This window comes from Humulus lupulus, chromosome 7 (assembly GCF_963169125.1).
Source record: "Humulus lupulus chromosome 7, drHumLupu1.1, whole genome shotgun sequence".
NCBI lineage: Eukaryota > Viridiplantae > Streptophyta > Magnoliopsida > Rosales > Cannabaceae > Humulus > Humulus lupulus.
Window position 1 is genome coordinate 5,689,400 of NC_084799.1, and position 113,763 is coordinate 5,803,162.

Sequence of the window (113,763 nt, forward strand, 5' to 3'; positions counted from 1 at the left end):
TTTGGAGGATTCTGAATATTTTTCACTAAAAAAAAAGTACAGAGAGAAACAGAAAGAAAGAAGAAGAAGGAGGAGAGAAAAAGAAGACTGACGCCTAAGGGGGACTAGAGCTCAACACTCAATTCTCTCTAATCTCTATTTCTCTTTAATTTTGTATTATTTTCTCATCTCAAATTCTGCTCAAACTCCATGGAAAGATTCTGTACTGGTTTTATGTTTATAATTTCAGCTATGAACTAACACTCTAAAGATTTGGGTGGTTATGAACCCTTATGTATGAACTAAATTTCTAAATGCATGGTGAAGTTGTTTATGTCATAGTTCAATTGAATGTGTTGTAATGTTAATTGAATGTTAATTAATGGCCATATTTAGCATTTATTAAGTTAGATCTAACTTGAAAAAGGGAAGTCTAGCTGAACCCATTCAATTGATGCAAGAGATTCATCTATTTTTAGGTGATTTTTAGTAGTGGAATAGGACTATTTTGCTGCCTTGTATAACCCAAAGATTTGGTGCTTGATGGATTGTTCATAGTCTGTTTTAATACAGGAATGTATTGAGGGAGGTTATAAACAATAGATAGTAAGTTTTGGGAAAAACTCACTGGGTTTTACGAAATCTGTTAACTGTGACATAAATTGTTAACCCATTGCTGAACCATTGTTGTAGCAACTGGAACGAACCAAGGGGAATTAACCACCTAAATCTATTTTTCTCATATCTGAAATCCACCCAGAATTCTTCCATTTTGATCTCTGATTTTTAGTTGAATTAAATTGCTCATTTACATTTATTTTCAGAATTAATCATTCAAAATTTCTCTTTATTTGGTTGCTGTATTATAAACTGTTTTTGGTTGATTTTACATTAATTTAGTTGAAAAGTCCCTGTGGAGACGAACTTTGATACATTATCACTGTATTACTTGTTGTCGATTGTGTATACTTGCGCATATTTTAATCGTTAGAAAATTTACAACAAGTTTTTGGCGCCGTTGCCGGGGACTTTAAAATTAAATTCTGTTTTATCAACTATTTTACAGTTTATTTTCATTGTTTTTAATCTTGTTGGTTCGGGTTGTGCAATCTCAGGTACCTACAGTGTATGAACCAGCAAGAGGACAGTGAACTTGCTCCTATTGACCCCGAGATCGAACGCACTTTCAGAAAAAGGAGAAAAGATCAAAAGGCTCAAAGCCGAGGCACCATGGCTGAACGTGTTGATGATGAGGGGGATGGCCAGCAAGTCACTAATCCCATTGTTTTGGCAGATGACAGAGCCAGAGCAATACGGGAATACGCTGCCCCCATGTTTAATGAGCTAAATCCAGGCATTGTGAGGCCAGAAATACAAGCAGCTCAATTCAAGATCAAGCCAGTGATGTTTCAAATGCTCCAAACTGTGGGGCAGTTCAGTGGGATGCCAACGGAGGATCCTCATCTTCACCTTCGTTCATTCTTGGAGGTGAGCGATTCCTTTAAGCTTCAAGGAGTGAGTGAAGAAGCATTAAGGCTGAAGCTATTTCCATTCTCATTAAGAGACCGAGCTAGATCATGGCTCAACACTTTGCCTCCTGATTCTGTCACAAATTGGAATGATCTTGCTGAAAAGTTTCTGCGCAAATATTTCCCTCCCACCAGAAATGCAAAATTTCGGAGCGAAATCATGTCATTCCAGCAGCTTGAAGATGAATCAACCAGTGATGCATGGGAGAGATTTAAGGAGCTTTTGCGGAAGTGTCCACACCACGGCATCCCGCACTGTATACAGATGGAGACCTTCTATAATGGCCTCAATGCAGCTTCTAGAATGGTGTTAGATGCCTCGGCCAATGGTGCTGTCTTGTCCAAGTCTTATAACGAAGCTTTCGAAATTCTGGAAAGGATAGCCAGTAATAATTATCAATGGTCCAACACAAGAGCTCCAACAAGCATAAAAGTGGCGGGGGTTCTGGAAGTAGATGCATTGACTGCTTTGACAGCCCAAATGGCTTCCATGACTAATATTCTGAAAAACATGAGTTTGGGGAGCAACATTCAGCCAGCTGCTGCTATTCAAAGTGGAGACATTTCCTGTGTATATTGTGGAGATGGGCACATGTTTGAAAATTGCCCTTCCAACCCAGCAGCAGTTTGTTATGTGGGAAACCAGAATTTTAACCGAAACAGTGGCCCATACTCAAATTCGTACAACCCAGCTTGGAGGCAACATCCGAATCTATCTTGGGGGGGTCAAGGAGCAAGTTCCAGCAGTGTACCAGCACAAGGGAAGCAAGTTTACCCACCAGGTTTTTCTCAGCAGCCAAGGGCTCCACAACCGCAACACCCTCAAAACTCCCAGCCGAACTCTTTGGAGAATCTAATGAGGGAGTATATGGCTAAGAATGATGCAGTAATACAGAGCCAAGCAGCGTCTCTTCGTAATCTTGAGATGCAGCTCGGCCAGCTAGCCAATGAAATGAAAACTAGGCCACAAGGATCTTTGCCTAGTGATACAGAAAACCCAAGGAGAGATGGAAAAGAACACTGTAAAGCTATTCAGCTGCGGAATGGTAAAAATCTGGGAAATTCTGAGGAACTACAGGGTAGTGGAGAGCCCACTTCAATCCAAAGCGAAGGAGAAACAAGTAACAAAACTGCCAGGAAATTGCTGAAACTAGCCCAGTTGCTACAGCAAAGGGTCAGCAAACTGCTCCAGTAAATTCTGGTCCTAAACCGCCCCTTCCATTTCCGCAGCGATTTCGCAAACAACAACAGGATGGTCAGTTCAGAAAGTTTTTGGATGTACTGAAACAGCTGCATATTAATATTCCCTTGGTCGAAGCATTGGAGCAAATGCCGAATTATGTTAAGTTTTTAAAAGATATTTTGACAAAGAAAAGGCGATTGGGGGAGTTTGAGATTGTAGCTCTCACAGAAGGTTGCAGTGCGATGTTGAAAAGCAAAATACCTCCTAAGTTAAAAGATCCTGGCAGTTTCACGATCCCGTGCTCAATTGGGGGTAGAGATGTGGGAAGAGCATTATGCGACTTAGGCGCTAGTATCAACCTTATGCCTATGTCAATTTTCAAGAAGTTGGGCATTGGTGAGGCACGACCCACTACTGTTACTTTACAACTTGCGGACAGATCTATGGCTCATCCCGAGGGCAAGATTGAAGATGTGTAAGTTCAAGTGGATAAATTTATATTTCCGGCGGATTTCATCATTTTAGACTATAAAGCGGATAGAGAGGTACCTATAATCTTGGGTAGGCCTTTTCTTGCTACAGGGCGTACTCTTATTGACGTGCAGAATGGTGAACTTACCATGAGGGTGAATGACCAACAAATCACCTTTAGTGTGTTTAAAGCTATGAAATTCCCGGATGAAGTGGAAGAATGCTCTAGAGTTGACGTTGTTGATACTTTGGTAGCTGAGAAGTTCAATAAAAGGGTGGAAAAAGCTGCTATGGGAACCCAGATTTTTGGAGATGAGGAGGAGTATAGTAGTGAAGATGAGGAGATGATTACATGGGTAGATTCTTGCCAACCAACCAAGAAATATAGTAAGGTGTTTGAAGCTCTAAATTTGCCAGAAAAGCACTTTCAGGCCCCTAAACCATCTGTTGAAGAACCACCTCAGCTGGAGTTAAAGCCGCTGCCAAGCCATTTAAAGTATGTATACTTGGGCGAAAATGACACTTTACCTGTGATAATATCTAGTTGTCTGGAGTCTGTTGCTGAGGAGTCATTGCTGAAATTGCTGAAGCAGCATAAAAGGGCGATTGGATGGACAATGGCTGATATTCAAGGGATTAGTCCAGCACTATGTATGCACAAGATTTTGCTGGAATCTGATTGTACTCACTCTATGGAGCAGCAAAGGAGGTTGAATCCAGTAATGAAGGATGTGGTTAGAAAAGAAGTCATTAAGTGGCTTGATTATGGAATAATCTATCCAATTTCCGATAGCACTTGGGTTAGTCCTGTCCAATGTGTTCCGAAGAAGGGGGGTGTTACAGTAGTTACAAATGACAGCAACGAACTTATTCCTACTCGCACAGTTACTGGGTGGCGGGTTTGTATGGATTATAGAAAACTGAACAAAGCCACTAGAAAGGACCATTTCCCTTTGCCCTTCATCGACCAAATGTTGGACCGCTTGGCGGGTAAGGAGTTCTTTTGTTTCCTTGACGGGTATTCTGGGTATAATCAGATTTCTATCGCGCCTGAAGACCAAGAGAAGACTACTTTCACCTGCCCATACGGCACATTCGCCTTTAGGAGGATGCCCTTTGGATTGTGTAATGCACCGGCCACATTTCAGCGATGCATGATGGCGATTTTTTCAGATATGGCTGAGAGTATTTTGGAGATATTCATGGACGATTTCTCTGTCTATGGGGATTCATTTGAAGGTTGCTTGGAGAATTTAGAAAAAGTCTTAAAGAGGTGTGAAGAAACTCATCTAGTGTTGAACTGGGAAAAATGCCATTTCATGGTGCAAGAAGGCATTGTGTTGGGGCATAAAGTGTCTAGCAAAGGGATAGAGGTTGACAAGGCTAAACTGGAAGTTATTGAGAAACTACCAGCCCCTACCACAGTAAAAGGCATTAGAAGTTTCCTCGGTCATGCTGGTTTTTACAGGCGCTTTATTAAGGATTTTTCGAAGGTGTCAAAACCATTATGCAGCTTGCTGGAGCAGAATAGACTTTTTGAGTTTACTGATGAATGTCAAGAGGCATTTTTGAGATTGAAGTCAGCCCTTGTTACAGCACCAGTGATCACAGCACCCGACTGGTCATTACCTTTTGAACTTATGTGTGACGCCAGTGACTTCGCGATTGGAGCTGTTCTTGGGCAGCGGAAGAATAAAGTTTTTCATTCTATTTACTATGCCAGTAAAACATTAGTGGATGCCCAAGTTAATTACACTAAAACAGAAAAATAGCTGCTTGCAGTGATTTTTGCATTTGAAAATTTTCGCTCCTATCTCGTGGGAACCAAGGTTATCGTGTACACAGACCATTCTGCTATCAAGTACTTGATAGCTAAAAAAGATTCTAAACCAAGGCTGATACGTTGGGTTCTTTTGCTGCAAGAATTCGACTTAGAAATTCGAGATAGGAAGGGCACTGAAAATCAAGTAGCAGACCATCTTTCAAGGCTGGAATCAAGTATTTACAGTAGCAATTCAGAGGGTAAATTGCAGATTCAAGACACTTTTCCTGATGAGCAATTGCTGGCTGTGGATCAAGAAGAAGTACCATGGTATGCGGATATCGTTAACTTTTTAGTTGGGGGCGTGTATCCACCAGATTTTACCAAACAGCAGCTAAAAAAGTTCCTACATGATGTCAGATTTTATTGTTGGGATGAACCTTATTTATATAAACAGTGCCCAGATCGAATAATGCGAAGATGTGTCCCAAAAAGTGAAGTTTCCAGCATCATAGAGAGTTGCCATTCAGCTCCTTATGGTGGTCATTTTGGTGGGCAACGAACTGCTGCCAAAGTATTTCAGTCGGGATACTATTGGCCTTCTATTTTCAAGGATGCCCATAATTTTGTTCAACATTGTGATCGCTGCCAGCGAGTGGGAAATATCTCCGCTAGGAATGAGATGCCTCTTAATTGCATTTTGGAGGTGGAATTGTTTGACGTGTGGGGTATCGACTTTATGGGTCCCTTCCCACAATCTTTTGGGAATCTCTACATTCTAGTGGCGGTGGATTATGTATCGAAGTGGGTAGAGGCAATTGCTAGTCCGACAAATGATGCTAGAGTAGTTATGAAGTTCCTTCATAAACATGTGTTTACAAGGTTTGGGACACCTAGAGCCTTGATTAGCGATGAGGGAACACACTTTGTGAACAAAGTCTTGGCTGCTCTCTTGGCAAAGTATAGTGTTAAACATAAAATTGCCACTGCTTATCACCCACAGACCAACGGGCAGGCTGAAATATCAAATCGAGAAATTAAAGGCATTTTGGAGAAAGTTGTAAATCCAAGCAGAAAGGATTGGTCCCAGCGCCTAGACGATGCACTTTGGGCTTACCAGACAGCTTATAAAACTCCACTAGGCATGTCACCTTATCGCCTAGTTTATGGGAAGGCATGCCATCTTCCTGTAGAATTAGAGCATAAGGCGTTTTGGGCATTGAAGAAGTTAAATTTGGACCTTGTAGTTGCTGGAGAAGCACGAAAGCTGCAGCTGAATGAACTGGACGAGATGCGGCTGTTTGCTTATGAAAATGCAAAGCTGTACAAGGAAAAGACGAAAAAATGGCATGACAGCAGGATCAAGGAAAGAATATTTGAGAAAAATCAGCAAGTGTTACTGTTTAACTCCAGGCTGAAGCTATTTCCTGGAAAGCTTAAGTCTCGTTGGTCTGGACCATTTACTGTGATGGAAGTGTATCCATTTGGAGCTGTCCTGGTGAAAGATGAAAAATCGGGAAGAGAATTCACAGTTAATGGACAGCGGCTGAAACATTATCTTGGTGGGGAGGTTGACAGAGAAAAGACCTCCGTCAATCTGAAGGATGTTTGAAGGAGAAAGGCTATGGGTTGCCATGCATTTCTTGTAGCACATTTGGGCAACCCATGAGTGAAAGAGACAGTTGTAAATAAATAAAGTTAAATTCTGGAAGGAAGTCAGGATCTGGGAAAATTTGGAATCTGGGAAAGACATTAAGTTTGGGGTGTAGAAGTATTGCCCAGTTGCTATAGCAATTCATTTAGCAATTGCTGGGCAGTAATTTGACAAAGCTGGGTTCAAAAACGAGAAGTATCGGGCTTGAAGTTGGGGTAATTGGTTCTGTGAGAATTAAGGGGCACGTGATCGAAAAGAAAGAGACATTTTAAGTGAGCCAATGATTGGGAGATAAGTATTCAATCATTGGGCTTATTTAAAGAATTAGTGGGACCACTTACCTAAGCCCTTTCTCTTCTTGCAATTTTGGGAATGGCCCGTGGAAGTCAATAAATTACAGAATTAAGACAAAAAGAGACCCATTTGAAAATTTTGTTTTTGGGGATTAATTAGTCAAGTCAAAAAGGGCCCCATACATTTTAAATTCGGCCAGACCAAAGGAATGGGTTTTGGGCTGACTTAGAAAAGTCAACTGGGCCCCTGGTCCACTTTGACCCCGAAATACGCAGTGGCCCGTTGCATCTCAACATACCCTACTGCATCTTCTCCCCTTGGCACCAAGCACAGCAGCCGCCCCTCTCCACATCCAGCTCCGTCGCATCAACCCGAACCAACCACGAGAACCCCCACCACATCCCTCGACCCACCTGCCATATACACCGTCCGCACCACCACACTCCACGACCACAATCACCGAGCCAGCTGCCGCGAAACCACCACACGCATTCACAGCCGCAAGATCCCAGTCGTACGCCGCCTCTGCCCAACCACGTGAACCCAAGCCACTTGCCGCACTCAAACAATCTCCACCACTAAGTAAGCCATCTTCCTTGTTTACTCGTCCCTACATACGAACCATTCTCTAACTAACCACAATACACAGCCATTCATTTCCAATATTACCCAGAAATTAACCATCAACCCAGCAATATTCACGCCCTCTGCCCGAACCAATTGCGTGCCCATTACCCAGCCCCCAGCCGAAGCTATTCTCTTTCACCATCCACAAATGCCGAGAGTAAAATCAGTTGCTCACAGAGAGAAAGGCAAAAGGCGGCAGTTTACTGAAGTGGCCAAGTTCTATTGCCCAGTTGCAGAGGCGAAGTACAACAATCAAGTCGCTCATTGCGAGTTGTACGTGGAACGGGGCCTCGTGGCAGATTCAGAGGGCCTCCAAGAGTTACCCGAATGGTTACAGGAAACAATTGCTGAGAGGGGGTGGGCTAAAGTTGTTATGACACCGGAACCAGCTATCACTGAAGTTGTTCGCGAATTCTACGCGAATTTCTTATCTCAGGAATGGCCCACCATCATCATAGTGCGTGAAGTGCCAGTCTCATTTACTGCCGAGGCGATTAATAACATGTTCGGGCTCGAAACAGGGCAATGTGTGTTCTCCAAGAACCGAGGAGAGATTCGGGGGGATGAGCTGGTTGAAGTGATGGAAAATGTCGCTCCAGGTGATGTCTGGGATGTCGATGAACAGGACAACCTGCGGCTTAGACGGACAGATTTAGAGCACGAGCTGAAGTGTCTCTATTCATTTGTGCAGACCACTTTATGCCCAACTTCGCACGATTCCACTGTTAGCAAAGCCCGAGCTTTCATGTTATACTGCCTTCGGAAGGGGTTACCAGTGGATGTTGGCACAGTCCTAGCGCGGGAAATTTTTGAGTGCGCGCAGCGGGGCAAGGGGAAGCTGTTTTTACCAGCCACTATTACTGCCTTATGTCGAGATGCTGGTGTACCGGTATGGCCCGAAGAGGGGCTGTTGCATCCTAGAGCGGCAGTGAGTTTTGGCCCGGCCCGAGCTTCGAGGACTCATCATGCCTCTGCCTTCCCCTCAGTGCATGACCCTGCTGCCCCTGTCGACAATGCCCTCATGGAGCGGTTTGCTCAGTACGAGATGATGCAGCATCAAATGCATCATCGGCAGAACGAACTTTGTGACAGAATGCAAGCATTTTGGCAGTACGAGCAGAAAAGAGACGGCATCGTGGAGCGTACATTCAAAAAGCTAACTCCCAGGATGGTTCCACAGTTCCCGCAGCAGCTCCTCGACCCATGGGCGAACTACTCAGCCCCTGCTCCCAATCCGGAAGCTCCCGAGGAGGACTCCGAGTAACAGGGGGTTTCCTTTCCCTGCTTCTATTTTTCTAATTACTATACTGTGTTTTGTCTGTTTGTTTTGTCTGTTAGTTGTTAGTTATCAAGTGTCCAGTAACTGTTTTTGTGGTTCTATTTGGTTTGTGTTAGTGTGTGTTGAGAGATTTAAAATTTATTCCTGTGGCCTAGTGTTCCGCTCAATGATGATACTTTCCTTTCATTCCATTCATGTTGCTGCCTGGTTTTATATGTTGCTTTTGCTTGTTTAGTTGCTGGATATCATGGATGTTTCCTTTTAGTCTCTCCTCAATAGTTTTATACTTTTGTTTTCCCACCATACTTTGAATTTTTCAAATGACTGCTGCATATGAAATTTTAGCATCTAGAATTGGTTAGTGCATTTCCTTGAGGCGAAATCCTAGCTAGACTTATCCCTAAGACATGATTTAGGCCATCTTTGGACGTTTGAGCCTTTCTAGCCTTCTTTTTACGAATATTTTCCCTTAGTCACCCAATTTTTGAGCCGATTAGCCTATTTTTGTTGTTCAACCCGATCTTGCATACCCATTACCCCTATAATACACTTTCCATGCATGTCCCAACTTAATTACTATCACTTGTCAAGAACCGATTCTTTGCACTAAGTTTGGGGTGAGTGTGGTGAGTGTAGCTTGTGGCGAGCTAATGCATGATTACCATTTTAGCCACATTGGGGACAATGTTGGGTTGTAAGTTTGGGGTGGGGAATTAGCTCACAAGGCATATCATTATATAATATCAAGCATATTCTCTTGCTATTTATCATATAGTTTTCTCTTTTTGTTGTGAATTTGTGTAGTTCTAAAAAAAAATATATATATATATAATGGTAGTAAATGAAATATCAGAAAAAAAAAACAAAAGAAAAAAAAAAAAAAGAGATCAAAAGAAACAATAGCAAGAGAATTACAGTACTATAACATGTCCTTGTGAGTAGAAATAATTATAGGGAAGTGAAGCAAGAGAGATAAATCATGAGGGAGAGGCTCGGTTTTTGACAAGTGAGGTGATTAGGTTTTAATCTAGTTAAAAGACATCCTTTACCATACCCGAGCCCAAGCCTTACATTACAAGCTTAGTAAAGTCCTATTGATCAAGGGGATAAGTTTAGACTACATTAGTGGAGAGGAGTGCACTAATCCAACATATGGAGCTATAATGAATGTCAAAATCAAAGGGTAGTTGTAGAGAAATTCAAGGTTTTGGTGGGATGCAATTGTATACACTATTGATTAGGTGTGACTTTGAGGAGATATTAGTGATATCCAGTGAGCTAAAATTGAAAGGGCAGCATATACGGTTAAGGCAGAAACATTTCTCTATTCCACTTAATTCCATTTTTCTGAGAGCATCATGTTCACTAGGCCATTTTGAATTCTTTTGAATCTCTCATCTGTTTTGTGTGTGTTGTGTGTGTTTATTGTTGTGTTTACTGTGGCGTCATCATTACTCGAGGACGAGCAATAGGCTAAGTTTGGGGTGTTGATAACTCTAGGATTTAGAGTTATTTTCACATCTTTAAACATAATTTTCAAACCAAAACAAAAGAGTAATGAGTTGTAAGTAGTATAATTGTGTCCATTTAGTGTATATTTGTATTAAGGGACTGTGTATCTGTATTATCATACTTTTCTTAGTGATTTATGTAGTTTCGTGTGTATGTTAATCAGGAAAGGAGGCTAAAACAGGTGATTGGGAGCTTTGGATCATGAAGAGGAACAATTCTGGAAAGAGCATGTTGCTGTGCTCTTAATGCTGTAGCAAACCTACCGTAGCAATTGGCAGAGCCCAGGGAGGAAACGTGACAAATGCCAGTTGGACTTAATGAGACATAAGTGGCGCTGAGGTGGCGAGAATATTGTACAATTAAGTCAGCTGGATGGTGTGGCAAAGGACAGGGGGGAAGATTGACTTTGACTTGCTAATTAGGGTAAACCAAGTACCCTTAAAGAGAGCCCAGCCGAAATATGGAAGGGACGGATCATTTTTGGAGGATTCTGAATATTTTTCACTAAAAAAAAAGTACAGAGAGAAACAGAAAGAAAGAAGAAGAAGGAGGAGAGAAAAAGAAGACTGACGCCTAAGGGGGACTAGAGCTCAACACTCAATTCTCTCTAATCTCTATTTCTCTTTAATTTTGTATTATTTTCTCATCTCAAATTCTGCTCAAACTCCATGGAAAGATTCTGTACTGGTTTTATGTTTATAATTTCAGCTATGAACTAACACTCTAAAGATTTGGGTGGTTATGAACCCTTATGTATGAACTAAATTTCTAAATGCATAGTGAAGTTGTTTATGTCATAGTTCAATTGAATGTGCTGTAATGTTAATTGAATGTTAATTACTGGCCATATTTAGCATTTATTAAGTTAGATCTAACTTGGAAAAGGGAAGTCTAGCTGAACCCATTCAATTGATGCAAGAGATTCATCTATTTTTAGGTGATTTTTAGTAGTGGAATAGGACTATTTTGCTGCCTTGTATAACCCAAAGATTTGGTGCTTGATGGATTGTTCATAGTCTGTTTTAATACAGGAATGTATTGAGGGAGGTTATAAACAATAGATAGTAAGTTTTGGGAAAAACTCATTGGGTTTTACGAAATCTGTTAACTGTGACATAAATTGCTGACCCATTGCTGAACCATTGCTGTAGCAACTGGAACGAACCAAGGGGAATTAACCACCTAAATCTATTTTTCTCATATATGAAATCCACCCAGAATTCTTCCATTTTGATCTCTGATTTTTAGTTGAATTAAATTGCTCATTTACATTTATTTTCAGAATTAATCATTCAAAATTTCTCTTTATTTGGTTGTTGTATTATAAACTGTTTTTGGTTGATTTTACATTAATTTAGTTGAAAAGTCCCTGTGGAGACGAACTTTGATACATTATCACTGTATTACTTGTTGTCGATTGTGTATACTTGCGCATATTTTAATCGTTAGAAAATTCACAACAGTCTCCCTATGGTTGTTGGAAAACAAAGCGCTTGACTAACTCTATGACTAGTTACTCAGAGTTAGGACAAAGGGCCCTGAGTGACTCTATGGTCACATAGCTAGGGCATAGGGCCCCAGGTTGACTCTATGGTCATCTATTTAGGGCAGCGGACCCCAGAATGACCCTATGATCATTTATTTGTAATTATATGCATGCATGAGTAGGTTATTATTGCTAGTCATGCTAGATATGTATCTGGAATCTATATTTACTGTTCACGCACATGTTTAAGTTTTTTTGCTGAGCCTTGGCTCACATGTGCTATGTGGTATAGGTAAGGGAAATGGAAAGTTGGACTAGCCATGAGTTGGAGAACTTTGGTGGTGGTGTCTACATATGCAGTTGCTCGATCACCATGGTCGGAGTTATCTTGGAGGAACTAGGGTTGTATCCCTTATTTTGCTGCTTAGGTAAGCTGGTTGTAACTTTTGAACTGAATGACCTTTTTAAACATCTATTAGTATTATTTTGGGATCTTATGTATGTACTAAACTTTTAAATGAAAAATCAACGCTTTCTTTTGACCAATTTTTTTTAACTCTAACCCTTATCACCAACCTTAGTTACACATTTATAACCAATGGACTTGATTAATAAGTGTAACGGTCATGGATTAGGAGGACGTTACACTCACTGAATTCACATTTTCTTCTCTGAGAATTTTAAACTTCACGTGCTTTGTTATTGACTTACAAATAGGGCTAGCAATTGTTACAACAACTTGATGTCACAACTTGAAAACGACACGAAATAAATAGATTTGGGTGACACGTTTAATAATCGTGTTGTGTTCGTGTTTACCTTAATCTTATCGTGTCATAATCGTGTTGACACAATAATACAAATAATTATCATAATTTTTTATATAGTTATATGATTAATTGTGTCAATTTTATGTTATATCATGACACATTAATCGTGTCATAATTGTGTTATCGTATCGTGTGATTTAATAAAACAATCGTGTCGTGTTCATATTTTTGACATAGTTAATAATCATGTTGTGTCGTGTTTATATTTAACTTAATCATCTCAACACGAACGACGATTACATAAATTGCCAATCATTTGCTGAACTAATGTCATTAAATACATACGAATGAATCTAGTGAACCAATTTGGAGAAAAAGGAGATAAAAAATTATCATATCAATGCCAAAACAAATCTTTACATTAGCATAAATAGAAAACAAGTTGGTAAGTAATTCCACCATTGCAAGGCATATATATATATACACACACACAAACATCATGTATGTGCTGTCATGAAAAAGAAAACCGAATTAAAAAAAAAAACTTCTTTCCAAAATAGTTTTTATCTACTCCAACTTGACTAACAACAAAAGCATAGTTTAAACGTTATAAGGAAATCTAAAGTAAAACCAGATATATACATATTATATATACGGATATATACATATTATATACTTCAAAAGTTTAAGCCCACTTCCATTTAAGCACCGAATTGAAGATCATTGAAGTAGGGGATTAACCACAGCTCCAAGAAAGATGGGAGTTTCAGAAGAGTCTTCCCTTATCATGAACATAAATGGATGATCAGCAATGAACACAGTGTGCGGTGGAACATCTCTGGTACTGGTATCAAATGTCTGTACAGCTAAAGGTTCACATCCATTTTCACCAACTTCAACACAACAACTGTGACAAACTTTCATATCTTCAACGGTGTTAGGATCTGTATCTTCTAACATCTCCGAGTCCTTCTTAAGGTTCAGCCTCAACCCCATTTGTTCCATCATATCAGAAACCTCCATGTTATACTCAAGCTTGAACTTTGGAATCCTTATCTTTCGCATTCGCACTTGGTTGAATTTGAACTTCAGTAGAGCCGAGTCTGAACTCAATCGTTTCAGCAAGTCATGCAGCCCATCTTTCTCATCAGGAAGAAAAAAGCTGATGGAAAAGCTAAGCTCCTTTTGATTGCCGACTTTATAAGGCAACTTAAGAATCTTACATCCTTGAGAAGATCCATATGAATAGACCAAAGAATATTCAGTCAAGTAGGGAACTTGAACCATATTCCCATCTAGGGTGTAAAAACTCTTAGTAACATTTCGAACTGGAAGAAATGGCTCTGCCCAAGTTCCTTTGAAGTAGAGAGCATTTGCAAGGATTAGAACTGTATTCTTATTATTAATAAGATGATTTGGAACACTCTCTTTGATGAGTCCATTAGTTGCATTCTTCACCCAAGTATTTATTTCAGCTACTTCCTCTTCATTCTTCCATAAAATCAACATACAAAACCATTAGAATGAATGATTTCATTCAAAGTAGGTGTGCATGTGTGTGTTTGACATTAGTTTTTAAATCACAAGCAAATGATATAGTTCTTTATTTTCTCTCTAATTATATAGGTGAGAAAATGAACTTAAATTTATATATATAAATGACAATTCTCCTGAATGTGTTTTACATAAGTACTATTGGTGAGGCTGAGGCTCTTAGTATTTTCGACACTAAACAGTTTTCAGTGTAATATTTTAATAGCTGTAGCTATTTAGAGCGTATGTCAATTTTAAATTTTTTTTTGAATAATTTATAATACTGAGAAAACTAAGTTCAAAGAAAGCATGATTAATTTTTTCTTTATAAGTGAGAAAAATAACATATTTAAACCAGTACAATAAGTTATTCAAAAATTTCTAAAAATTTACAAAATCCTCTAAACAACTAGAATATAAACCATCTTGGAAAAAACAAATTATACAAAAAAAACTGTTCACTAAAAACTAGAACGGTAGTACTTGAAGCCCGAGAATTTTACTATGTATATATCTGAATATCCTATATACTGTAAATCCTTTTTCTTAACGTAGTCATCACAACAAAAAGATAGTACCTTGTTGCCAAAATCTAATGCCACGGAGTCTGCTCTATAAATGGTCTTCAAAACATGTTGAAATGAGGGCTTGAGCTTGTACTTCTTATCCACCCAAGCACCATTGACAGAGGAGAAAAGTAAAGGAAAAGGTCCTTGGATGTTGACAGATGATACCATAGCCATTACTCGACGAGACTCAGAAATTAGATCAGCTATACTTTTCAGCCCAGTTTTAAGCCTTAAGAAAAACATCATCTGCTCTAAAGCTTCTCCTTTCAGTCCAGAAGCCACCATACTCAGCAGAATTGTACACGACAATGGCGAAACTGTAAAGTTCTTACCTAAATCTTTAGTGTGCTCGTACACAAGGGCTCTCTTCATTACCTGTATGCTTAGCTCCATGGCGAAAAGTCTTCGAGTTTGGAGGAAACAATATCTTTGACGAGATGGGTTTTCTATAATATATACATGAGAAAACTTACGTAGCAAGTTACTACTGAAGAAGGAAAAGTTGAATAGACAATTCTAGGAATTAGAGAATCAATCGGACTGCCCAAGAAAATATTTGCTTTGGGTTTGTTTGTGATGACTAATTATTACGATGTTGACACCTCAGAGATTAGAAAAGACCAAATATGGTTTCATTGCGCTGGTTCTTCTAAGAAAAGATAAGAAATTGAATATTTATAAATGCATCATATCAATTTTATGATTTCATTTCTTTTTTTTTTTTGGACATTTTAATCTCTCTTAACGATTTACAATTATTTTCAGTGAAATATTGTTACGATTTACAGTTTTTTATTAATCTTAAATACTGTCGTTTCTAGTTTTATGCCTTTCTTTTTGTCGTTTAAAATTCATGCATTATGTTATAAAGTGACAATTTAGCATTGAAGCCTTTTTTTTCTTTTTCCACATTATTATATTAATGGCATAATTGTTGCGAATTTTTACTACTGCGCAAGTATACGCAATCGAATAAACAAGTAATAATAGTGGAAATATATTATCGTTCCGTCAGGGAATTAATCTAATAATTACCAATAGCAAACTTTTATTTCTATTTGACTAACGAGATTTTAATGACAATTAACAATGAACAATAAACTAAGAAAGCACAATTTAATTAACGAAATTTAATATAAGCGAAAGATTAGAGTATTCTAATTTCATCAACCTTCAATTCTATTCAATCAATAATACAACTAATATGTTTCTTTGATCTATGGTTATAGCAAGTTTACTAATGACAATTCTATTCTCTCTCAAGATATAAAATATTCAGTTTACCTGTGAATTTTCTACATGTCTGTGATAAATTCTACACATAAACCGCATTAAGAACAAAAACCTAATTGCTACACAAACCAATTTGATACTTTCGTTCTAAATTGAAATCTATGTCTATTGTCTAAAGCTATTCCAATTCTCACTTTTCAGATATTGAATTAAAACCAATAATCATGCAACAGATGGCCAATCAATTACAAGCATTAAACATAAGAACAATAGATAACCATAAATTCAAAGATTCATAGAAATTGCATTGAAGACGAATAGAATATCCAGTGACTACATTAAAATACTCTAAATACGAATTTAGTTCATAATATTAAACTTTATCATCCAATCTAAAATTCAAAAACATAAAAACATAAAAATAAACACAAACGAATTAAACGCGGATTCTTCTCTGTTTCTTTATCTTTGCCGTCAGAATGCCTCCCTCTTATTTTCCGTTCAGATCTTCTTTTTATAAAAATCCAAAAACCTACGAATTTCCATGAAAATTTCCAAAAATGCCCTCGTGCCGATATATCGCCCAAGACAGGCGATATATCGCCTGACGAATGTTCTCGATAAAAACGCAAGTTTCTGATGTCGTTTCTGCAAAGTCAAAACTTAGAATTCCTCCTTATGCCGATATATCGCCCAAGACAGGCGATATATCGCCTGTACCATATTTCCACATATTGGCCAATTTTCGGCTACTAAAACCAACATTTATCCAAATTCTCGAACAAATCAGAATTATAACGACAAACTGCACAAGTTCACCAAACAGATTAAATAGAAACTTTATGTTGAGAAAAACAACCAAATCAATCTGAAAATGTTATCAATAAGCGTATATTTTGTACGCTTATCAATAATATACATAAACAATTTACATTAGCATAAACAGAAAATTAGCTGGTAAATACAAGATATATAGGGTAATTCTGTTGTGCATACTTGAAAAGAAATGTATCGGTGCATACCTTTTGTAATTTTTTCTGTTTCTCGGCTCGTAAATAGTTTTCGGCGCGATTTTTTTTATGACTGTTTATTGTAATTATTTAGAACATCCTGCAAATTTTCAGGAAATTCCGAATAATTTACAATGCCGAAGACTAGGTTCAAACAAACTGTTTTCCACGCGTATAAAAAAAATTAATCACGCGTGCAACAACATGTTTGAACCTAGTTTTTGGCATTGTAAATTATTCGGAATTTCCTTAAAATTTACAAGATGCTCTAAATAACTACAATAAACACAGTCATAAAAAAAACTCACGCTGAAAACTGTTTACGAGCCAAAAAACACTAAAAGTCACAAAAAATATGCACCAGTGCATACCTAAAAAGGTGGTATACACCATAGCAATACCCTATATATATACATACATGTGTATATGCCAAACTCATGAAAGAGAAAACAGAGTTGAAAGGCAATTTTTCAAAATGAATTGTTACAGGACACCAATTCCATAATAATTATTATGAAATATCGTTGTCTAATTATAAAGTGTAAATTTTTGTGGTGTTAGGCACTAAGTGTCAGCTCTTGTAGTGTTGTCAATAAAAACACTTACAATGTATGCTCTACTTTATCTCTCAAAATACACAAAACTCAATATTTTTAATTTTACCTCGTACTTTTACATTATAAAGTACATCAAATTCTCTATACATATATTTTTACATTATTTAAATATTATATTTACAAATATTATTTATTAACTAAAATAAAAAAAATTAAAAAACAAAATAATAATAATAATAAAATAACTAAAAGGAGAGAAAAGAAAAAAAAATTAAAAAATATATTTAATGAAGCTTTAAAAGCTTAACCACATTTGCTTAAAAATATATTCGTGTTGGAACTTTCTATTAGAGCTAAATCTTTATAGCACTCAGTAGAGAGAAATTTTAATCCTCAGCTATTTATTTTTACATATTTGCTAGCTTAGGGCTTCATTAGTAATTGTGTAAAATGCCAAATAACAACCCTTTTCCAAATTAGTTTCATCAAGTCCAACAGTATAATTACTCACCTTGACTTTTACACGTTATAACACACAAATATAGTAAGAGTATTTCTACTAGTGCCCCACCTATTTAGTATCAAATTTTCATATGTGAAATTTGATACTACTAATATTAACAAGTTCAAAAGTATAATAAGGCCAAGTTCACCGAAGGAGGGGATTAACCACAGCTCCAACAAAGATAGGAGTTTCAGAAGTGTCTTCTCTTATCATGAACATAAATGGATGGTCTGCAATGAATTTAGAGTGAGGAAAATTGCCATGGCCACCACCACCAAATACCCGATCAATCAGATCGACAGGGTCAGTTCTATTTTCATCAACTTCAATACAACAACTGTGACAAACTTTCATATCATCAATGATAGCAGTACTGGGGTCTGGTACTCCTTCTACCATCTCGGCATCCTTGTTCATGTTCAGCCTCAGCCCCATTTGCTCCATAATATCAGAAACTTCTGTGCTATACTTGAACTTGAACTTTGGTATCATTATCTCTTCCATTTTCACATACTTGAATTCGAACCGTAGATTGAGTAGTGTTGAGTCTGAACTCAATTGTTTGATCAAGTCATGCAGCCCATCTTTCTCATCAGGAAGAAAAATGTACATTGAGAACAGTTTTACACCCTTTTGATTCCCCACATAATAAGGCAACTTGAGAATCTTACACCCTTGGGAGTATCCATATGGAAAGTAGAGGAAAGAATGAGTTAAGAAGGGAACTTTAACAGTTTTACCATCTAAGGTGTAGAAATTCAAAATAATGGTTCGAGATGGAAGTAATGATCTTGACCTTTTACGAGTTCTTTTGAAGTAGAGAGCATTGGCAAGGATTAGGACAGTATCCTTGAGCAAGAACTGCTTTGAAACACTGTCTTTGATGTTCCCATTTGTTGCTTTCTCCACCCAAGTATTAATTTCAGCAACTGCTTCTTCAAGCTTTCATAAAAATCAGCATATATATAGAACAGTAAATGAGAATGCTTTCATCAATTATATATATAAAGGAGAATTCTTATGCAGGGCTTCACTTTAATCACTATACCCAAAATCGTTAACGGTCGAGAACACTAAAAGCTCCACCCATCAGTAGAGTAGGGCTTAAAATGAAACAAGAGAATTGTCCTCAATATAGTATGTGCATATGATCAGTGGGACATTAATAAGCACACAACAAGACCACTAATCAAGGCTAAGCAGACACACACACATATATGTATATGACATAAAAGAAAAAGAAAAAATTAAGACAGTTTACCTCGTTGGCAAAATCTAGTGCCATGGAATCTGCTCTGTAAGTGGTCTTCAAAACTTGTTGAAATGAAGGCTTGAGCTTGTACTTCATATCCACCCAAGCGCCATTGGCAGAGGACAAAGGTAAGAGCCCTTTGGTGCTGTCAAGTGATACCATAGCCATCAGTCGATCAGACTCAGAGATTAGATCAGCTATACTTCTCAGCCCCATTCTCAGCCTAAAGAAGAACATCATCTGCTCTAAAGCTTCTCCTTTCAGTCCAGAAGCCACCATACTCAGCAGAATTGTACACGACAATGGTGAAACTATAAAGTTCTTGCCTAATAAATCTTTAGTTTGTTCGTACATAAGGGCTCTCTTCATTACCCGTATGCATAACTCCATTTGAGTTTGGAGAAAACAAGCTTTGATGAGAGAGCTAGATGGGTTTTCATCTATTCTCGTTTCTCAGTTTAAGTTATTGCTGAAGAAAGAAAAGTTGATTATGACCATCCATAATCATTTAAAAGATCTAGGAGAATCAAATGGACTCACTGTGATATAATTATTACGATGTTGACTAACCCGAGAGACCTGAGGAGACTTTACGAGTATATGTAGCATTATATAAATTCTGTGTGTAAAAAAAATGAGTTCTGTATCCGAGGAGGACAAAAAATTGAGATTTCCCAAATTTTTGTCGTTTCAGTGCCTCTTTTATTTAAGTTTTTTATTTTATTTTATTTCTCTGTTCTTCTTACTTTATATTCTCTCACTCCACAATTAAAATTTATTTATTTTTTGATGATCATATATATACCTTCCACTTATCGCTTTTACTTGCTAAACTAATGTCGTTTTTTCTTTTCTTGCCTTTATATCTGTCGTTTCATACTTCTCACCGATTTCACCTTTTTTCAACTGAGAATTTTGATGTTTTATACCATTCTTGCTCTTTAAATTGTAGATTTTATGTAGAATGACTAGATTTAACCATCTGAACTGAAGCTTTTTAAATTTTATACAATTAAATGAATCATCAATCAGCAAATAATTACAGCATAAATAATGACAGCATCACTCCATAATTTGGGGAATTTGCCGACTATATCACATATTGATATTTGCAAAATGACTTTTTTATTTTAATTAAATTTTATAGTTATTTTATTTTTTAAAATATGATGATGTGGCAGGATTTGTAAACAAAATAAGATTAATATCAATATAACAGAACCCTAAACAGCAACCTCACTATTCGTCTTCCTCCTTTCTCTTTCACATCTTCTCCATTGAAGACAGTATCCCATTCTACAGTCAAAAGTTTGCCGGCGACGAGCTCCGGCGACTCTCAACGGCGACAAGATTTTTTCTGGTATTTATTTTCTTTTACTTATTTCCACAATAATTTCACTTTCACTCATTCCCTTACTCTCTTATGCTATTTATTTTGAAGAAAATATAATAGAAACAACAATGGAGGAATCAACTTCATTTTGTCAGTTCTCATCAAATGAACAAGTAAGATTATGATTATAGTTTAATGAATTAGAATGATTAAGATTATGAGTTTAATGGATTAGAATAATTTTGATTTTGAGTAAATTGATGTGCAATTTGAAAAAAGTGAAAATTCTATATAATTTTAAGTTTATTTTCATTGTTAGAGTTCATTACTATTTTGAAAATTATATGAATATATTGAGTTGAAAATTACACTAAAAGACCATTTGTAACTCATAGAGTCGCCTTGTGCAGTTAAGGGTCTTTTAGGGTATACATTCTGTGACATAAAAGAATCAAATTGAACTAAGCGACCCTCAGGGTCGCTTATGGTCGTTTAGGGTCGCTTAGTGTATTTTAACATAAAGAATAAAATTGAACCAGGGTCGCTTATGGTCGCACAGGGTCGCTTAGTGCAATTTGGTCACTGCTGAAAATTGATTGATTATAGACATCACTTACAGAAGACCCTCAAATTGCACTAAGAGACCCTGAGGGTTGCATTGAAGGATTTATACCTAAAATTGCACTAAGAGACCTTAAGGGTCGCTTAGTGTATTTTAACATAAAGAATAATATACACTAAGAGACTGTAATGCCCCGAATTCTCCGATGAGTTTAACGGCGTGAATAGTAGGCCGGGAGGGTCATATTTGTGTTAATTATGTTATTAATTGATAAATGCATGTATATGTTGATTATATTATGATATGATGTGAAATGCATGCATGTGAGTCCATATTTCTCATTACAGGGGTGTGATGGTAATTTGGCCCGTTGAGGGTAATTTGTGTATTTGGGTGCATAACTTGATTTGTGAATGAGATTCCATTATTATTGAGATATATTCGAGCTATTTGTCATGAGACGGTTATTTTTAGTGGATTAGCGGTTTTACCATAATGGGGCAATTTTGGGGTAATAGAAATGTTCATTTGATGATAAATTGAGAATATTTGAGATCAGGGTGAAATTTTGGAGGTTTTGACTATAATGTCCCCGGGGGTGTTTTCGGGACCCCGAGCATTAGGTTTTATTTGAGGTTACTTAAGGTTGAAGTAGCTTATCAGATAGAACATACGATAGAAAACCTCTCATTTCCCTTCGTTAGTTCGTTTTCGCCACCCGAAGCATATTTGACGAAATCTTGAGTTCTAGGAGTCGGAATCGAGTGAGGATCGAGGCATAGCGATCCTAGGGAAGATTAGAAGCTTCTTAACTGAAGGTTTCGACGGAAAACAACCCAGTTGAAGGTAATAGAAGTTTAAGTTTTGAGTTTTTCCGAGTTTCTAAGCTTTGAATTGATTTTGTGAATTGTTGAGTTTTCGGTTCGTTCGAGCCTTGGGTTTTGAGGGTTTTGATGCATGGGGAAGCTTGGGAACTTTTTTTTGATGATTGGGGAATGTTTAGGGATGATTTTGGAGGCTTTGGATTGTTAGAAACGCGGTTGGGAATGGCCCAGGGTGGAGTGCTGCGACCCTGTTCTTGAGGTGCCGCGGCCCTTCTTTGAAGAAGCAGGTGGGGAGCTTGTACTCGCTGGGCGCCGCGGCCCTTGATGAAGGGCGCCGCAGCCCTAGCCTCTGGGAACCCTGGGGGCCGCGGCCCAAGGTGCTAGGGCCGCAGCCCTTGCCCTGTTTTCGCCTCGTTTGCTCATTTTGACCCTGGAAACTTAGTTTTAGGCCTCGGGAGTGTCCTTGCTACTTGGATTAGTTTGGATTGATCTCTTGGAGGTTAGATAATGGTTTGAGACCCTTGATCATCTTGGTTATTAATGGTATCCCAAATGTGTTGTGATTAGGTAACCGCTAAAGGACTAAAAGCTAAACCGTTCTCAAAGGTTGTTCTTTTGCTCATTCTAGCTCGAATCAAAGGTAAGAAAACTGCACCCCAAGTGTGACATGCATGGATATTTGTGAGGCATGTTGGTTGTGTAATATGGACATGGATTGAACATGGAATGCTTAGCATATGTTGTTCACTTGAGCATAGCACTGACTAATTAGTCAGGTTTGGCAAAGGTGCTAGTATCAGCTGTGAAGCTGTGACTGATTAGTCAGGTTCGGCAGTGGTACTGGGCACTGGTCACGTTGCACTGACTTGTCAGTCAGAATTGGCAAAGGTGTTAGTGTCAGCTGTGAAGCTGTGACTTATTAGTCAAGTTCGGCGGTGATACTGGACACTGGTCACTTAGCGCTGACTTATTAGTCAAGGATGGACTTAGCGTGGTTCACGCGAGCCAACAGAGATTAGATCTAATCGACCATTAGCATTGAATGGCTCAAAGAGCATTAATGCCTGACCGACCCTGAGGGTCGATGAACAAACAGAGCTTGGAGGCTGGTGGCTTACCTAGCAGCCACTCTCCCGCTAGGAAAGAGAGCTTGGAGGCTAGTGGCTTACCTAGCAGCCACTCTCCCGCTAAAATCATATGATATTCATTCGCTGGTTTGAAAGCTTTATGCTCAGTATGGTTATAATGATAATCATTTGATAATGTTATGAAAAGTATTATGTTTTCTTGCTGGGCTTTGGCTCATGGGTGCTATGTGGTGCAGGTAAAGGGAAAGAAAAGCTCACCTAGCCTTGAGTGGAGAGCTGATGTGGTGTTGTGTACATATGCGGCCGCTTGACCACCACGACCAAGGAGTTCTCAGAGGAACTAGGGGGTTTACCCTATTTTGCCGCTTAGGTCGGCGGAATTGTAACTTTACAACTATAGTGACCTTTTTGTACTGAGAACCACTTGTAAATGTTTTGCTTAGCTCTGCAGAGCAGTTTGTAATAAAATCTCCATTTCGTTTTTATTGGTTTTATACCTTAACCTGTTAATTATACTTAGAGCACGTTTTTGACCAAAGGACTCGGGTAACGAGTCAAATTTCCGGTCCACCGTTCACCGTAACTGTTTTGGGGTAGCCAGGGCGTTACAGAGACCTAACCCAACTTAGGGTCTTATTTCAATTTTGTAATATTTGCACTTATTATTTACATTAATTTACATTGTATTTTGTTTGTTTGGCAAATTTCAGATTTCTAGAACTATTTTGACAACAGAGCTTCCTTGTGTCCCGACAGTTATTATGAATGAGAATGTTCAAACGAAATCTAAAGTTACCATTAGGTCTTCGATGCAAATATTTGAAAAAATAAATTCTTGGTTATCAAAAACTGACAAGATTGTTTTTAGAAAATACAGCCAGTTGGGTCATTTGTTGGACCTCCCTTGGAAAGTGTTATACCCAAAAATTGGAGAATGCATCCTAGGAGGCTAAGGAGAATGCATTCTAGGAGAGCTAAGGGGAGTGGTCTTAGGAGACCCCAAGGAGAAAGTGGTCTTAGGAGACCCCAAGGAGGATGTGGTCCTAAGAGACCCCAAGGATGTGTAGGAGGCAAGCCTCCCAAGGTTTCCTAAGTGTTGGCTCAAACGTGTCCAAGGTAAGTAGCTAAGGAGGAGGAGTCTCATGCAAGAGGAAGGAGACTTAGATTTTGATAAGGAGAATGCCTTGACCTTGTCCAAGGTGAGAAGTTATGGAGGAGGTTGCCTCAATGTTGTCCAAGGTGAGGTGCCAAGGAGGTTGCCTCGGACCACCTTGGTCCGAGGAGAAGCCAAGGAGATTGGTTCAAGGAGGAACATGGCATGCTAGAGGAGAGTGCCATGTTAGAGGAGAGAAGTGCATGTCCTACTGATGGACCCGAAACGGGTATGTTTAAAAATTTATATATCGCAAGCGCACGAATCGTCTATATAGAATAGTGACCGTGTAAGCAAGGATGTCGAACTCAAAGGAGTTGTCTAAAATCGAAAATGAAACTATTTTAAATCAAAAATAATAAATTCTAACCTAGCTCCAAAGATTGATGAGTTTTAATATTATGAACATAAAATAAAAGATTGAAAAATAAAGCTATTTAAGAGAATAAAAATAAAGCAATAATGAGTTGAAAATAAGTGTTAAAAGAAAAGATTATTAAGATACTAGAATCCACAAAATGTAAGTTTAATAATATTTATTAGTATATTGATTCCCAAGTTTTAGTGATAGTTAAAATATTTTAAACTATCATTTTCCAAAAAGATTTATAATTTTAAGCACAAATTTCTTATAAAAAGATAGGATTTTTCTTCACTTTTCAAAATTATAATTTCAAAGCATTTAGTGTAAATCAATCTAATGAAATAACAAATAAATCAATGAACATTATTTATAAGGCAAAACATAATATTTTTGTTCTAAGCATGGATGTGTACAATTTAATGACACATCTTACACAAAGAATATTATGTTTATGCACTAATGAAGAACAAAGTGTAAATATGTTCTAACAATCTAAAATACAAGATATTTAAGATGAAAGAAGTATATGAAGAAGAAAAATCCATAGACTTTGTTGTATTACAATGGAAATCAACATACAACATAAATATTATCTAGTTACAAGTTGCTTCATCATGATCTTAATAATCTTATGAAAAAGATTAGAAGCACATAACTAGAGTAGAAATTACAAAATCAAAGACATACATACTTGCAAAATGCTCTTGAAAAACCCAAATGGAAGAGAGAATGGTAGAGAGAAAATGAGAGAAAAAGATGGTAACCAAAAACATTAAGCACCCCAAAAATGGTCTTGAAAGTCCATATTTATAGCCAAAGTGAGTTTATTAAAATAATCAATTTAAATTAATTAAATTGATTAGATTAATTAAATAAAATAAATATGGTATGTAGAGGTAAATTATAGGGTGTAATGATGATGTTGTGGTGAAAATGTGTAGGAAAAAGGGTAAAAAGTTGGCATTTTTGTCATAGGGAACAAAGGGACAAAATGCATTTTTGTTGGGCTCAATAAGGGAAATGGCAGCAATGTGGTGGCTGGGTGTTGGAGGGGGGGCCACGGGTTGGGCCTAGAGTGGGCCTCACGTGGTTGGGCTTTTGGAGAAACACCATTTTTCTTGTTACTTTCTTTCAAAATTACCATCTTTCCTTTGATTTTCTTGCTTTTCAAGGGCAATAATTTTCCTACACAATAAATTATAAACTAAATTAAAATTAAATATTTTCATTAATAAAATATATCATATAACTCCCATGAAAACATTAATTAAAATTTAATTTACATAACATTTAATTTCAATAAAATCATATTTTTAGCATTCAAACTAACAATACTAATTTTAAATAATTAAACTACAATATTTTACAACAAAATAACTATAAAAACACACAAAATTATATAAAATCAAAATGAGACTAATAAATTTAAAATTACTTAAAAACTTAATAAGTTAATTAAAAACTCAAGAACTAAGCAACAATTAGCATATAAAATATGGTAAAATAACTCTAATTTGTAGAGTTATCACCTACCACCAAGCACGTTCAACCCACAAAAACATGTCCTACCACCATGCATGTTCAACCAGCACTTGCATGGGTAGTGAGTAGGAGGTGGACCAACTAGCTAGAGGAGACTAAGTCAGACACAACTCCAACAACATACGCGGGAATCTCTCATTCTTCCCACAAATGGGGGGTTTGTTACATTTCGAATTTTGAATGTTTAAATGTAATAAATATAATAAAATATCCCTATCATAAGGGGATATCAGTTGAGGATCCCAGGCCTATAAATAGAGAGTTTATGGGATGAGAGAGGGGCTTCTTCTGCTTCTTCTTTCTAGAGAGAGAAAATTGAGTCCGTCTATTCTAGAGAGAGAAAGTGCTGAAATTAGAGAGAATTCTTGTATTTTCACAATCTGTACTGAAGAAACTCAATTGGCTCAGTCCATCTGATCTTGAGTACGGATCTATAAATCACAACTCTAAGTGGATTAGGCAATTACCGACAATCGGGGCTGAACCACTATAAAAATCTCTTGTGTTATTTACTTTTCTTGTTTATACCGTCTGTTGTCGTTTACATTCTCTTGAAGGTTTGTCGTATTTGACGTCCTCACGTCGTTGGCTAAAAAGACAGTCAACAGAAAGGGAAGTTTTGGGGGACCTTATCGCACCAGATAATTGCAAGGAGGATAAATTGTCAAAAAAAGCATGAGTTGTGGTTTTTGATAAATGGCAAACCTGTGAGATTCTCTATCCAAGAGTTTGCAATAGTATCTGGATTATACACTAGTGGCGAGTTAACTCCTGAAGAACTAAATGTGGTTTCATCAAACAACAATTTAAAGAATAAGTACTTCAAGGATAGGTCTATAAAAATAGAGGATGTAGCAAATGTGCTAGATAATATACCAAAAGAGGAGAGAACGAAAGACAGAGTGAAGCTATGCTTTATCTACCTACTAAGTGCATTTCTGTTAAATTCAAGTGTCGGTACCACAATAGATTTATCTTGGCTACGACTAGTGGATAATTTGGAAATATTTGATAAATATCCTTGGGAGAGGCTGGTATATGAGAAGATTGTAGATCAAATTACTCGTGTAAAGTTCCAGAAAGATCATAATGTAGATATGATCAGGTGGAACTTCATATGTTGTCCTTGGATATTTCAGGTAAAAAAATATAAAATTGTGTATCTAAATTTTGATAAGTATGGCTTAACATATGTTTTTCATGCTTACAATTTTTATTTTTATTCTTATAGATATGGATCTGTGAAGCAATGCCGAAATTGGGAGAAATGATTGGACAAAGAATTCCAGGAAATCATATTCCACGATGGATTGGTTGGAATATAAATGTTAAGGTCCAAAATATCACAGTTGCAAGAATATCCAAAGTAATAGAAGAAGATGATGAGGTATTTATCCACGTATAAAAATTGCTTATGAATTTTTTAAAACGCAAATATATTTGGCTATGTTAACTTATTTTACTTTTCTTTATTTGGTTTTCCAATTCTTTATGCGACCTACTCTAGTTCCAAGTGCGGAAGAGAAGGTACAATTGTTCTATGAAAGGCTTCATAGCTATGTAGACAATGCAGATGACATTATAGATCAGATTTCTTCATTTTTAGGCGGCAATGTCATCCTGCGTAATAATCCCCGTATTGTTGTGGGAGAAGAGGCCCACAATAATACGAGTTGTTCTACGCCAGATTCCTTACCTCCATCTCCTCATCCACCATCCTCAGAGGGTCCTTCAAACCAGATATTTGTAGATTCTTCTATGCCACCTCCTCAGTTCACTCCAGTTCGTCCTGTGCCATCCTCACAATCTGCCCCAACTGATCATGTTCATAGTGAATTATTGGAATCAATAAAATGTTTCATGGCTGACCAAGAAAAACTACACATAGCGAGATATGAGGAGATGGAACGTTTGAATAAAAAGAGGTATGAGGAGATGGAACGTTTGAATAAAGAGAGGTATGAGGAGATGGAACGATTGAATAAAGAGAGGCATGACGCAATCATGGCAGCCAACTCTGAAAGTGAGTTTCTAAATAGAGAGAGAAATGTGGCATTAATGGAAAAGTTGGATGTTTTGATTGACATCCTTCGACCTGTGCATGCACATTTTTCTGGGTGTGAAGACCCACAGGTAACTTTTCAAGTACTTTAGCTTCTGATTATTCTTTATTTCTTAATTATAAGTTAAATGCTTTGTTACTCAATGGTTGTAGGATACACCTTCCAATGCGCATGCAAACTTTGAAGATAGATTCACCACACCCCAAGGAGAGCATAATATAGATAGTGACCCCAAGGTAACTAATATGGCTGCACAACCTTCCAGAGACGCCATCACCACACCATCTCATTCACCTGCACATACCTATGAGACACCACCATCAATTATTTATGAAGGGGTTGGTAACGAAGAACCTGGTGATGAGGTAGAACAGGTAGTTCGAGATGGCCGACCATTGAGATTAAGAAAATGTGCTCGAAACTTGTTATCACCTTTCATATTGATAGCGAGGTAAGTTTTATCATTCAATTATTTCATAATAATTAGTTAATACTAGCTTTATTTTTCAGCTTAACTAATATTGAATAGTTGATGCTTTTGGGCAGCATGTGGATGAAATAACCTATATATTTAGAAAACGAATTGACAAATTTCAAGACATCTTTCCACAAGATAGATGCATTTTGACTGATGAGTTTGGGAAATATGTTCGTGAGTTATATTGCAAGTCTCGAGAGACTAGCACTGTAGTATACAAAAAATCTCCACAGCTAATGTCATTTGTTGATGCAATCAGACCCATTAGAGGGAGAGCTTGGCCAAAAGTGAATTACTTCTATGTGCCATGGAACAATAATAACAAACATTGGATGGCATTGGTAGTAGACATTAGAATGTGGACAATATGGATTTATAACTCCAATCCAGACTATTGGATCTCCATAGAAGCAATGGAAAGATCAGTGCAACCACTTGCCGAATATTTTCCGCTATTACTTCGTGATAGTGGTCATTTTAATGAATTTTGTGCTCAGTGTAAGTACTTCATGAAGATAGAAGTTGCCCCCGCAGATACTGTTCCTCAAAGCAATAGAATGTAACTTTCATTTAAATTTACATGTATGAGTCAACTTTTAAAGATAATACTAATATAGTTAACATTGTCTTTCATAGGGGAGATTGTGGTATATTCATGCTGAAGACAATGGAAATGCACATCGCTGGTAAGTGCAACGAGTCAGTTAGAACGTTGCTAAACGACGACAACATAGATACTTTTAGACAAGCATATGCAGTTCAATTATATGTAGGTAGTGCAGATCCCTAGTTAGATATGTTGTTTTTTTTTTTTTGTTACGAACATTCGCTTTTGGTGTTATGTATCTCTTATACAATATTATTAAATGATCAAACTGTAATGATATAATTGATTGGTCACTGCTGAAAATTGATTAATTATAGACATCACTTACAGAAGACCCTCAAATTGCACTAAGAGACCATGAGGGTTACATTGAAGGATTTATACCTAAAATTGCACTAAGAGACCCTAAGGGTCGCATTGAAGAATTTACACATAATTTATAAGAGACCCAAAAATTGCACTAAGAGACCCTAAGGGTCGCATTGAACAATTTACACATAATTTATCAGAGACCTTAAAATTGCACTAAGAGACCCTAAAATTGCACTAAGAGACCCTAAGGGTCGCATTGAAAAATTTACATCTAATTTATAAGAGACCCTAAAATTGCACTAAGAGACCCTAAGGGTCGCATTGACGAATTTACACCTAATTTATAAGAGACCCTAAGGGTCGCATTGAAAAATTTACATCTAATTTATAAGAGACCCTAAAATTGCACTAAGAGACCCTAATGGTCGCATTGAAGAATTTACACCTAATTTATAAGAGACCCAAAAATTACACTAAGAGACCCTAAAATTGCGCTAAGAGACCCTAAGGGTCGCATTGAAGAATTTACACATAATTTATAAGAGACCTTAAAATTGCACTAAGAGACCCTAAAATTGCACTAAGAGACCCTAAGGGTCGCATTGAAAAATTTACATCTAATTTATAAGAGACCCTAAAATTGCACTAAGAGACCCTAAGGGTTGCATTGAAGAATTTACACCTAATTTATTAGAGACCCGAAAATTGCACTAAGAGACCCTAAGGGTCGCATTGAAGAATTTACACATAATTTGAAATCTGTTCAATTATATGACAACCATGCGACCCTATGAATCAAATAGGGTCGCTTAGTACAATTTGGTCACTGCTGAAAATTGATTGATTATAGACATCACTTACAGAAGACCCTCAAATTGCACTAAGAGACCCTGAGGGTTGCATTGAAGGATTTATACCTAAAATTGCACTAAGAGACACTAAAATTGCAGTAAGAGACACTAAAATTGCACTAAGAGACCTTAAGGGTTGCATTGAAGAATTTACATATAATTTATAAGAGACCCAAAAATTTCACTAAGAGACCCTAAAATTGTGCTAATAGACCCTAAGGGTCGCATTGAAGAATTTACACATAATTTATAAGAGACCCAAAAATTGCACTAAGAGACCCTAAAATTGCGCTAAGAGACCCTAAGGGTCGCATTGAAGAATTTACACATAATTTATAAGAGACCCAAAAATTGCACTAAGAGACCCTAAAATTGCGCTAAGAGACCCTAAGGGTCGCATTGAAGAATTTACACATAATTTATAAGAGACCCAAAAATTGCACTAAGAGACCCTAAAATTGCGCTAAGAGACCCTAAGGGTCGCATTGAAGAATTTACACCTAATTTATAAGAGACCCTAAAATTGCACTAAGAGACCCTAAGGGTCGCATTGAAGCATTTACACCTAATTTATAAGAGACCCTAAAATTGCACTAAGAGACCCTAAGGGTCGCATTGAAGAATTTACACATAATTTATAAGAGACCCTAAAATTGCACTAAGAGACCCTAAGGGCCGCATTGGATTATATAGATTAAAAGAAAGATAAATTTCAACAAAGTTTACATAGATTAAGAGAAAGATAAATCTCAACAGAGTTTACATAGATTAAAAGAAGAAACTGTGAACATAGTGTTTACAAAACTATACAATAATAAATCACATATTAGTTGTGCTTCTAACATCTGATGGCGCATGACAACTTGGACACTTCTGCGCATTATGTCCTGATTGCCCACATGCCCCACAATTATATTGTCTCTTAGAAACTTCACCTTGGGAAGGTATGCGGTTGATTTTTGGTCGCCCTTTAGTCTTGTCTTCAGGTGGTGCTATCATTTGTATTGCAGTAACATCTTCAGGAATGTTGGTCCACTGTGAGTTTGGAGGAACAGGATAGATCGTTTCAGCATATGCTAACAACCAATATTCCAAAGTGTAGAATTTTGAACACATCGAATATATAAGTTCCCCAGTATTTTGAGGTTGGGACTTTCCTACTGCTGCTATGGCATGAACACATGGAAGCTTCTCGATATCAAAAATTTTGCAAGTACAACTTTTTGACCTTAAATTCACTATTGCATCGAATTCTCCGCACATTACATTGTACTCATTCTCATTTAATTGGAGTGTTATCAATGAACCAACTTCATCCCATCTTTTTCTTAAGATTTCCTCTCTCTTCGGTGTCAATGGAGTTGTCACAACATATGCTTCTCGACGACGAGAAAGGAACCACTGTCCCATGGTGCTTATGATAAAATCGATCATAGCAATAATTGGATACTCTCTTGCCTTTCGCATCAAATTATTCACAGTCTCAACTATGTTAGTGGTCATAACTTCATACCGATTACCACCAAAATGTGCTCTCGACCACTTTTTGAATTTGACATCATTCTCAAGATACTTAGCAACACGTGGATATATTTTGCGAATATGGTCAAAATGTTTATTAAACTCTTCGATACGGTATGCAATTGCAGCTTTCTTGTACAATTTAGTCGAAGCAGCGCTTTTGAAACGATGTTTTATATTTTGCTTTACGTGCCAATAGCATGCCCCATGAGAAGCCATAACATAAACATGACGCACTGCATGTTCGATACTTTGATGTCTATCAGAAATAAAACACAAGTCTGAGCTATCAGGTATCAACTCCTTCAACTTCTCTAAGAACCATGTCCATGAAGCGTTATTCTCACTATCAACCAAACCCCATGCAATGGGGTAAGTATGATATTCACTATCTTGTGTAGTTGCTACTAATAACACACCCTTATGCTTAGTTTTGATCCAAGCCGCATCTATACCAATTACTTTCCTCATGTAGGTGAACCCTCTTATAGCCACTCCCAATGCCATAAAAAAGTACTTGAACGTATTTTCTGAATCAAGTTCATTGTGGGTAACTGTGCCTGGATTTACCTGCTTCAAAATATGACTATACGAAGGGAGCAAGGAAAAATTTTCTTTTGCTGTTCCTCTGATAAGATTTTGAGCCCATTGTTTTCCTTTCCAAGCCTTCCAATAACTGACTTGAACTTTCATTTCCTCGCGCATGAATCCCGCGAGGCTTCTAGGGTTGAGTGGATCCTTATTGTTCTTTAAGTGTCCCTGGACACGAGCACCAATAACACGATTGGATGCTTGTCTATGATTGGCATTTCGGTTCATCAATGAGCAAGTGTGAAGACCATGGTATTGTCGAATGACAAAGAATTCTGAATCTTTCATCTTTGTAGCATGTACTCACCATAAGCAATTTTCACTAATACAACGAACTTCCTTCAATGACTTGTTTGATTTTATTGTTCTCATTTCAAATCTCCCATTAATGGCAATGACACTAAGATAATAACTCAATTCATCCTTACTTGCAAAGTGTCTACCCACATTTAAATCAGATCCATTGTGTCTCCCACTATTTTGACTTGCTTCTCTGGTAAATTCTCCAATATCAAAATTTTGATAAGGGATGATCTGGCCGCTCTCGACTACATTGTGACCTCCCTCGGTTACATTGTTATTTTCTTCAACTAATTTATCATATTCCTCGAGTACATTGTCACCTCCCTCATGTACTATATCATTTGGTGTTGGATTGGAACCAATGATGTCTCCATTGTTCTGCACTAGATCTTCATTTGAAACTTGTTCAATTATATGACAACCAAAATAGTTATCATAAAAGCTTCCTCTATCAAAACCACTATCATCACAACCAAATTCATCATCATCACTGACAATATTTGTCTTTCCTTTACCTTTATTCTTTTTCACGCACACATATAGAGGAATCGCGTCTTTATCTTTGTAGAATATCATAAGATCCTCAACATCAGAATCATTACAAACCTGACTTGGTGCCATCTTACCAAATGTTTCACTAACTAACTTATGAGTAATTTCAATTTCATACAAATTTCGATCAACACCTATTTTTTCGTAGACTTTATCCACTAATTGATGAAACTTTATGCTTCTATCAACCAAAAATCCCTTGTTGCAACCAGTACCAAACCATTCCCAAATGCGTTTATCTACAATCTTCCACTCACCATTATAGTCCATGCAAATAAAGGCATAATCCATATCTGTCATAAAGTTAAATATTTAAATTAACAAGTATAAAATAAAAATAGAGAAATTGGTAGAAATAGACCCCCTTTATAGTGCATTTTGCACAATAACCTACTTTCAAAATGTTTTAGGTAAATGACCTCTTTTTTAAATGAGTGGGTATAATTTTACTCATTTACCCTTTCATTTACATTGACAGAAATTAAATAAAAAAAAAAAATCTAAAACATCAAAAATCCCTAAAATCCACAAATCCCTAAATCCTAAAACTCTGTTCTGTTTCTCTCCTTCACGCACGGCTCACCTCACGGCAGATTCGTCTCCTTCACGCACGGCTCACGGCGACGCATAGTGCGCCGGCACTCACGGAGGTCTTCTCACGGAGACCCAGGTATGCCCCCTCATCTCCTTCAGTCACTCTTCTCCCTCCCTCCCTCCCTCCCGTCTCTCTGTTGCTCTCTCTCTCTCTATATATATATATTTTAGATCAAATGTTTTGTCAGGATATAATAGAGTCCAATAAAGAGTTAGCTGGAACATTAGTGCATGTACTGCATTTATGGCACTTTTCATTCAGACATTCCAAAGTACAAAAATCCTTCCACTAATGCGATCCACCTATGAATGTGTATATATATATATTGTATATATATATATGTGTGTTTATGCCTCATCTCAGTCACTCTTCTCCCTCCCTCCCTCCCGTCTCTCTGTTGCTCTCTCTCTCTCTATATATATATGTGTGTGTGTTTATGTAGTTGTTTGTTAATTCACTACACCAATTTGCACATATAATTACAGTGATTATGCCTCTCTCTCTCTATATATATATATGTGTGTGTTTATGCCTCATCTCCTTTAGTCACTCTTCTCCCTCCCTCCCTCCCTCCCTCCCGTCTCTCTGTTGCTCTCTCTCTCTCTATATATATATGTGTGTGTTTATGTAGTTGTTTGTTAATTCACTACACCAATTTGCACATATAATTACAGTGATTAATTACACATTTCAGAAGTGATTAATTACACATATATATAATTACAGTGATTAATTTGCACAGATGAAAAACGTAACAGACTTGTTTATTTAGTTTTCAAAAGGACTAACTATAGATTAATGTTATATTCAAAATAGTAATCACTTTAGCATTACCACTAGTCTCACTTTTCAAATAAATACCCTCACTCTCACCATTTCTCTGTTTCGTCTCGTGATACTTTTTTGATTTTTCATCTGTAAGTTTTGTTAGTCTTACTACTGAAGTTGGTCTTGTTTGCATGTTTGAATATATTACTAAGCTTTTCTCAAATAATGCATAATAACTGTTTGATGGAATGCTTCAGTGAGATAAATGAGTGAATTGAATTATTTTTATAGCTTTTTTTTAATTTGCTTATGTGACGGGGTATCGATTCCTTCTGCCCACTCCCGTCGTGTCCCTCTACTTCTATGCATTACTACTCCTTTATTTTTCAAAGCCTTTTTATAATCCCTAAAAAGTTTGCATTCTCCAAGTCTTAATTATCTCTAGAGTGCTGCTAATATATTTTGTACTTCCTTTTGTACCTATTCTTATTGTGCAACTCTAGAGTGCTGCTAGAGTGCTGCTAATACACTACCTTATAACTTTTGAAAACTATCAATTAATTCTCAAAATGATGATCAGGCTAGTGTTAAGTAGTCTTACAGCAAGCCTAATATGGCTTTTCCTCACAGCCACATCGGCCACGGCTCTTTTCCGCAAGCCTAATATGTTTTCTTTTACTGATTATATAGAGTATTACCAAGTACTCTTTGTTTATCATTTATTTGTATTCTTATGATGCAGATTCTTACTCTTTTGCAATTTGGAGGATATACACTTTTGAGGAACTCAAGTGACCTATTCCTGAGTTTCAGGTTTGATACACAGCCAGTACTAAGGGAAAATAATTTCTTGCGGCCTTGAAGGATTATGACTTATATGCATAACTCATTGATTTTTAGATTTCTTGTCATTTACTGTTAATTGTTTGTCTCATTCTTTGTAATAGGTATTTAGTTTTGGACTGTCAAATTGTAAATTACTTGTCTCAGGTCTTGCTGAATATTTCTACAGGTAGTATTATTACAAGAAAAATGGTGTCTGGATGTTCAAGCACTTCATTAGTGGCATCTCCTAAAAAACAATCAATAAAGGAAATAACAGAAAAGTCTCCAATGACATCGGCCTCTCCTCCAACTCAAGCAATAGAAGAAGCAATTAGAAAGTCTCCACAAAAATCATCTTCTCTTTCAATACATGCAAGAGAAGAGACAAATGAAAAATATTCATTGAAACCATCACCACTGTTGTCTAAGGTATATAAATAAATAATAGAATGATATCATTGTTGGATAAGTAAGAATAAGAATATAATTAATTCATAATGTTATAATTTTACAGGTGAAATCTTTAGACATACCATCACTAAGACCGATATTGATGGAGAATGAACATTTTACAAGTCGTGTATCTGTAGCCTACAGGATACAAGTGTTGAGGAATATACGATCACTACTTTGTTATGAAGATTTGGAAGCATTCACAGCTTCTTGTTTTGGTCATCTTCTTAAACTAATCGATCTAGCGAAGAGTAGTGGGCAGTTGATACATTTTCTTTTACATAGGCGAGTACAAACTAATAAAGAAAATGAGTTATGGTTTGATATTGATAGTCAACCTGTTAGGTTTTCAATGCACGAGTTTGCATTGATTAGTGGCTTTAATTGCGGAAAATCCAATGACCCAAACTTGAGTAGTCTAAGAAAGGGTAATAGGCTTAAAAAAGAGTATTTTAGGGACATAGAAGGACACATTACTCTTAAAGATTTGGAAACTATGTTTGTGGATATGAGTGAAGAAAATCTAGTAGGGGAGTTGAAAAAAAAGAAGAAATACATAAAGAAAAATCGGGATCATTTGAGACTTGCTTTGCTTTATTGTTTGGAAGGAGTAGTGCTTGCACATGAGCTTGCACAACCTATAGGGGAGGAAAACATGGGTATTGTTGAGGACTTTGATGTCTTTAACAACTATCAATGGGGTAGGTTATGTTATAATCTCACATTAGATAGTTTGAAGACGAATTTGAAGAAAAAGTCTATTAAGTACCAAAATAAGGTTGGTGGGAAAAAAAGCAAAGAATCATACAAATTATATGGTTTTCCTTATATTTTTCAGGTTAGTTGTTTAATAATATATTTGAATGAATTTAAACATCAGTATCTTGTCTTTAGTTTGTCTAATTTATCTCTTTTGATTTTTGGTTTTTTAGGTTTGGATTTATGAAGCAATACTTTTACTTGGAAATTTATTTGCAAACCAAAAAGAAGGAAATGTGACTCCTCGTTGCTTACATTGGGAAGCAAAAGAGCCCGAATACAAAGAGATTAGTCAGGCATTGAAGCTTACTCATGGAAAAGTAAGTCAAAATTACCATTTTGGTGATGCGTGAATTTAATTTTAATATGGGTAAGGTAAATTTAAGTCGTTATATGTTTGTTTGACAGATTGACGTACATCATATCCTCCATGCTTCTGAGTTAGAGAAGTGCCAACCATACATGAAGGATTTTGAGTTATTGAATGATAAAGCCGATGACTTGATTGATACCTTTGTTAAAAAACTTAAGGTTTGCAGTCCTGTTTTGAGTGAATACAATAAGGAAGAAGAGAAGGTTGATGTTTCAGATGATAAAAAAATGTGCCCTTCAGCTTCAAATGTCAATCCAAATCAAAATTCGGGCAATGTGATAAAGTTATGGGTTGATTTGGAGAAGAAAATGAACACTCGTTTTGATGAGTTGATGAAGTGACAAGATGAAATGGACTCCAAATTGGACTTGGTGTTATCAATGATGGTTCGTAGTTCTGGTTGTAAATCTAATCAACCTGAGTTTGAGTTGGAGGCTAAACATAATGGCATAAAAGTTGGTGGTGGTGAGTGCGGAGATGCATATAGCTATGTCACTCCACCTACTTTTAATGGTGATGATGTTGTTTGCAATAACGAAAATGAAGTTGAGGTCACATCTCCTCATCCTAGGCCAATGAGAAGAAGGAAACATGCTCCTGCCCTAATGACACCATATACAGACCCAACAAAAAGGAGAAAATTTAGAAAAGGTGAAGGGTTCAAAGTTGATCCATTTCGCAAGATTGATGAGCACAAAGAAGAGGCTTTTATGAAGTGGTTCAATGAGAACAACACAAGGTACTTTAATTTAATATTTTTCCTTGCATTATGATTGTCTTTACAGGCCTAACAAAATTTAAAAATTGATGTGTGTAGCATGTTAATTAACTGTGGAACCGGCAACTACCAAAGGAAATACTTCGAACAGTTATTTACCCCAGCAACATGGCTGTCTACTGATGTTAGTATAATTGTATTTTAATTTTACTTGTTCAAATATTATAAATGAAAGTTTTCTTACGCTACCCTTTAAAATGATATTACTAATGCAGCATATAGATGAGGCTTTATGGGGCATGAGAAAAAGGTCACAAAAGTATCATGACCTCTTTGATCAGAATGTCGCCATTCTTGATGAATTCTTTTCTCAGTGGCTTTGTGGACATTGGGAGAAGTTCAATTTAGGTAAAAATTACAAGGACTTTGTATTTGATGATGTTTTTATTAAGTATGTTAATGGTGAGAAACCACTTAGAGGAAAGGCTTGGGAGAATGTTCACACACTTTACGCACCACTAAATATCGAAGGCAAACATTGGGTATCTTTGGCAGTCAAGTTGGAGAAGTGGGAGATTGTAGTGTTTGATAGTAATATAAACCTCACACCTGAGCGAAAATTGGTCAAACACTTGGAGCCTTTCCGGTGCATGCTACCGTACTTGCTTCGTCAAAGTGGTAAGTTTATGGGTCGTCTTCACAAAATTCCTGAGCCATTTACATGTCGAAGGTTGTGTGACATTCCTAAAGACCAATCCAGGTACTTCATCCGAACATTTGTATGTGATTTGATTAATTTTGACTTAGTTATATAATTGTAATTGCTTTATGCAGCGGAGATTGTGGAATATTTTCCATCAAGCATATCGAGTTCGACATGTGCGGGCTAAACATGAATTATGTTCACGATGACAATATTGTCTTCTTTCGGAAAAAAATGTCATGTGAAATCTACAATAGAGATTGGGATCCATAGTAAAGGAAAATCTGGAATTGTATTTTGTTTATGTATCAAACTCTTATAGTATGACTTGTATTGGATATTTATTAGCAAAGGCAAAGGCAATGGAATGGTATTTTGTTTATGTATAAAACAGTTCTGGTATACCACAAATTGTTATAGACTACTTGTGTTGGATGTTTCTGTTTCAGACTTCTTTGTGTTATATTTCAACAGCCTGTCTAAAAATTTCAATAGCTAGTCTGAAAATTCGACTGCTTGTCTAAAAATTTCGACAGCTAATCTAAAATTTCGACTGCCTGTCTAAAATTTTGACAACTTGTCTAAAATTTCGACTGCCTGTCTAAAGCTTTCGACAGCTTGTCTAAAATTTCGATTGCCTGTCTAAAGATTTCGACAGCCTGTCTAAAGATTTCGACAACTTGTCTAAAATTTCGACTGCCTGTCTAAAGATTTCGACAGCTTGTCTAAAATTTCGACTGTCTGTCTAAAATGTTTGAAATGTCTAAAAAGGCTCCAATAACACAATAAAAGAACATATATCAAGGATTGAGTGGAAGATAATCTATTCATTATACATTTTTGACAATTAGCCATGAATTTCGACAACTTGTCTAACATTTTATAAAGTTAAACAAAACTTAATCTTTATGAGATTATGATGATTACAGATTGAGTGGTACATATTTCAATCAAACTACTATGATGATCAATGATTGAGTGGTAGATAATCTATTGAGGTACTATTATGCTGATTGTGTTTATAGTATTAGAACAACACTTTATCATGCCGAATTGGATCTTAATTCATTATACATTTTTGACAATTAGTCATGACTTTCGACAGCTAGTCTAAAATTTCGACTACATGTCTTAAAACTTTCGACAGCTAGTCTGAAATTTCGACTGCTTGTCTAAAAATTTTGACAGCTAGTCTAAAATTTCGACTGCCTGTCTAAAACTTTCGACAGCTTGTCTAAAATTTCGACTGCCTGTCTAAAGATTTCGACAGCTTGTCTAAAATTTCGACTGCCTGTTTAAAATGTTTGAAATGTCTAAAAAGGCTCCAATAACACAATAAAAGAACATATATTTCAATATCAAACCAAGTCCAAAATATGAAATCACACAATATTATCAAAACATTAACACATCAAACCAAGTCCAAAATAAATTGAAAAATAATCACTTCTTGTATGTGGTTTTGTTGTGCCCATAACATCCACAATTGGAACACTTCCGTTGCTTTTTTCCCCCATCAACATCAGAAACCTTACCCTTTACTTTCTTTGATGATGATTCAGGTGTAGAATTACTCTTCTCCTTTGGAAACTCTCCTCTCGAAGGAATTCATTTATTCTTTGGTCTCCCTGGGGGAATTAACTTAACTGGTTTGATAACGACTTGAGACTTAACCTCTTCTGGAAGAAGCCATTCTATTTCAGGTGGTAAAGGGTAAATAGATTCTGCATAAGCCATCCTCCAAAATTCAGTCGTGTAGAATTTTGAGCATAGACTATAAACATCTACTCCACGATGCATTGCTGCAGCGATTCCATGAATACATGGAATCTTATCAATGTCAAACTCTCGACATGTACAAGAATGTTCCTCAATATTAACTAGACCGTCTAGTGGCTCACCTTTAACATGGAACTCACTTAGATTAATGGGTGTAACTCTCATGTACCTTGATTGTTCATATCTTTGTCTCATTATATCTTTTGCGTCAACTGTAAGTGGTGTTGGACAAGAATTTGCATTTGTCCTTCTCTCATAGAACCATCTGGAGAGTGTAGTGATAATTTCCTCCAATAAAGGAATGATGGGCCATTCTCGAGCTTCTCTAAAAACTTGGTTCAATGACTCAGAATTATTGGTGGTCATGATGTTGTGTCGATTACCATGGAAATGACATCTGGACCAGCTTTCAAAAGATGCATTCTTCAGGTATGTTGCCAGACTTGGTTTTTTTGTAGAAATCTCAGCAAATAACTTTGTGAACTCTGAAACTCTGTACGTTTTTGCCGTCTTCTCAAACAACTTTTTCAAACCTTTACCACTAAATTTTGTCTTTATATTTTGTCCAAGATGCCACATACAAGCTCCATGGTAAGCATTTTTATATACATTTCAAACTCCCTTTATTATGCTTTTGTGTCTATCAGATATAAACACTAAATCAGTAGTATCAGGCACTTGATCTCGTAAGCATGTCAAAAACCAATTCCAAGATGCATCATTCTCAGAATCAACAATACCAAAAGCAAGAGGATAAATTTGAAAATTTCCATCTTGTGCAGTTGCAATGAGTAAAGTTCCTCCAAATTGGTTTTTCAAATGAGTTCCATCAATAGATATAACTTTTCTCATGTAACGAAAACCTCTAATGGATACTCCCAAAGACAAAAATAAATATTTGAATTTCTGTTCTTCATCAACAATTAATCTAGTGTACGTACCAGGATTAGACTTTTGGACCATGTACAAGTAAGAGGGAAGTTTTGGATAACTGTTTGCCGCTGAACCCCTTATAAGTTCACGTGCACACTTTCTTGCCTTCCATGCCTTCCAATAACTACACTTTACACCAAGATTCTTGTTCATCTCATTAACTATTTGTGCTGGATTTGGACCTTTTTTCACACCTTTATATCTCGCTTTCAAGTGCTCTGCAATAATAGAACAAGTTTCTTGCCGATGATGATTTTGTCGCATTTCTAAAGAACAAGTGTGTTCATTACAATGCTTGCGAATAACAAACAAACCCGTTGCACATGTCTTTGTCGCACGAATTCTCCACTTACAATTGGGGTCAACACAAACCAAAACCACTAATTTCTTATTTGATTTTTTCACTTTGAATTCAAAGTTTCGTCGTATAGCAAGCATGTGTACTTTCATCTTCAACTCTTTCTTATCCACAAAATATTGACCAACACAAAAAACATCTTCATCAATACTTGTTGCATTTGAGCTTGGTGTACTACTAACATGACTTCTTTCATTACAATGATCACTAGGGGATACACGAGGAAGTGGTAAATGGTTATCTTCAAGAGTGTGAGGTGCAGAACTAGCATCAGGAACATTACATATGTATGCATCGTCAAAGGAATCATCAAAAGTTCTATTTTCAAGACATGGGACATTCAAATTTATCTCAACAAAACCATCATCAATATTGTTTCTTTCCCCCTCATCATCATCATCATCATTGTCGTTGTCGTTGTCATCATCGTCATCATCTAAATCAACATTATTATCATCGTTTAAACCAGCATCATCAAGATCATCATCAGTAGAAATGTTTGCAATAGAATCAATATTTGTAGTAGAATCAATATTAGTAACAAGTTTATCCTCAATGAGCATATTTTCCATCTTCTTGATCAAACCCACACATAACGGAACCAAATCACGCTCTTGCCATGTAAAGAAACTAACAATGTCTCTACTATTTTTTATTGCAATTGGTTCAATCTCCACCATTGTTGTTATCTTGTAAGTTAATTCTATATCGAAGAGGTTGCGATCGATTTCTGTAACTTCATAAATATGTTCAACTAACTCCTCATAAGTTAGGTTAGTTTGTACCAAACTTGATCTTGATCGTGAGCCATTTGAAATCCATTTCCACGAGTCCTCATTCTTTTTCCACATTCCATCACATAATATTACAATATTTTTTAAAGACATCTGAAAAATAATAATACAATAAACAAATATAAATTATTGATATTATTTTGATTAAAAAGTTATATAAAAAAATGAAAATCTAGAAATTCGACAACCTGTCTGATAATTCGACAACCCGTCTAAAAATTATACTACCTGTCTAAATTTTAGACAGGTGGTCTAAAAAATACGACAACTGGTCTAAAATTTAGACAACTAGTCTAAAATTTAGACTCCTTGTCGAAAAATTAGACAAGCTGTCGAAAAATTCTGAGTTTTTCTATTTCGAAAATAACCGAAACCACTATTAATTTTTTCAGATTTTCAAGCTTTAACCTCCATAAAACTCCAGAAATAAACCTAAATCCTTACTTATACTTTCAACATAATAAAACAATCATTTTGCATTTTAAATCTACAAAAACAATATAAAAAATCTCATATTTTATAAAAATAAAAAAAGCTTTATAAACCAACCTTTTGAATGAGTGGTGGCTGGATTTGTGGAGAAATTGTGGCAGCCGGTGATGAACAGTGTTCGCCGGCGGTAGGGGGCGGTGGTGGTGGTGGGGGGGATTATTATGGGTGGTTGTGGATGGGTGTGAGTGGATGGGTGAGAGGAAGAAGATGATAGTTATTATTAGGGTTTTTGTTTTATTTTATTATTATTTTATTTTAAGGGTAAAATGGGTAATATAAAAAGTTCATTAATAAAAGAGGTCATTTAGCTAAAAACTATTGAAACTAGGCCATAGTGCAAATTGCACTATCAAAAGAGGCCATTTTGCCAAGGGCCCCATAAAAATAACATATCAATTAGCTTATAATTACTTTAAAGCCATACAAGTTCATTTTAAAACATACAAAACGACCCTAAGAGACCCCATGCGACCCTATGAATCAAATAGGGTCGCTTAGTGCAATTTGGTCACTGCTGAAAATTGCACTAAGAGACCCCATGAGACCCATATGGGTCGCACAGGGTCGCTTAGTACAATTTGGTCACTGCTGAAAATTGCACTAAGCGACCCTATGAGACCCATATGGGTCGCACAGGGTCGCTTAGTGCAATTTAGTCACTGCTAAAAATTGCACTAAGAGACTGTCACACAGGGTCGCATATTGCCAGGTTGTCTTCAACCTCGAGTTAGACCTATTTTTACACTAGCATTTCATTTTTCTCGGCAGAAAAATGTATATTTATGCTAAATATAGTTATATAACTTGAAATAATGAATACCCAATTGTAAAAACTGAGATTCAAGTAAAGTACTAACCTTTACAATAAATGAGGAAAGGAGAATCAGACACTTACGTTCAAGAGTGTATGAGGATTTCTCTTTCCTAGGGTTTCTTTTTTATTTTCAATCTAGTTCAGGAGGAGTCAGCCAAAAAATATACATTAATGTTAATTAAATGAGTTTTAATTAAGATTTTTTGTTAATTAAAAAAAAAGCCATTTTGCTAATAAATTTTTTTGAAAAGCTATTTGCCTAATAAAAGTTTCCATTTAGGTCATTTTTACAAAACACTCTCCAACATAGTTTTCATCCAATCTGAACTATTTAATTTTTTTTATTTAATTAGGTGTTGTATATATTTTTGGAGATCAAATATAATTGAATTTTTCATTATTTCTCAAACCATATAATTAATTTAATAATATACCACCATTTGCTCAGCCTAGTAGTGGCCCCTTTAGTTTTGTAACTAAAAGGTATGGGTTCAAACCAAACCCAAAACAAAAAGTGTATATATATATAAGAGGAAATTACATTTTATATGAGATTTTTATTAGAGTGTGCAAAAATATGGCTTTTTTTTTCAAAAAAAGTTAATCTATGGCTATTTTTAATAATTTTCACTTTTATGGATTTATTTTCCCATATTTTTGTATAAAAGTTAGTTTATGCCATAGTTTTACTCTTAATCAAATTTTATTAATTTGGAAGGGTATGTTTGAAATTTGATTATTATTTTTTTAGCTTATTTGTTTTTTTATATTGTTTTTATATTACTAATTTTATATTAAATTTTTCTTTGGTTGTTTTGCAATTTTTTTTTTGTAATATGAATTGTTTTTAAAATTATTTTTTATTTATTATAAACACGTTTTTTTAGATTGTATGTTTTTTATTTCAAATTCTGGGTAAGGTAACCGGTTACTTTATTAATCTTTGACAGTTATGTAAAAAAAATCTTAGAGCTAGGTTAAATAACATGCATCAGGAGGGGTAACCAGTGGTTACCAGTTATCCTGAGATGAGTAACTTTCTGTCATAAGATGGGTAACCAGTTACCTAAGAGGGGTGACGAGTTACTCATATTAAATATGAAAATAAACATCAAATTTGAAAGAAAAAGTGGAAAAACACTTCATTAAAAAAGGAAGAAGAAGTAACTATGATTTTAGTAACATATGTAACCAGTTACCATAAAGAAACCATAAATATACACACATCAGAATTTGAAGGTAACCAGTTACCCCCAGAAATTTACACACAAAGAATGTGAAGGTAACCAGTTACCCATTCACGTTTTCATATTTTATTAGTTTTCTTTCCAAATTTTGGTATTCTTATAAGTGTTACAGTAAAAAGAAAATGCTGAAAAAATTGATTTGAATTTTTTTTTTACATATAGTGGAAAAAACTATAAAAGAAATTACAATAATAAAAGATAATAAATAAAAAAATAGTAGAATAATTATGTAATGTTAAAATATATGTGTGAAAAAAAAGAAAAAAAAAAGAATGAGAATGAGAAAAGAATAAGTACAAAAATGAAAAAAAAATATGACAAAAAAACAAAAGAAATGATGAATGAAAAAAAATAGATGAATAAATAAGAATGAAAAGAAGAAGAAGAAAAATAATGGAAAAATGAAAAGAAAAAAATATGAATGAAAAAATTGGTAGAAAAAAATGAAAAAAATTGAAGAAGAAAAAAAAAGCTTATATGTGTGAAAAAAGAAAAAAAATTGAAGGAGAAAATAATAAATATAAAAATGAAGAAAAAATAGAATGAAAAAAAAAACTGAAAAAAAACTGAAAAAAAAAATAAAACAATACAAATGAAAGAAAAAAAAATGAATAAAAATGAAAAAAAGAAGAAGAATAATGAAAAAATGGAAAGAAAAAAAGATGAAGGAAAAAATTGATAAAAAAGAAAGAAAAGGGAAAAATTGGAGAAAAAACAAGTAAGGAAAAAAAAAGAAAAAATGATGGAAAAAAAATTACTTTCAAAATCAAAGAAAACATTTCAAAATCAAAGAAAACATAACAATGATAAAAAAATAATGTACTCCAAATGGTGGTGGTGGTGCTGGTCCTCGTGTGGTGGGCCCACTCGTGAGGCCCAAGAAAATTTTTGGTATTTTTATAAATACTTAAGTTCGGCCCTTGTTATGGTACTGTTGTCCCCTCTTCATCGCCAGGTTTGACACTTGTTCTCCTACTATGTCTGGTTAGAGATTATAAATAATTATAGGGATCATTTGTTATGAGCTGTAATGATGTTTGTAATGTGTAAAGATTATAAAAAAATTAATTTAATAATATTGTAGTATTATATTATTGTCGTTTCTTATTTGTGTTGTCGTTTTTATTTCATTTGTTTGCTATCAAAACGACGTAGTTTTGACCGTGACCATATATGGAGATTCTAAACCCAAAACCCCTTGGCATCATCTCTCACTCCCTCCCTTTCTTCTTCCCTCTTCTCGCTGTTTCACAGCTTCTCCGCCGGGAGTCGTCAACTCTCCGCCGCGAATCGTCCCATCTCCACCGCGAGTTGTCACTTCCCGTTGATTTGGGTATGTGTGCGTTTCACATTTTCTCTTCTTTGGCTGTGGTTGTGCTCTAGTGTGGTAATATTTTGATTTTTGATTTTGATTTTGATTTTTTCAATTCGCTTTGTTTTGAACTGTTTATTGGGTTTTCTGGGAGTTTAGTTTGGGTATGAAGTTGCGAAGTAGAGGTTTATTTCTGTATTGGGTTTGTTCAATAAGGTTCAATTTGTTTTGTTTGCTTTGGTTTTTTGTGTTTTGAAGATTTGGTTTCTGGCTTAGAATTCTGATTCAATAATTGTTATTTTGTTGAGGGTTTTGGTTGATAGAAGTGAAGAATAGAATTAATTCTAATTATTTGGGTTTGAGGCCTTTTATTTCCTTATATAGTCTTCAATGCTTGATATGAACACATGATGCCTTCTTGTTTTGGGATTTGATGAAGTGGCTTATAAGAAAGTAGAATTGTCTGAACAAAATAAAATATAAATAAAGGAAAGAATTGAAGAGAAAGACAAAGTTTTTGTATGTTGTAAATTGGAGGTAATTCAGAGTCACAACAGTTCGATAATTCATCATCTAGTTTAAGCCTCGCCATGGATGTTGGAATAGCCAAAGCAGCCACTAGAATAGTGAAAATGAAGAGTTTGAGAGATTATACCATTTTTTGTTTTGTTTAGGAGATGAGAATATTATAATTAGCGTGTGTTGTTTTAGCAAACCCTTCGTCCCTTCAAATTGCAGAAGAAGAAGAAAGCAATGGAGCAACGACTGGCCAACACATGGCGTCTCACAGTCAATGAGAAAAAATTTATTGAAAACGCTCTTCTCTCTGACCTCCGAGTTGATGGTCGCCGTCCATTTGACTTCCGCAATGTCATCATTACCTTCGGCAAGGAGGATGGCTCGGCAGAGGTGCAGCTGGGCCAAACCCATGTCATGGGATTTGTGACGGGTCGGCTAGTTCAGCCCTATCGTGACCGCTCCAACGAGGGCACACTTTCCATCTTCACTGAGTTCTCCCCCATGGCCGATCCTTCCTTCGAGCCTGGCCGCCCCAGCGAGGCTGCTATCGAGCTCGGCCGCATTATAGACCGTGGCCTAAGGTTTGATAGTCTTTGCCATTAGTTTGATTGTAAAAATCAAAGAAAAAATTGATTGTGTGCGCAGTAGTGTGACCAAGTGGAATTTTGCAATGTATGTGCAGAGAAAGCAGGGCTGTTGACACTGAATCGCTCTGCGTTCTTCCAGGGAAATTGGTTTGGGCCATCCGTATTGACCTTCATATTCTAGATAATGGAGGGTAAGCTTTAAAATTTTGTCCTCTCTAGCACCAATTTTTTTTTCTTTTTTGTAATTCATTTGATTTGAGTGTGTATATTTATTTTCATTTTGAAAATTTGTCAATAGAAACCTTGTGGATACTGCAAATATTGCTGCTTTGGCTGCTCTCATGACATTTCGGAGGCCTGAATGCTCATTAGGAGGAGACGATGGTCAAGAAGTGATTGTACATCCACCTGAGGTTTGCATGGAATATCTTTGGAATTTTGTATTGAACTTATAAATTATCAATTTTTATACATGTGTATCGAGGGGACAAAAATTGAAATTTGAAAGACAGATGAGAAATTTGATACATACTTTATCTACTTCAACTTTCTTTGAATTTTGTAATGTGCTGCGTTGTGGCAGGAAAGAGACCCATTACCTCTGATAATACATCATCTTCCTATAGCAGTAACCTTTGCATTCATTGGTAGTGAAAGTAGTGTGGTAAGCTACAAATGTCTCTTGGGGGTTGTCTTCGGATTTTGTTCGGAGGTTGGCATATACAGTTCCTTTAATTTTGTATGAATGTTGGCTAGGTAATAGATCCAACTCATCAAGAAGAGGCTGTTATGGGAGGACGAATGACAACCACACTTAATGCAAATGGTGATATTTGTGCTATTCAAAAAGCTGGAGGGGAAGGGGTCTTGCAAAGTGTTATCATGCAGTGTTTGCGAATTGCGTCTGTGAAAGCTGGTGATATAACAGAGAAGATAAAGAAGGCAGTACGTTTATTTTTTCTCCCTCCTATGAAATTACTTTTTGATTGTTGATACCCGAGACTTGAATATATACAAATTATTTCTGAATCTCATTAGAGAAACAACTGGCTGCAAAGCCTTCATCATAAATATGGTGATAGGAGAATAACCCATTTTTACCTTGGTTGCAATCCCTTCATTTATACATATTGTGATAGGAGAAGAACCCATTTGCTATCTCATGTTGTGCAGTGTGTTAAGTATTTTGGTTCATTTTGGCAAATCTACTTTGGAAGGGTTTTAAAGTAGCATTGCTACATTTATAACCTTTTGAATACATTTCTATTAGGTTGATTCATTTAACACACAGAGAACATTAAAGAAGATCAAACGCCATCCTGCCTCTACTGTTATGGATATTGATGGAGCTGATTTTAAATTAAGGGAAAAACAAAGCCCGGTAGTTGATAAGAAAGCTACCATCATTCCCAGTCAATCTGAAAATGTTGAAGGGGGAACTAAATCAATAGAACAAGGACAAACTAAGAAGGGAAATGAAGGTGTGAAGAATTTCATTGGGGGCCCCTCATCTTGGTAGGCTTCTAGATTTTCAAAAAAAAATTATTTTGGCGTTTGTTGACTTCATTTTAATGTAATGTTCAGGATTAAGTAAACAGTATACTTCAAGCTTTTGTTGATCACTTTACACCTTTTCAATAAAAAATTTACATACTCATGTGTGTAATCTCTCCTCAACTGTTGCATTTTGTTTTACTATTGCGTGTGAGCGGCTGTGTATTAAATCCTTTTTTTATTTTACATTATTTGGCTTGTCAAACCTCCATTACTTAAAGTTAAAGAACAAGACGTGTTGAGAGAAATTTTAGTTTTATTCTTTGATGATGACATACCAACTAGAGGCAGCCAAAGACGTGTTGAGAGAAATTTCATAGTCCCAATATTTTCTTGATAGGCAGTCAGTCTCTCGAGACTATCTATTCAACTATTGATTTGAAAATTATTTTCTTTTCCTCAGGGATCCTTACTCGAAGGGTGTCGATCCAGAATTCTTAAAAGCATCTCTTGCATCACGAGGTACTTCTCTGCTGATATCTCTTGTAGAAATAGAAAAAGTTCCATGTTTGCATGTTTTGATTACCTCATTAATGCTATCAAATGCATATTGGCATTGACAAATGAAAATCTATACATAGTTTTTTTTCTCCTTATATCTTTACTGGTTGTAAAACTTTCATTATATCCTCATTTTCTTTCTCTCAACTTTGTTAAATGTGGTAACAGGAACGTCAACAGCTAATAAGAAACAAGAGGAATCGAAAAAAGAGAATACCTTATCTGAAGCCAAGCTGGAGGAACCTCCTAAAGCTGTTAATCAAGGATCTTTAGCTGTTGAGTCAGTTCAATCTGAACAGCAATCTAAAGGAGAAAAAACTTTGAAGGATGCAGTGAAGCCCAAGCACAAGAGAAAAAAGAAACAATCTTTCACTGGTGCAAGCTAGGTATGGAGTATGACAAACTGGGCATCATTGAGGGAAAACCGAAACCAGAATTGGAACATACCATTGTTCAACTTCGAAGTAATACATGGGATTCTTATGGCCAGAGCTCGAAATAATTTTATGAGTTCATCCATACTTTGACTTCAGCCTGTGTCCAAGGTGGGATTGACTGCATTTTTACTGCATTGAATTGATCAAGCATTGTTTCTTCCCATTGCTGAAGCTGATGGAATGACCTTTTTGTGTGATGTTGCCACTCAAATTGGGATTTCATTCGGGCCATTTGCAATGGAATGTATTTGTGTTTTAAAATATAATGTACATCAACAGGATTAGTAGAATTACTGTCAAAACTCAGATATTGAGACTCGAGTTTTTTTTCTTCCCATTTTTGGGGGATATACGAGTAACAAGTATCCCCACAATTTTGATTCCGAGTCTTTTTTAAGATCAGAATTTACACGCTTTCATAATTTGACCAATTTGATTAAAGGGATATTTGCGGTGAAAGTATTCAAATTATTGTGTTTGTAGTATTTAAGCATCTAAGTTATTATTTTGACGGCGAAAATATCTTTCATTTGTGAAATTTACTTATAACTTAGGTACTTTTACCGCAAACATTTCTTAAATTGGATTTTTTTGCCGCAAATATCTCTTTAATTTGGTATTTTTGTTGCAAATATTCATTTAATTTTGTACTTTTGCCTACGTGTCATAATCAAACTTAATGATGAGAATTGACAGCTGCACCAAACTGTTCCAAAATATGAACAGAAGATATTTTTGTCGCTAAAAAAGTAATTTGAATATTTAAGACTTTGATATTTTTGTCCCAAATACTCATTGATTAAATAATTGGGAGGCTACTAACATAAAGCCAAGAGTTTTATAGTTTCCTTTTGTGCACACAAAGCCAGCCATTGTGTTTTTCAAGTTTTCTCCTCGAGAGTCTGGCCTATATTCTATCCTAATTGAAAAGGACCAAAAAGTATTTTCACAGTTGATTAAATTATTAGGAGGTTACTAACATAAAACCAAAAGTTTTACAGTTATCACACTTAAATCTCATAGAATGTGTTTTTGAAGCTCTCCTTGAGTTACTGTGAAATTGTTGTTATGACCAAACCAGCCATTGTTGAAGACTTTTTTATCCTAATCGAAAAGGGTTGAAAAGTACTTTCACTGCAAGTGGGGCATGTGTCTCAGAGTCAGATGTTGTCCCAAGGACTTTTTAAAACTTGCAATGACTTGAATATGTTACATGCTATTTTTCTTTTCAAATGACCTATCATTGCAAATACAAAGCAACTTTTTCACATTCTTATTCTTGTTGCATGAACCTAACAACCAAAATCTCTATCTTCATTCTTCCCTTCAAAATCAACCAAGTACCAACCCACTTGGATAGAAGTAAACTTTTGGCTCCCAAATTCTAATTACAACCACAATAGGCCAAAGTCCTTGATGCCCCATTCTTTATTTTAATTCATTACTACCAATACAAACAACCCAAAACAAAAAAATAAAAAATAAAATAAAATGAACCTTTCTACACTTTCCCACAAAACCTCAATTAATTCACTCTCAATCAAAAGTGGTTTATCCAACTTGGCTACCTACTTTTGTTGAGTATCTATTACTATTATGTTTCAAGTAACCAAACCCATCAACAACAAAAAAAAGTAAAAAATAAGTTGGGTCTATATATTGATGGGTTTATATTTTTTTTAGATAATGTGTTTTGTCTCATTACTTGTTTGGACTCTGTGTTTTGATAAATTATTTTTTAGACCCTATGTTTTGTAAAATGGTTCAAATAGAACTCTAAACCTGATTTTGATCAAAGTTTTCTCAATTAAAATCACAAATAATTTATCAAACTAATAATTCAGAATAAAAATAAAATCATTCTACTTAAAAACTGTGTTGTTATATTTAATTTTTTCTTTATCAAAATTGAATTTAATGGTCTATTTGAACAATTTTAAAAAATATAGGGTCCAAAAATAATTTTTTTAAAACAAAGAGTCCAAACAGGTTGTAATACCCCGAATTCTCCGATGTGTTTAATGGTAGGAATAGTAGGCCGGGAGGGCCATACTTGTTTAATTATGCCATTAAATGAATATATGCATGTTTATGAGAATTATATTATAATATGATGTTAAATGCATGCACGTGGGTCCACATTTATTTACAGGGGTATTTCGGTAATTTGGCCCGTTGAGGGCATAACTGTATATTTGCTTGCATGTTAGTGATATATATTGTGAGGCCACATTATAATGTGGATTGGTTCGAGTTATTCGGCATGAGACGATCTTTAAATATAAATTACCAGTTTGGTCATAACAAGCTTAAGCTCGGGGCTCGGGGTGAGTCTTGGGGTGATTTTAATGATTAGAGTGTTACCGGATATTAAAGGGTAATGAGATATGAATTATTGGTGTTTGAGATTATCGAGATTAGCGGGAATTGGAGAGCATTAATTATGATTAACGAGATAGGTAGAAAATACCGATTTTACCCTTGAGATGACTTTAGGAACCTTAAGTGACCTAGGGGCATTTAGGTCATTTGGTTTGGATTTATTTGAATCTTTAGATGGCTGTAGAAAAATAGAACAAAAACAGAGCAAAGAATTTCCCTTCCCGTACATCACCTTCTCTCATTTCTCCTTTGGAGTTTTTGAGCCCAAATTGAGGAATCGAGCTAGGAAATCAAGGGGTTGAGTTCATAGAGTTGGTTCAGCCATTGAAGGGGATTTAATCTCAAGTTTGAGGTGAGTTTCAGCCATAAGTTTTCTGGTTTTCCTCTGTTTTCTTTTAGTTTTCAGCCTATGATTTTGTTGAGGATAGTTTGGATTAATTGAAGTTTTGATTGATGTTTGACTTGGGTTTTGATGAGGGTTTGATATAGGTGATGTTTAGGGGTTGGATTGAGTGTTTGGATGAGGTTTGGAGCTGGTTTGAAGGTTTGGTTTCAAGGAGAACGCAGGGGAAGAAATTCTGGTTCTTTGCTGTTTTGCGTAATGAGCCGTGGCATGGCTATGGTGAGCCGCGGCCTATGATGGTTTCTGGGGTGGAAATGCCTCTGTCAGAGAGGTGAGCCGCGACATGGCTGTGGTGAGCCGCGGCCCACAGAGGCATTTTTGCCCAGAAATGGGTTTTTGACTTGGGGATTCAAGCCTTAGGCCTCGGGATCGATCCTACTACCCGGTTTAGTAGGATTCGATGTCTAGGAGGCTAGGTTTTGGTTTGGGAACCCTTTGTTAATCATTTTATTGATGGAATCCCATATTTGGTTATGACCAGGTCACCGTTAAATGACTCAAAGATTGATCGTTCTCAAGGGTCGTTCTTATATTAATTTTCACTCAAACCAGAGGAAAGAAAACTGCACCCTGAGTATATGTGACATGCGTGTTTGTACTGAGGCATGTTGGTTGATAAATGTGGACATGGATTTCATATTTAATGCTAGCAAATATTCTTTATCTGTATATGGCACTGACTAGTCAGGGACACTGACCTAAGAGTCAAAAATGGCATAGCGTCATGAATGTCGAGCCAAATGAAGATTAGATCTAATCGATATCAGCATTGAATGGCTCTATGGCATTAATGCTGGACCGATCCTAAGGTCGATGAACTTATAAGTGCTTGACTAGTCTAAGGCTAGTACTCAGAGCTAGGGCATAAGGCCCCGGTGACTGTTGTCACATGGCTAGGGAACGATGTTCCAGGGTTATGACTCTATGGTCATGAGGAAGGTTATGTTGGTGACTATTCACCATACACCTATCCTGGTCAAACTTATGAAAGGATCATTTATCAGTTAAGCCCTGGTGACTATCGTCACATGGCTAGAGGGAGCTATACCCACTTTTGTGACTTTTGCTACTGTCACCTATTTGTTTTGGACTGATAGTCCTGATTGATTATTATGATCATTGTTGGTATTATATCATGCTTTATTTTGTTTTCTTGCTGGGCCTTGGCTCATGGGTGCTATGTGGTGCAGGTAAAGGGAAAGAAAAGCTCACCCAGCCTTGAGTGGAGAGCATAGGTGATGATGTGTACATATGCGGCCCCTTGACCACCACGGCCAAGGAGTTCTCAGAGGAACTAGGGGGTTTACCCTATTTTTGCCGCTTAGGTCGGCGGGTTTATACTTTTGAAACTGTAATGACAATTTTGAGTTGTAAATAACTTGTAAACGTTTTGATGAGCTCATGAACAGTTTTATGTACTTAATAAAATATATCATTTCCTTTTTACTGATTTTTCACCTTAACCTGATAATAACACTTAGATCACGTTTTTATCCAAAGGACTCGAGTAGCGGGTCAAATTTCCGGTTCACCGTAACTGTTCTGGGGTAACCAGGGCGTTACACATGTAATCGGAAAAAATACAGGGTCCAAAAAATATAAACCCTATATTGATTAATTATGTTTACCCTAGTTTCATCTTATTATTATTTTTTCCTTTCTTTCCAATTTTATTGGATAGATATTAAAAACATTATAAAAGAGCTAGGCAGAATGAGCATCAGAAACTATGTGTTATTGTTTGACATTTTAACCCTAATGATCTGGATATAGCTCCACCATTCTTTACATAAAATCTTTTGGTTTCACCATCATGAATTGTTATCCCCACTCAGCACTCAAATCACTACAAAATAGTACAAAAATGTGCTTCTTTTTCTATATATCTATAGATTTTCTAACTTTATATAGATATTATTTATATATATAGGTGTTTGATTGAATTTGAGCCATGCCTTTTTCTTTTAATGAACTCATTTTCACCTTTATTCCAGTTTAATCTCATGACTTGGAATAACACGTATTATTCCATTTTACATAAAAGTATTCCATTATGAAATCATCATTCACTCGCATCAATTTTCCTTTAGTTTAAAGAAAACATTTTAATCTTCAAAGGGAATAAATAAAGAAGGCAGCTTCAAATATAGCAAAGTGTCACTCTCATCATCTAGGTCATATCTTATATATATATAATTCAAATGTTCTTAAGTATGTGTATGTATTTATAGCTCTCTTTCAGCATAATTAATAAGAAGAAATCTATTGAATGATTATCAAAATAAACTACTAAATAAAAGTCAGAAAGTCAAATAACCTCACTCTATATATGTGATTAGAATAAAAGTAAAAATAAAAATAAAGAGAATCTATTAGCCAGAACAATTTATATTGTATTAAAAAGCAAAGAATCTTTCAACCTATGGACCCGGTTTGATCTTTAAGATTCCACACCCTACCACATGCTCATCAGGGTGTCCCACTCCACCCTATTCTTTTTTGGATCTTACTTTGGTTTTGTCACCACCTTTCACTTATTATTACACTAAACACCAATCAATTTTGATTGGTTATTAATGATAATTTAGCCTTCTATTAAGATGGGGTCCACCTATACCTCAATCAATTTATGGTTGAGATTCATCTCAATAAACTCTAATTTGTGTACTATAGTTCTTGTATTGTAATCACTATTGTCTTGTGGTGATCCCTACTATGATGATAATCTTGTGCAAACAAGATGGCTTTGATTTCAAAAATCATCTCGGTAAGTTTATCGCATCGATCAACTAAATAACTGTTAGTGACGTAATAATGTTTAGTTGCCTTATCACCCTATCACATCGGTGTTTGGCCGATATGGTAGGATCTTTATTTACTAATATAAAAAAAAAATTGTACGTGTCGGTCACGCAAGTAGATAGATGACATGAAAAGAAATTTTGTAATAGTGAACTCAATAAATATTGACATTACAATTATTGAGAAAAAAAATATGTATAATATGATAATGATACATCATCCGATATCGTATGGTGGTTAGTTCATTTATAGAATAGTGATACATAACACTACATACAAAATCAAAAATATCCTAGACACTTTAGGTCATGGAGGATGATACATCTAACAATAAACTTTGCGTTTATTTAACTTCATTGACTAAAATAAGAGGTGTTATCAAAATGTCTTCTTCATACGTATAAACTCCAAAATTATTAGTCAATTGAAAGAAAGTCGCCTTCATGTACACTATTTCTTTCCTACATGAGATTAGTGACAGCATCTTACCTCATCACTTACTTGGAAAAAAAAAAATATAAGGAAATTCTGTTGTAGAGCTTTACTTTAAGTTCTATCGGTAAGACTCTAAGTGTTTTCGACCCATGAACAGTTTTTGGCGCGATTTTTTTATGACCGTATATATTGTAGCTATTTAGAGCTTCTTGTAAATTTTCAAAAAATTCCGAATAGTTTACAGTATCGAAAACTAAGTTCAAATATATTGTTGTACGCGTGACTAATTTTTTTATGCATGTGGAAAATAACATATTTGAACCTAGTTTTCGGTACTGTAAAGTATTCGGAATTTTCTAAAAATTTATAGATGCTCTAAATAGCTATAATATATACGATCATAAAAAAAATTGTACAGAAAACTGTTCATAAGTTAAAAAATGCTAAAAATTATACCGATAAAATTTAGAGTGAAACCTATAAAAAAAATTGTCCAAAAAATAATAGAAAACTCCCAACTTTTAGTAAAGGTCCTACCTTGGCTAGACTACTACTGTCACACCTAGCAAGATCAGACGGCTGTAGTTTGTTGGATCATTTTGATCAGAAAAGAGACTGGCTTTACTTGACTTGTTCATGTCAGTGAATGATTTTCAATAAAGGGTTAGTAATTACAGTTTAATGTAATTTTCATGTTGGTTAATTATAAATTAATATATGGCGCATGATGCATGAAAGAAGAGTTTGACATAAAGCCATTGGTATTAGGTGAGAAAAACAACATTACTACTTCCCACGAGTTTAGAAGAAAAGCCTTTGTTTTATTTTTTTAATATCTATATTTTTTAGTGCAGAAAAATGCTTTTGAGCCATCCAATCAGAGAAACTTCACTCCATTCTAAAAGGAAATAAAGAAAGAAACTCTCCAAAACTTATCAGTTCAGAGTTTTTTCAAAAGATTATGGCAACGCAAGGAAAGTAGACTTTTTTTTTATATATCTATATATATACATATACTTTTACTGTAATTAAAGCTTATTAGAACAGATAGTTAATGAATGAGAACTAATTCTATCAGAAAAAAAAAAACTACCCTTTTCAGCTATGCTTCTCTCTCTTTCTCTCTGAGGGCCATAAAAAGAACAGTAGACCTTTCTGACTGTGGAAGTTGGACTCCATATGAATTTATTTGCTATGGTCCATACTTCATATGGGGGAGCACCACAGAAAATAATAACCAGCTGTACTTACTTAGGATCATTTATATATTAGTTTGGTAACTCTGAAACTTTTTGTTTTTGTTAATAATCTCTGGTCCTGTCTTTCCCTTTTTCTTTTTCTTTTTAAAAAAAAAAAAAAAATATTGGTTCTCCAGCCATTACCATGTCCATGTACCACTTGATTTTTTTCATCTGGGTCCGCTTGTCATCGAGTTTTTCAGTCGTTATCGGTTCAGTTTCATGGTGCCCACATCAGATTTTCCATAGAGAAAATCAACAGTTTGAGCAGAAAACAGATAGGTTCTGGGAGTTCAAAGAGGAAACCAACACCTGGGTGGAAGTTAAATTGCCTTTTGATCTGATCTCTTGTGTTAATGATAACTGTACTAAAGTTGGTTCAATTCGACTTAAAAAGAGTAATAATAATGACAAAGAGAACCAGGAAGAAGAATATGATGCTGCTTCAGAAAAGATGCAGAGTTCAAAAGATCAGAAAGAAAGTTCTGGTGATGATGATGATGAAGCTGATGATGATGATGATGATGAGGGTTTTGTTCTGCCTTTGAGAAAGAAAATTTCTTTGACCAAGATGTCTGAGACTTCTATTTGGATCACTGGTCAAAGTGGCTGTATCTATGAGAGGTTTTGGAATGGTGTGCAGTGGGTAGTAGCACCCCATGACTTACCCCTATCAGAGGGACATGCAGCTTCTGTTTTTATTGTTAACCACACAATTCTTGCTCTATCTGAATCAGGCAATCTGTATCAGGTACTGACAATCAAACTGTTAAGAACATATCTATGATATATTTGTTTTTCCTGCTTTTGATCTTTGGTCCTGGCAAGCTGGAGTTAAAAGGGTATACCTTAAACTCTGTAATAATCACCAACCATCTAATCAGCTTGTCATGGGAAATAAGGGATTATTCTAACTATTTTAGTCAGACTTGGACGTTTCTAGTACTCTATTATGCTGGGACCAGTACTAAACCAGATATTTGATAGTGGTTATACCTTATTACAGTACCCTTTTTATCTTTTCTTTTGTTTTCTGCTTTTTTTTTTCCCATTTCAGATGCAACTCAATGAAATTTCCCAACCAATTTGGCTTGAGTTTGTACCTACACTCTTTCAAACCACAGATACAGAAGTAGAATCTTCAAGAATCTTGATCAAATCTGGTGTTGTTTCACATGATGGAGAGTGAGTAAATGAAATTTTTAATTTGAGAGAGTGAATGAAAGAACATGCCAAGAAATAATCTCAAATTCCCTTCACTGAATGAAGAAACTCAGCAAGCATGTTGTCTCCTAATAACTCCTTGATTTTGCTTTGCTGCATTGACTGCCAGGAGAGTTTATTTCTGCACTATGAATGGGACATTGTTAGAACTTGCTGAGATTGAGCCTACAAGGTAAGACTTTTCTATAATCACTTCAAGCATCAGGCAGTTAAGCTAACTAGTCTTTAATAAAAGTTTTTCTTTTTATTAATTCTGATTTAACTTTAAGTAAGATTTCTGCTGTAAATGTAGAACAGATGGGTAAACCATGGACAACCACCAGGCGCAGATGTTGCAGCAGTAGCTGATGCTGGTACCATAAGACCAGAAGTAGTATATACTATAAGGTGACCATTGTAACAAGCTATAATTTTTTGCTAAGTTCATATCTTGATGAATGTTGTAACATGAGAATCCAATGCAGTTCTATAGGAAACCTTTACGAATATGATAGCAACTCGAAACCATTGTGGAAGAAGCATATTTGGAAAGAAAGAACTGCAAAAGATGCTTCTTTGGAACCATTAAAGGGCGCTTCTTTACATGGCTTGATTAGAGATCATTCCATATCCTTGTTTCTGTTAACAAAGGTAAATATATGCTTACACTCATTATCACGATGACCATTTTGATTTTCTAATATAAATTATTATATTCTTATCCATGTCCTTAATGATCAGGGTGGTAATTTGGTTGAGAGAAGGTTAAACCACAGGAAGTGGAAATGGTTAGTCCATGGAAGTCCCAAGAATCAGCACCTGTCATCTATCACACAAGCACAGCAAGACGACTCAAACGACAAATTCTTCTCATTATTTTTCACTACGTCTTCTGGGTCTGTTTTCGAATATAGAATATCAAAGAAAGCAGGTGAGTATAGTTGGATTCTGGGAGAAGCTATTCCCTTTCTTCTCATCATAGGTGATATAAGCATGTTTCACAAGAACATGGCACATTAGTTTAGTAGACTATGTCACAATTAACAAGAACAATATCAAATATGAATCTTGTACTGAATTTTGATTATTTTTCCCTCAAACGAGGACAGGTGATAATCAAGCAAATCAAATGGCAGAAACATGGGTGAACCATGTGCATCCTCCACATGCCAAAGCTGCTAGAGGAATTGGTGGACTACAATTACAAGCTGGCAGGATTGTTTTTCCACTGGATGATGGAAGACTTGCAGAGCTGCATATATCAGGCATTGGTGGTGAAAATGTGGGACCAACTAACTCAGCTGGTGTTAGAAGAAAATCTACAATGAAATACGTATGGTCAGTACTAGATGCTCCTGAGACTGAAGGATGGAATGCAGAATATTGCACCGAGGAGCATGGACCTACAAATTGTATCATGGGGATAAAAGATGAGCCAAATGATTTAGGAACAACAAGATTGGCCACTAGGAGGAGAAAGGGAAGCCAACAAGATTACTTGATTCCGAGTGCTTCATCTAATGGTCAAGCAAATGCTTTGGATGAATATAGTTTAGCAGATAATTGGATCGAAAAAAACTTTCGTTTGAGAGTGATGCAAGGAGGGAGATCATTTTTTCTCATAACTGATGGTGGCTTTACTTTTGAGTACCTTTATACTGAAAGTACATGGATATGGCTGAGACATGAGTACCCTGAAGCTATCAAAGGTGCAGTAGGAAACTACAATGGAAGTTTGTATGTCATTGACACATATGGAAGTTTACTAATAAGAGAAAGAAGTGGCAATGAACTAGCATGGATAAATTGTACAGCTTTGAAGAGAGGTAGTCAAGTGACTAGTGGCCCTCCTTGGGATGGAATGCCAGGTAGAGCTCTGAAAGTTACACCAGAAGATGCCCTCTTCTTTGTGAGCAGGAATGGAAAATTACTACAGTTTACAGTAAGTTTTAACAGACAATATCAACATTTTCTAATACTACCATGGAAACTGACAATTAAAACTCTTCTGTAGGTTGCATTGAGGAAACTCAAATGGAAAAACTGCCAAAACCCTCCAAACACAAAAGTTGCATGTATAATAGATCAGGAACTTTTCCGGGAAAACATAGTGTTTGTTGTTGGAACAGATGGCAGGCTATACCAGTATAACAAAGTGACTGAACTATGGCATGAGCATTACCAGTCTCAGCATTTGATTCTGTCAAGTATGCCAGGAACAGCAACGAGGCCCTCGTCAATGTCTTTAACAGGCTCACTTTTCATGCTGTCTGAAGATGGTGGACTAGTTGAGTATCATTGGAACTCAATGGATGGTTGGAATTGGGTGGAGCATGGAGCTCCACATAAAGGGGTAAGATTGGTTGGTTCACCTGGGCCATCCTTTGAAGGAAACCAACTTTTCTTGATCAGTTCAGATGGAAATGTGTACCTGCGCTACATGGATCAAACCACATGGAAATGGAAAAACTGTGGTTTTCCCTATATGGGAAATATGGAAGATCAAAAACAAGAAGAAGAAGAAGAAGAAGTAGGACACAAATGGAAAAAAAATGTTTGTGTGGATGAAGATTTTTCAACCAACTTGGAAGACTCTGAACACGTTGATGATATCAGCAGTGATTGTGATCCAAAAGTAAGTATCTTACTATTCAAAGAAGAAAGCTTTATGTGTTGTTAATGTAAAATAAATGGTTATGTGTGACTCTGTGTGTTCAGGTAGCATCTATAAGACCGATTCCTTTCTCTGAAGATTCAGTGATTTTTGAGTTGAGAGACGGCAGAGTAAGAAAGAAATCATTCTTAAGACTTGTAAATTTACAAGGAAAATTATATCTTTGAGAAAAATATTGCTGACTGTTGGTGGTTGGTTTGATTATTGTTCTTTACAGTTGGGAGAATTGAGACGAGTAGAAAGCACTCAATGGATATGGTCTCGTACAATAGGCACTCCAACGAGCTTATGCATGGAAAATTATTGGACAGCTTTAGCATCATGAGACCATGCCAAAGCAACCCTTCTGTACATTAAATAAATGAAACTAACAACGAAAAACATTAAGCTTAGAAGGAAAAAAAACTCTGGCTTTCCATTGAGGAAGTAGCCACATGTTCATCTTCATTGATACATAGAAGAATCACTAGAAATTTTTTACAATCACACAATACACAAAGTAACAATAATCGGTAAAACCATTTAGAGATGTACCTCAGAATGTGTACCATTGACGACTTTACATCAAACAGTAATTAAGGCTTTTTTTCTTTCCACTAATTTTTTGTACCTTGGTCATATTTGCAGATAACCATCCAGTTCCATTTATTTTCTTTTTGTAAATTTGCTAAAAAAAAAATATTGTTAATTTCAAAAGCCATAAAAAAAAAATCGAATGAATTACCCTTCACACAACACCTGACGAACTCAATTACAGTTAAAAATTAATAAGAAAAATTTGAGAACCACTGGCAAGGTGTTACAATGGTGTACACTAAAATTGGATAGCCTTCATAATATGTATATGAACATACAAGAAAAACTATGGAAAAAGCAGAAAAGTCTTTAAGAGATAAAATTAGGATAAAAACTACATCAATCTTACAAAATCATCATTCATCTTTACTAGCAGTGTCTTCAAAATCAGAATCACACCATGAAAAGCATCCCCAAGTTAATAGAAAACAAATCACTAAGGAACTCATCACTTGAACCATTTATAATATGGGTAAAGTGAGGGGCTCCTTGAAGAACAAAGACGGAAGCCCTATAACAGGTGAACTCGGAACTCAAATAATACAGATATGAAACCCCCTCTTCCTTGAGAATTCATTCTCCTCACAGTAGAACATAAACCAAATTAGTATCTTCTCCTGGGACTCCTTGAGCGACGCTCTCGTGGAGGCCTGCAATAGTTCAAAGTCAAGAGAACATATTAGTTCTCTTATGAAGTCCCATGTATGCCACGCACCAAGCAAAGTATGATAGAAGATACAACTGAATGCCAACTAGAGTACTCTAAAGTTTCAGGCCTTCCTAGATGCGATCAGTCATTGTATAAGGCTCTACTCCATTAAAGCAAAGCAGTCCATTGCATTGAGATTTTTGCTTCAGTAAATTTGTTGCATTTCATGGATATTTATAAAGCGGTAAACTGCATTTTCTAATATTTGTTCATAGATCATCTGACTCTTGCATATGAAGGAAAACTTAACAGCACCCAAGATGTCTCTTGCATTCTGAGGTTAATATAAACTCACGGTGTGATAGTATCTATAAAAGCAAGAGTTTAAATTTCTTTACGAACAAGATAAATTATCAATGAATACTTATATAATACTAATATTATAAACGCAAACCTTATATTCTTCTTCTTGTTAGCTCCATCAAGAAAGGAGCCATTGCTGAAGGACCAATCCACACTCACAGTCTGGGTGAGAAGTTCAGCTCCATTCATTCCAGCTATAGCAGCTTGTGCTTCCTCAAAACTCTCATACTCGATGAGTGCATATCCCTGTTAAGAGAAACAATGCAAATCAACTAATTAGATAAAAACTATACGAAAATATGGTCAAAACACAAGAATTAAATTGTTGGAAAGATATCACCATTCACCAAAAAGAAAAGTATTAGTTGCCATACTCGTTAAGGAAAAAAAACTGCACATGCTTTAATAAAATTGATTAATTCCTCGCTATTTCATGCGTCGCCCAGGAATAGCAGTATGAATAGGCCATAGAAATAGGATCGAAGGTATTACACATCTTCATATGGAGACAGAAGATGATAGAATGACCATGCTAGGAACGTTAGAGAGCTTCCACGGTCAATAGATAGGTTGAGGAATCAGGGAGGAGGGTTTTCATTAAAATATTCACTCCAAAAACTTGCAAAGCTAATAAAATTTGTACCGAAATTTTGGTTATAAGAACCTTGCAATGATCATTTCATTTTTATCATCTTGAGACCAATTCCTTTTGATGAGTAATAACATTAAAACATAAATATCATACTTTGCAACAATAAAAAACAATTAAAGCTTCAACAATGCATGAGATCTATTAAAAAAAGGCAAAAGTTCTTCATACCTTGACAAAACCAGTACGACGATCAAGATTCAAGTGCAAATTCTTGATTTCTCCAAACTCACCAAAGGCATTCTGTAGATCATCCTCTTGTGCCTCCTCATGAACTCCAGTGACCAGAATAATCCAACCTTCAATTGCTGTATACATTTAAAAAAAAAAAGAGTTACAGAAAAGTAGTATAGTTTGCTTAGAGAGGAAAATATAAACTCAAAAAAACGAAAATGCCAATAGCCATGCAGTTACCACAACTACAATCGTTTCAAAGTACATATAAAACTAGAAATGAGTTCTCGATTCAGTAAGCAATAAATAAAATTGACAAATTCTGGCCAAATTCCAAAGGGTCAAACATAAGCTTCTATTTATTTGCCCGAAATCTTTACCATAAAACAAAAACTAATAGGACCAAAATATCATAAACCCTAAAAAACCAATACGTGGAACTTAAAAAGAACAATGGAAAACCCCCAAATTTTGTGCAAAACCCTAGCACTAAATAAACGACACATTAAAGATTGACAAGAGATGGACAGAAATAGCATGAGAGATAAAGGGGAATACTTACAACGCTGGGGCTCGAGCCCGTCGGAGGACTTGAGGGAGTCAAAATCGGCGCCAGTTAGACGGCTGTTGCGGTCGGTGTTGAGATCCTCACGGAAACCGCGGCCCTTGGTCTTCTTTTGGGAGAGTGAGGATGAGGCACCGCCGCCAGTGATGGCGGACTTGAGCTTAGGAAGAGGGGCACGGGGAGAAGCGGTGGCGTCGGCGTCTGGGGCACCGTCCTCGTCCATGAGGTCGTCATCTTCGGGCTCGAAATCCACCGCCTCAACGTCTGCGTTTGCCATAGTTGATTCTCTCACCCTAGCTTTCTCTCTCTAAAATGGAACACTGTCGACGGCCACTTTTGTGTTTCAGGAAGATCGTGGACAAGGGGGTGTATATTACGATTTTGTGGGAGTTGGACTTGGTCTACAAAACGACATTGAAAACATAAAAACGACAACATAATGCGAAATCGACTATAAATATTGAAAAATGTCATCAACCGTACAAACGACAATAAAACTCATAAGGGTGCACAAAGCGACATAAAAACTCAAAAACGACATCTATTAGAAAACGACATGAATATCAAAATCTGCCATTGACCGTAAAAACGACAACCTAATTGTGAAAAAACAAATGAATACGAAAACGACAACCGCGGAAACCAACAAGGTTTAAAGCGATAATTCACATGAAACACGACCATAAAATAGTAATTCGACAATTAATATGGAAAACGACAATATTTAGAAAAAACAAAAGAATACAAAAAAACGACTATGAATAAAGAAAACGACATATTTTTGAAAAGGGAGAATAGAAAACGAAGATCCCAAAAAAATGAAAACCCCATTTTGGTAGTTGTGAATTCTGATCAATTTCTGAACCTCTTTTGGTTCATCAATGTCCGACTCTTCTTCGAATCAGTTGCGGGGATGCCTCTCTATAGCAATTGGCTTGGTTTTCTTTTTGGGATTCTTTTACGCCGCCATTGTTTCCAAGCTTCTTCCTCCATCAAATAACCCAATAATTTCCGCCATACAAAACGACTGGTAAACTCCTCTTCTTCCAACATGTTTTGCCATTTCAGTTTTTATTTCCAGTATCAGTCCCACCTTGCAGCAACTTTCCTTTTTTCTTTTTCTTGATCTATCTTAGTTCAAAGCATTAAACTTGTTATAATTCAAGTATCAGAATTAACCCTTTTGAAAAACAGTTCTTTCCTATATAAAAAACCAAGCTTTATAACTCACTAACTCATAGAGCTTGTAATATTACAGAAAACAGTAGTTGGGTTTGCAAATTTACATGCTTTGGTCCTAATATTTTGATCCCATTTCCCTTTTCTTTCATTGTGTGAGTATTTGATAATGCCTCTGCCTCTCTGGTATTGGTTTTCTGATTTTGATACATTAATTTGTATATATGGTCTTGTTATAATGGTGATTGTTCTTGTGTGTGTGTCGGATGTTGGATATTTTTTAAACAGCAGTATTTTCCAAAAGAAAAAAATTATTTGGAATGTGTTGATTAGATTTGTAACTTTGATTTGGGTTGTTGTATTGAAACAGGTATTATTGCTTCTTGGTTCCTTTGACTCTCCCTGTTCTTGTAGTTGCTGTGTACTTTCATTGGCTCAGCATGAAAATGTTCAAACATGCATAATTCTTCTTCTTGAGCCCTATTCAGAACAAAATAGCTTACTTCTTTCACTGACTGAAGTAACCAAGAGAATTGTATGTACTTCTTTTTGTTGTTGTTGTAAAGTTTACTCCTTTTATAACAAGCCCAAGTTTCTAATTCTCATTTCTTAGACAAGCAGCAAAACATGATTGATTCCTTTGGCTCCTTTAATTTCTGTCAACTTTCACATTGTAAAGACAGTCTCTTCATGATTATTCGAGTAACCATAAAATCAATGAAAATCCTAAGCTCATGTTCCAAGTACTCTCACTAAACTGTCATATATATAGGATTTTGAAGAAAAATGATAGAATGAAGTAAAAATTAAGTCTGGTGCCCATTTATAGATGTCCCTTTTAATTTTTAACTTCATTTTAACCCTCTTGCCTTTATACCCAAACATACCGAGACTTAGTCACGACACAATCCTCACTCATCATTTTCTTTACCACGACCCAAACGGTCTTTGAGCTTCTCCACACTCAAGCCATAGCCCTAACTAGCATCTTCTTCCCCCATGACACAGCCGAACTCACGCCGTTGGGCTCATTTTTTGCAATTCGTGTTGGAACAAAAACCCCAAGAATTTTGAATTGGACGTTAGAGAAGAAGATGCCCCACCTAAGAACAATTTGGAATTTTTATCTCCAGAAGAAAATAAGTTGGAGCATCCTCTAGGTGGGGCATCTTCTTCTCTAACTTCCAATTCAAAGTTCTTGGAGTTTTTGTACCGACACAAATGGCAAAAAATGATCCCAATGGTGGAATAACTTCATAACCCCAAACTTGAAAAGCAACAGGAAAGCCGCACAGCTCGTATCCTGTCTTTGATGAATCTAAAGCATATAAGATTTTTAATTGTTTCATTGAAAGATCGATGACCCGTAGGATATCTCTCGAACCTTTCTTCATCCTCAACTAATCTAAGAACAAAGTTATCAACCAACCTACCACATCTTTTACTTTCTAAAATGTTTTTCACAATAAACACTTTAGCTAACTTAATGGCATCGTCACCAATTTTTCTAGGCATAATAAAATCTTTCAAGTCATTTCTTGAAATTGATGATTTTCAAGTAATCTATTGTGTTGATTGCTAACATCAACATTACTAAGAATTTGGGATTAATTTGAACTTTTTTTTTTTTGGTAACCGAGGGTATCAGGGGCCCACCTCCACTAATTCCTCGAGGCCCTGACGCTTTCAACCGGAGACTGCCCCAGTGGCCCCAAGAAGGTTTGTAATTGCTCGTGGGGAATCGAATTTGGGTTGGATGAGACCCTCAAGTACGCCCTTACCACTTGAGCTACCACTTGACCCCCAATTTAAACTTGTTAGCAAAACAAAATATTTGACGTCAAACTCTGCTCTATTGCCTCCAAAATTCACTTGGAGCTCGGTTTCATTAGAGCTACCCTCTTGGTGAAGAAGAAGAGTGTAGGATCACATGTGTGTAGGTTCGTGAGATGGGTCCAAATTTAAAAGAAGCCCAAAACAATAGTCTTTTAACTTTTGGAGTCGTTCTCCACTGACAAAACTTTGTATACAGCCAATACCATTCTAATAAAATTGAACTTGAATGTTAGAATTGCCAAAAACCAATTTTTCTTTACTTAAATTCTACACATAAAACAAAAATTAAGAATAGTTAAGTTAATTATATAAACACGTGTTATAAAATGTAAACCAAGAATAGAATTTAAACTTGGTAAAACATTTTTATACATAGAAAATCATAATCTTGAAATGTATTCTTACTTGAAAAACAACCTATAATTTTCTTATGAACACTTGATGATGGTTTCTTAAACATGTTTGACATGATATGCTCATATTTACATTTGTGAAGTTTAAAATTTGAAAACATACCAAAACATGTCTTAAACATGAGGTATTTCACATTTATTTTGAAATACTTAATATGCCTAGCATATTTTTTATTTAGCACCCAATACGATGCACAGAACTGAAATTTCCCTTATAAAACTGGGTATAAAAGCAAGAGGGCTAAAATGTGGGTAAAAATGAAAAGGGTCATCTAAAAATGGGCACCAGACTTAATAGCCCAATGGCTTTGGCCCAAATCCTGGTGGTTGACCAGGGTCCCTACTATGACCAATTTGATAAAATTACACCATTATGCCTTTTTTTTTCTTTTTTCTTTTTTCTTTTTTCTTTTTTTTTTGAGAGGTGGGGGGGGAAGAGAAGGGGCCATAGTCTGACTGTTAAAGTCATTGTCCAGCAGATACTAGATAGACAGAACAATAAAGACTTAAGATAATGAAAGGAACAAATAATAACGTTGAGATCAGAGATTTTTTTTTTCCATATGCAACTTTGGTCTGTGTGGGTATGGAGGGTTGGTGCAAAACATAATAAGGCAAAGGTCCCCACCATTTAAGAAATATTAATAACTAAAACAAACCACACACACAAGGAAAAAATAATGATATCAATAATTCTCCCCCATTTTTGGGTTCTAAAAATTGAATTCTCTTTTTCTTTTTTGGTCTTGGTAAAAAAGAAAACTAGTTACAAGTTATTTTTAGATCTTATTTATAATACTCACAATAAATGAGGTAAACTAGCTCATTTTAAAAAATATAGAAAAAATTTATTAAAATAAGTTTATAATGAGTGAGCTAAATTTGAGATATTTTATATTATTTTTACTTTAGTGAATAGTATTACTCCACATGTAGATATAATTGTTCATTGACATTAAGTTAAAATTATTTTATTATTTATTATTTTCTTTTTCTTTTTTTAATAGTATTTTAATGAATAAAAAAATAGTATTTAAATGATGTTGAGAAAATATAGATAAGAAATAGAAAAATTGATGTATTTTAATTGATAAAATAATATTTAAATGATGTAAAATTGAAAAAAATAAAGTTTAAGTGGTGTATTTGAAAATATAGAGGTCAGCATATTGTAGTCTAAACATAAAATAAAAATAATATTACTATGTTTCTTTAAGAGTTAAATAAACAAAGGGAAATGAGTGTTTGTAAATTTAATTTGGGTACTATGTGTTTTGTCTCATTATCTGTTTAGATCCTGTATTTTGACAAATTATTTTTTGGACCATATGTTTTGTAAAATAATTAAAATAGAATCCTAAACTCAATTTTGATGAAAAAAAATTGAATATACAACACATTTTTTAAGCAGAATGATTTTATTTTTTTTTCCGAATTGTTAGTTTGGTAAATTATTTGTGATTTTAGTTGAGAAAATATTAACTAAAATCGAGTTTAGAGTTCTATTTTAATAATTTTACAAAACATAGATTCTAAAATATAATTTATCAAAACACAATATTCAAACAAATAATGAGACAAAACACATGTCCAAAAAATATAATCCCATTTAATTTAAATTGCAACTGGCATATTATTAGTATTGGCGATATAATTAGCTATATATAGAGCTACAAATTTAGCAGCAAAAATAAAAAAAGATCTGTTTTTTATTTTATTTTATTTTATTTTCTGTTTAGTCAAGGACTGAGAGAGTTACTTACATAGCAGCTGGTCTAGTCTAATGTCTATGATGACTATGATAATCGATCAACAGCACACACTTGTTCATGCATGGGAGTTTAGTTTAGTCTTAACATAATAGTTACGTAAGCCTCATGAGAATCTGGATCCAACTCCAGTCCAGTTCACAGTGACAGAGTCTTCACAAATTGGTTTTGAATAAGGTTAAGTAGTTAGACATGGTTTGGTTTGGAAGGAGGAGGACATGTAATAATGATGCAAATAAATTACTGTTTTGGAGTTTAAAAAAAGCAGATCTGAATCAACTCAACTCAACTATCCCACTTAGCCTTGTCTTTGTCCAATTCTGTAAAGACAAAAATATCAACAGAGAGAGAGAAAGAGAAAGGAGAGAGAGAGAAAGGTAATAAAGTTAAGAGAGGGAGTGAGTGAGCCAACTATCTCTTCTCCCAAGGCAACTTCTGCAGAGTTTCCCCACTACTGCCACACCAGAGGTTGTGGTCAAGTTGGATTGTTTTAACACAGATCAGCAAAAAACACCAGAGCTTTGACCCAAGGAAGAAGAGCAAACCAAACCCCATTAAACCTTTCAAATACAATCTCTTTCATCATCATCATCATCTTCTTCTTCTTCTTCTTAATTCAGCTATGAAATCTTCATATGTTGTTGATATTTTGCTCTAATGGGTGTGAGAGAAAAAGTCACACCACTACCTTGTACTATAATTTTATTTAAATAAACAATCCGCCAATTTATTGCACCTTTTTTTTATTAAAAGAAAAAAAAACTAAAAAAGAAGGTACACGCTCCACTCTCACTCACTCACTCACTCACTCGTTCACCTTACATTCTCTCCCTTTTTTCTTTCCAATACTTAACTTTATTTTCTCATCAGAAAGTTGAAGCCTTTTTTTGCTCTTGAGTTTATCCATGGATTCTTATGAAGCTAGTCGGACTGTATTTTCAAGGATCCAAAGTTTGGAGCCTGAAAATGCTTCAAAAATTATGGGTTACCTTTTGATACAAGACTATGGTGAGAAGGAGATGATTCGTTTGGCTTTTGGACCAGAGAACCTTCTGCAAAATCTTATCCTCAAAGCCAAAACCCAATTGGGACTTTTGACAAAGCCTCTAACAACAACACACACACCCTCTTCTCCTTCACCTTTCAACCCCATCTCTAGGCCCAACCCTTTATCGCTCTCCTCCTCTTCTTCTTCTTCGTCTTCTTCAAGAATCGTTAGCAATGGCTATGACTTGAGTAACCCACCAACTCCATCTTCAAATACTTGGCCTAGTTCCCCAAGTTCTGGTCCTGCCCTTTCTTACGCCAGTGTTGTGAACAACAGAACTAGTGCTAACACAAATTCTGGGTCTTTTTCTTCATCCACTTTATCGTCTTTGCCTACTGCATATAACTCGACAAGTGACCCTTTTTATGAATACCCAGTTCAGGATAATGCTCTTTATCTTAGCAGCAGTGCAAAGACTGATGATTTATTCGATCCACGACTCGACTGGGCTTCAATGGCCGCAAACCCAAGTGACTACGACGATTTGCAGAAGCAGAGCTACTCAGCTCCTGGGTTGTATTTTGGGTCCGAAGACGCCAATTCTGGCTTTGGATGCAGACCCTGTTTGTACTACGCAAAAGGGTTCTGCAAAAATGGTGAAACTTGCAGATTCGTCCATGGAGATTCGACTGCTGAAGCTTTTAACACTGTTGGTTCCCCAAACAACAGTCTCAGTGAGCACGAACAGTGCCAAGAGCTACTCAGACTTAATGCTGCTGCTCAGCAACAGAAACTAGCCTCAGCTTCACAGTTCATGGCTGGTGCTTCTTTCCCGTACGACAACAAGTGCCTCAACTTGCTGATGCAACGACAGATTGAGAACCAAAGGTAAATTATATACTACGAAGTTGGTAGTTTCAAGCTCGATTCTCAAGTACTATTAGCTTTGAATGACTTTTTTGGTTGTGGGTTTTGGTTTCCACAGATCACCAACAGCTGCAATGATGATGGGTGATGACTTTCACAAGTTCGGACGATGTCGTTTTGACCGGAACGAACTTTCAACTATTAACATGGGAGGTGTGAACCCGAGTTCTAGACAAATCTACTTGACATTCCCAGCTGATAGTACATTCAGAGAAGAAGATGTCTCTGGTTACTTTAGGTAATTGATTAAAGTTCGAGTCTTTTTTTCAGCAGCTTGAAGTATAACATTTAGTTTCTAACTTCATAAATTCATGGTTTTATGAAGTATCTATGGACCAGTCCAAGATGTAAGGATCCCATATCAGCAAAAAAGAATGTTTGGGTTTGTGACATTTGTATATCCAGATACTGTGAAGCTCATCTTGGCCAAAGGGAACCCACATTTTGTTTGTGATTCACGGGTGCTTGTGAAGCCTTACAAGGAAAAGGGGAAAATTGTAGAGAAGTAAGTGAAAATTATACACCCTTATGGCTTTTAATCTTGTTTTACTAGTGATGTTAACATTTCATCTTTATTCTGTGAATTTTTCCATTGCAGAAAACAACAGCAGCAGCAGCTGGAGAGTGGAGACTATCCACTAAGTTCAAGCCCATCTGGGCATGATTATGATCACCATCATGGTATGACTGTACCAAAGGCTATGATTATATTTGACATCTTAGGACTTTAGTTAGCTGATCAAAGCTTCCAATTGATCTTATTATATGCGTGTGTGTGTAGGAGGACCAAGAATGTTTTACAACACCCAAGAGATGTTACTCATGAAAAAGCTGGAGGAGCGTGCTAGTTTTCAGCAAGCAATTGAACTTCATGGGAGGAAATTGATGAACCTGCAACTAATGGACCTCAAAAATATCAATCATCATCGCCATGATCAATTTCGTCGCAGCTTATCCTGTGTCTCATCAATTCCCTCTCCATCTGCTTTATCATACTCACCTAATAACCAAGTTCACCTTGTTTCATCTGATAAAACCGAACAAGAAGTTTCTAAAGGTAGGTTGATGAGCCAAGTTTTCTTTTTCATGTCAAATTTGGTTCCTGGTCTATAGATACAGAGTGAGTTTAGTGGTGATTTGTTTTGTTTGTGTTGTTATATCAGAGAATAATGATAAGTCAGCTGCAACACTTTTGCAAAATGCTGGTTTAGATGCTAAACAGCAGCTGGAGCTTGATCTAAATCCAGCTTGCAACCCCATAAATGGCAGCCAGGATAACAGTGGCAATGGCAAAATTTTAGCTAAAACTGAAGAAAGTGATCTCAATGAGAGGTATAAAACTTGCACACAATTTTACTATCTATACAGCTACATGTACTAATATAGGTTATTTTTATTGTCTTTTATTTTGCATCTTTGTTGGTGAGTTGGACTTGAAGGCTGTTCCTCCATAGCTAACTTAATTTTGTTTGAATGGCAGCATAGAGCACAACCTCCCTGATAGCCTCTTTGCCTCTCCTAAGAAATCAGCTAACCGCACCACCGCCTTCTCCGATGCTTCTGAGGAGTCCAATGAAATGGCCAAGACCTCATTACTCTCCACTTCTTCCATCAACATATCTTCTCCAAAATCTGTTTTTACCAAATGCACAGGTACTGTCGTTTCTTGCCCAGGCTTCATAGGGAGACACTTTTAGAACACTGCCATTTTCGATGAAGGGGGGAAAAATTTATTTCTTAATTTATGTTTGTGGGTAGGTATTCTTCTTGGTATGGAACCACTGGAATGTAATTAATGGAGTTGAGTAACATGGGCAGCAATGGGGATCTTCACTTTGCAAGGTGAATAAATTTTCAAACTTTCTGAACATTTCAAAGCATTTACTTTTACCTTTACCAGGCTAATGATTGCTCCTCACACTGAATTCCAATTGTCTGGCGTTCTTGTTTGCAGAAAAAGAAAATTGAGCAGAAGAATACACAAAAGATATGATGAGTCCTCCTCTAGCTGTATAATAGCCAAATACCACACCAGTATCAAAGTCACCACACCACACCACACCACCAGTAGCAAGATCACCATCATTATCATTAATACATACTACTTATAGTGAATACATAATTGTATACTTGTAATAACAGATGAACTGATTTATGGGAGTGGGGTCTCTTCTTCTCTATGTAACCCCTCTCCATAGGTGTGTATGCTGGACCACAGCAAGTTGTAGCATAACAAAGAAAGCCTAGTAGTAGTAAACTAGTATCTCCTTATATATCTATAATATATAATATACTCTTGTTTTCCTTATCATATCACCTGTTGTGTTATGTGGTGAAAAGATCTAAAGAGAAATGAAAGTCTGTATTATGCAGAAGAAGAAATTGACCAATGATCTAAAGCTGTTCCAACAAAGCATAACCCATTTAACCATTACACTTCTACAGAGCCTCAAAAAAAGGAGGCTCAAATATAGCTTGAAGTGGATGGTAAAGCTGTAAACAGAAGGAGAAAATGAAAGAGCTGAAAGAAGAGAAAGTAGTTGATTCATGTGATTAAAGGGGTAACTTTAAGGGACTTTTTTGTCTCATTTTGTGGTTTCTTTTAAGTGGACATGAAAGGAGGAGGGGTAAAGGGCCACACCCTCACATGGGTTCTGACAAGTTAATATGAATGGTATCTGGGTACCACGCAGCACTCCTTTCACTTTCATACTCAAGCCTTTTTTTAACCCCATCATCCTGATTTTCTCAACTTTGTTGTTCTGTGGGGTTATTTGGCCAATAGTGTTTTGGCACGGTCTCAAATGAAGTTGCTGCTGCTATGATTATTTTAGTCCCTTCATTGCTCAATCTGTTTGTTATTACATGCATGACAGTTTATAATTAGACTGACAAGACAAGCTAAACTACCCCATTAATCAAACGGTAACATGCAATGCATCTTTTCTTTAAAGATTAAAAAAAATCTATGTTTTTACTATAAGGAGTGATTTTTTTAATAAAGTGGGAATTTTACTTGGAAAAAAAAAAGTGTTTTGTTGAGTAGTCTTTTTCTTTTAATAGCTAATTTGTACAATACTTTTGTTTTGTTAATTTTTTTTACAAAATAACTTTCTAGACTTTCCTCAACACCCTAATGAAAATTCCAAATAGCCTATGGAAAGATTCTCAACACATTTGCTTATTTGCAAAAAGTCTTGTGTGTTTTATGCCTTTTTTAGACTCTAAAAAATGGACAAAATTCTTTTCTTTTTTCTATTTTTAAAATAGGCTTTTCTCCTAAGATTAAGAAAATAAAAATATAAATAGAGTTAAAGCAGATTAATTATAGCAAAAACATCCAAATCTACCAATGAGGCTTAACATTATGCCACGGGTAAGGGGTAAAAATACATATTTTGTTGTTACTTAGTGAAATAGCAACATTTTGATAATTTTTTACAAAATAATTTTTTGATAGTATATCGAGCATGTTAGAAAATATATTGAGTGTATCTAAAAATTAAATATAAAAAAAGAGAGAGATATAGATTACTATACAAAATGACAAATTATTTTACTAAATACTCCTTACTACACCATCCAACTAATTGTATTAATAAAAAAAAAACTATCACCTACGAATATTTTCACCCACCTACCACAACAAATGTTGTAATAGTATAATGGGTGAGGTTGTGTTAAATATATAGGAGGTTTCTTTGGTGCGGGCGTACGGAACGCCCGCACCTACGATTTTTAAGTATTATTTAATATTTATATTAGTTTATTATTATTATTGTTATCATTACTTCATTTTAGTCAGAGTTTTATGGTTTTTATTATTATATTTAGTTTATTATAGTCAGATTTGTAGGCTTTTTTACTTTGATATATATGCAAACGTCATTTTCATCAGCGTTTATATATTATTTGTAGGGTGTTTGTATTAGTTTATTATTATTATTGTTATCATTATGGTTTTTATTATTATATTTAGTTTATTATAGTCAGATTTGTAGGCTTTTTTACTTTGATATATATGCAAACGTAATGGAACTTTGTTTGTTCTATTCCATCCCTGTTATCCTTTCTTCTTCACTGATTCAGCCGTGAGATCATTTCCAGTAATTTTGTTTCATTATCTGGAGAAATGGGTTTGGTCTCCTTCTCCATTTTTTTATTCTCAGCTTGAAAACAAGGTATGTATATTATAATAAACTAAATATAACAATAAAAACCATAATGATAACAATAATAATAATAAACTAATACAAACACCCTACAAATAATATATAAACTCTGACTAAAATGACGTTTGCATATATATATCAAAGTAAAAAAAGTCTACAAATCTAACTATAATAAACTAAATATAATAATAAAAACCATAAAACTCTAACTAAAATAAAGTACTGATAACAATAATAATAATAAACTAATATAAATATTAAATCATACTTATAAAACTGTAGGTGCGGGCGTTACGTTCGCCCGCACCAAAGAAACCCCCTCTATATATATATACATGTATATATATATAAATATAGGTACAACAAAGATGATAAGTTCAAAATCTGTTTATTCTTGTTATTATTACAAGTCAAAGTTGCCTAAGATTAGGGCAACATATACAGAAGGAAGCAAAGTGAGAGTATGTTGGAGTTGGATGAAGCTCCTCTTCATATGGACCATAATTTGGTTAGGGTGTCAACATCACATGGTGACATAGCTACCCTTCTCTTTCATTCTCATTACAATTATGAGGCCCTTTTTGTCACTCACTCACTCACTCACTTCATTTTTATTTTATTTTTTGATATATTAATTACTCTGTATTTGTTATTATTATTGTTATTATGTCTAGTCTTATGTCATTGTCAAACTAATGAGAGAGATTAATGGATGGTGATTTCTGATCATGGTACTCACGTGTACCATTTCGTATCATAATGTCCTCTGACTACAATAATAATAGCAAGAAAATACATATGAATCATTCATACATACACATAGGTATTACAAATAAGGAAAACAAATTGAGATAAACCCACTTTACAAAAATAGTTTGTTTATTTAAGTTAGGATTTTATCATACATATATCTTTGAGTTTTTTTCTAGAGTTTGCAATTCAATCCCAACCAAAAAAAAAACAATATCAATCAAGTCTCATAAGAGTAATAATTTAGGTTTTTTTTGATGAATTATATATATATAAAAATTCTATACTAACTTTTGTCCCCACGGTAGAGACATTTTTGTTTATAGCAAGTAAAGAAATTATAATTTTATATTTTTATATGACGGTGTACATTGTAATTATAGTAGACATTCCATTAGTTTTTATGAAATTTTAAAAAATTTACGTTTGCGAAAACATACTTCAAAACCATATGTTTCACGTGCGTATAAAACAAGCTTCAAATTAACATGTGTTTTGTGTTTTCGACACATGAATAAGTTACAATCTACATTTTTAACATGACAGTGTACAATATAGTTATTTGGAATCTCCCACAATATTTTGTGAAATTTTGAATAATTTACGGTATCAAAAACATGAAACGAGTTGTTTTGAAGTCTGTTTTATACACGCTTGAAATAATTTATTTTGAAACATGTTTTGGGCACTGTAAATTATTCGGAATTTTCTGAAAACTGGTAAGAGGTTATAAATAACTACATTGTACACCGTCATATAAAAAAAATTGAATTATAATTTTTTATGTGCCAAAGATAAAAACATTCTTACTGATAAGAGCAAAAGACATGTCCCCACTACAAAAACTTCCATATCTCTTTTGTATAAAAAATGTGTAGATAAAAGAAATTATTGGTTTTAAAGGTTTCTTTTGTTAACGTTAACTGAATATTCCAAATATTTAACATAATAATTTTAAAACTAATTAAAAATAAATATTTATTAATTTTATTGATATAAATTCAAATATTATAAAATATCATTAGATATTTATTAATTATATTAATATAAATTCAATTGTTATAAAATATCATTATTATAATAAATATTTAATATTAGACTAAATATTTATTAATTATATTAATATAAATTTAAATGTTATAAAATATTTTTATTGTAATAATATATAATACAAGACTAAATATTTAATAATTTTATCAATATAAATTGAAATGTTATAATATATTAATATTATTATATATAATATGTAATATATAATTATAAATATTTATTAGTTATATTAATATAAATTCAAATATTATAAAATATCATTATTATAATAACATATAATACAATACTAAATATTTAATAATTATATCAATATACATTCAAATGTTATAAATATTATTATTATAATAATATATAATCCTAATTTTTATAAAATTTTGTTAGAATAAATATTTAGTAATTATATAAATATATAATATCATTATTATAATAATATTTAATGCTAGACTATATATTTAATAATTATATCAAATTCAAATGTTATAAAATATTATTATTATAATAATATATAACATGTGATGTATAATCCGAAATTTTATACAATTTTGCCCAAATAAATGTTTAATTCAAATTTTATATAATAATATTTAATACAAAACTAGATATTTAATAATTATATTAATATAAATTCATATGTTATAAAAATATTATTATTACAATAATATATAATACATAATAAATATATTATATACAAGTGTTGCGTGGGTACAAATGAGTTATTAAGTGAACAATTATTATTATTATTATTGTTGTTTTTTTTATTTATTTAATACATTTAGCATGTTACAATCGAATGTGAATCAATAAGAGGACATAAATGAGTTGATGGCCATATAAGAGAAGTACAAACAATAACAAATAAGAACAAAGTCTAAAGTTCAATAGCTATCCTATCTATTGTATAACAAGTTTATATGTATAGTGTATATAATGATAACTATAATTGTACTTACTATAACTCATGGAATAATACATACTATCTTGAAAGTGACATTGTACGTATCACAATTATATATACTCGTATGTAACAAAAATTATGTTTTATTTATGTACCTCAAAATATTTACTATACTTTTAATGCTTGTTCATCACTACTCACAACAACCAAAAAAAAATCATTATTTTCAAATATTACATATAATGATGACAATAATAATAAGGGAAGGGTCAATTATAAATGCATCCCTTATATATATATACATATATATATATATTTAAAAAAATCTTCCGTAATTATTATGGGCATTTTTCCCATTGGATTGTAATATAAATTGCAATACATCTAAAATCTTGAATTATTAGGGAGGAACTTTTTAGATTGTAAAGTATTTTGAAATAATTAATGTTTCAATGATAATAATTTGTCAACCTACCACTTTTTTCTTTAAAACATTTCAATTAGACAAAAAGAAGATTTATATTCTAGAAGACTTTACTTTTTTTATTACTATTTTATGTAAAATATATATATGTTCTCAATGTATATTTTTAGTATGTATTTAATATAATTTATTTTTATTATATATAAAAATAGGAATATTTGGCAAAATAATCTTATTTTTATAGTTATTTTGCATAATAATATTATTTTTATAATTTTATGTAAAATGGTATTCAAGACACTCCATATGGATTCTCGAACGCTTTGTGTAGAAAGAAATTTTGCAAAAAATAATCTATTTTTACTAATTATTTATAAAAATATAGTTTTAAAATTTAAATAAAATTAAAACTGTATTTTAAAAATTCACTTTTAAGAATATAAAATTATTTATGTATTTGCCTTTTAAAAAGTAGTTAAATATTGTAAAATTCTTTATTGGCATTTTTGATAATAAAGACAAAATTAATTAAAAGGGTATTTTCGAAATTAGTAGTTTCTTCTTTTGTAATATTTTGTGGTGAATTTCGAAAATGGGTAGTTTCTTGTTTTGGTGAAATATGTCTTTCTATATTCAGATTTGTATTTATGTATTAATAAAATAAATATATATATTTTCCTATAAAAGATTATCTTTTTCTTGAATTGGAAATTATTAGTATTTATTTTATTTATCTGTTTTGGTTGCCCAGAAATCGTGTACAGCTTGCAATCATAAAAGACATATTGTTTCCTTATTTATTTAAGGAAACTGGGTTAAAAAACTGTCCAGGTTCAATGAATCTGTTTGAACGGATTGCCAGTCTATTTGAACAGATTTTGACTTTCCTGTTTTGGAAGATTTTCCATTTATTGGCTGTTTGATTTCTGATTTGTTTTCCACGACCTAAATGGGTTCTAAAATGTATATAATCATCTTTAGGTCGTTGGTTTTTGATCATCTCTCTTGGGTATTATTTTCCAAATATTTTTTAAGTTTTAGAGAGACTTTTTATTATGTGAAGAACTTGAGTCCAGCAAGTTCTTAGTGGTTTATTATAGTGTACTTCTGTATTGTTTTCCTTTGTGTTAATTGTGCAGGTTGAACACACTTGGACATTGGTCATCAAGCTTCGGGAGAAGTCTTGTTCGTGAGTCACTTTTCGGGAGGAAAAGTGCAAGTGTTATGATTTGAAGGGAGTTCAAGATCTTAGCACTTCAGAAATTTGATTAGAAGTTTAGATTACAACAGTTGCGACAAATTCAAGAAGGAGTCTTTATTTGTATAAGTCAATTTGGTTTTGTAATCATTTAGATATTCTTCTAATAAATTTCATTCTCTGGGCGTGGCCTCGTGGACTAGTAGCAATCTGCAAAGATTGCTGATACCACGTAAAAATTCGTGTGTTCTTTACTTTATGTTCGTTTTTATCTTCTGGTCACAAACTGTTTAAACATATCTGGTTTCTGTTCAAACAGTCTTGGTATCTGTTTAAACATTTCTGTAACAGTTTAACATTTAATTATTTAATTTAAATAATTAAGTTGGTAATCATAAAAAACGGAATTTCAAATATATATAGAAAGGAAAAACACTAGTATAGGCATTGTGTTTTTCTCAAATACGCGATCAGCCTCGTGTGTTTTGTTAAATGACAATTCGAATTTTTTATTTTACAAAATAGATCAAAATAGTACCTTATATTTAATTTTGGTAAAAAAAAATCAAATATAATATTATATTCTCAACTCCTTAATCATTTTCTTCACTTCACTTCTCTTAACTCATCACATCACTAACGACCCGATAATTAATCTTATAATTGAAAATATTTTGACCAAAATCGGGGCTATAGTACTTGTTGACCACGAATTTGGCCAACGACGAGTAGGCGTCAAAACTACAATAAACCCTCAAGAGAAAAATACAACACTGATAATTTTATAGTGGTTCAGCCCCAATTTATTGGTAATAGCCTAATTACTTGGAGTTGTGATATATATCCTACACTTAAGATCAGATGAACTTGAACCAACTGAGTTTCTTAAGTGTAAGTAGAAAAATACATAATTTCTCTCTCTAAACTCTCTCAGATAATGCCCCAAGAATACCCCAAGTAATAGTCCCAAAGTCTCCAAACTAGAAAGTTTTTTTCAGTCTAAAAAGATGAGATCCTCTAAAATGAAGCCATGAGTCATTTATTTATAGGCTCATGGATCGTACATCAGATATCTCCCTTTAACCGGGTCTTTGGTTCTTCCAACAGACTTTAATTAATCAAATATAAATGAATTTAAATTACAATAATATATCTATTATTCCGAGATATCTGAGAGATTCCCGCGATAATTGAGAATGATTCGGGTTGAAGCTGTTACTGAGGACATAGGCAAGCACCTCTCGTCGACAAAGCACACCTCTGGTTGGTATAGGCAAAGCACTCCTCTAGCACAGTTCTGGTCTAACATAATACATATCTGGTCTAGCAAAACACTTGACTGGTCGGGCAAAACAATTGATTGGTCAGCCAAAACAATTGTCTTGTCAGCCAAAGCATTTGACTGGCCAGTCAAAAATCTTTACCGGTCAGACAAAAATTCTACCTGATCGGTCAAATCACTCCCAAACCAGATAAATAATTTTCACGACCAATAATATCACAACTCCAAAGAGCCAATACATTTATTGACTATTAATGCGTCATTTACTGACCATGCATTGACACTTTTCACTTCTGATTGCCACGTCATCGAACTGAAATTTTGGAGATAACAGTACTATTTTAATCAATTTTGTAAAATACAAAGTCCGGATTATTATTTATCACAAGACAAAATCCTATCACATATTCAGAAAAAATATATGAGCTAAAATGATATTTCTCAAAAAAAAAAATGATTGTACTTTATAATAATAATGAAAATTGGATTGTTTGGGCCCTATTAACAAGGTGGGCCCAGAGTCCGAAATATCTTGGGCACAAGTGCTAAAGCCCAGTTTAATTAATGGCACGTTTTACGTGGAGGAACTTTGACCACCAAAAAAAGATGCTGATACGATACCCTATGACTTCCTACATCATCGAAACTGTACAACATCGTACGGTTCACGATCTTTTTCAGAAAATTAATCCGACGCCTCACAATCTGACACGTGTCCCCGCTTCTTTTTTTTTTCTTTCTTTCTTCTTTTCAGAAAAACAAAAAGGTTAAATGGTAAAACAGTAAATCTCCAGGTGGTGGGTAATTAGTAATTATAGATAGTTATTTATAGAGCATTTGGAGATGAGAACGTGCACTATTATTTTGGGCCCAAAAAAAGCAACTCACACGCTCTGCACCTGCACTTGTGTGTCACAGAAATACAAAAAGTTTTTTTTAGAATATTATTATTATTCACTCTCTCACTTCCACCTGACATGGTAACTTTTTCATTACTATAAAATCAAATCATTTTTTTAACCCTACAAAAATAATGTGCAAGATTCCTTCTTCTGAGTACATCATTATTATAATTAGTATAATAATGTTTTTTTTTTCAATGTAAAATGGATAAGAATATATTATTTAGTTAAAAGACAATGTTACTTTTAACTTTTTTGTTCTTCCATTATGCAATCAATTGTAAATCAAATGATAAGCATATGGTGCCACTATTTAATAATTAACAATTTAAAGTTTAGTGAATAGCAATTTAAATATATATTTATATAATATGCTATATAGTTCAAATTTCACCATAAGTGAGGCTTTAAAGCTATGTGACTCAGCTCAAAACTAACTAATTATTGAAGTTTTTTACATGTGTAGACCATGCATTCTCTATCCATTTTAAAAAAAAAAAAATTAACTATTTTGTTTTTTATAAATTATTATTTTACTTTAACTATAACTTTTGGGATTAAATAGTAATGTATAAATATAAATAAGATCTTTAATCAATATGTAAAATAAAGAATTGAATAGTGTTCTTTGGACCTTTGAGGAATATCAATTTTACTTAATTCATTGTGTTATTAATTGTCATAAGGCTTGTTCTTCTTTTTCTTTCTTTTATTGATAGTATGGAGATGAATATTGAAGCAATAGTTGAATTGATTTGGTAGCTTGAATTGTGATTATGAAGGGTGTGTTTTGATTTGTTCAACTTATATTATCTTAGGTTATCTTGATGTTCTCGCTAATGAATTATTAGTTATTCATTAAGGTGAAGGTGTATAATATGTTTACGAAGAATAAATAGATGAATCAAATTATTTTCGTTCCATAGATTTGATTTAATTTCATTTAAAAATAAAAAATAAAAGATTGATTGATCATTTGTCGCTTATCTATTGATTTTGGTTGATTGTTTGTTTGCAATATAGGTTATTGCTTGTCTTCAGCCATATTATGCACTTACTTTTATTGTTGATGATGGTGCCCTATTAACTAGCACCATTCTCAATTTTTCTTGTTGCAGTAAGCTTTTGAGTGATGAGTGATGCTTCCTCTATTTTCTTTTTTAGTGTTGTATTAGTTGATCCCTTTGATTAATGAAATTTTGTGCAATAGTTTGTTTCTGTAGGATTTTTACCATTTTAACCTACACCAGCTCACTAAACAAAATTATCAAACCAAGGTAAAAAAAGGACCTTTATTAAAGACAGATATGTGAACCACAAAAACCCACGTGTCTACACAAACAGTAGACAAAAGTTACCCTAAAGAAAAATCTAACAAAGCTTTATCTCTTTTCAGAAAAATGAGCAGCCTTCGAAAAGTTTTTCTGCAATATAACTCTGTTAGGGCAAAACCAAGAACAAAGGTTTGAGAGATGAAATTCAACATAAATGCAACAGGAAATAAGAGAGTGATAAGGAACAACACAGAGAGTTTTCGAGGTTCGCCAAAAAATGGCTACTTCCTCGTCGAGCTCGCCTCGGGGGATTAGCTCAGTCTTTTCATTCAGCATGCATGATCTTGAGTACAACAATGGAGGTTCCGAGTCACAGAAGTTGACTGGTAAGCCTCAATCTATCTCGCTCTCTCTGTTTATTTCACTATTTCCTTAGTTTTCTTACTGACTATCTCTCTTTTCTTTTTCTATACAAAACACCTCACGAGGGGAACAAAAAACTTCTTCGTACTTGAGGATTCTTGGAGCTTAAACTCAAATCTTGAAGAAGGCTCTTACTTGATATTTTTCATAAGCTTCTTCATCTTATTTATACTACTTGATCTTCTGAGTATATTGACAATCTGTTGCAACTGTTATTCTGTTGAGATTAGATATTGAATGACTGGTTATTTTCTGTTGTAATCTTGCTAAGCTGTATAAGTAATTTTAGACAAAGCAATTTTATAAAGGAATTTAAATAGCAATTTCCTTTTTTATACTTTTTCAATTGAATTTTGCTTTTGTGAGGTTGTAACATGGAAAATATTATCTATTGATATTTATAAAAACCTTGAGAAGATAAATTAAGCATTTTCTCACTTGAACCTAATAAAATAGTTCTGTAATTATTCCAAATTTAAGTATTATGTATAAATTATCATATCTTAATTACAACATACTAACCATGCGCTAAGTGTGTACAATATTTTATAGGGTTTATACTTTTTTGGATCATGTATTTTGTCTAATTACTTATTTAAATATTATATTTTGACAAATTATATTTTTGAACTTTGTATTTTGTAAAATTAATAGACTTTTAGACCTGAGTTCGATGAAAAACAAATTGATTGAATATAACAACATAACTATTAAGCAAAATGATTGTACTTTTGTTTAAAGTTATTAGTTTGGTGAATTATTTGTGATTTTAATTCAAAAAAATTTGATCAAAATAGGATTTATGAATCTATTTGAACAATTTTACAAATTATATAGTTCAAAAAATAATTTATCTAAACAGTTAACGACACAACAAAATTCCAACAAAATATAAACCTATTTTTATGTATTTACGAGAATAGTGTTTTATCAATTTGTGAGTAGTCAAGTGAAAATACATCATAGAATAATATCTCACTACTTCACTATAATGCATTAAAAAGTTCCACTCTGAAAATATGTAGAATTCATAATTCACAACTAAAACGTTTGAAGACTCTTGAAAAATAACTATTTTCAATACTATTCATCAATAACAAATAATAGCCAAGAGTATTCTCGTACACACCTATATATACATATATATATATGCCACTCCTCATGTGTAGATTTTAGTCTAATATTGAGAAATTATAGTTCATATAATCCTAAGAAAAAAGTCATCACAATTTTAGAAAATGTGGTTCATAATTCTATTATCTTACATTAAATAAATTGGAAAAGCTAATAATAAAAAAAGTAACACAAATTTCCATTTAAAAATAAACAATACAAATTATTATTCTCATTCTACATTGCTAAGTGCATCTAAATTACACTCATGGTTTAATGATAATGAGAATCATTTTGTGTTATAATGAATCTCATTGATATGTTTACTAAACTAAAAAAATGAGTGAAGTTGGTAGAGTAAAAGGGAAAAGAATGAGAATGTTTTCTTTTAACATCTAAGAAATTTCATTGCCGTGATTGACTTATATTTATTTATTTTTATTTTATTTATTGAAATTAAAAATTAAAAGACAATTTTATCATTTAAATTTCATTCGATCAAAATACCACTTTAATTTTGTTTAATAAAAAATGATCAATTAATCAATTTTAGCATTCTAATTTCTTTCATGGTTATGTAAATATAATAAAATAATTCCGATTCAATTTTAATAAATATCACAATACAAATAATAATTCAGATTCTTATATATTTTGTTCCCTTTTATTTCTCCATAAAATTATTTCGATTCCAATTATAATTTGGTCAACGTACCATAATATCCCATTAATAATTTCCATATATTTCCTAACAAAAAGAAAGAATTTTTTTTTCCATATATTTGAGTGCTACATTCGAGTGTCTCAATCATTCTTTAATAAAAAAAATTATAAAAACATAATTAACGCGACCAAATATACATAAAAAAACATTTGATAGGAAAATATTTTCAGTAAAAATATATAATGAATTAATAAAAAGTAACAAATAATAATAATAAATAAAAAAGTGGTTTTAGTATTAGGATCGAACTTTTTTCCAAAATTATACTTTTTAAAAAAAATTCAAGATATTTTCAAAAGGAAACTAGTTATTTATAATATTCTTCAATATCAAATAGGCAAAAGAATGGCACTCATCACATCAGCATTCCTTATTTGTAAATCGTTAGTCTAATGATAGATTTTTAGAGAAAATATTTTTAGTTTTATTATAGATTATAGTTCTAATTATATGACAAAGAAAAAAAATCACATAAAAAATATTGTACGTACATTCCACTTATAGGAAAAAGGTAACGAAAGCATCACAAAAACAAAATATTCACACAATAAATAAACATTAGAGATTTTCACCCAAACACACTAAATGTTATAAAATTGTCAAAAAAGAAAGCTTTACTAAGCAAAATGACAAATAATAATGATAGTTTATTATAACAACTTGTGGGGTTGATAGAACATTACCAATTTATTAAAGCAAGAAAAAGACAATAGACATTATAATTGTTATAAATTTGTGATAACAACCTTTTATTTCAATCTCCTAATTAATTTTTGTTTCTGAAAATACGTGTTAAAATATTTTTTTTAAAATTTTTTTACGATTATATTCATTGTAGTTACAATATATATCTTGCTAATTTTTAAAAAATTATGAACTGTTTACAGTGTCGAAATCAAGTTTGTATTTTTTCGAATACGCGAGTAAATTGAAATATCAAGAACTCTATTTTTTACACTGTAATTTATTAAAAAAATTTTGAAAATTTACAAAAATGATGTTGTAACTACAACATGTGTTTTTTGAGGCAGAGATTGACTAAAATATTGAAATAGAATATTCAACGTGACACTCCTCAGCATGCATTTGGGGTGTGATAGTGAAATATAGTCAAATTTATATATATTAGTCTTAATCTCATACCAATAAAATTAAGTCCTAATTGTTATTATTATTAATATTATTAGTTTGACACTAATGTCCTTCTCATTATATTTGGAAATTGGAATAATAACGTAAACATTCTTCATAATTTGTTTTTGGTAATTAAAAAGTCTAAACTTTTAAGAAAAAGAAATTTGGAGAGAGAGTGTGGGCCCATATTGGATTAGGGTTTCACACTATGTTATATGATAAAAGAATAAAAAAAAGAAGAAGAAATAATGAGAGAGTAGTATATATAGCTATGTCACCAGTATAATTATACAGTATATATAGAGCTATATACGACCATATATGGTGGTGTTGACAATTACCCTTTGGTGAAGTAGATCTGAAATCTACCACTCTCCCTCTAAAGAGAGATTACAGAGAGAGAAGACGAAGATAGAGAGAGTGAGAGAGGGACTCACAGGTTTCTTTAACACTCGAAAAACCTACTGATACTGATTGTTTTGAAGCTCTTTGGTTGAAGAACGAAGTGGGAAAGAGGAAATATTCTTGCTTTTGCTCTCCCTTAAGTGGAGAGTAGTAGTCGTTGTAGCAAGAAACCCAAGGAAAAACCATGGCTTCTTATGAAGCTACGAATGTTATTTTCACCAAGGTCAAGAATTTAGACCCAGATAATGCGTCGAAAATCATTGGGTACATTCTCATTCAAGACCTTGCGGAGAAAGATTTGGTGCGACTGGCTTTTGGACCGGATAACCTTTTGCACTCGTTGGTTCTAAGGGCTAAAATCCACTTGGGACTTTGCTCGAACACTTCGTCTTCACCTTCTTCAACGCCTTCTTCTCCTTCACCGCTTAACCCCATAGCCAGGCCATCTAATATTAGCTGTAACAGTAACCCATTTTCGCAATCTTCGCCTAGAATCCCAAATGGCTTTGACTTCAAGAACCCTTCTTCTTCTCCATCCTCGAATTCTTGGCCGCTTTCTGGGTTTTCCAACAACCCCGTTAGTAGTCCGAAGTCTAGCCCCTTACTCTCTTACGACAATATCCGGTCTGGGTCGTTTCCAGTACCGCTGTACCACTACAAGGATGGTGGTGAAGCAGCTGCTGCTGCTGCTAGCGGGGACCTCATTGACGAGCAACAGCTCAGTGAGTACCTCTCTTTCATGAACGACTCGTCGTCTAGGGGTGAGGATTTAGTCGATCCGCGACTCGAATTGGGTCACGGAGCTCATGATTGGGGTCATTCCGTCAACAATGGCGATGCCCATTTTCACAGAAGGAGCTACTCGGCTAGTGAAGTATCTTTCGGGACTGAAGATTCAGGCTTGGGTATTGGGTTTAAGCCTTGCCTTTACTTCGCTAGAGGGTTTTGCAAGAACGGAAGCAACTGCAAGTTCGTGCATGGTGGCTTCGGAGATGCAGTGGAACCTTCTGGTGCCATTGTGGGCTCGCCGAGTAAGTTTGAGGGCTTCGAACAGCACGAGGAGATGATGAGATGGAAGGCTGCCCAGCAGCAGCAAAGGCTAGCCGCCGCATCTCAGTTCATGGCTGGAGTCTCACCTTCTGTTAACAAGTATATGAATTTCCTCTTGCAACAACATAATGACCCCCAGAGGTATACATATCCATATGCATACTTATAGTCTTATACATTTAAAATGTTTGTCGTTCGTATTGGTTATGGTCCTTCTGTGTGTTTATATATACATATATGTAGTATACATACGTATACATACTATGCTTTGAGTTATTCATGTCTTTTGGGTTGCATTTTAGAGCGGCAGCCGCAGCAGCACTCATGATGGGAGAAGATTTTTACAAGTTTGGGCGTTGTCGACCAGAAAGGAATGACTTTTTGTCAATGTCTGCTGCTGAAAAGATGAACTCGGCCTCAAGGCAGATCTACTTGACATTCCCAGCTGAGAGTACTTTTAAGGATGAAGATGTTTCCGAATATTTCAAGTAACATACTACACTACACTTCAAATATCTCACTATCTTACTAGTTGTTGTTGGATCCCATTTTTATTGCATAACTGATGTCAGAGTTGGAAGATCTTAGCATTTGTAAAAAATTATCTGTGTTTTCAGCTTCTCAAAATAATACTCCGTGTGTTATTGGAATCAGGTTTTCGAATTTGCTTTGGGACTATGCTGTTGGAAATCTCAACATACTTTAGTTTTTATGTTTAGATAACTTCTTCATGTTCAAAGGATAATTATGTTTGTGGCTTATTCCTTTGAAGGGTGGGTTGTAGCTTTCTTTCATTTTCTTAGATGTTTTTCCTTAAGTCATCACTGGTCATCAGTAGTGGGGCTTGCACTTTTGGAACTTACTGAAAAGCTTATACCAAGTACCATCCCAAAATTTTAATTTCACCTTCTAGCTGGTGCAAAGAGCTCCAATGTATTATAAGTGTTTTTATCTTCATAATCATAAGCTGATTTTGTTTTCTCATTTTTCCACGGAAGCTTGGTCAGTAGCTGGTATAACTTTCTCAGAAAAGTTATAATGTCAAAATTATGCCTATCTGGATTAGTAAATTGGGCACATGCTTGTTAGATGTTTCTGAAATTTGGCAGCAAGGAGACTAATTTTGAGGCATCAGAAAATGTACTGTTTCTTGAATACGTGATTTATTTTCACAACAATGTTATTTTTATTTCTATTTTCACATAGAAAATTGATCTTCACCTCATTACAAATGCTGATTGTTTTATCGTAGTTATAATATTATTAGCCTAAACTCAAGACATTCCAATTGAATGGTTTCTTTTTGAAATTTTAAAGCAAGTTTGGACCTGTGCAAGATGTGAGAATTCCTTACCAACAGAAGCGGATGTTTGGTTTTGTAACGTTCGTCCACCCAGAAACTGTGAGGTTCATTCTGTCTAAAGGAAATCCTCATTTTATATGTGATTCTCGTGTTCTTGTCAAGCCTTATAAGGAGAAGGGAAAAGTTCTAGACAAGTATGTACTTTTATATATTTTGACATATCTAGATTGTCTTCTCATATCATGTGTTAAATCATTTATTTTTAAAATTCAGGAGGCAGCAGCATCAACAACAGCAACTTGAGCGAGATTTTTCAACGTGTTTGAGCCCGTCTGGGCTTGAGTCTAGGGAACCCTACGACCTTCACCTTGGTAAGTGTGTTCATATCATTTTTATCTCTTTAAACTTCAATCCTTTATCTCATTCTGAAAGAATGGTAAAAGAGAAAGTTAATGCTTATGTTGAACTTTTTCTCTTGCTCTCATCAAATTTAAACGAGTGAATGCTTTTTCTGTACAGGGGGGAGAACGTTGTACAACACACAGGACATTCTTTTGAGAAGAAAATTGGAGCAAGCTGAACTTCAACAGGCCATTGAACTCCAAGGGAGAAGGTTGATGAATCTGCAGCTACCAGAGCTGAAGAATGATCGATTGCACCATCACCAGCGAAGTCTCTCTGTTGGTGCTCCCGTTCCCTTGCCCCCTCAGTCTAATTCTCTCAGTACTCAAAATTCGTTTGATGGCATTAAACAGGAGGTCCCAGAAGGTTTGCTAATTGATGAGCTTCATAAATTTGTTTACCTAAGTTTCTGATATAAAAGCTATATGGTTCTCAATATGCCTCTGGTTTTGCAGACTGCAATAAAAGTGCTACTGCCACCATTTCTGTGACTTCTGAAGTTTTAGTGCAGCAACATCAGCAAGAAGAAGATTCAACTTGCATTGACAATGATGTTAAGGAGCAGATCTTTGTCTCTGAAGGTCATGATCTCCATAAAAGGTATTGTGCATTGCTTCATTAAAACACTAGGGGAAAGTCCCAGAACCAAATAACACAAATTTTATCTTGTTTAATATCATTAAAAGCCTCAATTTGTAATGTTTGCTTTTTTTTCAATTGAACTTAATAACATATTTTTTTTTCTATTTGTGCTTTGTCCCGACAGCAGTGTAGAACAGGTGCTTCCTGACAACCTCTTTGCTTCTCCTACTAAGGCAGCTGGTGATCATATCTCTGACTTCTCCACCACTGTATCGGAGTTAAATGAAAGCACTGCACTTCCCATTGAAAAAAATTCGCCGCCACCTATCTCTTCTGCTTGCTATATGGTGTCTAATCCACAATGATTTATCTTATGCAAAGGTGCTGTTACTCTCTCATTGTGTTAGTCTGTTTGCTCTCAATAAAAGAGTAGAAGATGGTTAAATCAAATTAAGAATCATGCTAAACATTGCTTCTGTATCTCAGGAGTAAACATGGCCAGCAGGGATTTGACTTTTTTTAGGTAAGGTGTGATGCAAGAGATTATTGTTTCCTTCTCTCACCACAAGAATAAAAAAAACGCAGGAGGGATGGAAGTGGTTTCTTTCTGATTGATTCTTATGGTCATATTTGCAGAAACTTAGAAGCATAGACAAGGAAGAAAACTCTAGATGTATAGCTGAATTATACCAACATCAAAGAGTAGATCCATAGAGACGATCTCATCGAGGTCTACACCATCGTCGTCTATACATACTGCTAACAGCAAATACATATTCCATACATAAAGGACAGATGAAATGATTTATGAGTTTTTGTTTGGGTAGGTTCTCTTTTCTACTTATGTGTAAGCTTTCTTTTATAGGTTTTTGTTGGACCACATAGAGACTTAGAGCAGGACGAAGACTGTAATGGATTACATTGTTGTCTACACATCTTTGCTTTCTTTACTATCTTTTTCCTCATGGGGTGAATTTAGTTGAATTGGAGATTGTAAGATTATTAGGTGATCTGTACATGTTTTACTAGAGCAGCTGAAGGAATTTTCATTTCAGTTGGGAGTTAAAAAAAAAACAGAAGTACATAGGCAAAATGAGAAGGAACACAGGTGGAGAGGTCATCAAAAGCTTGAAAAACTGGGTTTGTGACCTTTTATTTTTATATTTTTTATTTAAATATCCCCCCTGCCCTTTTCTGGGTTTTCTTAAAAAACTCTTTTACTATATTTTATTTGAAAGATCCCTTTTTTTCTTTCTTTCTGGGTTCTCTTGAGTGATCTGTTGTTTGTTACTGAATGTCCATTATCACCTGATCACAGTTCATTGAACATGGTTTTAGTTTTAGAGAATAACTAGGGGTAAAAGGGCAACTTCATTTCATGATCAAAGTTCACTTTAGGAGGCTCTTTTGGCACACATTGTTTTCTATGGCCCCACATGTGGGGGTGCAGCCAACTCTTTGTCACATGGGTGCTGACATTTGTATAGAAAGTTTTATCAGATTATCACTCTCCTTTCCCTTTCAGCTTATTGAAATGTTTGTTTCTGAATCTCTGTTTTATGGAAGCTGGAGCCCCTTTATTATTATCTTTTTGGCATAGTTTTTTAATTTAAATTATGCCTAGTAGCCCTACATGTGCTCCTGTCTTTAAGTGCCCCTTCAGAAACTTTTGTGTAAATATATATATATATATATATATTATTTGGTAGCTCTGGCATATAATACAGAGTTCTTTTTTCTCCTTTATCTCATTTTTTTCAAAAGCAAAGTTAAAGAAGTGGGTGTGGGAAGAAATTTCATGAAGATGCTAGTTTGGTTGGTAGCCAAAATGTGATACAGTTTGCTATAACATATTAGGCACTAAAATACAAAACTACAATACACCTCAAAAAGAAAATAATGACACTTTTAGATGCAAGTTTGTCTAAAGAAATCAACCCAAAAATATTTTTTTAAAACAAGTGTTGTTTTGACTTGGAAAGGCTTGTTAACGGTGTTATGATTATCAACCACTCTAATCACTCGGTCCTTTTTCACGTGCTCAACTAATTAGAACACAATGTGAGATAATATTTTAAAATTGAACAGATTTTTGCATACCCTTTTCTTTTTGGTGTACATTTTTGCCTAGAGCAACTGACTTTGGTGATTCTAGTACAGGAGTAAAGATTTCATTATTAAAGCACTTTTTGCAGTGTGAGATGGGCTGTTAACACATTCATCCACATAAGATCTATGTGTATACATTAAAATATGTATGTGTATTTGTATAGTATCATTGATGCTAGTGGATTATGTGGACAAAAGTTGAAGAGTTGAATCATAGCTCCAGTGTTGCATCAATAAAAGAAAAAGAAACAAGGAAAGGAATATGAAGAAGACCCTACAAAGATTGGTAAAAGACAAAATTGCATCCATTGAAGACAAAAGATGGCAATTGCTTGCAAGTAGAGGAGTGGACACATGTAAATACATACTAACAATAATACCAATAATAATACATGGGGTGACACTTGATACCAAACAACTACAAAAAGTGTCCTAAACAAGGGCATCATGATGCCTCACTATTTATAGTCATCTTTCAGTTATATGGCCCTGCAAATATTTCATGTGATTCAGTCCTTCCTCTTTTAATAATAATAATAATAATAATAATAATTGTCAGCTTGATACAATGATCAATGAGTATGCATGAGAAAATGGTAGGAATCATTTAATGGTAACTATTTAGTACTTGTGTTTTTGTAAATTATCATTTTGGTATTTTGTATTTACAATAATGTTTATCTAGTACTTTATATTTTGAAATCGTACATATTTGGTACTATGTATTTTAAAATCGTACATATTTAGTACACTAAACTCAAATTTAATTTATAAAATTTTACCAATTTAATCAAATTGCTTTTAATTATATGAGTTTCAAATTAAATATTAATTACTTAATTATATATATAACTGATGACAGTCAGATCATATTGATAAAATTTTATTTATCAAATCTGAGTTTAGGGTACCAAATAAGTATGATTTTAAAATATATGATACCATATAAGAATTATTGAAAAAAAAAAAATCAAAACGATACTTTGCAAAAACACAGGGACCAAAATAAGGAAATTCCTTTTACTAAAAGCAATATATATGTTTGGGGGAAGAGTTTTAAAATAAAATAATGTTACCTGGTATAATAAACTAAATCAAACATGTAATTATTAATTTGTGAGATATTTAATTAATATAAATTAGTTTTATTTTCCACTAAAATAGAATACAAATATATTAGTCACTTGAGACTAGCTCATGTGGTTGGGTGTGTGACTTTGTTATAATATTTGTTATGTATCATAATTGGAGAGTATAGCTGGGTACACTTCAATTATTACTAACTAAATGGTTACTATGTCATTACTTTGTTAAACAAACATGTAAAATCTGGTAATAACTTCAAATTACTCTTAATTTCAACTACAACTAAGCTTTCTAAACACAACCTAAATGATTATTGTATACAAGTCATATTTATAAAGTAAGATTGATACTAAGTTATATCGATAAAGTTATGGTTAAAATACTGTTTCAGGGTGTTTAAACATTGGTTGTATGGCGCCACGAGTTGCATTGACAAAGGCTATTTTATTTCAAATGTGCTTATATATGGAATATTCTAGAGCATTTTCTATATGACTTTTTGAGGGTTAAATCTAGATTAGAGAATTTTTTAAAAAAAAAAAAAGGAGAGAGAAGAAGAGTTGGAGAAGAGATCGAATCTTGCAGAAGTCATTGTTTGATAAGCCTTAAAGTATTTATTTTTCTTCTTAACTCTTTATTTTGTTGAATTCTATATGTTTATTTTACCTTGTAAATTTTCTGTTTTAGTTTTTATGGAGTAGTACGATTTAATTATAAATATTATTTTCTATTTCCCAAATAAATAAATAAATATTTTGTTAATATATTAGAATGAAAAATTAACAATAATATTTTTAAAATATAATTTGTAGTTAGGTTCATATTTATTCACTGCACCACATGATACTATAATAAGTGTTGCATCTTTAACTTAGAAAACATTTCCAAATTATAGTAATAATCATGAATTTATCTGAATTATAATAATACTTGTCACAACACCTTATACAGTAATTGTATAATGTAAGTCTAACCATCATGCAAACTCACATTTTGCTAATATGCAATTATAATCACTTGTGATTGAATGGGATTCTAAATATAAAAAAGAATGACATTTTGGGGTTGAATTATAGAACATGTGGACATCAATCATGAAAGAAAATTGCCAATTGATGTTCCATTATTGAAAGGTCTTAATCTAACCCTGTGATAAAAGAGTAATGATAGTAGTAGTACTACATCACTATAATATAATTTGTTCTTTTCTTTAGCACAAAAATTGTGAATCATCATACCCCAAATAGTGATATTGACCCTTTTCAAAAAAAAAAAAAAAGAAAAGCAAAGGAATACCCATCTCACTCACCATATATCTATATCTAGGGCTCATCAAAACATAGAATCATTACCATGCATGTCCTTTGCCTTTCATCCACGTATACATTATTTTTCTTTTTTGGAATAATACCAGTTTAGACTCTATTTTAGCTAAGAACTGATTTCGACCCTATATTTTGAAAAATACTCTTTAAGACCCGTGTCGCTTGAATCGTTTTCGGTTAAATTTATTTTCAATATAACTTTATAAAGATAAATACCCGTTAAAGATCCACGTGTTTTCAAAGTCGACGACCTCTTAAATAAAGTATTCGGACACATACAGGGGCAGACTGAATGTGAAACGAGTGGGGTCAACTGATCCCAGTGAATTTTTAGAAATTACATGTACATATATTAATATTTTTGTAATATTTTAAGTATTTTAATAATTAAATGTATTGATCCCACTAAAATATTTACATTTTCTTTTTTCTTTTTTAAGATTTTATAATTCTGTCTGTTTATTTCAAATTTTACCACATGTACTTTACTTTTAATTCATGAGAATATTATTTATATATATTTTTGTTAATAGACGATTTTTTTCTTTTGAATTTTTTTTTTTGACCCCAGTAAAAATATATTCTAAGTCTGCCCTCGACACATACTCGAGTTTCCGAGATTTCAATCAAATTTAAAAATGTAAAATCCTAAAACACATCTTTTTAAACAAGGGCTAAAACAATATTTACTAAAAACAATGGAGGGGTGATGAAACAAAATAGAATAATGAGGAAAAATCTCAAAAAAAGGGTAAGTGGGTATGGTATGGTATGGTATGGTATGGTGATTCTTGTTGCAAAACACGCAAGCAAAATATTCTGATTCCAATAGATGGGACAAGAGCACTTAGAGCCAGATTAGAACAGAATGGAGAAGTGAAAAGAGTGAGAGTTTCATTCAAATTGTTGTTTTTGGGTCCCACCAAATCTATGTACCATAATCTGTGGCCCTGATTTTGTAGCCCAACAAGGCAAAGATGCTCTACATCATGCCTTTCTTACATTGCATTACTTGCTTGGTCAGCTTAAATGGGTCATCTTGATCATATGGCCTCATGTGCCAAATTTTAACTCTTTCTTCTTCTTCTTCTTCTTCTTCTTCTTCTTCTTCTCATGTCTCTTTATTTTATATATATTTTTTGGCTTATATAAGTGTTATTTGGGGCCAAATTTTAGATCATTCTATTTTTTTTTCTTACAGTGAAGAAGGGGCCACAAAAGAGAGAAAGAAGATAGTGAAGTGAAATTAAGGAGAGTGTCAAGTTTTTTGAGGACAAAGGCTTAAGGTAAGTAAGTGCCTCCTATATAGCTTCTTTTCTATTCTTTTTTGGTTTTTTTTTTATTGTTACTTTTAATGATTCAACAAAAGAAGTGAAGTGTTTTATGTTTTTTTTTTCTGTAATTTTCATTATTGTTGAGGACTTTGTCCATGGATGGACCACACTTTTTTTTTTTTTTTAATTATTACTTGTTCTTTTGGAAAGACTTGTTATGGGGTCAAGAGTCAAGAGTCAAGTCAAGGGGGTCTTCTTCTAAACAGTGGGATTATTATTTTCACACATGACAGAATCAAAAACTGTGTTTCTATTTTCTTATGAGCACAGATATCTATGTTCATATCCCAATATCATGCATGAATAGAAAATTAATTTGTGTAAAGATTTTTTTTTTTCTTCTTGAAACATTTTTGGTACATGCATACTCATTATTACTAATACAATGTGCAAAACCATTTACTTGAAAACGTATGTATCTTTAAATGCTTAGCTGGGAAATCCATGATCATAAAGAAAATATCTCAGAAAAGGAAAGAAAATATCTTAACATAATATATGATCTTTTCTTTCTATACACAAGTTCCTAGAAAGAGAGAGAAAAGACAATAATATCAAAGTGTTTTATGCTTAAGTTTTAAGTAACCAAACTGATTGATTTGATACTTAAACTGTTCTTCAGAGAAAAATCTCTGAAGTTATGGAGAAGAACATGTCCAAGAACAACACCCTCTTCTCAGGTACATAAATATTTTACTATTCCATTTTCTTTTGTCACATACATAAATGTTTTTTTTCTTATTACTGTTATCATAGGTTGGGATTTGGGTGAGAAAAAGGGTTCATCATCATCAGAACTAGAAGAACTACAGAAAGAGCATGAGGAGAAAACATCAAGAATTGAAGCACTGAAAAGACAAATCGAATCGACAAAGGTTAGATTGGAGAAGAAGAAGAAGTCAGTAGTAGTGGCTGAAGAGGACAAAATGGAAGCTTTTAAAACTTTGACTGAGAAATATAACATTATGAGACAAGAGTACAATGCTTTGTTGCTTGAGCACTCGGCAAAATCACTCAATTGAAAGTCAAAACTCATCACTATAGTAGTAGTACTACTAGTTTAATATTAATGTTTATATATAAATATATATATGTATGTATTTGTACATAAATAATCAAATAGGAGGATTAATTTCCTTTTCTTGTAGTTGTAGTAGTAGTAGAAGAAGATCTAATGAATTATCTTACTAGTGTTTTTCTTTTCTTTGTTTTATATGATGTGCTAATATGAACTTGGAATTGGAAGAGTCTAATCTTATGTTTGGTAGATAATAAAAGTGAGAGGAAAGAAAGTATTGGAGAGAAAGGTAAAAAGAGAAAAAAATTAGGGTGTTTGGTAGGAAAGAAAATGGAAAGAAGAGGAAAGTAAAGGGAAGAATATTGAGGGATGAGTTTTATAAAACCACACAAATGAGAAATTATTAAATAATTTTAAAGTAATTAGTCTATTTTCTTTCCTTTCTACATACCAAAAAACTAAAATAGAAATGTGTTATCTATTATTTCTTTCAAATTTTCTATGTCTTTTATATCATCTTTCTCTTTTATTTTATTTTCTTCATACAAACATACTTGGATCTTCTTTAATACTATTTTGGGTTTATATTTTTTTAGATTTTGTGTTTTGCTTCATTATCTGTTTGGACCCTGTGTTTTGACAAATTATTTTTTGGATCCTGTATTTTGTAAAATTGTTCAAATAAACTCTTAAATCTGATTTTGATGAACACAAAATTGAGTATAACAATACAGTTCTTAGGCAGAATAACTGTATTTTTGTTATGAGTTATTAGTTTGATAAATTATTTGTGATTTTAGTTTAAAAATTTTGATTAAAATCGAGTTTAGAGGTCTATTTGAACTATTTTAAAAAATACAAAGTTCAAAAAGTAATTTGTCAAAATACAGTCTAAAAAATAATTTGTCAAAAATACTGTACCTAAAAAAAATATAATCCCATACTATTTTTACATTTTCTTTTTGTAATAAAATTAATACTGAAAATAATGTAGAATATTTTTTGAAAAAAAATCTACGCCATTTATTCATTTGCAATAAGAAAAAAAAAATGGCAATATATTGGTAAATCCATATGTCAATATTCTATAATTTTTTATATATATATATAAAAAATCCTCCAATTAATGCATTTGTGTCAAACTTGGCATATATATGCTAATTTTTTAGAGTAATGCCTTAATTACCGTAATTTGACTCAATTGCTACCTAGCTGTCATAATTTGCTAAATCTATATTTTAATAAATGTAATGTACACACTATTAGAGTAAAAAAGCTATCAATAGAGATTTTAAATTTAGTAAACGTAATATTATTTTATAGATTTTATTCATAATTAATGTTAAAAAAAGTCCTGCAATTAATGCATTTTTGTAGTCAAACTTGGCATACATATGCTTAAGTTTTTGTGTCAAATTTTTTAATGCAATGCCTACCGTAATTTTTTTATGCAACATGTTTTAGTTTCATTAAATTAACTTTTTTGTTTTTTTTTTTAATAAATGATATGAATTTTAAAGTGTTTTTAGTAGAAAAAGTGTGATTTCATTGAGGCAAAATAGCCAATAACTCGTACAGATACAATCACAAATTACTAGGCCATAAGTAAATAAGTAAGTCAGGCCACCAAACTATGGACACATTCATAGTGAGTGTCAATTAAGCTAAGAAATAAGCTAAATCATTATTCACATGGTTACAATAATTAAAAGATACAAAATTAAGCTTACTTCCTAACCCAATAATATCATGGATGACCAATCCAACTCTGAGATAGCCTCTGAGTTATTGTGAATTGCTTGACAGACTCTTAAGCAGTCTGTTCTGAGATGAATTTTGAGATAGGGGTGAGCATTTAAACTGGCAAATCGCAGCGACCGACTACACTGCACCACACTACACCGCAAACTACGGTGTCAAAAGTGGAATGGTTCGGTATGGTTTGTATCTTAGTTAAACCGTGTGGTGTGGTGCGGTGCGGTGCACAGTTTGGCGGTGTGAGATTTTGGTTTGCACCACATCGCACCGTATACTTACAAATATGTTAAAAAAAATTAAACTTTACATGTATACCATTTTTTAGTAAACCAATATAAAACTAGGAGCCCACTTAAGTTAAGGTATAATCTTATTCTCTAACACATCATACACAACAACAACTCCTTCCTCTCTCATCTCATTTGCACATCTTCCCTATCACCATCTCTATCTCACACATTTTTTAACACACTTACACTGTAGAAAACCACCCAAACCACACCGCAAAAAATGGTTTGGTTTGGTTTGGTTTGGTCGGTTTGGTGCAACGAAATCACACTGCACAGTGTGTTCTAGCTACTACACCGCACTTGTGGTGTGGTGTATTAAAAAGTGTTTAAACCGCCCAAACCACACAGTGCACACCCCTACTTTGAGATACCCAAGCCTGAGACAGAGGGAGAGTCCCTGTGCCACAATGAGGTATAGTTGAGGAGGCAAGAGTGTGACAGTCAGAATCCCGTGATCTATAAGGGGAAAGACCGGGTAAGCTGTGCAATCCCACACCGCCTGGGGAAGGTCAAGTGTGATGATTCTAAGACTGTGTAGGTATGGGACTACACAGTTGAAGAGGGCTTACATGGATTGATGGGTACTACCTATATCAACATGATGCATCTTCTTTTCGGTAGCCCATCACTTGAGAACTCCAAAGTTAAGCGTGCTTGACCTGGGGTAATCTAGGGATGGGTGACCTCCTGGGAAGTTTTCCTATGAAGCATGTGAGTGAGGACAAAGCACGCTGAAAAGACTCGTGTTGGTTTGTAGGGCCAGTCGTCATTTCAGAAAGCAGCCATAGTGACGTGGGGTGTCACAAAGAGTATGGTTTTCATTATTATAGATGACTACTCCTAGCCCAATCTTCTTACTTCGATTATCCACTCCTGCATCAACATATATTATAAATCTCCTCCACCTCGCCTACAACAATGGATTGTACACATGTGTATCATTGAGCCAGTGAGTTTTAATAATTCAAATTTAACGTTTGATTTTAATTTAATATGTTTTAATTAGAGTAAATGATTTAATTAAAAAACTTAAATGAGTTTAGGTATGTTTTAATTTTATTAAAAATAATTTTCTATTTAAAATTAATTAAAATGATTTTTTATAAATTTTTTATTAATTTAAAAAAGAATTTATATCTTTTTGGATCATGTGTTTTGTCCCATTACATGTTTAGACTTTGTGTTTTGACAAATTACTCTTTGGACCTATATTTTGTAAAATTGTTAAAATAGAACCCTAAACCCGATTTTGGTCAATGTTTTCTCAACTAAAATCACAAATAATTTACCAAACTAACAATTCAGAACAAAAATAAAATCATTCTGCTTAAAAACTGTGTTGTTATATTTAATTTTTTCTTCATCAACATTGAGTTTACGGTTCTATTTTAACTATTTTACAAAATATGAGGTCCAAAAAGTAATTTGTCAAAACACAGGGTCCAAACAGATAATGAGACAAAACACATGGTCCAAAAAAATATAAACTCATTTAAAAATTTTATGAGTTGGACCAATTAAAAGATGACACATCAGTCCACTCCTTAACAAACCTAATGGGGGATTATTAAAAAAATTATAATTTTATGAATATTGGATATTTATTTTAAAATCATATTAATCATTAGATATTTATACCACAAATATCATTTTATATGTTTTTTAAGTAGAAAATAATTAATATAAAAAATAAAAGTAATATTAGTTACGAATTAAAATTATTTATAATAATGTGTAGTTTGACTCATTTTTGAAGAATATTATATTTTATTTTGACACTTTCTTCTTAAAATATGAATATAAACATTATTTTAACAATGCATCATTAATCATTATACTATTATAGGAAACAATTCTTGGTTTTCTAACAATGCACTACAAGAAAAAGCGTTTTTAGAGGCGAAAATATTACCGGCAGACTTAGTAATCATTATACTATTATAGGAAACAATTCTTGGTTTCCTAACAATGTACAGGTTATTGATGGCGAAGTACTGGGTCCGCCGCTAATAATGGGAAATTAAAATAAAAAATTAATTTTTTTTATTAGCGGCGGACTTGCTTATTTTTAGCGGCGGATTGTCCGCCGCTAATACAATGCCCGGGAGAAGAAAGGAGAACAATTTCAAATTTATTAGCGGCGGGTCTATATCCGCCGGTAATAACATTAGTGACGGGTCTATTGCCGGCAGGTTATGGTGATAGCGGCGGGACCCGCTGGTAATAGTGTATTACCGGGGAGTGAATATTAATACCGGTGGGTCCCCGCCGGTAATAATGTTATATAATGGTTTTTCCTGATAGGCTTCTGCCTCCCTTCGCATATCTCTCTCTTCGCTCCCCTCTCCTCCCTTCTCATTCTCTCATCTCCCCATACCTCTCACCGTCGGCCTCCCCTCGCAGCAGCAGTCCTGGACTTCCCGGTGCCGGCAGCAAGGAAGAAGGTCAAGTGGTATCTCAAGCCTGACCCCGACCTTCTGTAACGACCCAAATTCGCTAATAAGGCTTAAGGGCCTTGATTAGTGTGCCAGGAGGGCATGATGGGATTTTGTGTGACTTTAATGAGTAAAATGCATGATTGTGATTTAAAGCATGTTATATGACTATGTGATTATTTGAGATGCATGACTATATGTATTAGTATGCATGTAGGCCCTGGTTGTGTTAAAATGGCATAATTGTAATTTTGGCCATTTTGGGCATGACTGTATTGTTATGTGATGATTGTTGTGACCACAGTGGTATGTGGATGTATCTGTGATTTGTGACTCGAGACGATCCTAGAGAGCAGATTAGCGGAAAAGTCATGGCGGGAATTTATACCCGACTCGGGGCAAGCCTGGGGGTATAAACAGGAAATTTAGAGAATATATTGAGGTTAATTTTGATAATGAGGAATACATATTTGGTGATTTATCAGGTATTGGGAAGCAACAGGAAAATATTAGAGACACTTGAGGAATTAACGAGAATTGGGTAAAATGACTAAAATGGCCCTACATGGACAAAAAGGTTTAGAATTAATAGGGAGGGCATTTTGGTCAATTGGCTTCTTAGAGATAAGTGTTGGAGTAATCCTAATATAACTGGCAAATGACGTGTTGTTTCATTTAACAACTTTTCTCTTCTGTTACGTTTTTTGCCTTGTCAGTTATAACAGATTTTTAGTCAGTTAAAACAGAACTGATTTTTCTTTCAACACGTGAAAGAACTGGAGCTGCAGCTATATATATCCAGGGGTTTCATTAGTTGAAGAGACAAGAAATTCAGAGGTTTTGAGAGGCTTAGAAAAGAGAGAAAGAGAGAACAAGGGTTAATTTTCTTTGTACATTGTTGAGTGTGTGAGAGTTTACTGTGGTGTAAACTAAGTGCTCGAATTTGAGTTGTACAGAGTGTTCAAGAACCTTTGGAGAGGAAGAAGGGTTGCTTTGTATTGTAACATTAATTCATTATAGTGGAGAAGTGCTCGGACTAGATGTAGGCCTTATTTTAAGGCTGAATCAGTATAAATCTCTCTGTGTGATTCGTTTTCTTCCCCTTTCTTATTGTTGTTCTTTAAGTGTTTGTGTTTTAGTACACGTTTCTATGTATATTTGTTCTTGGTTTGTTTTGCAGGTGAATCTTGGAGCCTTGGGGTCGTGGATTACTTTACCACGACAGTGGTATCAGAAGCCCAGGTTGCGGAGATTGAAGAACAAGGCTCAGATTAGATTCTTGATTACTACACAGAAAGAAAGGAGAAGCAAGGATGTCGACATTGCGTTTCGATCTCGACAAGTTTGACGGAAATGGGGATTTCAGTCTTTGAAAGGAGAAAATGATGGCTGTTCTCATACATCAGAATCTTGATGGTGCTCTTATGGGAGAAACCAAGCTTGGTGAGAAAAAGAAGTCTGAAGAAACATCTGAAGAGACAAAGGTGATGATGAAGAAAGCCAGATATGCAATTGTGATGCATCTGTCAGATAATGTGTTGAGACAGGTAATAGGAGAGGAGTCTCCTGCTGGTATGTGGTCGAAACTTGAACAATTATATATGACTAAGACTACATCTAACAAAATATATCTGAAAGGAAAATTCTATAGATTCACAATGGATTCTTCTAAAACCTTAAACCAGAATCTTGATGATTTTAACAAGATTGTTTTATATTTGAGTAATATAGGTGAGAAGGTTGATGAAGAAGACCAAGCTATAATACTATTATATAGCTTACCTGATCAATTTAGAGAACTCAAGACAGTGATTCAGTATGGTAAAAGAAACTCTAAGTTTGGAAGATGTTCTGTCTATTTTGAAGACTAAAGAATTTGAGTTGAATGTTGAGAAAGGCAAGAAAGAAAAAGATGAGTCTTTGTTCATGAGGGGGAGACAACCAAGAAGATCTTTCAGTAAAGGGAAAGACAACTCAAATCGGAGGTCTCCTGCTCGATCAAAGTCAAGAGAAAAGAAACAAGAAGGTGTCACCACTGTGGAAAAATTGGACACCTTAGAAGGTTTTGTTGGGATTTGAAGAAGAAAGGGAAAGACGATCAACACACAGATGAAACTACTGCACTTGTAGATGGAACAAGTCTGGAATATTCTGATGGATAAATGTTCAACGTGACATCAACAAGACATAATTGAATGGATACTTAACTCAAGATGTACCTATCACATGAGCCCAGTAAAAGAATGGTTTTTTTATTTCAAGAAATTGCACAATAACAAAGTACACATGGGAAATGATCAAGCTTGTCAAGTAGAAGGAATTGGGTCTATAGCAATAAAACACTTTGATGGGGTAATAAGGATTCTTGAAAATGTGAGGTACATACCAGATTTAAGAAGGAATTTAATATCAATTAGTGCGCTGGATTCTCAAGGGTTGTGCTTCAAAGGAAGTGATGGAAATTTCAGAATCTCACAAGGTTCAAGAGTAATAATGAAAAGCATAAAAAAACATGGTTTATATGTACTTGTTGGTAGTACTGTCACAGCTGGTGAAGCATCTATGGCCAAACATGATAGCTCAGAGATAGTAGTTTGGCATCAAAGGCTAGGCCACATGAGTGAAAGAGGTATGACTGAACTTTGTAAACAAGGTTTATTAACTAACATAAAATCTTCTTCTCTGCCTTTTTGTGAAACATGCATTAGAGGTAAACAACACAAAGTCAAATTTGGAGTTGGAAAACATAAAGCATCTCAGATTGTGGAGTATGTTCACTCGGATCTTTGGGGGCCAAGAAAAATAGCTACTCAAGGTGGAAATCGCTAATTTTTGTCCATAGTAGATGACTACAGCAGAAATGTATGGATTTATCTTTTAAAACACAAGAGTGATTGTTTTGAAAAATTTAAAGAGTGGAAAAATTATGTTGAGAAACAAACTGGTAAGTTGCTGAAAGTTATTAGGACAGATAATGGCCTAGAAATTGATAATGAGGAATTTAATACTTGGTGCAAAAGGGAGGGGATAGAAAGGCATAGAACAATAATTCACACACCACAACAAAATGGGGTGGCTGAGTGAATGAATAGAACTCTTTTAAATAAAGTAAGATGCATGCTTATAAACTCTGGTTTGCCTAAACAATTTTGGGGTGAAGCTGTCACTACAGCTGCCTATTTGGTAAATAGAAGTCCAAACAGAGTAATTGGCCTAAAAACCCCTGAAGAAAAATGGTCTGGTCATCCCCCATCCCTAAGTCATTTGAGAATATTTGGTTGTGCAGCATATGCACACCAAGACACTGATAAACTAAGTTCAAAATCAGTAAAATGTTTGTTTCTAGGATATCCAAGTGGTGTTAAAGGTTTTAGGCTATGCTCATTAGAACAACCAGGGTACAAAATAATTAATAGTAGAAATGTTGTTTTTAATGAGAAAGAATTTCCACACTTGAAAGAGAAAGGTAGTGTTTCATGTGATGCAGGAAACCCAGGTGAACAAAGTACCAGTACAGAGATAGAGTTTACGCCAGTTAAGTCTCAAGGAAAAGAAGACGAGTCTATTAGTCAAAGTGGAAGTCAGGAACCTGAGCAACATCCTGATGATAGGAAACCTCAAGAAACTCTTGCTAATTATCAATTAGCTAGAGATAGAACCAGAAGGGTCATTCGTGTTCCTTGCAAATTGGGAGAAGCAGATGTCATTTCATATGCTCTAAATGTGGCGAGACAACTTGATGAAAGTGAGCCATCAACATATCTGGAAGCAATTAAAAGCAGAGATTCAAAGTGGTGGATTAAAGCTATGAATGAAGAAATGGACTCCTTAAGGAAGAATAAGACATGGGAGTTAGTTTCAAAGCCTAAAGACAAGAAGATAATTGCTTGTAAATGGATTTATAAGCTAAAAGAAGGGGCAACAAATGATGAGGCAAAAAGGTATAAAGCAAGACTTGTGGCAAAGGGCTTTACACAAGAAGAGGGGATAGACTATAATGAAGTATTCTCACCAGTAGTTAAGTATAAGACTATAAGGATCATGCTAGCTTTAGCAACCCAGCTAGATTTTCAGGTGGAACAAATGGATGTTACAACAGCGTTTTTGAATGGAAAGCTTGAAGAAACCATTTTCATGAGTCAGCCTGAAGGTTTTGAGGTGGAACAACCAAGTGGTGAACTTGTATGCAAGCTACAGAGGTCTTTATATGGTCTGAAGCAATCTCCTCGTCAATGGAATAGAAGGTTTGACAATTTTGTGACTGGTTTGGGGTTCAAAAGGTCTGAGTTTGATACTTGTTTATACTACAAGAATTTAGAAACAAGTGATGTTGTTTTCTTACTCTTATACGTGGATGATATGTTACTAATTGGAAAAGAAAAGCAACAAATTGTTTGGTTAAAAGGACAACTCAGTAAGGAGTTCGAAATGAAGGATTTGGGTACAGCAAAGAAAATTCTTGGCATGGTCATTACAAGGAAGAACAAAGAGGAGAAGTTAATTATTTCTCAAACTGGTTACTTGTCAAAGGTGCTTGAGAGATTCAACATGAGTAATTGTAAACTGTCAGCATGCCTATTGCTGGGCATTTTAAATTTTCAAATGATCAATGCCCAAAGACTAATGAAGATACAATAAGAATGGAAAGTGTTCCTTATTCAGAAGCAATAGGTTGCTTAATGTACTCAATGGTGAGTACCAGACCTGATCTAGCCTATCCTATAAGTGTACTAAGTAGGTATATGGCTAATCCAGGCGAACCTCATTGGGAAGGATTGAAATGGTTGTTAAGATACATCAAAGGCACTTTGAATTATGGATTGCACTTCAAGAAAGCCAAGGGACAGATTCAATTGGAAGGATTCGTGGATTCTGATTATGCAGCAAATAGAGACAATAGGAAGTCAGTAACTTCATTTATTTTCTTGTTGAATGGAAATTGTATTTGCTGGAAAACTCAACTACAACTTGTGGTGGCATTATCTACAACTGAGGCAGAATTTATGGCAGTAACTGAAGCTATTAAAGAGGGAATTTGGCTTCAAGGCTTACTCAAAGAGCTAAAGATGTTGAAGGGAAGAGTTACTGTATATTCAGATAGTCAATCAACAATTCATCTCAGCAAAAATCCAGTGTACCATGAGCGTTCAAAGCACATTGACATTAGGATGTACTGGATAAGGGAGAAAATTGAAAAAAAAAAGATTGACTTGGAAAAGGTCCCTACTGAAGAAAATGCAGCAGACTTGGGTACTAAGGTGTTGCCTTTGAACAAGTTCAAACATTGTTTGAACTTGATTGGTCTTGAAGAATGATGAAGACCGAAATTCGAGTTTACTTCTCCACTGATCTAAGGAAGTGTCTTATGTCATTTATATGAGGATTAAGGTGGAATATGTTGGAGTAATCCTAATATAACTGGAAAATGACGTGTTGTTTCATTTAACAACTTTTCTCTTCTATTACGTTTTTTGCCTTGTCAGTTATAACAGATTTTTAGTCAGTTAAAACAGAACTGATTTTTCTTTCAACACGTGAAAGAACTGGAGCTGCAGCTATATATATCCAGGGGTTTCATTAATTGAAGAGACAGGAAATTCAGAGGTTTTGAGAGGCTTAGAAAAGAGAGAAAGATAGAACAAGGGTTAATTTTCTTTGTACATTGTTGAGTGTGTGAGAGTTTACTGTGGTGTAAACTAAGTGCTCGAATTTGAGTTGTACAGAGTGTTCAAGAACCTTTGGAGAGGAAAAAGGGTTGCTTTGTATTGTAACATTGATTCATTATAGTGGAGAAGTGCTCGGACTGGATGTAGGCCTTATTTTAAGGCTGAACCAGTATAAATCTCTCTGTGTTATTCGTTTTCTTCCCCTTTCTTATTGTTGTTCTCTAAGTGTTTGTGTTTTAGTACACGTTTCTGTGTATATTTGTTCTTGGTTTGTTTTGCAAGTGAATCTTGGAGCCCTGGGGTCGTGGATTGCTTTACCACGACAATAAGTTTATTGAGGCTTTATATACTTAGTGGGATTGATAGAGAGAGTGAGATGACTGTGGAAAAGAAAGAAAAAGGAAGAAAAAGAAAAGAGAGAAAAACAGAGGGTTTTCCTAAAAAGGGCGGTTTGAGGATTCTAGCACCATTTCTCTTCAAATTTCTTGGAGCAAGCTCAGTGGAGAGCTAGGATAGGCTGAGCATCAAGGATCCTAAGCTAGGCTTGAAGATTTGGCAAGGGATTAGCAAGATCACGTCAATGTTTGAGGTAAGTTTTTTAGAGTTTTCAGTTTTGGGTTTTGACTGGTTTGGGCTGTGTATCTAGGCTGGATTGATGGGAATCTTAGGGGAATTTCTAGGCAAGCTTTGGGAAAAAGCAAGCTAAGGAGGTCTAGGAGTTGAATCAAAGTCGAAATTGCATCAACGGTATGAACTCTAAGCCTTTAACTTGATGTTTGACTGAACTTCTGGGTTTAGGGTTCATCTATGGTGAATCTTGAGATTTGGGATGCATGAGCTTGGGTTTTGAGATTTGGGGATGCTTGGGATGAGTGGAGAGTGTTTATAAACTTGATTTTGAGTTTTGTGAAGATTTGGGGAAGTTTGGGTTGAGATTGGCTCAAAGAAATCGCAGAAAATGAAAACTGGTGTTGCGTGCCTGCAACTAGCGCTACAGCGCTAGTATTTGGGTGCTGTAGCGCTAGGCCCTGTTTCTGGGGGATTCTGGTTCTGCTTGTAGCGCTACAGCGCCCTCCTGAGGGCGTTGTAGCGCTACCCTGTTCCCAGAAAGGGGTTTTTGGGCTATTTTTGAGGGATTTTGACATAGGGTTCGGGGTTCGATTCCACTATCTTGTTTTGTGGATCTAGGACTTCCCGGGGGGCTCGGGATTGGTCCCGAGGCTAGGTTTTCGGACTTGAGGTTTGGTGATGACTTTGACCTATGGTTGTGTTTAGGTGTGCGCTAGGGCTCGAGTAGGATCGTGCTCAAGGAGTCAAGTGTTCAAAGCTATCAATTTGACAGGTAAGAAAACTATAGCACCCGTAGGACAGGGCATGAGCCCATAGTGTTATTGCAGGGCACGACCCTATATTGCATTACATGTTAGGGTGCAGACTTAAATGAATTGATATTTGTTTGAATGTTATTTGAGTTATACTATTTGGGATTATAGTAGAATGAAACGGCAAGGAGCCGAGAACGGCGATGGAGCCGAGAACGGTGAAAGGTCGAGAACGGCAGTGGGTTCGGAAGTAACACTTAGCACGTGAAGTGCTTGTAGTCAGGGTGGGACCCCAAGGGATACATGTGATATCCTTACGGTGAGGACCGAGACCCCAGGCTTAGGTAATGCCTCTGGGACGGCATGGCCGTGTTTGTTTAGTTTGATGGAATACTTGTTTATCTGTGGATAATCTAATATGTTGACTATATAATTCGCATATGTTATATACTGTATGAGTTTTCTTGTTGGGCTTCGGCTCACGGGTGTTCTGTATTGCAGGTAAGGGCAAAGATTGAGTCAACCAGCCATGAGTACGGAGAGCGTGAAGCGATGCGTACATGTTTGGCCTGCCCGACTACTTTGGTTGGGGGTTTATTCAAGAAATGGCTGTAATAATCTGTGATTTTAATAATTAATCAACTGTAAACTTATTTTAAGTTGTAAATAGTTTTCAAACCTTATTTTGGGATCCCAAATGTTAAATACTAGAAGTTTTCAATGAAACAACGCCTTTTTTTAGATTACAGCCTTAACTTTTGCTTAGACACACTTTTGTTTTAAAAACCTCGGTTAGCGAGTTCATTGCACAAAGTTTCTTTTAAAACTCACTTAGTAATGGCTCTAAGGTAGTAGGGCGTTACACCTTCTCTCTGGTACCCTATTTTTGTCCCTTCCGAAAATATATTTATATAATATTAATGGATAGTTGGATACCAATCTTGATTTTTGTGTTACGTTTCTATCCAACCATACTTGAATAAAATTATATTATTAGTGAAATGGACTTGATAATAAATATTGGGTTGGTGCAGGTACATTGTTTCTGATTGTGACTCGGTGGATGTGTTGTTCAACTCCCAACACTACACTAAGATGCCCGAAGAAGCTACCGCCAAGTCTATATTAGCTGGTAATTTGTTATCTTACAAAATATATTTTACCAAGTGGTATTATTTAAAAAAAAAAACAAAATTGGTACTTTTGAAAGCTTATGGTCAATATATTTTACAAAATATATTTTAACAAGTGGTATTTTACAATTTTCATTTCTTGTTTGTGTATCTCATTATTTATATATTTATTTTTATTCATTTTTCTTATTGCAAAATCTGATATTGATTTGTATTTATATTTTGCTTGATTTTCAGTTTTGTCAATTTTGGAATTAATATTTTTGTTGGATTTAGATGAAGAGCATTGTGTTAATTGATATATCTTTGTTTGTATTTTTGCTTAAAAGTGCAATTGATCGATGTTTAGCTTATGTCAATGTGTACAATTTTCACATTTGGATGTGTTTTTGTTTTATTAATAATATGATTAATTTTTAATTATATAATTTAATAAAAAAATTTACAATTAATAATGATTAATTAAAAATTACTACATATCTTAATGTTAATTTTTATTATGTTAAAATGAGACAATTGATATTTTTATTATGTTAATTTTATGATTAATTATAATGTTATTTTGGTTTGATGAATATTAATTGCGTTATTAATTATAATTTTTTTTAAATATTATTATTTTTAAATAAGTATTATATGCATATTTATTAAGAAATAAAATAAAATTAATTATTATATTTTAATATTAATATTTTATTACCGACGGATTAATAGAGGCGGAACCCGCTGGTATTAAATGAGTCAAACGAGGTTGACAGTGTTATACATTACCGGCGGAGTCCCGCCTCCATTAATCCGCCGGTATTAATACAATACCGGCGGGTGTGTCAGTCGGTCGGTAATTCCGTTAATACCGACCGATTATTACCGGCGGACACACCATTTATTACCGGCGGAATCCTCCGCCGGTAATACTAATTTTTTTTGTAGTGATGGAAAATCACTCATTTGATCATATTTGGCATTATTCTTACATCTATATATATATAGCCATACAAGAGTCTCTCACCAAGTATCAAACTTTGTATACTTAACTAATACTTAATCACCATTTAGCTATCTTTTAATTAAGTAAAACTTAGTTGGTGAGAAAAGACCAAAATGCCTCTCCACTTCGTCACCATGCTTTTGATCTTTCATCCATCGAACATGGAAAATAGACAAGTCTCAATAGCTCCCCGAGGCCTCTTAGGGGTCCCACTCCCACCTTTCACATGACCAATCAAATTCTTATAATAAGTGTCGCCGTTACCAGGCGTAGCCGCCGGATCACCACTGGCCGACGGCCAACCACTCACCAACACCACATTCTTCTAACTGGGTGCACCCGCATTCTCTACAGCCGAGTACAGAGAATCCAGCTGAGCGTCGAACACTGATTAGTGGTGAAAAATGCACATTTATTTATTTTAATTGTCAAAATAAATTAAGTTTTAATTAATGTTTTCATAGAATTAATGTGATATATTCTTACATTGGAAATATTTGATTTTAATTTAATTTATTTATATTTTGTAGAAAATAAAGTGTATTTTGGCACTTGGAAACAAAGAAAAAAAAAAGAAAGCAAGAAGGGAAGAAGTAGAATTGAAAATGTAGTGGAATTGTGGCATTTTTGAAGTAATTTTGCCCAGGCCCGTTTGGCCCAAGCCCAGCGATCCCCCACTGCCAGCGCGCCAAGTGGCGCTTCCTCCTCGCGCCACGCGTCCTTCAGTAGCCTCTTGACTCATATGCAAGCTGACCTCTTGATCCTCACTCCAACGCCACTTCAGTCTTCCTTCAACAAACATACAGTTGAGCCCAAACCCCAAACGCAGGCCCAAATTCTCCTTCAGCCAAGGATCCCAAGCCCAGCCTCCTTCACAAGCTCCTCCAGCAAGCCCAACTTCCTTCAGCCCTCTCCCAGCTAGCGCCACGTGGCCTCCTCTCATTGGCTGCCCATGGGTCAAAACCCTCATCTGCACCAGCCACTTTCAACCCATATTTTGTGGGTATTGGGCCTTGCAAAATTACCATTTTGAGCTTTAAAGCTCATCTTTTTTGGTACTTTCGAAAAAGGGCATTTGACCATACACCAAAATAGCTAGGGTAATATTAATAATAAGATTTGATTTTTTTAATCATATTTTATTATTAATATTTCAGAATTATTTTGTAAACCCCATTTTGTTGTTTAATTTCTTTTTAGTCATTTTCTCCATCTATAAATAGGGACACTCTCTTCACATTTGGTATGTAATAATTAGAGTAGAGAAACTATAGCAAAATTTCCACTCACTTTCTTCTCATATTTTCTTCTTAGAATTTTGTGAGAATCATGAGCATAATGGCCTAATCTTCCTAGGAAGGTTAGGGATGATTCCATATGCAAGTGATGTTATTTTGCTACTTTGATTTACTATGTTCTTAATGTAATATATTTGAGTTATTTATGTTCTTTCATCTCTATCTTTATTTTGTTATCTCTATTTACTTATGCTAATAGTATATAGGATTAGTCATGCTCTTTCTATGTGCTTCTAATTAGTAAAAGTAATATTGATACATGATTTTATGTCTAATCTTCTATTGCATTATTGCCCTTAGGTATTTTGTCATTTTTAGATTTTTCATAAGATTAACATTGTGCTTTTAAAGTAAAGAACTTTATAACTCAAATGAACTTTTGTTAGAAAAACTATGGACTTTAATGTTAGATTTTCCAAGTAAATGTTGGGATGTGAACTATTTACTTGTGTATTTTTGTAAATCAAGTAACCAAGTAACTAAACAAGCATATGGATGATTCTTGAAACCTTTCATTTTCTCAAACTCTTGATTACATCTTACCTTTATTTCACTTATCTCATTTTATCACTTTATCAAAATACAATACCAAAATCTCAAACATCTTTCCATTTACAATTTTATTTACTTCTTGTTACTAACTTTTTGTGTCATTTTCTACTAACCTTTTGATTTTAGGTTACCTCCTTGTGGATCGACCGCCCGATTATACTACAACCACCGCTTAGTGGTTGTCACATTTTGGGCGTTAAACAAACACATTCTTGTACTAACTACCGTCTGGGCTCACTTGACTTCACTTGTGATTGGAACAAAGCATATTCAAGGGTCACACATGTTTTGTCACCAACATCATATGGGTGAAGTACGAGTACACGTTCGCTAGAAGCGGGGCCCCGTTTTGGGCTAGGGATCGGACTATATATGGGGGTCATGAACTGAAAAGCTTCTTGTTGGAATGCACCGTCGGAGGGAGGGTATATATGTGTTGGCCAGTACGTAGTTTTTGAAGGCTATGGCGGTGGAGACTTTGATTTGGTTTTGTAAGTTGGCCGCGGAGATGGCGTTTTGGATGTTATTCTTTTCATAGCGGGGCTAGGACGACAGTACAAGGCGGCCAGTTCCCCCTAGGTTCTACTTCGTTTCCGACGGCAACGTAGAATGAATGATTTTGAGAAACATGTCTCATTTGTTTTAAAAGGGCAAGTAGGAGTTTTTTGGGTTTTTTGCCCTTATAAAACTATGTCGGACATGTAACGCGATTTTATATTGTCAATATAAGAAGTAGAAATAATTTAATTTGACAATCATTGTAACGCCCTACTTCTTTAGGGCCGTTACTAAGTGAATTTAAAAACGTGCTTTCAACTCGCTAATCGAGGTTTTAGGTCAAACAGTGTAATTAAGCCATTAACAAAGCAAAAGCTTTTAGAAATAATAATTTCCATAGAAAATCATAAAAGTTTTACACTTGGGATCCCAAAATACATTTTAGAAATATTTACAACATAAAAATAGAACCAAGTCGGCTAAACGACAAAATCTAAGTTTATTTACAAGAATCTTCCAAAATCCTCTGGCTGTGGTAGCCATGCTGGCCAAACATGTACACGCCGCCTCATGCCTGCTGTACTCATGGTTGGTTGATCTTCTCCTTACCTTTACTTGCACCACAGAGCATCTGTGAGCCGAAGCCCAGCAAGAAAACCCACAAATAGAAAACATATGCAACACACATATCAAGCATATAGACATGCCACCAATGGGCTAAACACATACGGCCTAGCCGTCCCAGGCGTTTACCAAGCCCTGGGTTCGCGGAC

At 34.5% G+C, this 113,763-nt stretch overlaps 14 protein-coding genes and 1 long non-coding RNA gene across 20 annotated transcripts; 9 read left to right on the forward strand and 6 right to left on the reverse strand.

Moving 5' to 3' along the window:
- Positions 1-13,266: 13,266 nt before the first annotated feature.
- On the reverse strand, positions 13,267-15,041 carry LOC133791276 (serpin-Z2B-like). The gene is made up of 2 exons (XM_062229205.1): positions 14,658-15,041; positions 13,267-14,037 (listed from the first exon to the last, which is right to left on the reverse strand). The coding sequence occupies exons 1-2, from the start codon at positions 15,039-15,041 to the stop codon at positions 13,267-13,269; spliced, it is 1,155 nt and encodes a 384-aa protein (XP_062085189.1).
- A 2,813-nt stretch (positions 15,042-17,854) lies between these two features.
- LOC133789383 (serpin-Z10-like) lies at positions 17,855-19,662 on the reverse strand. Its single transcript, XM_062227227.1, has 2 exons — positions 19,215-19,662; positions 17,855-18,895 (listed from the first exon to the last, which is right to left on the reverse strand). The coding sequence occupies exons 1-2, from the start codon at positions 19,593-19,595 to the stop codon at positions 18,098-18,100; spliced, it is 1,179 nt and encodes a 392-aa protein (XP_062083211.1). The 5' UTR covers positions 19,596-19,662; the 3' UTR covers positions 17,855-18,097.
- A 9,224-nt stretch (positions 19,663-28,886) lies between these two features.
- On the forward strand, positions 28,887-29,551 carry LOC133789384 (uncharacterized). Its single transcript, XM_062227228.1, has 2 exons — positions 28,887-29,171; positions 29,249-29,551. The coding sequence occupies exons 1-2, from the start codon at positions 28,945-28,947 to the stop codon at positions 29,400-29,402; spliced, it is 381 nt and encodes a 126-aa protein (XP_062083212.1). The 5' UTR covers positions 28,887-28,944; the 3' UTR covers positions 29,403-29,551.
- A 1,650-nt stretch (positions 29,552-31,201) lies between these two features.
- Positions 31,202-32,782, reverse strand: LOC133791277 (uncharacterized). The gene has a single exon (XM_062229206.1). The coding sequence runs from the start codon at positions 32,780-32,782 to the stop codon at positions 31,202-31,204; it is 1,581 nt and encodes a 526-aa protein (XP_062085190.1).
- A 1,137-nt stretch (positions 32,783-33,919) lies between these two features.
- On the forward strand, positions 33,920-35,984 carry LOC133790458 (uncharacterized). Its single transcript, XR_009874014.1, has 3 exons — positions 33,920-34,019; positions 35,455-35,525; positions 35,725-35,984. It is a non-coding gene; the product is annotated as an uncharacterized LOC133790458 (long non-coding RNA).
- A 1,488-nt stretch (positions 35,985-37,472) lies between these two features.
- Positions 37,473-38,816, forward strand: LOC133791278 (uncharacterized). Its single transcript, XM_062229207.1, has 4 exons — positions 37,473-37,861; positions 37,940-38,024; positions 38,116-38,600; positions 38,675-38,816. The coding sequence occupies exons 1-4, from the start codon at positions 37,473-37,475 to the stop codon at positions 38,814-38,816; spliced, it is 1,101 nt and encodes a 366-aa protein (XP_062085191.1).
- Positions 38,817-40,151: 1,335 nt separating this feature from the next.
- Positions 40,152-40,901, reverse strand: LOC133791279 (uncharacterized). Its single transcript, XM_062229208.1, has one exon. It carries the CDS (start codon positions 40,899-40,901, stop codon positions 40,152-40,154), a length of 750 nt encoding a protein of 249 aa, XP_062085192.1.
- A 33-nt stretch (positions 40,902-40,934) lies between these two features.
- LOC133791280 (uncharacterized) lies at positions 40,935-42,185 on the reverse strand. Its single transcript, XM_062229209.1, has one exon. The coding sequence runs from the start codon at positions 42,183-42,185 to the stop codon at positions 40,935-40,937; it is 1,251 nt and encodes a 416-aa protein (XP_062085193.1).
- A 3,956-nt stretch (positions 42,186-46,141) lies between these two features.
- On the forward strand, positions 46,142-50,247 carry LOC133790459 (exosome complex component RRP45B). Of its 2 annotated transcripts, XM_062228106.1 has the most exons (9): positions 46,143-46,293; positions 47,011-47,372; positions 47,474-47,569; positions 47,677-47,791; positions 47,962-48,042; positions 48,135-48,323; positions 48,649-48,893; positions 49,336-49,394; positions 49,602-50,247. In XM_062228106.1, the coding sequence occupies exons 2-9, from the start codon at positions 47,026-47,028 to the stop codon at positions 49,817-49,819; spliced, it is 1,350 nt and encodes a 449-aa protein (XP_062084090.1). In that variant the 5' UTR covers positions 46,143-46,293; positions 47,011-47,025; the 3' UTR covers positions 49,820-50,247. The 2 variants fall into 2 exon arrangements, with proteins under 2 accessions (XP_062084091.1, XP_062084090.1); XM_062228107.1 differs by lacking the exon at positions 48,649-48,893 and having other exon boundaries at positions 46,142-46,293.
- A 6,443-nt stretch (positions 50,248-56,690) lies between these two features.
- Positions 56,691-61,601, forward strand: LOC133790460 (uncharacterized). The gene is made up of 10 exons (XM_062228108.1): positions 56,691-57,881; positions 58,188-58,315; positions 58,464-58,526; positions 58,652-58,741; positions 58,819-58,984; positions 59,075-59,264; positions 59,443-60,275; positions 60,348-60,968; positions 61,052-61,117; positions 61,225-61,601. Exons 1-10 carry the CDS (start codon positions 57,276-57,278, stop codon positions 61,330-61,332), a joined length of 2,871 nt encoding a protein of 956 aa, XP_062084092.1. The 5' UTR covers positions 56,691-57,275; the 3' UTR covers positions 61,333-61,601.
- A 290-nt stretch (positions 61,602-61,891) lies between these two features.
- Positions 61,892-64,341, reverse strand: LOC133790461 (RNA-binding protein Y14). Its single transcript, XM_062228109.1, has 4 exons — positions 63,981-64,341; positions 63,416-63,552; positions 62,687-62,841; positions 61,892-62,233 (listed from the first exon to the last, which is right to left on the reverse strand). Exons 1-4 carry the CDS (start codon positions 64,258-64,260, stop codon positions 62,188-62,190), a joined length of 618 nt encoding a protein of 205 aa, XP_062084093.1. The 5' UTR covers positions 64,261-64,341; the 3' UTR covers positions 61,892-62,187.
- A 454-nt stretch (positions 64,342-64,795) lies between these two features.
- On the forward strand, positions 64,796-65,761 carry LOC133789385 (uncharacterized). Its single transcript, XM_062227229.1, has 2 exons — positions 64,796-65,013; positions 65,533-65,761. The coding sequence occupies exons 1-2, from the start codon at positions 64,865-64,867 to the stop codon at positions 65,624-65,626; spliced, it is 243 nt and encodes an 80-aa protein (XP_062083213.1). The 5' UTR covers positions 64,796-64,864; the 3' UTR covers positions 65,627-65,761.
- Positions 65,762-69,611: 3,850 nt separating this feature from the next.
- LOC133790462 (zinc finger CCCH domain-containing protein 46-like) lies at positions 69,612-72,937 on the forward strand. Of its 2 annotated transcripts, XM_062228111.1 has the most exons (8): positions 69,614-71,056; positions 71,154-71,333; positions 71,421-71,600; positions 71,694-71,776; positions 71,877-72,152; positions 72,259-72,427; positions 72,576-72,748; positions 72,854-72,937. In XM_062228111.1, exons 1-8 carry the CDS (start codon positions 70,086-70,088, stop codon positions 72,889-72,891), a joined length of 2,070 nt encoding a protein of 689 aa, XP_062084095.1. In that variant the 5' UTR covers positions 69,614-70,085; the 3' UTR covers positions 72,892-72,937. The 2 variants fall into 2 exon arrangements, with proteins under 2 accessions (XP_062084094.1, XP_062084095.1); XM_062228110.1 differs by having other exon boundaries at positions 69,612-71,056; positions 72,576-72,937.
- A 13,807-nt stretch (positions 72,938-86,744) lies between these two features.
- On the forward strand, positions 86,745-91,433 carry LOC133790463 (zinc finger CCCH domain-containing protein 55-like). Of its 3 annotated transcripts, none has more exons than XM_062228113.1 (9): positions 86,745-88,032; positions 88,194-88,379; positions 89,209-89,388; positions 89,468-89,565; positions 89,714-89,962; positions 90,052-90,196; positions 90,363-90,559; positions 90,665-90,706; positions 90,815-91,433. In XM_062228113.1, exons 1-7 carry the CDS (start codon positions 87,026-87,028, stop codon positions 90,541-90,543), a joined length of 2,046 nt encoding a protein of 681 aa, XP_062084097.1. In that variant the 5' UTR covers positions 86,745-87,025; the 3' UTR covers positions 90,544-90,559; positions 90,665-90,706; positions 90,815-91,433. The 3 variants fall into 3 exon arrangements, with proteins under 3 accessions (XP_062084097.1, XP_062084096.1, XP_062084098.1); XM_062228112.1 differs by having other exon boundaries at positions 86,746-88,032; positions 90,665-90,701; XM_062228114.1 differs by having other exon boundaries at positions 86,747-88,032; positions 90,366-90,559; positions 90,665-90,701.
- A 4,299-nt stretch (positions 91,434-95,732) lies between these two features.
- Positions 95,733-97,179, forward strand: LOC133789386 (uncharacterized). 2 transcript variants are annotated; one of them, XM_062227231.1, is made up of 3 exons: positions 95,733-95,988; positions 96,655-96,712; positions 96,789-97,179. In XM_062227231.1, the coding sequence occupies exons 2-3, from the start codon at positions 96,673-96,675 to the stop codon at positions 97,052-97,054; spliced, it is 306 nt and encodes a 101-aa protein (XP_062083215.1). In that variant the 5' UTR covers positions 95,733-95,988; positions 96,655-96,672; the 3' UTR covers positions 97,055-97,179. The 2 variants fall into 2 exon arrangements, with proteins under 2 accessions (XP_062083215.1, XP_062083214.1); XM_062227230.1 differs by having other exon boundaries at positions 95,735-95,984.
- Positions 97,180-113,763: the final 16,584 nt, after the last annotated feature.

Coding starts and splice junctions, on each gene's coding strand:
- LOC133791276 (XM_062229205.1), bottom strand. CDS start 15,041: ATGGAGCTAAGCATACAGGTAATGAAGAGAGCCCTTGTGTACGAGCAC. Junction 14,038..14,657: donor CATTAGATTTTGGCAACAAG/GTACTATCTTTT, acceptor ATTTTATGGAAG/AATGAAGAGGAAGTAGCTGA.
- LOC133789383 (XM_062227227.1), bottom strand. CDS start 19,595: ATGGAGTTATGCATACGGGTAATGAAGAGAGCCCTTATGTACGAACAA. Junction 18,896..19,214: donor CACTAGATTTTGCCAACGAG/GTAAACTGTCTT, acceptor TTTTTATGAAAG/CTTGAAGAAGCAGTTGCTGA.
- LOC133789384 (XM_062227228.1), top strand. CDS start 28,945: ATGGCATTGGTAGTAGACATTAGAATGTGGACAATATGGATTTATAAC. Junction 29,172..29,248: donor GTTCCTCAAAGCAATAGAAT/GTAACTTTCATT, acceptor TGTCTTTCATAG/GGGAGATTGTGGTATATTCA.
- LOC133791277 (XM_062229206.1), bottom strand. CDS start 32,782: ATGAAAGATTCAGAATTCTTTGTCATTCGACAATACCATGGTCTTCAC.
- LOC133791278 (XM_062229207.1), top strand. CDS start 37,473: ATGGACTCCAAATTGGACTTGGTGTTATCAATGATGGTTCGTAGTTCT. Junction 37,862..37,939: donor TTCAATGAGAACAACACAAG/GTACTTTAATTT, acceptor TGATGTGTGTAG/CATGTTAATTAACTGTGGAA. Junction 38,025..38,115: donor CAACATGGCTGTCTACTGAT/GTTAGTATAATT, acceptor TTACTAATGCAG/CATATAGATGAGGCTTTATG.
- LOC133791279 (XM_062229208.1), bottom strand. CDS start 40,901: ATGTGGCATCTTGGACAAAATATAAAGACAAAATTTAGTGGTAAAGGT.
- LOC133791280 (XM_062229209.1), bottom strand. CDS start 42,185: ATGGAAAATATGCTCATTGAGGATAAACTTGTTACTAATATTGATTCT.
- LOC133790459 (XM_062228106.1), top strand. CDS start 47,026: ATGGAGCAACGACTGGCCAACACATGGCGTCTCACAGTCAATGAGAAA. Junction 48,324..48,648: donor CAGAGAAGATAAAGAAGGCA/GTACGTTTATTT, acceptor CATTTCTATTAG/GTTGATTCATTTAACACACA. Junction 49,395..49,601: donor AGCATCTCTTGCATCACGAG/GTACTTCTCTGC, acceptor ATGTGGTAACAG/GAACGTCAACAGCTAATAAG.
- LOC133790460 (XM_062228108.1), top strand. CDS start 57,276: ATGTCCATGTACCACTTGATTTTTTTCATCTGGGTCCGCTTGTCATCG. Junction 60,969..61,051: donor GCAGTGATTGTGATCCAAAA/GTAAGTATCTTA, acceptor CTGTGTGTTCAG/GTAGCATCTATAAGACCGAT. Junction 61,118..61,224: donor TTGAGTTGAGAGACGGCAGA/GTAAGAAAGAAA, acceptor TGTTCTTTACAG/TTGGGAGAATTGAGACGAGT.
- LOC133790461 (XM_062228109.1), bottom strand. CDS start 64,260: ATGGCAAACGCAGACGTTGAGGCGGTGGATTTCGAGCCCGAAGATGAC. Junction 63,553..63,980: donor CGGGCTCGAGCCCCAGCGTT/GTAAGTATTCCC, acceptor AAATGTATACAG/CAATTGAAGGTTGGATTATT. Junction 62,842..63,415: donor GTCGTACTGGTTTTGTCAAG/GTATGAAGAACT, acceptor TTCTCTTAACAG/GGATATGCACTCATCGAGTA.
- LOC133789385 (XM_062227229.1), top strand. CDS start 64,865: ATGTCCGACTCTTCTTCGAATCAGTTGCGGGGATGCCTCTCTATAGCA. Junction 65,014..65,532: donor TCCGCCATACAAAACGACTG/GTAAACTCCTCT, acceptor GTATTGAAACAG/GTATTATTGCTTCTTGGTTC.
- LOC133790462 (XM_062228110.1), top strand. CDS start 70,086: ATGGATTCTTATGAAGCTAGTCGGACTGTATTTTCAAGGATCCAAAGT. Junction 71,334..71,420: donor GATGTCTCTGGTTACTTTAG/GTAATTGATTAA, acceptor GGTTTTATGAAG/TATCTATGGACCAGTCCAAG. Junction 71,601..71,693: donor AAGGGGAAAATTGTAGAGAA/GTAAGTGAAAAT, acceptor TTTCCATTGCAG/AAAACAACAGCAGCAGCAGC.
- LOC133790463 (XM_062228113.1), top strand. CDS start 87,026: ATGGCTTCTTATGAAGCTACGAATGTTATTTTCACCAAGGTCAAGAAT. Junction 89,389..89,467: donor AAGGGAAAAGTTCTAGACAA/GTATGTACTTTT, acceptor TTTAAAATTCAG/GAGGCAGCAGCATCAACAAC. Junction 90,197..90,362: donor GGTCATGATCTCCATAAAAG/GTATTGTGCATT, acceptor TTGTCCCGACAG/CAGTGTAGAACAGGTGCTTC.
- LOC133789386 (XM_062227231.1), top strand. CDS start 96,673: ATGGAGAAGAACATGTCCAAGAACAACACCCTCTTCTCAG. Junction 96,713..96,788: donor GAACAACACCCTCTTCTCAG/GTACATAAATAT, acceptor CTGTTATCATAG/GTTGGGATTTGGGTGAGAAA.